Source organism: Gobio gobio, assembly GCF_949357685.1.
Source record: "Gobio gobio genome assembly, chromosome: 12".
Classification (NCBI taxonomy): Eukaryota; Metazoa; Chordata; class Actinopteri; order Cypriniformes; family Gobionidae; genus Gobio; species Gobio gobio.
This window is the reverse complement of record NC_137105.1, coordinates 33,608,902-33,753,080: the sequence shown is the minus strand read 5'-3', so window position 1 is coordinate 33,753,080 and position 144,179 is coordinate 33,608,902. Positions and strand designations below refer to the sequence as shown.

The 144,179-nt window shown below is 41.2% G+C and overlaps 2 protein-coding genes and 1 long non-coding RNA gene across 3 annotated transcripts; 1 reads left to right on the top strand and 2 right to left on the bottom strand.

Moving 5' to 3' along the window:
• Window positions 1–29,741: 29,741 nt before the first annotated feature.
• LOC307134854 lies at window positions 29,742–34,275 on the bottom strand. Its single transcript, XR_013817610.1, has 4 exons — window positions 32,480–34,275; window positions 32,306–32,365; window positions 30,799–30,921; window positions 29,742–30,705 (listed from the first exon to the last, which is right to left on the bottom strand). It is a non-coding gene; the product is annotated as an uncharacterized lncRNA (long non-coding RNA).
• A 17,134-nt stretch (window positions 34,276–51,409) lies between these two features.
• On the top strand, window positions 51,410–54,361 carry LOC307135096 (B2 bradykinin receptor). The gene is made up of 2 exons (XM_079831275.1): window positions 51,410–51,502; window positions 52,107–54,361. Exon 2 carries the CDS (start codon window positions 52,114–52,116, stop codon window positions 53,197–53,199), a length of 1,086 nt encoding a protein of 361 aa, XP_079687401.1. The 5' UTR covers window positions 51,410–51,502; window positions 52,107–52,113; the 3' UTR covers window positions 53,200–54,361.
• Window positions 54,362–95,473: 41,112 nt separating this feature from the next.
• Window positions 95,474–132,506, bottom strand: kcnk10a (potassium channel, subfamily K, member 10a). The gene is made up of 7 exons (XM_079830543.1): window positions 132,148–132,506; window positions 128,242–128,624; window positions 115,434–115,551; window positions 114,230–114,390; window positions 111,809–112,001; window positions 105,574–105,716; window positions 95,474–96,255 (listed from the first exon to the last, which is right to left on the bottom strand). The coding sequence occupies exons 1-7, from the start codon at window positions 132,200–132,202 to the stop codon at window positions 95,599–95,601; spliced, it is 1,710 nt and encodes a 569-aa protein (XP_079686669.1). The 5' UTR covers window positions 132,203–132,506; the 3' UTR covers window positions 95,474–95,598.
• Between the last annotated feature and the right edge of the window lie 11,673 nt (window positions 132,507–144,179).

Below are 144,179 nucleotides of genomic sequence, written 5' to 3'. Positions count from 1 at the left end.
CTGATGTTCCCGTAAATCTCTTCAACTGCTTCTGTTTGCCCTTAAACCAGACAGATGATGATCCCTGCAATGTTATGAGATTTGAAATAATATCTACCTCAGGGGTCAGGCTAAGGTAACCCAATATTGCAGCTTTCCATCTCACGCACACTGTACGTTTGCGCTGAAACAGAAGGTTTCATTGTTTCTGAAAACAGGAATTATTTTGTGTGGGATTGTGTTTTGAGCACATGTGGAAAACACTTATATGACGCTCTCTCGCAAATGTGTGCAGACTAGTTGCAAATCATTACCGCCGGAAACTCTGTTGCTATGGCAGCATCACCATGGCGACAGTAATTGAACAGTTTCCGAGCATCAAGCTGGCAGCGACCCTGCAGCTGAGGTTCGAGTGTTATGAACCACAAAGCAACAGATTCCAGAGAAAGAAAATTCACTGCGATGCCATTCATCTCCTCAGTATGTGTGCGACGGACTTAGATACATTCTCTCTGATTAATCCTGTGACTGCAGATCCTGCAGCGTGTTGGATCCATCAATCTCCCACATAGTGTGTATGTGGGATTGATGGCTCGTTGCCGGGTTGTAACGGAGAGAACTGGAGGAGCCTGGCTCCAATTATCCCACAGATCTCAAAACAGCTGCATGTTGATGAATGGGTCCCACCTGTCACCTTCTGTTTGACATCACCTGGCAGGTAAACTCATTTAGCAAGAGAGCAAACAGTTGATGTGATGGGCCTGTGGGTCTCTATTCGTTCATCATGATATGTCGGACTTGGCTGAGTAATCGTCTTTGTTTTCACTGTATCCGATTATGGGAATCAAGTAACATTTAGGGTATTGTTTCCTGGATGAGTCCTAAACCTGGAGAACATTACTGTCAGTGCTGATTCTAGGATGAAAATAGCCTTTTGTTATGGTTATGTTTAACAGAAGTCTGGAAAAAACAGTGTCTTCATTTAATTTATCACTGTGACTGTTAAGTGAAGTTATAAACTGTACTAACCACATACATAGTGGCTGTTTGACATCATCTGATGAAATTTTTTAACTTGGCAGTGTGTCTGCATTTTTTATAGCTGACTATCAATCGACAAAACGGGATTTTTATCATAAATAGCAAGCTGGTCAATGTGATGACACAAAATTAAGAAGTGATACATTTGACCAGTGACCTTTAAAAAAACACAAGGGAGTTTATGAACAGATGCAGATGGTACTATTTAGCAGCCATAAATTTTATAAAAAACAATACACTTTGAGCTCAAGCCCATTATTACACTGGAACTCACATTTCATCCACAGTAACAATCAATGATAACCCCAAGAATTATGCAGTCCTGTAGACACAATGCAAACTGGGTAATTCCCACCAACAATCTCTTCCAAAATATATATTTTGAAGAATGTCAAATCATCAATACAATACCACTATTTCATAACTGGTCCACTATGATCATCCAGCACGATCTCACTGCAATTTGTACGTGTTTTGGTTTTACAAGTTGCCCAATTCGTATGAATTCAGACAAATGACCTCCCCCTAACCCCGCCCCTAAACCTACGCATCACTGGGGTTTAGACAAATCGTACAAATTCATATGAGTGAGGTCGTACAAATTAACCATCTCGCACAAATACGAATTGGTCATGAGATAGTGTTGGATCATCATACAATAAAAATGTGGAAAATAAGGGCCTCTCTTTTTTAAGATTTTATATATATATATATATATATATATATATATATATATATATATATATATATATATATATATATATATATATATATATATATATATATATATATATATATATATATATATAATCGCCACCTTGGAATTATAAGGTTCTATCTGCATTCTGACTGGTTTGGAGATATTGAGCTTTAAAGTTTTTTGCATTCCATTTGACTGTGTAGATAGAACCTTTTTATTTTCTAAATAAAAAGTTCCAAAAAACTTAAAAAACAACATCACAAATTATATTATTATCCTCAGAGACAGATTCAAAAACCTCAGATCTATAATCGGACGCAACCCTCCATCCTTTTTGGGAACTATAAAGTACCGGCTGTAGAACCCGGACTCCCTTTCCAGCGGAGGAACACGCTCTATGGCTTCCTTCGCTAACAAGGTTTTTACTTCTAGTTCCATTACCCGAACCCGCTCGGGTACCACTGTAGTCCAGTACAATCCCCTGAATCTTGAAGGAGGATGAACGAACTGCAGTCTGTAACTCTTTTCTACAGTACGCAGGACCCATGTAGAAATATTCGGAAGGCATTTCCATGCGCCGAGATAATCTACTAAGGGAACCAGCCTCTCGAGGCTGGCGCCGGGTGTTACACAGTTTCCGTTCCCAACCCCTTGAAGCGGCTGACCGGCAGGAAGTAGTTGGGAACGGTTCTCTGTGTGCGGACGCGTGAGCTGACCAGCCGCAGGTCTTTCCTGAGGCGGCTGGTGCAGCATGCGTTCGCGGGAAATCGATGTGGCCCGAAGCGTCATAGACGGCGGGATTACCACATCGATTTCCCCAGAGCGCCACGGAGGAAACAACCTCAGTTGTTCCTCCGTGGGAGGGACCGCTCTTAGAAGCCCTGCCGCAGCTAGGACTTCTTCCCAGCAGCCTTCCGCGCCTGAAGGACGTTCCGTAGATCGCCCTTAGGAGCGGAAGACTGCTGCTGAGAGCGTCGCCTCTGTTGCCAGGCTCCCGGGGGAGGGGCTCTAGATGCGACGCTCTCTTTTTGCACCTTTCGGTGCGAGGAGCTGGATGCCCACTACGGTCTCTTCGCCTCCTGGTGTCTGGAAACGACGGCGTTAACCGCGTCTCCAAACAGACCAGAAGGTGAAATCGGGGAGTCCAGGAGGAAGGATCTATCATTCTCCTTTATCCCCGACAGATTCAGCCAGAGATGTCTCTCCACAGTCACCATTGAAGCCATGGAGCGGTCGATAGCGCGGGCCGTCTCCTTGGTGACGCGGAGAGACAAATCTGCAGCCTTCCTTAACTCCAGTATATCCTCCGGAGAGGGACCCTCGCCCTCATCAAGCTCTTTAAGGAGATCGGCCTGGTAGGCCTGCAGAATAGAGAGAGTGTGCAGGGAACTACCAGCCTGACCAGCCGCCATATAAGCTTTGCCCACCAACGATGAGGTGTCCCGACAGGGTTTGGTGGGCAAAACCAGAGCCTTAAGGGACGATGCAGAGTCGGGTGAAAGGTAGCTCGCGAGAGCTTCCTCCACCCGAGGCATCGCCCCATAGCCCGCCTCGCGTGCCCCCAGAACATTGGAATAATCCAATACTGGAGGATTTTACACACGCGAGGAATAGGGCTTTTTCAAAGATCTGCACACCTCGGTGTGTAGATCCGGGAAAAAAGGCAGGCCCCGGCGAGGTGTTTGGACCCGGTGCGAGAGGAAACGGTCATCCAGCCTACTGGGTGGCTGGATTTCCAGAGCCTCTTGTGGCCAATTTATGTTTAATTTCGCCACCGCCCGGGTCAACACCTCGACCAGCTCCTCTTGGGCGGGTGGATGAAGCGATGAAACAATTCCTGTTTCATCCCCCGCCTCGGTGCCCATTTCCTCCGGCTCCTCGGAACCGGAGAGAACGAGCACCGGACCTCCCACCCCGGGGGAAGAAGCCGCAGAGCGGGCTTCCACACGGGGAGGAAGATCCTCGGAACTGTCAGAGGAGGATCGGGAAAGTGCCGCAGCAGTCCCGAAACCCTCTGACAAGTCCCGCTGTGAACCCCATGATCTGCGACGCCGAGCCGCCTCAGCGTCAGCGTCAGCGCCTCATGGGTCCAGAACCATGGGGCTCACGAGGCTGGCCGGCCTCATTAAACACGGCCAGCCGAGAGCGGAGCACCCTGAGCGTCAGCTTTTCGCAATGCTCACAAGCGGCTCCCTCAAGAGCCGCTAGAGCATGCTGAACGCCCAGGCAGTGCACACACAGCAGGTGTGTATCCGAGCCCGACATGTAGCGAGGGCAAGGATGCACACACTGCTTGAACTCTCTCATTTTTTCACACTCTTTCACTGACGTACAACAATAAATAGACAGACAGTTTTGACACAGAGCGCTATGCTGAAGAGCATTAACTGCCGACATTACGTTCCAGCTCCCCTTTTATACTTCCGGGTATGCCGTCACGGTTACATCATCACGCACGCCAATCGGATTGGCCTAGTTGGCATTCTGGTTTCAGATTCGCTGATGCTAAGGGAGCATCCCCAAAGTGTCGTCTCGATGCAGTGCGAGTTCCCTTGAAAGGGAACAGCTCTGAGTCTTCTCCTATAATGTCTGATGAGTTTGGAGAACACCTGACAAGAGATCAGAGACCATTCCTTCATACAGAATCTCTCCAGATCCTTCAGATTCCCAGCTCCATGTTGGTGCTTCTTCTCTTCAGTTCGCCCCACTCATTTTCTATAGGGTTCAGGTCAGAGGACTTGGACGACCATGGCAGAAGCTTAATTTTGTGTTCAGTGACATATTTTGTGTAGATGTTGATGTTTGTTTTGGATCATTATGTAAGATCCAACACGGCCCATTATAAGAGTTCTAGCAGAAGCGGTCAGGTTTTGATTTTTTATCTGTTGGTATTTGCTAGAATCCATGATACCATATATCTGAACAAGATGTCCAGGACCTCCAGCAAAAAAATAGGCACACAACATTAAAGATCTAGCAGTATATTTAACCGTGGGCATGGGGTACTTTTTATCCCTGTTTGCACCAAACACATCTTTTTTTAGTTTATTCTGACCACAGAACACGGTCCCTATTGAATTTCCAGTCGTCTCTGACAACTGAATATGCTGGAGTTTGTTTTTGGATGAGCAAGGAAGATTTTTCTTGAAACCCTCCCAAACAACTTGTGGTAATGTATAGGGGTTTGTTAGATTTTTTTCAAAGGCTTTCTGACCCCAAGACTCAACTATTCTCTGCAATTCTCCAGCTCTCCTTGGAGAGTCTTTGTCCACTCAAACTCTCCTCCTCACCGTGCATTAGGACAATATAGACACATGTCCTCTTCCAGGCAGATTTGTAACATCTTTAGTTGATTGGAACCTCTTAATTATTGCACTGATGATGGAAATGGGAATCTTCAATTTTCCTACAGCCACTTTCTATTTTATGAAGCTCAACAATCTTTTGCTGCACATCAGAACTATATTCTTTGGTTTTACTTATATTCTTTTGGGAATTTTTGCCTTTGTAAAAAAAGAAGTTTTGCTGGACAATTTCATGCTCATAGTCACCCTGGTGTGCTATATTAATGGGAATATACTTGAGAGATATTTTACTCTTAATACATTTTAAGGGTGGCAATAATGGTCAACGTGTTTTGGAGAAAAGCATTTATTTCATCATGTGATTTACCCCCTACTTTCAATTATTTTACTTCAATTAAATGTTAGATTATTGCACGTTTAAATAAAAGATCAAAAGAATAAACATTGCATATTTATTTTTTACAGCCATCTTTGATAATATTTACCATGGGTGCAAATAATTCTGACCAGAATACTACCAGACTGTATTTTATATTATTTTTTAATATATAATGCAAATACTGTTATTTATATGCAACATACATTGTTAATTCTTCAACATTTTGTTTAATCAGTTCATTTTCCTCACATATGGTGAGGAATATGGTGAATTTTTATTAACATCCTGACATTATTACTCATCATAATATTATAAATATCATATCAAATTCATCAAAACATACCACTGGGGGGGAAATTCACAGTACAGAATGTTTATTTTTTATTTTTAAATAATGTATATTATTCATTATTTTATTTTGCCTTTTTGCACTTTTAGACCTTGCACTAACACTTTTTAATTAAATAATTTAAAAATAAATTAATAAATAACTATAAATGTCATTGAGGTGGTACCAGACTAAGGGGACAAGGGTTTTACAGGCAGAAAAAAAGCTAAACAAATGATTTCATTGTATAGCTTTTAGGTATAACATAACATATGTTATAGAATGGTGGAATATTGAGTTTTATATGACTATTATTTTTGTCTCTTAATTTCTCAAGGATGAGTATGTCATGGTACGTAGACAGGAAAAGGCTGAAATACATTACTCTTCATTATTATTGGAACTTTACCCGAGGACTGCGTTTATGGAAATATGTATGCAACTGTTCTAATATTAAATTCAAAAGCACTTTAATGGTCTGTGTTTGCAGAATAACTTTTTTATTGCACACTGTTTCCTATCAACACACCCTGTAAGAAAATTCTGGCAGGCATGTGGACTTTGCATAAACAAAATTTTTTTGAGTCCATCGGCACCTTCTGAGACAAAACACTGCTGTCAGATATCGCATCTGGAACACTCTACTTCCTTTAGGTGCTGTATACCCTTGGATGCATCAACATAAGCCTCGTCACTGTGATGTTGACTGAAAGCAACATCCGTGAGTCCACAGCTGCAAAAAGGCATGAAACAAGAGGCACCGCTCATGCAATGGGTCTCCTGTGTGGCTGTTACCATAGAGACACTCAGATGGCAATTCATCCGCATCTAATTTCCTTCAACTTCAAGATGGTCGAGATGCTCCCTCAAGAAAACTGGTGGGAGAAGAAACTGTGGAGTCTCAAAGGTCAAAACACCCACTTCTTGGAGCTCTAATGGACCTGGGGTCAGGATGAGTCTGTTCTCATGTCTTGACAGTGAGAACAGCAAGCACTTTACAGAGGCTGGATAAATTAAATGAAATGCCTTCACACCCCTGTAAATGAAACTAGTTTTAAAAATAAGCTTTGAGAAATGGGATATTAAGATATATCAGGCTTTGATTTGGGGTCTCAGAGACTTCAGGTTCATGGTAACCTTGACATGCTTCAAATTCTTTTACATTCTAACAAAATGTTACATTGTAACATGCATTAATTGTCACTTGGTAAAATTCTCTGACTGATAATAAGTGACACAAGTGGCTACATAGGGGACACAAGGGGGCTTCATGCCAGGGATCAGACTAGGGGCTGCTGATGACGTCATTAATGAACAAATAATCCTGAACCTCGAGCTGACACTTGAATGCTGGTTGACTTGTCCACAGCTGTGGCATATGACACAGCGCTGCCCACAAGGCTATTGCTCCTACATAACAGCTTATTTTTATCAGTTTATTTGGGCTTATTTGGGTTGTTATATTTCTCACAGATTTCTGCTTGTTCTAAATCAGAAACATAAAGTAGAGCAGTAAAGATTCCATTTATGTAATGCATTAGAGAGCGATTGTGAGAGAGAGTGAGAAATAATTCTACCTGGAAGCATCTCTCTACTAATAGTGAAGCTGTGGGTTTTAGTAACTAACAAATATATGCTAGAACTTTTCAGTTTCCAAGCTATTTTATTGATAAATGACAGAACAGTGTTGACAATACATTTCTGTGCTCCTGAATGTTTTTGTATGCGTGCGATCTGAACGTGATGTGCGAGCTACTGTCTATGTGTGGTGTTACAATGCAGCAGTGCATTCGTTTAGTACAGCACTTAACTGACGTGAACAATAAGCTGTTTAAAATGTGCATTCACCTGATTACTTTTGAGCATCCAGATGGTATAATCATATATTGTGGAGTGCTCTTAGAGAATCCATTTATTTGTCATTTTAACTGTTGGAAACGGAGCGTAAAAGTGGACTTCAAAGATTTCTTATCCTGTTGCACCCTCTATAGGCCATGATCAGTGACTTGTCAACATCAAGCTTAAAGGAACACACCGACTTTTTGGGACTTTTGCTTATTCACCATATCCCCCAGAGGTAGATAAATCCATACATAAAATTCTCAACTCCGTGTGTGCCGAAACTCTGTCTGACGCACCCACCTCTAGCCTAGCTTAGCACAAAGACTGAAGGTAAACAGCTCCATCTAGCCTACTGCTCAATAAGTGACAAAATGAAGGCAACATTTTCCTATTTACATGTTGTGATGTGTATAGTTACATCGTGTACTAAGACTGATAGAAAATGAAAAGATGCGATTTTCTAGACCAATATGGCTAGGAACTATACTCTCATTCCTACGTAATCAAGGAACTTTGTGCCGTACCATGGGTGCAGCAGGCGCAATGATATTACGCAGCGCCTATACATTACTGACAAAAATGCTTATTTTAAAGAAAAACGTCAGACGGATTTAGAGGCTTTTGCATCTGAAGTCTTCATATATTGTGTCTGACTTTTTGACCTTGTAACAGTGAGGTATCTGTCAGGAGTTAGTAAGCAATAAAGCACACAAAACAGGAGTAGTGAACTTCATCCATCTTGATAGGAAGCATTCAATGTTTTTCCATCACTAAGAACGTATGTACCCGTCCCAGCCCTTTAGGAACATGCAAAGGGTTCCGTACCCTCACTTTATCCCTCTCCTGGAAACAAGGAGTACAATCACTCCACTTATCATCAGTGTACCTTTTCATTTTGTGTTGCGGCCACATAACCCTTCAGCAAACAGTCATGTCAGTTGGCAGGTGCACAGGAGCAGATAGCAAAATAGACAGCCTTGGGTACATTTGCCTACATTTGCTACCAGGAGCTGAAAGGGTGAAGTACCAGTTGCTGTATGTGGAGTGGTACAGTACACCAGCAATAAGTCAGTTACCACAGGTTTCCATGGCTGATATTGCTGGATGGCCATTAGAGGAGGACAAGAAGCACATGCAGCATCAACAGCAGCAGCAGCAGCAGACATAGAATTAAAGGTGGCAGATAGAAAAGCAACAAACTCTTCATCAACATCATCAACAGGATCTGGAGCAACAGCATAATCTGCAGGAGAAGCAGTAAGGACAAATATGACAAATAATCAGCAGGGGTATTTTAAATCGCCTGTATACATGATTCATCAGGAAGAAGTAGTGGGAAGAAGACCCTCCACTGTAACAACAATGACCTAAGAACAGTAGGCTGGTTTGGCGAAAGCAAAACTTGTCTTAATTGAGCAGCAAGCCAGCTGCTTTTAGTCATTGTAAGACCACTTGAAGTGCTTTGTCATGCATAGACATCGCCTCCGTGGAAGATAACATCATCCAGGTAATTTTTAACCCTTGACAAGCCAATCAAGATGATGGTCATCTTCTTCTTATGGATTCAGGCGCTGATGCCAATCCATGAGGAACATGATAAAAACAGAAGAGTTCGTCATGAGTAATAAAGGCCATGAGGTCATGACGGTCCTCATGCAGCAACACTTGGTAGTAAGGATTTCACTACACAGTTATCATGTCCAAAAGAATTCACAGCACAATATATATAGAAATCTTGAAAAAAAAAATCAACAAAAAGAAAGAAATTATATTATTTTATAGTATTATATACAGTGATAAAGGCTATGTTGATTGCCATTGCATTATAAATATACATTATCCTTATGAAAATATCCAAGATGGCTTGAAGAACACATAAACAAATAAGAGGTGGGTGAACAGGTTGGTGGTATTGCTCACTTTATGCGCTCACTGTTGATTGGCAATTCCTGCAAAATGATCCAAAAAACTTCCACACTGACGATTCCACTTGAGTGCCGGTAGAGTGTCTCATCTGTCATCTTTTTACACAGCAGTTGCAGCTGCCCGGTGTGTCTTCTTGTGTTTTATGACAGGCGGCAACCAATGTTAGGGTACAACACTGACACTGGGATGTCAACCAGAAACTAGCGCTGGATTATTTATGTGCCATATTATCATAACTTGCACTGTTCATTTGAAATATTACAGATATAGCCAAAACCGGTATATTGTGACACCCATAATTAACAAGATAATGATATTTAATTTTGAAAATATATTTCATTTTATTGTCATATATCGCAAGACCCCTACTTGGTAGTAAGCATTAGTCAGGTCGATCGTAGAGAAAACAGTAGAACCCTTAAGAGCAAAGAGTAGTTCATCCATGTGTGGCAATGGAAAAGAGTCAACGATCATTGCTTTCTTTCGCTCTCTGAGGTCAATGCACATCTTACCTTTGCCTGATTTTTTCTGCGTAACACCCATGCAGAGGTGTCAATGGTTTCTATCACCCCAACTGGTTGCAAGCGATTTAATTCCTCTGACACAGCACTATGAACAGAGAGTGGAAAACTGTAAAGTTTTTTCGAGCACAGTTGTGACTGTTTCTTCCAGCTGTATGCAGTGTATACAGTTCCCTTTCGAAAGGGAACTCTCACTGCGTCAGCTGACGCTACGGGGGGAACGCCTCAGCGTGACTGGTGTCTGAAGCTACTATCGAATCACGTCAATCCTATTGACCGGCGACAGCCCATGACGTCATCAGTATGCGACCCGGAAGTATATAAGGGCGCCTTGTCAACACATACACATCTTTTTCGTCTTCAGAGAATGTCTGTTGAAGCGTAATACTGCGGATACTGGTAAGAGATATCTTTGTTGATTATGAAATGCACAGAGAAGAGGCAAAGCTTCAGGAAGTGTGCCGACCCGTGTCAGAGGTTTCTGACACCGGAAGACACACACACTCTGTGCGTTTTTTGCCTGGGAGAAGAGCACGCACAAGCAGTTCTTGAACTATCTCGTCTCAGGGCGTACATCGACACTAAGAGCTCCAACTCTGCCATCCAGACCACTGAAGGCGACTTCATGGTTGAATGGCAGAGCGTACGCGGCAGCAGGTCAGGCTGGTGCGACCCTGCACACGATGGCTGTGTTGCAGGCGTACCAGGCGGACCTGCTGAGAGACCTCGACCAGGGGGCAGGGCTGTCCCCTGAGGCGGTGGCTGAGCTGCGCCGCACTACAGACTTGGCTCTCCGTGCCACTAAACAGACTGTTGCCGCGATCGGGCGATTGATGGCGGCGATGGTGGCCACGGAGAGGCATCTGTGGCTGAGCTTGGCTGACATCGGGGAGAAGGAGAAGAGCTTTCTCCTCGATTCACCAGTTTCGCCCACTGAACTTTTCGGCACCTCTGTGGAGGCGGTGGTCGGAAAGTTCAGGGAGGTGAAGGCGCGTTCAGCTGCGTTTAAAACCTGCATACCGCTGAGGTCTGCGTCCACACCCAGGCAGGCGGGACCTGGTCCATCACGGCTTGAGGGCCATAGACTGGATCAGAGGGTGAGTGTCTCCTCTCGTGCCCCTCCTCCGGTGAGGAGTAGGACACAGAGGAGACGTCAGTCCCGCAGGAAAAGGGATTTAAGGGAGGTGATCCAGGACAAACGCGCTCGGCGTTGGTAATGGATCACCTCCTTTGAGGGGATTTCAATCCTACCCTCTCCCTTTTCCTTTTTAATGCATTTTTAACATCTTTTTATGTCTTTTAAATCCCAGGCGCTGCTTACATCAGGCCTGAGGCGGGCCTATGATGAGTAGAACTGTGTTCTGACGGCCCGCTTTAGCTTGGTTAGTGAGAACGCCGCTTTCAGGCATGCAAGGGCGGTAGAGCATCGCGGTGATGGCTGCTTGGTGAGTCTTCGCTCTACGTGCCGCAGGTGAGAGTGGTCATTTCTGTGTGAAACACTAAAAAATTTATTTCTTACAGACTTCCATTCCCTGTATGGAGTATGGGGTTTTTGAGACGGAGTTAACTGGAGTTTCCCCCTAGGTGGCTTATGACAGCACCAGGAGCTGGGCTGTGGAAGTGAGTGTGTGTTGGCTTTCCCTTGGCGGGAAAGTTATCGCGGGGCAGGCCACCGCTCATGGTATCACATGTATGTAATTAAGGCCTCCTCTCAGGGTGAGATTGGTGTTGAGGCCGTCGCTCATTTCTGCTGAAATGTTAGCGGAATACTAAGCGGTAGCATGTCCTTCTGGGAGAATGGAGTGTTTGCTACCACTTAGGGTTTTTACTATGTTTCTTCGGTTCCCCTAAGCCACCGTAGGTTAGAGTAGTTTGTCTCTTCTAGAGTGTGTTTGCTAGAGACTGACGCTGGAGCTTCAGTTGGACAGGTTGGCCTAGGCTGTGTGGATGTTGGAGGTGCGTTGCTGAGGCACTGTCACCTCTGGCTGTTCACTACGTGAATCTGAGCCGTGTTACCATCCCTGTGTATGTCAGCCTCCTCTCACTTGAGAGTCGCTCGGTCAGAGCAGCCAGTTTTTACTAAATGTCTGGGTTCACAGCAGCTGCGACCAGGTAGCTGCCTAGGAGGCCTCCTGTGGGCGGCCCCAGTTTGTGTGAATTGGTGTGTTATGCTTCCCAGATACGTTGACTATTGTGAAGACTCGTTACCAGCTTGTAGGCTTTGCAAAGCCTCCCTGAGGGCGAGTCCCCATAGCAGTCCAATGGGTAGTTATTAGTCAGCCAGTAGTCTAACTGTCAAGGGTTTCATAGCAGTCAGTTGTAACTTGCTACCGGGTAGTAGGCCTCACCAGGCCTCCTTGGAGGCGAGTTCCAGAGTTGGATACTCGGCTAGCTGGCTTGCTATCGAGTGGTAGGCCTCATCAGGCCTCCTTGAGGGCGAGTGCCGATGTGTGACATCGGTACGGCTAGCCTGACTGGCTATCAGGTGGTAGGCCTCATCAGGCCTCCGTGAGGACGAGCCCCCTAGGCTTTTTTGGGTTATTCTGACAATTTGTATAAATTGCTGTCAGTTGGTAGGCCTCTCTGGAGGAGTGCTCTGAGTCTCAGTCACTTGACGGTTAGCATGGTAATGCTAGCAGGTGGTAGGCCTCACCAGGCCTCCCTAGTAGGCTTGCTATCAGATAGAAGGCCTCGCTAGGCTTCTTTTGAGGGTGAGCTCCCGAGGTAGGAGTGCTCGGGTAGCTAGCAGGACTTGCTCGATGTATGGAGCGATATATAACATCGAGGTGATTAGCCTGGTCGCTTACCAGGGTTTAAAAGGCCCAGCAAGCCTCCCTGAGAGTCGGCATTCAGGTTGGAGGCCTCACCAGGCCTCCCTGAAGGCAGATACCGATGTTCGGCATCTGGTTAAACAGCCTGGCAGGCTGTGAGGTGGTAGGCCTCGTTAGGCCTCCCTGAAGGCCTGCTGTCAGTTGGAAGGCCTTAACCAGGCCTCCCTGAAGGCGAGCACCGACGTACGGCGTCCGGGTATGTGGCCTAGCAGGTTATCAGGTTGAAGGCCTTACTAGGCCTCCCTGAGGGTGAGCTCCCAGGTCGCGGTCACTTGAACAGTTAGCATGAGTTGCTATCCGACAGTAGGCCCGCACCGGGCCTCCCTAGAGGTGACCTCAGCTATTAGCATGCTTCACTGGCAGGTAGTAGGCGTCACCAGGCCTCCCTGAAGGTGAGCTTGAACGCTCTAGAAGCCGGCATAAATTGCTATCAGGTGGTAGGCCTCTCCAGGCCTCCCTGAGGAACCCGCTATCAGGTAGTAGGCCCCACGGGGCCTCCTTGAAGGTGAAGTTCCCAAGTTTAGGCACTTCTCTGTTACCAATTCTCTGTGAGTAGAACCTATGGTAGCTTAGCCTACAGCTGGGGGTTACCAGGCAGGTTCAGCTGCTCCCCTCACGGAGGGTCGTCTATGAGCACACAGCCGCCTGAGCCTGGTCAGACGGTCGCAGGCCTCTCGTCAGGCCTCCCTGTTAGATCAGTCCGTAGGCCTTTCCGGCCTCCCTACTGCCTTGAAACACAAGCACTTGGTAGATCCTTGATTTGAGCAGGCAGACTCCCCTCGCTAGCAAGGGTTGTAAAGCGCTACGCTGAGTTTTGCTCTCTGGGATAACCCGTCTCTGAGTTCTGGGCTAAGTAGGACTGCCAGGTTTTCAGTCCCTTAGTCTGGATGCCTTTCTGAGGCACCATCCGGAGGCTCTGTTTTCTGAACAGACAGGGTTGGCCAAACCGAAGTGGCCATGACACTTAGGGCACCAGGTCAGGCCTCCCTGGTGGCACTCGGGATAACTTGTTTCCCGAGTAGTGACTGGCTGGGGCTCCTTCGGGTCCCCTAGCCACATTCCCTTAAAGGGACCCCTTCTGTTGAAGTAGTTGGTCCCGGGCCTTTGAGCAGTCTGGATTAGACCTCATGCAGTTGCATTAAGGACCCGTTTTAGGCATATAGCTTGGGCTATGACCGTAGGGGATGCTGTCACTGACAGCCCAGTGTGACCTGAGGGGGAGTTGCTCAGGTTTTTCAGTTGAATTTACTTGTGCCGACAGTTGTCACTGCCAGTGGGCAGACACTCCCCTCAGCATGGCGGCGTGGGTATATCGTTCCCTGTAGCGTCAGCTGACGCAGCGAGAGTTCCCTTTTGAAAGGGAACATCTCAGGTTACATATGTAACCTCTGTTCCCTGAGAACAGGGAACGAAACGCTGCGTCTCGTTGCCATGCTTCGGGGCCTATCTGCCATACAGTCCCTTCAGACGAGAAGATGTGAAGATGTCGCTGGTCAATAGGATTGACATAATTCGATAGTAGCTTCAGACACCAGTCACGCTGAGGCGTTCCCCCCCGTAGCATCAGCTGACACAGCGTTTCGTTCCCTGTTCTCAGGGAACAGAGGTTACATACGTAACCTGAGATGTTTTTAGCACATCCAAATTCTCAAAAAATATATGGAAGGTCTCTGTGGTAGATCCAGCCTAACTAGGCTGAAGGCAAAACCGAGCAGGGATGGCAGAGCGGGCTCACTGACAAAGACAAAGACACAGGCTCACTGACAGGGAGGCCATACCATGGAAGACTACATGTGGGATCAACCGCAGGGGAATCACAACACATGGACACCTAGTCCAGCACAGGGACTGACCTTCAGGGCATACACACAAGTGCTAGACCTAGCGTCCAACTAGTCCACTGTGTCTGCCTGCCAAAGGTGGTGGAGAAACTCCATGCAGGGTTCGCCAGGTGGCCTACTCACCTGTGGAGCAGATAAAAGCTTGTATCCCATCCTAGGAGGGGAGTGGCACTGCAAGTGAACGCATTCCCCCCAAATTACTAACTACTCATAGCCAGTACAAGGGAGGACACAGGCTCAACACAGAGATTATAAAACCTTGAAAACCTGTTAGGTGTCACCCAGCTCTACAAATGCCTGTCAGCAAGGTGCTGTGTGCCAACGCCCAGGAGGAGGTAACATTCCGAGTGGAGAAAGCTCTCACCCCAAGAGGGCACGGCTGGTCTTGAGCCTGATACTCCAAGACTATGGCCTCCACTATCTAGTGGGCCAACCTCTGCTTGGAGACAGCCTTCCCCTTCTGCTGGCCTCTGTAACAGACAAAGAGCTGTTCTGAGGTCCTTAAGCTCTGTGTCCGGTCCAAGTACATGCGCAAAGCGTGAACGTGACAAAGCAAAGCAAGGGCTGGGTATGCCTCCTCTGGGGGCAGCACTTGCAGGTTCAACACCTGACCCCGGAAAGGGGTGGTTGGAACCTTGGGCACGTATCCAGGACGAGGTCTCAGAATTACGACAGAGTTGGCCAGCCATAATTCCAGGCAAGATTAATCTACCTGAAATGCCTGCAGGTCCCCTACCCTCTTGACAGAAGTGAGTGCAGTCAGGAGTGCTATCTTGAGAGACAGGACCTTAAGCTGTTATCTTGGATTCAGAATTAGGTTTAACCAAACAAATGAATTCTGTTGTTAAGAATAGTTTTTATCAACTGTGGATTATTTCCAAATTTAAATCAGTTTTGTTAATCATTACATTGTATCTGGGTCTTCCCCAGTCATCACTTCAGATGGTGCAAAAGGCAGCTGCAAGACTGCTGACTGGGACAAAGAAATATGATCATGTCACCGATGATTTTGGCCTTGCTTCATTGGCACTCTTGTTGTTTGTTTTTAAAGCTCTTAATGATCAAGCTCCTCGTTATATTAAAGATCTCAGTCATCTTCCAGATTGTTAAGATCTTCAGACAGGGCTCTTTTATCCATCCCTCACTCTCGTCTAAAAACTAAGGGAGATAGAGCTTTTTCTGTTGTCGCACCTGTCTGTGGAACCAATTGCCCCTGGACATCTGCCTTGCACCTTCCATTACTATTTTTAAGTCAAAATTTAAAACGTATCTATATTCCCTGATATTTTAATATTATTATACTTCTGTTCGACTAATTGTAATTAAATTAGTAAATAATTGTCTGGTTTCACTTTGTCTCTATTCTATTTTATTCTTGTTTTTATCTTTTTATTTTATTTCTCTTTACTCTGTCCAGCTTGAAGGGCACTATCTGCAAGGCCGACAAGACCAAGGAGGACCCAAGAAGGAAACAAGGTGAGGGTGGGGAGGATTCAGCCTCCTTGTGCCCCTCAGTAACCTTACAATCAGGTTGTGCTTTCCCACAGACTTATCATCAACTGCATCGTGATGTGCGGCGATAGTGGCAACGTACACTTTTAGGGTGTGGAGGGAGACAGCCTTCGCTCCAACCCTTCTTGCTTGAAGGAATGTACCAGGGAGAGGCTGTCGCGAGGAGCGTCAGTTCAGTGAACCAGGTCTGGTTGGGCCAGTATGGCGCAACTAGCAAGATCTGCTTCTCGTCCTCCTTGAACTTGCACAGTGTCTGTGCGAGTAGGTTCACTGGGGGAAACAAGGCCAGCTGTGTGCCAGTGCATCCGTGACCTCGGTCAGGGAGTAAAACAATTGGCAGAGGGAAGTGTGCGGCAAACAGGTCTACCTTTGTGGCTCCGAAGCGTCTCCAAATCAGTTGGATAGTCTGGGGGTTGAGTCTCCATTCTCCTGGGAGCGTGGGCTGTCATGAGAGAACACTCACAGGAACGCAAGTAACAGCCAAGCTCAGTATTTTGACTGAATAATACGGTTTCTTTCTCGCAAAACTTTATAGTATGCCTCCTTAACACTTTCCATATATGGCGCGTGCCTTACTGTATCATTGTGTGATACTTCTGTACCATTTTTGTAATGTTTTAGCCTGGTCGCCATTCACTGCCATTATATGGAGGAGCGCGTGCAGGACTATTTTTTTTTTTATTTCTGCTTTTGAGGTCCGAAAAAGATAGAAGGACATAAGGCACTGGAACAACAGCAGGGTAAGTAAAAGATGGCTTTATTTTTATTTCAGGGTGAACTATCCATTTAATATCTGCATGATCTACATATTACTAAATACAGAAAACACATTTTGTGCATACTTTTACTTACTTGAATGTTGATTTATTCAGTCCAGTAAAACGAGATGATGTGCTTCAAGTCAAGTTCGCAGGTTGTGTGAGTTCATGACCAGGTAAAAAGGCCTATTCACAAAATATTCCATCCAATAGTATTGCAAGGATGAACAATAGGACCCATTACTTGTGTAAATGTGAAAAAATAGAAGAGAAGAGAGAAAAAATATACTGCTTATGGTTAATTTTAGTAGAGCTAAACTTGATGTTGTAATATTACAACAGTGGGCCTTATAGGGTTAAATATATACTGGGGGTAGAAGCCTATTCTGCACTCAAGCGCACACATAAAACCTGCCGCAAAGCATCGGCAAAAGTAATGATTAGAAATGTGTCCGAAAAAATAACAAGGAGACATTTTAATGTTTTAATGTTTTCTGAGTCTGTGTCAGCTGCAAATATAAAGTTGATGATGCTGACTCGCCATCTCCATAGCACAGTGGATGCGCCTTTAGAGAGAAATGCACCTTTCATGTGGATTACATAATCAGAGAGTATTTGTTTTCTATTTGAATTGGTTTGTTTAAAAGTAGACATTTCTCCTGTGTGTGAGGCAAGTAGCCTATATGCTGAGTTTTGATTCAGTTTTGAGATGCGCTCTAGTTCACTGAGACAGAGATGAAAGAAAGTGCGCCCTGTTTGTTTTCTTTATTTTACAAAACTTTTGTTGTTATTGTGAGTTTACACAAATAAAAGTTACACAAATAATAGAGTTTACAGTTACAAATGATGCATTACTCAACCATAAAAGATGAAGTATTTTAAGTTGTTTCTGCTGTTATCAGGGGAAAAATGCTGTGAAGTGATCATTATGGTGCCTCCATGTCAAGCAATAAGCATGCTATACTTTAGCTTCCACACTCCTTCAAACACTTGGATATGTGCCTAATAATAGCACACATTTATCTAGGTTAACATTAGAGTGAGCGGCCATGACAGACGGATGCTCTTCATGATTGCTGCTGATTGTTTAAATAAGCAGCCCTTGCTTGCCTTGCCTGCCCTACGCCTATGCTTATACGTACGTCGTACCTGTTTTAAATGGATAGTTCAGCCAAAAATGAAAATTAGCCCATGATTTACTCACCCTCAAGTCATCCTAGGTCATTCTTCTTTCAGACGAATAAAATCTGAGTTATATTAAAAAAGTCCTGGCTAATCCAAGCTTTATGATAGCAGTTATTGTTGCTCTGTTTTTGAAGTCCATAAAAATTCCATCTGTCCGTCAAATAACGTGCTCCACACGGCTCTGGGGGGTTAATAAAGGCCTTCTGAAGTGAATCGATGTGTTTGTGTAAGAAAAATATCCATATTTAAAACTTTATAAAGTAAAGTTTTGGCCGACACTAATGACACTAATGATGTGGCAACATACTTTCCATACATTCAACACCCCCAAATTAGAACACTTGCACCCTGAAAATCACAAAAACAGTAAAATAACTATTAGTGTACTGTAAATATTTAGAAATGACAAAATGTGTGAAGAACAGTGCTGTGCAAGTTACTTCCAAACTGTAATACATTATAGATAACTTGTTACTGTCATTTAAAAGTAATTCTTTACCATACAATATTACTGTCTCATAATTGTTATAATGCATTACATTACTCCTGTATTACTTTTGAGTTACTTTCACCAAAATGGATGTTACTCAACATGTACCGTAATTGATTAGTAATGCCTTACACTACTGCATTACAGCAAAACGTAATATGCTACTATAATTAGTAGTATACTAATATAAAAAAAGCTAATATATTATTTTTGTAATGCGTTACTCCCAACACTGGTGAAGAATATACAGAGAATATACAGAGACAAAATATAGTCTATTTTTAAAACTTCGCAAGTTTAACCCTTTGACTGTCACCCCCCTTTTTGAGAATACACATGAAAATGCACTATCCAAACTTAAAGGGCTGTAATTCAAGAATGCTTTGGAATATAGACCAAAGTTTGGTCTCGTTTTAAAGACGACATTCTGCAGATTATTGCTGAAGTGAAAGCAATTCAAAATATGAAAGAATGAAATAGTTATGGAAGTTTAAATTTACTGTAAATGAAAAATACTGTACTAAATATTTTTTATTTCATATAAAATATATATTTTACAAAAAAGAATTTACTCTAAAATTACTATAAAATCAAAGCCATATGTCTAAGGCTCCAAATGAGAAATTATTGCATGAAATGACTGTGGTAGGATTAAAATACTTCATCAATCATCATTTTGCTTCTTCATCTCAGGGTTGGGGTTCTATTCTTATATTTTCCAGCTTTAGATAACCTTGAAGATGCTGAAAAAGTTGCCATGGAATCAAAATTGACAATTTTTATATATTTTTATGGAATATTGCAGTATTTATTATAAATGATATATCTCACATCATGTGCTCTTGTAATCTGTAATCAAAATAACTTCCCCTTGCACCATCTCTTCTTTTCTCTGATAACATGTTTACTAGCGTAGAGTTGGAAATTGTGTAGTGTTGGTGTGCATCCAGGAACAGGGTTGGAAACACTGACCCTGGCTGCGTCCGAAAACTTAAAAATGCTGGCATGGGAGGATGCACTCCAAGGCAGGAATGCATCTAGGCACGTTTGAATCCAATGTTAGCTTCATTTCCTGTCTCCTGAGATACCTTCATCTAATCAATGACTACGTTTGAAATCTTAAAAATTCTGCCATTGGATGATGCATTTCAAGGCAGGAAGGCAGGAAGGCATCAAGGCACGTTTGAATCCAATGTTAGCTTCACTTCCTGTCTTCAGAGATACCTTCATCTAATCGATGCCTACATTCGAAATCTTAAAAATGCTGCCATTGGAGGATGCATTCCAAGGCAGGAAGGCATCAAGGCACGTTTGAATCCAATGTCAGCTTAACTTCCTGTCTCCTGAGATACTTTCAACTAATCGATTTTTGAAGGCAGCATATATATCCTTGGCTGCCTTTGATATCTTGTACTTTCTATTCTGTGACAGTTGAGCTGAAAAATAAAGATAGCATCTGAAAGTTGCAATATCCACTTAGTTGTCAACAAAGCTCACTTAATTTTGTTGTACAGGTAGATCATTAAATGATTATGTGGACGCAAGTCCGATAATTCTGTAAATGGACCTGCTGCAATCTTATCTCTATATATTTTAGGCAACAATAAAATGAAATATGTTATAAAACACCACTCTGCCTGTTTAATAGCTACACAAATGTAGTTCAGGCAGCTAGTATTTATAACAAAACAAAATATAACACAACCCTGCCTTTACAGGAAACCCTTTGAAGTTAAACCACTGCTAAAAGTGATAAACATGTAAGTATATGTTGTCTGAGCTATAATAACCCCCAAACAACCAATTTTCTTTTAAAGTGTGTAACTCAGGCCCTGTGTGCTCTAGCACCCTGCAGACAGTTTTTGCTGTTTCCACTAAATTCCAGAAAATAATGGAAAAAAGATTTTTGTCTGAACATGTTGAATGGAATCTGAATGGAGGAATGTGACCTTTTTTATGTTATTTCCGCCTGAGCCCCGACTGACAGCTGTACTCATCCATTGGGAGAGCTGGAGCAATAATGATTCTGTGATTAAATTACACTGAGATGAGAACATGTGCACATTTATTCAAATAAACTAAATAAATAAACTTAACAAACTCACCAATATCAGTTACAGGGAACAATGAAACATGAGGTCTATTTATACTCAAATACTGATGATTAACAAGAAACACCTGAGCATGAACCAGACAATGAACCACTGGCAAAACAGAACAGAGAAACACATGGCCCAACAACCAATGAGAACATGAAACACAAAACAAGGAGGCACAGGACAGGGGCACGTTCAAGCTCAAACCGGTGCGCAACGTTTTGCTACCGTTTCCGTGTTGAACGACAACGGTGTGCAGCGAGGTTTAAGATACGTTTTCTCTTGTTTGGTGGGTGTGTCAAAAATGTCATCCCAATCAGCAGCAACATGTATATAAACCGTGCGGTATTAAAGAGACAGCTCGCACAATGGGTCCAAGTAAAGTTGTTTACAAATGTGTCCACTGCAGCTCGGTATATGCAACAATTGAAGATATTAGAAGACAAGTTTGTTTTTTCATCCTGAAATGCGAGGCAAATGTTGGATCACAAAAATTAGGAACAGTTTCCACAAATCTTATTAGTGGAGATGGTGGAGTGTCGGGTTCTTCCAAAAACTTTTCAGGAGGCAGTCATCAAGTCAACAAAATCTTGATTTATTCAAGAGGGGGAAAACAAATAACTTATACAAGGGTCACATCAAAATAAATAAATAACTGAATGCAAGGGAAAACCAACGTGAGTTCTGGGTCTCTGATGTTCTATGACCGGGACCCCTCCCCAGAACTGACTCGCCATCACAACCAAACTCATTTTTAAGAAATTAGACCAAACCATTGCATTACCCAGGGGTCTCACAAATGTCTCATCTCATGGTTCACATTTTAAAGAAAAAAATATTCACAAAAATAAACTCCAGAAACATATGAAAAACGCACATGCACCATAAAGTAATAATAAAAATAAATATACACAAAATATTATACACACAAGTATATCCATTCAAATGAACAAGATCACCCCCCCCCCCAACAAATGATCCAAACACATGTTAAACCAAACCCTACATTTCCCATAATTCCCCAAAATAATAATAAAAGATCTCCGGAAATAATACATCCGTTTAGTCCGATCTTCGCTCCATGCTGCAGTCATGGGCCCTCAGCGGAACCACGGGTAAGAAAACAACTCAAACAATAAAATGAATATATTAAACTCATAAATGTGTCTAGTGGAATTTATTCATTCTCTAGCGTGCACTCTAGTAATGAATTGGCGCTATCTCCTTTTTGGATGTTAAATGCGCACACCCCTAGTACAACCGTTTGGTTAGAGTTTTAACACAACAATACATAAGAATAAATAAAACAAAAACAATCTTACAAAACCAACACAACAATAATGTACTACCAAATAAACAAAAATAAATACAACATATGAAAATAAAGAGGGGAAAAAGGTCAATCACTAACAATTCCCAATAAATATATAACCTACATATATATATGTGTGGCCTTAGCCTTCACATGGAGATTAGTGGAGATGGTGGAGACCACTTATCCATTAGTGGATAAGTGGAGATGGTGGTCCAGTGGGTTAAACCACTTAACTGATATGCAGAAGGTTACTGGTTCGCTCCCAGCGGTCACCACCAGTGTGTCCTTGAGCAAGGCACTTTACTCCACGTTGGTCCCTGTAATAAGTGCACTGTAAGTCGCTTTGGATAAAAGCGTCTGCCAAATATGTAAATGTAAATCCCCTCACTCGATTGGGATATTCTCTTTTATTCTGGATTGCAAGGGCAGTGACTGTAACATTGAGCATGTTTTACAGTATTAAACACATATTTATACAGATTTCATCAGGCTCCAAAAATTATTCAAAAAGAACACAAAAAATGGCCTTCTCAGCAGCCATAGATGCAACTCTTATGCCATCAGAACAGGGTGTTCAACTCACCACTGTTTCACATGAGGATCAAGGGCAATACATGACAGGAAACAGGAGCCAAACTACACAATAAAAGACATGAAAGCATGAAAATAAAACAAACCAATTGTGACAGATTCAAAGTTAATTCTCTGAAAAAAAGAGTCATGTGAGTCTCAATAGTGATGGAAAAAACTAAGCTTTTCAAATTGCAAATGTTTTATTTAAAGTAAAATCTATCAAATGCAATGAACTAATCATCTAATAAGATTACATATCAGATGTCTGTGTTCTTTCATCAGTTTTCAGAGCTGATTTTGTTTGTTCCATGGATTTCTCAACTAAACAGGCCAGATTAACTAATATATTATTCCTTTTAAGTGTACTAATGTCTAATTAAAACATCTACAAATGTATAAAATGTAGCTATTGTATTAAAATAAGATTTTATTTTTATTTTTAGTTGTTTTAGCTTATTGTAATGTTTATTTGGTCTTGTATTTGTATAAATTATCTAAGTCATCTTGAGCCCCCTAGTGGGCCCCCTCCCCGGTAACCACTGATCTAGACTTTTGGACCAGTGGCATTAGAGCTGGGCAACTTCGCTGCTTATTCTGGCCAACGGCAACTTGCCTGCCATTTAGGAACAGGTTTTTATGAAACAAATTATGCCACTATAGAAGACTGGCATGGATAAAATGTATTCAAATAATGTCCTGGTTGTATACTGACAGCACTGAAAAATAGCAGAACGAGGAGACTTGAAATAACAGGCACAAGTCAAAAAAAAAAAAAATGTGTTCTTACTCCAGAAGTTGAGGAGGATAACAGGTCACACATGTAACACATTTAAATGTATTTTTCATAGTCATTTTCATGTCATTTCTTCAGTACTGACACAAACCTTAAAGGGGACCTATGCCCCTTTTTACAAGTTGTAATAAACATCTCTGGTGTCCCCAGAAGTTTTATCTCAAAAATATCCTACTGATAATTTAATATTGCTTGTCAAATTTGCCCCTATTCGGGTGTGAGCAAAACACAACGTTTATGTGTGTCCCTTTAAATGCAAATGAGCTGCTGCTCCTGGCCCCCTATCCAGAAGAGGGTGGAGCCTTTTCAGCTCGTGCTTGAAATACTCCGGCAACAACAAAACTGGAGAATGTCACGTAACCAAAATGTTACATTTCTGAATGGTTAGTGGACAAATTTATGTAGTTGTTGTGGAGTTAAGTTGATTCAACTCATCGACTATGTTAATCAAAAAATCTTTCAGAAACAGCTTTTGTGCAAATCCAGCACTGAACTGACCCTCATTTGTGAAGCAGTCCGGCATAAGAGAGAAACAGAAATGGCGGACTGCTGCTGCTCAGTCAAGGCAGTAGGGGAGTGCGGGGCACAACCTAACGCGGGATTAGTTGTATCATGCACGTTTTAACATTTTCCACACATGCCAGAATGACGAAACTTAGTGTATTTACTAGTTGCCATATCAACATTATTTAGAGAAAAAATAGCGCCAAATTAAAAAATCTTTGGAAGATATTACTGAACATTTATTTAACCATAGCAAAAGTAAATTTCTTACTTAAGTTTTTTTTTCATCTGTTTTTTTTGTGTTAATTTAAAATAAGACAAATCTGATATTATTATAATCTTATATCTGTTATTTACCAGTTGATATAGTGCTTTAATGTTGATCTAACCAGTAGAAGACAAGAGCTGTGATTTAAATCCCAGTTGTGCAGGTGGGGTGTGTTTGTAACACTGCATTACAATGTGCCCCTATTAGAAATATGCCATTATATTCTATACTTTTATGAATTCTTTTGAGAAACCATGAGAAAGGGGTCAATAAAGACTGAGAGTTAATGTTCAGAAATTATTCATTATTATTGTTTTGAACTATGCTGAATGGCTGTATTTAGCGATGTGTTTGTTGTCAAACTCAAAAATTTGTATATTTTTAATGATTAAAAATGCCATTATTTTATTTAAAAAAGTTAATAATTGTATTTTGTTGACACAATATTTTAGTTTGTCTTGGATATTTTTTGATTATATATGTAATATCATTACAATGTGCCCCAAACATGTTACAATGTACCCCACCTATTGGGCATGTTGTCACATTTCACTTCCATTCTTTCTGGGTAAATCAAGAACAAAGTATACACTGTATTACACTATATGCACAAACTGAGAAAGTCAAAAAGCGTTAGGTTGTTCCCCGCTCTCCCCTATCTTTGCTAATAGGGCAGATCGTTACCAGTCATGGACAGGAACCCCTACTCTTACGAAAGAGATCTGGAAATCTGAAACCGCTCATTTGGAGAGACCGTGGACCCACATCTGTGTTCAAATTTTTAAAAATAGGTCCCTTTAAAGTCTAAAAGTATAAAAAAAATTAAATGGTTTTGTTTGAACATAAATGTGTGCAGCCTAGGCAGTGTGACTACAAAACCACAATTGTAAAAATCCCCCCACTCCTTTTTTTTAATCCCCATCATTAATCATAATCAATGTGACATCACATTGCACAGTCCCCGCCCACGAATGCTAACATTCTGTGCCTATTAGCACAGGTACAGTATATTATGCTGATTTCATTATAATACACTGAAAGAGAACTTAGTTTAATACTCACAGGACACACCTTCTGACAGCCAGATATCAGTGCACGTGCTTCGGATGTGTGTGCAGAGAAAACCACATATCAGAAGTTTAGACTGCTATGGCTTTAAAATTCAAGCAGATGATAAACTTTCAAAATGATGAAGAACTGCAATGTCACATAAGCCTGACTGTGATAGAGATGATAATTAGAGCTGGATTGATAACCGGGCACACCGGGCATTTTCCAACCAACGCACTTTGGGGCCAAGTTCTCTTTTTTTCTTTTTTTTTTGGCCACAGACTGGCCCATCATGCCAATAGACAGCGGCCCATTGGTTTGTTGTCTGAATTGACAGACCGAAGCGAGAGAGACCTCCCACTCCCTCCCCATATAGGCACTGTTTTTTTTTTTCATATGAAACTGCAAAATTGGAAAACGCCAATACACACTACAAGCTTGTCAATCCAGCACCTCCACCTTTATAGTAATTTACCTTGTAGATACTAACAATGAAGAAATATGGTGTTTTGGCAAAAATGTGTTTATTAAAAATGCTATTATTGCTTACATTAAATATTAAATATTTCATAGAGGCTGTTTTCGTATGTTCTTCATGTTTACAATATTTTTTATTACAAATGATATAGTTTATTATTATTATTTATTTAGGCCTACCCATTGTTATGATAAGCATGGTTTTACCTGTGTCTGCCTGTCACATTTAGCCGATGTGATGAGCAACACAGGATACGACCAAAATTTAGTTTACTGGTGACTCACATGAAGAACATCTTGAGTTTTGACTATAACCCTTGTTCCCCGAGAAGGGAACGAGACACTGCGTCATCGTGACGACACTTTGGGGAACGCCCCTAGCATAAAGCGTCTGAAGAATGAATAGAATCAGCCCATTGATTGGTGTTGCGTAAAGACGTAGTATGTGGCGGCATACCCGAAAGATACAAAGGTATGTCTGAACACAACAGAGATAGCTTTCTGCGATGAAGCGAGTGCTCTGTCTGATAGGTGTGGACACGAGACGCAGTGTCTCGTTCCTTTCTCGGGGAACAAGGGTTATAGTCATAACCTGAGACGTTCCCCTTTGAGGGAACTCGAACTGCGTCATCGTGACGACACTTTGGGGAACAAGTACCCACTATTCCGCACCAATCATACCCTACCTAGTGTAAAGCCGGAAACCAGGCACATCTAGGGGGCGAGCACTCTAGTGCCAGGCGTCACAGGGAGATGCAGAATGTAGTACTTAATGAAGGTGTGCGGAGTGGCCCACTCAGCCGCCTCGCAGATCTCTTGCATAGAGGCTCCAGAAAGGAGGGCCAACGAGGAGGCCATGTTCCTGGTGGAATGAGCCCTCACGGATATCGGTAAAGGCAGATTGCGCACCTGATAAGCCGTGGCTATAGCCTGGACAATCCAGTTACTGATTGTCTGTTTTGAAGCAGGCAGCCCCTTCTTGGGTGAACCAAAACACACCAACAATTGGTCTGATCTTCTCCACTGTGCAGACTTCTCCAAATAAATCCTCAATGCCCGCACAGGGCAGAGGAGGTGAAGTCTACCCTCTTCCGCCATCACGTGAGGTGGAGGATGGAAGGCCTGAAGAACCACTGACCGTGCCACGTTAGATGGCACCTTGGGCACATAGCCAGGACTGGAATGCTATATGGCCTTACTCCGCCCGGGGCAAACTCCAAGCAGGTTGGCGTGATAGCCAAGGCCTGGAGGTCCCCCACTCTCCTCAGAGAAGTGATGGCAAGGAGAAAGGCCACCATGAAGGTCAGGATTCTCGCCTCAGCCGACTCCAGCGGCTCAAAGGGGGACTCGGCCAACCCTTCGAGCACCACCGCCAAGTCCCAGGTTGGGACTCTGGAACGAGCTGCAGGCCTCATCCTCCGAGCCCCACGGAGGAATCGTACAACCAGATGGTGCCTTCCCAACGGCCCATCACCTATAGGTGTGTGGAAAGCCCTAATGGCAGCCACATACACCTTAAGTGTGGATGGGGAAAGACCGGTGGAGAAACGGTCTTGGAGGAACTCCAGCACTGAAGCCACAGGGCAGTTGACTGGGTCCACCTCCCGTTCTCTACACCAAGTGGAAAAAACATTCCACTTCAGTCTGTACAACCTCCTGGTGGAAGGAGCCCTGGAGCTGAGTAAGGTCTCCACGACACCCGCCGACAGGCCCTCTCCTAGGTACCGGGCCCCCTTAGGGGCCAGACCAAGAGATTCAACACCTTTGGCCGGGGGTAAAATATTGTGCTCCCGGCCTGAGATAGCAGGTCCCTCCTCAGAGACCGTCCAGCAGGTCGATGATGTCGGAGAACCATACTCAAGCGGGCCAACGGGGTGCTACTAAGAGAAGGCTGACGCCCTCCCGGTGGACACGCTCCAGAACTCCCGAGAGCAGAGTGATCGGGGGAAAGGCGTACAGACGCAGCCTCGGCCACGTCTGAGCCATGGCCCCAGCGGGGCCGGATGACTGAGGGAAAACCACAGTGGACAGTGGACGTCTCTCGAGACACGAAGAGATCCACTTCCACCGGGCCAAACCTCTTGCACATGGCCTCCACCACCTCGGGGTGGAGTCGCCACTCCCCGGGCCTCAGCCCCTGCCTCGACAGGATATCTGCCCCCTGATTTTGGTCCTTGGGGATGTACATCGCCCTGAGGGACGAGAGTTTCCCCTGGGACCACAGGAGGACATGGTGAGCCAGTCTGTAAAGAGGGTGCGACCTCAGGCCCCCTCGATGATTCAGATACGACACAGCCGACATATTGTCGGAACGTATCAGGACATGGTGGCCGCGGAAGTCCGGGAGAAAGCTCCTCAGAGCCTTGTAGACCGCCAGCATTTCCAGGCAATTGATGTGCCAGGAAGAATGCCGGATCTCCCACAGACCTCTGGCAATGCAGCCTTCCATGACCGCGCCCCAACCAGAGAGGGAGGTGTCTGTTGAAACGGTCTTTTCCAGCAAAAGGATGCTCCCAACACTGGCCCCTGGGACAGGAACCAAGGCTTCCTCCATATGACGAGGGAACGAAGGCATCTGCGCGTTACCCTGATCATACGGAAAGGATTTCCCCTGGGGGAAAACCCCTTGGTTCCCAGCCACCACTGGAGGGGTCTCATGTGGAGCAGGCCGAATGGTATCACGTTGGACGCTGCTGCCATGAGACCCAGCAGTCTCTGGAACTGCTTCACAGTGAGGCTGCGGCCCAGCTTCACTCTCGAGACCATCGCCAGTATGGACTCGACGCGCACGGGAGACAACTGTACATGCATCAACGTCGAATCCCACACAACCCCCAGGAACGTGGTCCTCTGGAAGGGTGTCAACACGCTCTTCTTCATGTTGAGTCTCAGCCCCAAGCACCTTATGTGGGCCAGAACAAAATCTCGATGTCGAACAGCCATATCGCGTGACTGGGCCAGAATGAGCCAGTCATCGAAATAATTGAGTATACGGATGCCCTGGAGTCTCAAAGGAGCCAGTGCTGCATCCATACACTTTGTGAATGTACGAGGGGAAAGAACTAGGCCGAAGGGAAGAACCCGATATTGGTACGCTTCGCCCCCGAAAGCGAACCTCAGGAACTTCGGGTGAGATGGAAGGATGGAGATATGGAAGTATGCGTCCTTCAGATCTATCGTGACGAACCAGTCCTCGAACTGGATCTGACTCACGATGGCTGGAATTGTGAGCATCCTGAACCTGTATCTCCTCAGAGAACGGTTCAGATACCTGAGATCTATTATCCATCCTTCTTGGGAACTATGAAGAACCGGCTGTAGAATCCGGACTCCCTCTCTGGTCGGAGGAATACGTTCTATAGCCTCCTTGACCAGAAAGGAGCATACTTCCTGTTCCATCACCCGCACCTGCTCTGGGCCGACCACAGTCCGGACCACCCCGTTGAACTTCGGGGGAGGGAAACCGAACTGCAGCCTGTAACCCCATTCTACACACTGCATGAAAAAAGGTGTATCCGGACCAGGATACTCCTGTATACACTGCTGAAATTCGGAAGAATCCAGGAGTATACTGGCCGGATAGGTCAAATTCCATGGATCCGTATATGTCCGTATTCATCCGAAATGGTACCAAATCGGATGTATGTTGTGGCCGTATACTCCCATGCTACAGCCATTTGTTGCCATGGCAAATAATCCCATCAAGTTTTTCCCAGGAGACATTTTCACACCTCTAAACAGCTTTGCCTTCCACCCCCTATTGGTCCTTCATCTCAAACTGGATTGGTTGTTTTTTTTTAAACCACTCCCAAAACCCAGACTGCTATTGGAGGACAGGACGCATTGAAAACCCAGTCAAGTGACTTTATTGGTTACTTCTAAGGCTAAGGGTGGGCTAGGTTTTGTAGCATAGGGACTTGATTGGTTATAGGCCAGCTATGCAGATTTTGCTAATTAATATATAATATATATATATAAAAAATAATCCCCTCTCCCTCCCAAAAGAAAAATACACACAAAACAATTTGAGAAAGTCTGAAATATTTATTAAAAAGGTATATATAAAAAAAAAAAAACATTCTTAACAGCATTATAAACGAACATTAAAACAATGGTGAAACAAAAACAAGTGAACTAAATGTATTTAAAAGGGATGAAAATGTAAAGGAACAAATGTAAAAATATAAACAGTCCAAAGAACATAAATATACGTTAAATTGAATTGGTAAAGAAACAAAAAGGGAAAAAAAAATTAACAAAATGCATTTAAAAGACAGATGTAAAGGAATAAAATACACAGTGAACATAAAAAGGAAAAGAATAAATATACAAATTAAACAATATAAAATGAGAACAATAAATTTATAAGACAAAAAAAAGTGTATATAAAATACACATAAATATTCCAAGTAAACAATATAACCAAATAAAAAGAACAAAGAGCATTATAAACATACATTCAAATGAATGGGGGAAAAGATAAGTGAACAAAATGTTTCTAAAGGAAGGCGACGTAAGAGGAACAACAATACAAAACGTGGAGATCAAAAGCAACATGGACATCTAAAAAGGAACAAACATACAAAGTATACATTATAAAACAAGACAAAGAAATCTATAAATTAAAAAGTGTATATAAAATATATGTAAATGTTCTATATATGGGAACCAATAAAAGTATAAGTATATAAACATAGGAATAAAGAAAATATAAAATGGAACAATTGAATATTAAAATTATAATTATAAAATAATTGTGACCAACTCTAACACAATGTTGTTTGAGTTTTGAACATTTTTTCAAACTGGCATAATGGGCTGGTGATGTGATGCGTAGCGTGGGTCAGTCTAGTCTGGTTTGTAGTAGCTAGCCAAACCATCCACACTGGCCTTCCATCAACAACAGCATCATCATCTTCATCAGGTCTATAGTTGCAGTCTTCCACAGGTTCTGTGTTGGTTTGTGCAACCCTGGACCTGGTCTCCAGCAACTGCAAAACATGACAGTAAATTAACCACTAAAACTCAGAGAGGAGTATAGTAACATTCTGGAGGGAAAAAGCTTAACCGGTTTCTTAACTTACCCGTCTCTTTCTCTGACGGTTCTGTGTGATGTTCTTCATAGTGTTTCTTTTCTGGGCCTTTTCAGACTGAGCCAAAGAATACTTCCTCAGCAAAGTCTCACAAAATAAAATACATCTTGAGACCTGCCAAATAATACATTAATAATATATAGTTAATGCCAATAAAAGTAAGTAAAACAATTCAATTAAAATGTATTTGTATAGCGCTTTTCATAATACATATTCAGGGTTTTTCCTGGGTCAAAAATGGTCTTCGGTGGTGGCTGACAGACATGGTCACACACACACACACACACACACACACACACACACACACACACACACACACACACACACACACACACACACACACACACACACACACACACACACACACACACACACACACACACACACACACACACACACACACACACACACTAAAAAAAAAATACCCTACCCACTTGATCTGCAAGCACAAAACTGACAATAAATTTGAAATAAATTCAAAGAAAGTTTGTAACTTTTGCTTATCTTATTTTGATACCTTGATGTTTGTTTTTTTTCCTCATTTTTACACTATTTACTGATAATTGTTTGTTTTGGTAATCATATCAATATTTAAAAAATGAACAAATAGCCTAATTTTCTGCCATATACAATCAGCTAGCTAACAACAACTTTGTTCTGGGTTCACCTCACTCCAGTCTAAACTAAATGATTTTAGGCAATTTATTTTACTACACATTATAAACATAAATAAGCTGAAAGACTGTTGATAATTAAAACTAATTCTTACTATCCACTCTTGCTAAAGTGGGTAAGCACACTTGTGTTCTCATTTCAGGTGTTGTTCTGAGTAAATGATTAAACTAATTCGTGAGTTCAGTGTTGGACAGATCAGTTGTTCTAACCAGTTGTTAAAATGATTCAGTTCAAAGGAATCATTAGGTGGAAAATCGGACATTAGCAGACGCGTTGTGTGTGAATCCCGTCTTTAGAACATCGCGAAAGATTTGTCAACACACAGAAAACACTACATAACCGGATAGGATTTGTTTCCTGTTTATTTAAAGTATGCTTTATGCAGCTGGTCAGAGCATCAGTCAATGTTTTTTGAGCGCATTTCACACCCAGCGGTAATTAAAGGAAGACGTCTGATAGCGCCACGTGCAACATGGATTCGGTCTTCCGACCTTTTGATTTTGATTAACGTAATATGTGAAACATTAGAAAGCTAAGAATGCTTATTTTGAAGACAGAGAGAGTGCGAGCGAGGAATGAGCTCACTGGTCGTTCTCTCTGTCACTCAGTTAACGCAAGCGCAGCAGTCATCTACTACATCAATCATAAATCACAATAACTCAACAAATAAGGCTTTGGCGGGACAAAAATTTGTTTTGGCGGCCGGCAAAAAATTTTCAATGTAGGAAAAACCCTGATATTGTTTCAAAGCAACTTCACAGAAAATGCATGCGTCTACATTACAGAAAAAAACAGAGAACATTAAAATAATTTTTAAGATTACCTTTTACACATTCAGGGTCAACATCTGTAAAAGTTCTTCAGGATCATGGATCCAAAACTTCTGGATCATGAGGGGGGAAGAAACATGCACACACACAAATGAATATTAATTTGTTTGATAAAACATTAATATTAATTATCAACTTACGGACAAGGACTTGCAAAACATACTCACCAGGCCCATACAAAAACTTCACAGTAGATCCAAAATCCTGGTTTGCCTATAATTTTTCAGAGTCCAAGTATGGTGGTTTCCTGTCCTCTCTGTTGAACAAGTGTACATGACAGTGTTTTCGGATTACTCATTCCAAAACTCTGTTACATTTTATGACAAGCTTGATCTTAAAACTAGCTGACAGTAGGGATGGGCATTATGACCATATAATTATACATACATGAGAAATTTTATTTTACAATAACGATATCACAATATATTTATTTTGATAGATATTTTATTAAAATGCTACAGAATAATACTGCTTTAAAAGTCTTCACTGTATGATATTCAATTAATTAATATCACTTGATTCTTAAAGAAGCAGAAGGTCTTCTCTATTCTTTTGTTTTATTAAAATGATGACAAAGCTGCAGCCCCTTTAAGAACGGATGCACAGAATGACACGCATCCGGGTTTCCCCAAGTTAACTTGAACTGTTTGACTTTACTTAAGACATAACTGACTGTTTAAATCAAGTGGATACCTCACATGACAGGCTTACTGAGATAACTGTGTGCATTTTACAGAAAGATAATTGATTTCGGGATCGCATGCTGTCTGAGAGAGGCTTATTTAAACACATGCATGTCCCGTTCATTATTCTACATTCATGCATGTTTCCTTGTCAAAATGTCAAAAAGTTTTAGTACAGTCAGTGCTGCGTTATATACGCTATATTCCCATTCCGCAATATAAAAAGGTAATGTTAACGTTTACAGCAAAATCGCTAACAATAGTCAGTATCATCAGATCGCCATAACACCCAGCCCTATCTTAACAATATTACAACAAAACAAAACACAGAAACAGAATATGTAAGTTAATCACGATTAGCATATGACTTTAATGCACTAACGTTATATCTTGATGAGCAGTAGAAACAATATAAAGGGATTTACGTTACCTTCTGCCGTCTGCTGTCCGCCATTGGAAACTTAGTCTGTTCGTATTCATGTTTTTTCGTTCTCAGTCGACATCCCACCATCAAAATTCGTCCAAAATAAGATTTTAACAGGTTTAAATGGTCCATGCAATGCCATTAATAGACCGACGTGAAGATTAGAAGCCGCGATCGCGTCGCGTCCCCGCGAGCCACGATCAACTCCAACGGCAACGGCAACGGGTGTATAATTCAAACTGAAGGCGCGCACTGTCATTGGCCAGATTTCTGGATGACGTTCAGATTGACCAATCACGCTCAAAAGAACACGGAAAGACAGCAAATAGCCTTGCAAATATAGAAAAAACTTGTTTTAAACAACAGTTAGAAAATGTGTATATTTATTTTTATTTGCTGTTATATTTAATTAATTGGTCAAATGGTGTTTTGTGGTGTGGGCAGAAGTTTCAACCTGGAGAGCAGTGCAGATTTGTACTCTTTAAAAACAATTATTGTTTGATATTTAGTTTGCTATATATTTTGTTATATTTGTATCCAGAATTGAATGTAAAAATACACCTTCACTGTAAAACAGAAAATTAAATTAAAATATCTTAATTTAAATAAGGAAAAATCTGTAAACTAATAGTGTTTTCTCTAAAACGTTTAATGTAAATTTCTGTGAAGTTTTTTAACTTTATTTGACTTAAGATATTTGACTTTAATTTTACGGTTTTTGTTTTGCAGCTGTAGCTGCTGTTTTTTTAGGTTTTTATTTTTACAGTGTAAATATAAAACTAATAAGATTTACTTCAAAATGACAAAGAATAATGTTAAATTGTTAGTATGGACATAAACATAAATCTTTAATATAATGAGCTAAATATTGTATTACAGTTGTTAATTTACAGATATTGTTTGTAATTTTGCATGAATTTGTTATTTATGAAAACAGAAAAATAATACAGTTATGTTCCTGTATAAAAAAAAATGAGAATTACTGTAGTTTGTCATTAATGATATAATCCTTAAAATAACAGTCAAGTTGTTTATTTAGATATTGTTTGTAATTTTACATCGTTTTAAACATAATTCAAAATTACAAGAAAATACTGTAAATAAACTGAAGTTTTTTTCTGTAAAATTAGGATTATTTTTATTGGTTGCCTTATTTTTATTGGTAACCTTATTGGTTGCACCTACATCTATTGTGAGTGGTGGATTTCAAACCTCAAAACGCCCCTCTTTTGCAGCGTGTTAAAGTTAAGAATCTTGGAGTGACACTTTTTGTGAACAGTTGCAGAGCTGAAAGATCTGCTTGTGTTTCTGTGTTTCTTGAGCAAGTGAATCCCTGCTCTTTTTTATTCCATATTTTTATTTTGAGCATATCAGTTTTTGGTGTTTTTAAAACAAACTTTTTCATTTTCCACATTTCATCTCCTCTTTATTTAATTCTATTATTGCCTACAATTTGTAAAACTTTGCAAAAATTGTTTGGGGATAGTCTAAAATGTTTGGTTAATTATCCTTTGTTAATTCCATTACATTTCTTTGTTTATTTCATTACATATTCAGATTTTTTTGTGAACGTATATGTTCAGACAGGGTTTTTATTTTGTACTGTTTTTATAAAAAATATTTGATTAAGAGACTCTTTTCATGCAGTGGTTTTAAGGCCCTGACACACCATTCTGATGGTTTGGCCCAGACCCAGGCAACGTGAACCAACCCCACAGTCGGCTTTAGTCATTGCTAGTTCAGTTTAGTGTTTCAGGGCCTTAAGAATTCTTTTTTCTGTGCAAAAAGCTTGTTTGCTGTAGCCTACAGTAGACCAGAGATAATTTTCAATCCTGAATTCCTCCCCTGCCCCCCCTCCCTCTGAGAACAGCCAGCACAAGTGTCAGTCATTAACATATGAAAGGTCTTCTTCACACCTAACAGTCTTCAGTCCTAGCACACCCAGCAGTGTTTCAGCTGTATATGTCCGTGAAATTTCACGGATTCCTGTATACGTCCGCATACGTGAGGTTTCCGGGTTTTTCTGGAAATATACTGTTCCGTGTTACTCTGATCCGCTTTTTCCCACATACATCCGGTAAACATCAAATTACACAGGAGTATACCATGCCCGGATAGTGCCGGATTTCAGTGTTTTCATGCAGTGACAGTACGCAGGGCCCCCGCAGATATACCCGGAAGGCATGACCATGCACTGAGATAATCTACTAAGGGAACTAGCCTCTCGAGGCCAGTCTCGTGTGTTAACCGAGCCTCCTCCCCGACCCCCTCAAGCGGCTGACCGGCAGGGCAAAATCGAGGAAGAATTTCGGTGCGCAAGGAATCGATGCGGCTCCCCGAGAGCCCCAGGGGGAAAGCGACCTCGGTCGTTCCACCCTGTGGGGGACTGCTCTCAGCGATCCTGCCGTAGCTAGGATCGCTTGGAAGCCTTCTTGGCCTGAATGACGTCCCTCAGGTCGCCCTTAGGCTGAGAAGGCTTCTTGCGAGCCTAGCACAGTGTTGTTGAACGTTTCTGGAGAACTGCGCACCGCCACTGACCAATCCTCACCTCCTGAAACCTCTCGACGACGGTATCAACCACACCGCCAAAGAGGCCAGAAGGCGAGATCGGGGCATTAAGGAGAAAGTGTTTCTCCCTCTCCCTGATCCCCGACAGGTTGAGCCAAAGATGTCTCTCAACACATACCAGACCGGCCATGGATCGACCCACAGCGCGGGCCGTCTCCTTGGTAATGCAGAGAGACAGGTCGGTTGCCTTACACAACTCGTTGTGTAAGTCAGGGAAGAAGGGAAGGCCCCGCCGTGGAGGCTGAACCCGACGCCTGAAAAAGCGTTCATCCAGCTTAGATGGCGCCTGGATGTCCACTATTTCCTGTGGCCAATCTAAATTAAGCTCGGCCACGTCGTGGGTTATCACCTCCACAAGCTCCTCCATAGCGGGCGTGTGGAGTGGCGAAGGCCTCACAACCTGAAATGCTCACTCGCCATAAAAATGCTTGTGACAATCGATGGTAGACAAACAACACCAAATAAGACCCACAAACACAGAGCGCTAATGCTGAAAAGCAGAAAGCTATCTCTGTTGTGTTCAGACGTCCCTTTGTATCTTCCGGGTATGCCGTCACATATTACGTCATGACGCAACACCAATCAGGATTGGGCTGATTACATTCATTCTTCAGATGCTTTACGCTAGGGGCGTTCCCCAAAGTGTCACGATGACGCAGTTCGAGTTCCCTCGAAGGGGAACAGTATGACATCAAACAATAACTGACAGAGGACTGAACAGAAAAGGGAGTATAAATACTAAATAAAACTACAGTTAAACTCTGGATTCTATCCAAGAACCATGGTCAATTTCATTAGGGCAATTACAGGATAATTTAACAAAACAGCTTTAAAGCCTGGATCCAATGAATTGAGGACAAAGATTTTTTCTCAAAAAATGATTAATGAAAAAAAGTAAATTGGTAATTCAATGAGAGCCTCATAAAAGATAGATATCAGTGTCTTACATAAATTAGGTGTTAACTCTTGCATAACCTCAGATGCTTCTGACTTCATAGGAGGAGATGGCGGGCGAGTTGCGACATGCGGCGGGAGCGTAGACCACCCTGATGGTTGATGTACGCAACGGTTGCAGTGCTGTCGGTATGGACCAGAACGTGCTTGCCTTGTAACAGCCCTTTGAGGCGGCCCAGCGCAAGACGTACTGCAAGCAACTAAAGGCAGTTGATGTGCCACCAGACCAACTGAGCACGCCGTCATCTTAGTCGCCCGGAGGGCGAGGTCAGTGGCGGTGCGCAGTTCTCCAGAAACGTTCAACAACACTGTGCTAGGCTCCGAATTGAAAGACAAAGGTGTGTTACATGCACTTCCATATTTATTCCCGCGCTGCGGGACGGAGTGCGACATGCAAATCTCACACACCAACGTACATTGGCTCGTTTAGTACACACTCAAAGGTGATATGGCTCTCATGCGATATCCCAATTCGTCAGTTCACATTCTGACGTACGTCAAACGTGACCGACTGAAAGGGGACAAAAGTTTTATTCAAATTCTGAATATATTATAGGCCTATTCATTTTTTTTTTATATTACCTAGACAGTGCGCAAAAAGCACTCTCTTTATAATCACTAATAGCTATCACTCATTCAATGAACGCAATCTCACAAAGTTCCATTATATTAATCAGTGAAGCTGACTACACAATTAATTTCTTATTTATGTAATGTCTACACTTTGTCAGGATCCTGCCCTGACAGTCTTGTCTGTTTTGTCCTTGTTTAGTGTTTCTTTGTTTGTCTTGTGCTTGAGCACATGGCTGTGTCTTTGTTTGTGTGTTCCTCTCGTCCTGCCTCCTTGTTTCCCTTTACCACGCCCCCTTGTTTAGTCATTGTCTAGTCCTTGTTTCACTAATTGTGCTCACCTGATCCTCATGTGCTCTGGTCCCTTTATATTGTGCTACTTTCCCTCATGTCCTTGCTGGTTCGTTGCGTTTGTGTGCATTCGTTGTCTGGCTTATCTTGTCCTTGTGATTGCTGTTACTCTTGCCATAGTTATAGTTATTAGCTTTGTTTTCCCCTAGCCTTTCTTTTTGGTTTTCTCTAGCTTTGGTTTTGTTTTCTCTCTAGTTTAGTGATCTTATTTTTCTTTCTCTAGTTTCCTGCATAGTTGCTGTTTGGTTTTTTACTTTTCTTTGATTCTAGTTCCAGTCTTTCATTTCTAGTATTTATCTAGCTCCTCTTGTTTGTTATAGTTTATTATATCTCTTTTGTTTTCCTTTTTAGATTTCTGATACTTAGTTGCAGTTTCCCTATTCTTAGGTTTTATTTTTCGCTCTTGTTTATCTTTTGTTGTCTTGTCGTGTGTGTGTGTGTGTCTTGTGTTGGTTCCTGCCCTGTGTCCTGAGTCTCCCTTGGCCACTGTCGCTTTATCCTGGGCAGTCAAGACTGGAGCTGATTCTGGGAGAGGACATCAAGTCTCAGGTTCCTGGCGTTCCTGTCCGGGTTTTCCCACCATCGCCCTGCCTGGTGTTGCTTCCAAAGCCATCCGCAAGCTCATGGTCTCCCTGGACTGGTCTCAGTGGTCGTCCTCCCTGCCTGTCATCGTGGTGTCTGTCCCCTGCCCTGCTGTTTGAACTCACACCTTGTCACTTCCTTGTTGTGCCCTGTCTAGAGTCGTGTTAATAAAGTCTTCATTGTTCACCCTGCATCTGGGTCCTAAGTTTCAGAATCCCTGACAGAACGAACCAGCCAGTTTGGACCCAGCAGGATGAGCTTCCGTATTGTTCCTCCAGCAACTGCTCAGGAGAGGGTGGCGCTCCAGCGGGGAGTGGCATCTCTTCGCCAACAGGGCCGGGAGGTGCGGTCCTTTGCCCAGTTCTTCTGGACTATGGCTAAGGGCCTTGAGTACGATGATGCAGCCCTCAAGGATGCTTTTAACATCTGTCTGGATGACCCTCTACCACAGTGGGAAATGGAACAACTTCGGGTCCTGGACTTCTGGAACTTCTCCAATTACCTGCATCATCGCGGGGATTGGCAGATCCTGACACCATCAGAGCCTGTCTGTAGTGATGACCTCACTCTTCCTCCTTCATCGAGTCAAGCCATTGAACCTCTGTTTAATCCTACTGAGAAACGAAGGTTGAGAAGGAGAAGGGCGGCTCGGACAGCTGCATCAGTCTCTGTTTCCACCAAGACAGTTCCAGCCGTTCCTGCCAGTTCAGAGCCCGTAGAGTGTGCTGTGGTACATCCTGAGCCCATCAAGTTTGCTACGGTCATTCCGGAGTCAGCTCCTGCCAGTCCAGAGCCAGTCGAGTCAGCTCCTGCCAGTCCAGAGCCAGTCGAGTCAGCTCCTGCCAGTCCAGAGCCAGTCGAGTCAGCTCCTGCCAGTCCAGAGCCAGTCGAGCCCGCTCCTGCCAGTCCAGAGTCCGTCGAGTACAGATTGTCATGCCCTCAGAAGCGGAGGAAAAGGAAGGCTAATGTTGGCAAGTCAGATGCCCTTCTAGAGGCCCCTAACCTGTTGGTCCAGGAGGGCCTGAATCTGTCAGCTCCAGCCCCTGTGCCAAGTCCAGTGTCGGCTCCAGCTCCAGCCCCTGTGCCAAGTCCAGTGTCGGCTCCAGCTCCAGCCCCTGTGCCAAGTCCAGTGTCGGCTCCAGCTCCAGCCCCTGTGCCAAGTCCAGTGTCGGCTCCAGCTCCAGCCCCTGTGCCAAGTCCAGTGTCGGCTCCAGCTCCAGCCCCTGTGCCAAGTCCAGTGTCGGCTCCAGCTCCAGCCCCTGTGCCAAGTCCAGTGTCGGCTCCAGCTCCAGCCCCTGTGCCAAGTCCAGTGTCGGCTCCAGCTCCAGCCCCTGTGCCAAGTCCAGTGTCGGCTCCAGCTCCAGCCCCTGTGCCAAGTCCAGTGTCGGCTCCAGCTCCAGCCCCTGTGCCAAGTCCAGTGTCGGCTCCAGCTCCAGCCCCTGTGCCAAGTCCAGTGTCGGCTCCAGCCATTCCTGAGCCCAGTGAGCATGCCAAGCGCTCTACTGCAGTCATCCCAGAACCCGCCAAGCGCTCTACTGCAGTCATCCCAGAACCCGCCAAGCGCTCTACTGCAGTCATCCCAGAACCCGCCAAGCGCTCTACTGCAGTCATCCCAGAACCCGCCAAGCGCTCTACTGCAGTCATCCCAGAACCCGCCAAGCGCTCTACTGCAGTCATCCCAGAACCCGCCAAGCGCTCTACTGCAGTCATCCCAGAACCCGCCAAGCGCTCTACTGCAGTCATCCCAGAACCCGCCAAGCGCTCTACTGCAGTCATCCCAGAACCCGCCAAGCGCTCTACTGCAGTCATCCCAGAACCCGCCAAGCGCTCTACTGCAGTCATCCCAGAACCCGCCAAGCGCTCTACTGCAGTCATCCCAGAACCCACTGCAGTCATCCCAGAGCCGGTCGAGTGCGCTCCTGCAGTCATCCCAGTGCACAGTCCAGTGCGGGCTCCAGCCCACGAGCACGCCAGTGCTGCCCAGGAGGGCGCTCACGAGCCGGTCCCCGTGCACGCCAGTGCTGCCCAGGAGGGCGCTCACGAGCCGGTCCCCGTGCACGCCAGTGCTGCCCAGGAGGGCGCTCACGAGCCGGTCCCCGTGCACGCCAGTGCTGCCCAGGAGGGCGCTCGCGAGCCTGTCCCCGAGCACGCCAGTGCTGCCCAGGAGGGCGCACACGAGCCAGTCCCCGAGCACGCCAATGCTGCCCAGGAGGGCGCACATGAGCCAGTCCCCGAACTCGCCAGTGCAGCCCAGGAGGGCGCTCCCGAGTCAAGTCCCGTGTCTGTCCCTGAAGTCTTGAGGAATGTTAAGTTGTTTCCTGAGTCTGTTCCCCAAGGATCCACCTTCCGTGCCAATGCAGTCATGGTCCCTGAGTTCTTCCCTAAATCTGTCCCCAATCAAGAAATTTTCCCTAAGACTGTTTCTGACACCAAGGTCACTTTCAAACCCCACCCATTAGAGCAAACCCATGTTCCCAGGAGGACCCGTAGTTTTGTCCCTACCCCTCCCATCCCACCCTCCCTTTTACCTGGTCCTTATGGGTTCCCGAAGTCAGCACCTCCCTGGTCAGTCCCTAACTACTCTCCTGGATTATTTTCCTCCCCAGTTCTGCCCCCCGGGTTTCCTGTCTGCCCTGGTACTCCCAGTTTTGTTCCCCGCCCACCCTCCCAATTGTTACCACCTCTTTTTCCTTTGCCCAGTGTGGACGCCAGGAGGCGTCCGTTGGGGGGAGGGTACTGTCAGGATCCTGCCCTGACAGTCTTGTCTGTTTTGTCCTTGTTTAGTGTTTCTTTGTTTGTCTTGTGCTTGAGCACATGGCTGTGTCTTTGTTTGTGTGTTCCTCTCGTCCTGCCTCCTTGTTTCCCTTTACCACGCCCCCTTGTTTAGTCATTGTCTAGTCCTTGTTTCACTAATTGTGCTCACCTGATCCTCATGTGCTCTGGTCCCTTTATATTGTGCTACTTTCCCTCATGTCCTTGCTGGTTCGTTGCGTTTGTGTGCATTCGTTGTCTGGCTTATCTTGTCCTTGTGATTGCTGTTACTCTTGCCATAGTTATAGTTATTAGCTTTGTTTTCCCCTAGCCTTTCTTTTTGGTTTTCTCTAGCTTTGGTTTTGTTTTCTCTCTAGTTTAGTGATCTTATTTTTCTTTCTCTAGTTTCCTGCATAGTTGCTGTTTGGTTTTTTACTTTTCTTTGATTCTAGTTCCAGTCTTTCATTTCTAGTATTTATCTAGCTCCTCTTGTTTGTTATAGTTTATTATATCTCTTTTGTTTTCCTTTTTAGATTTCTGATACTTAGTTGCAGTTTCCCTATTCTTAGGTTTTATTTTTCGCTCTTGTTTATCTTTTGTTGTCTTGTCGTGTGTGTGTGTGTGTGTGTGTCTTGTGTTGGTTCCTGCCCTGTGTCCTGAGTCTCCCTTGGCCACTGTCGCTTTATCCTGGGCAGTCAAGACTGGAGCTGATTCTGGGAGAGGACATCAAGTCTCAGGTTCCTGGCGTTCCTGTCCGGGTTTTCCCACCATCGCCCTGCCTGGTGTTGCTTCCAAAGCCATCCGCAAGCTCATGGTCTCCCTGGACTGGTCTCAGTGGTCGTCCTCCCTGCCTGTCATCGTGGTGTCTGTCCCCTGCCCTGCTGTTTGAACTCACACCTTGTCACTTCCTTGTTGTGCCCTGTCTAGAGTCGTGTTAATAAAGTCTTCATTGTTCACCCTGCATCTGGGTCCTAAGTTTCAGAATCCCTGACACACTTAGAGAGGATTAGCGCACGTGCAGAACTCAGACCTGGACAAAAACTTGAGCGGTGTGTGGATTCTAACTTAAACACCTGTGATTGGTCATTGCATTTTAGAAATCAACAAACGTGTCTGTGATTGGCTACATTACTCACTGAAGCGAAAACACATTGGAAATTGAATTATTTGACATGCGCAAAGACAGATACGCACTGGATATTTTGCCAACTCTTTTTCGCTAATAATATGTGAAGAAAACGAAGAAAACAGATCTTAGACCTGCAGTTATAGGCAGCTTTTCCCTCTAAAAGAAATCAGTAGCAGAATGGCAGTGGTTTGAGTGAGAAAATTACACGCTATTATCAAGTCCGTCTCCCTCGGTCCGGAGGAGGGCACAGGGATGTCCATGGGGTCCGTGGAGGCATTCATGCTGAAAACCAGTGCTGTCTTTTTGCCACTCAGTGGGCATAACCACAGTCACTCCAGCTGATGGTGACGCCGCGTGGATACCCTCTATATGCGCCCTTGGTGCGCACTTTTGCTGATCTGCACTGAAGCGAGCTCTGCAGCAGACGTCTTACCGACAGTCAAAGCATTGAGGAAAACCACATGTGTATTAGGGTACCATTTGGGACAGGGCCTGTGTGTGTGCTTTAATGGAAGCAGTGCATTAATATATGTATGTTTTCAGACAGACCATGGTATAAATAAATACAAAGTATTGAGGATAATGTCACAGATTTCTATGTCTATTGCTATGTGTTTTCTCTTTGTTTAATAAATAAGTTTTTTTGATTCATCTTCGTGCATGTCTAACACATTACAGATAAAAGAGAACCTGCTGATTATTAACAATGATTTGAAAAGAATACCTTTATTTAAAATATGAAATCATGAAAAGTTAAACATATTATAATGTTAAAATGTTTTATTGTATAGTATTTTAGCAATTTAAGCAGTAAAACAATGAAATAACAAAAATGAACTGCAAAAATAGAAAACATACTAACCTACTGAGATTATCATTAATGAATTTAATTAAGCTGGAACACATACTAGTAACTTATAGAACACAACTGATCCTCAAATAATCTATCTTCAAATGTTCTTTCATGCAATGGTATTACCTTGTTTTCCAAGAAAGTATGATGACATTGGGACTCAAAAACATAATTAGATATGCCACACCAAGCATGGATCTCCTATGAAATTTCCTATGTTGTATGAAATGTCATCTTATGTGCTCCTGTGCCATGTTTTCCATGTTCTGGACAGTAAGATCTGATGATTAGGAGTCTGTTAACTCTACTGATTTGTCTCTTGAGGAATAACTCGGACGTCTTATGGACAGATTGTCCTGAACGGATATTGCTGGTCTGTGTGTAATATTATGGCACATCAATTTACAGTGCTCATATATGTCAGGCTGATCAGCTCTGTTTAGTTTGGTGCTTTGTTAAATAGCTAATAACTAACATAGAAGTCTTCTGTTTCTCTAATTCAAACAGAGTATGATGCCTAGAATATACATTTTTCTAAAAGGGCACACATCAATGCTATATTTTTTACATATTTTTCAAAAATATATTTTTATTATTTGATTTTTTGTATTATTTCAAAAATAAAAATAAAACTACACTGCAAGCAGAATTTTTAGGCACATTGATTTTTGGATCAAATTTTTATTCCAGGTACATTTCACCAATTCCAAACCACATTAATCCCAATAACTACTATTGATTTTGTATTTAATCATTTATAAGTTATATGTTATTGAAGGCTGGAAATGAAAAACACCTTATAACCGAATTATTGGGCACGTTTTCTTTTGCAGATAAAATGAGCCTAAAAAGATTTAACTTAGACTGAAAAGTCAAAAATTATTAAATGTCCATGAGAAGGATACAATACTAATGCAATACTAGAAATTGAAGTTAAGGCATGACCATTGGACAGTGAAATGCTCCATTGGTTCGGCAGGGTCAGACAAAAACAGGTGGCAAAGAAAAGACACCTGTTTACTGCAAAAGAATGAAGAATTAAGGTGAAGAATTAAGTGTGAAACCATCAGGAACCCTTTAGTCTCCAGTGCCACCATTTTCCAGAACAGCAACCTACCTGGAGTCTCCAGATGTGCAAGGTTTCAGGATTTCAGAGACTTAAGTTAGGCAAAGAATACTAAAAAATGATCCCCACTTAAAGGGTTAGTTCACCCAAAAATGAAAATTCTGTCATTAATTACTCACCCTCATGTCGTTCGACACCCGTAAGACCTCCGTTCATATTCGGAACCCAAATGAAGATATTTTTGTTGAAAGCTGATGGCTGAGAAAGGCTTCAGATAGGCCTCCATTGGCATTCAGTACATTCACACTTCCAAGATCCATAAAAGGCACTTAAAACGTCGTTACAAAGTCCATTTCACCACAGTGACTCTACAATAATTTTACGATGCGACGACAATAGTTTTTGTGCGCCAAAAAAAATCAAAATAACACCTTTATCCAACTTGTTCTTGTCTTCCGTGTGTGCCTCCGCGACACATGCGCGAGAATATGACGTAGCGCCGGGGTTCGGGAATCCATGAAATGCACACTCTAACCCCATTTTGAGAACTACGCCGAGACCTAAAGCACGATCAATGTAGAATTCAACAGCTTAGATACGCGCGTCTTCCTCTGCTTGTAAATAAAATCGCTTCTGGGTCATGTGTCCGAACGCCGGATCTGCGTCATATTCTCGCGCATGCGTCGTGGAGGCACACACGGAAGACAAGAACAAGTTGGATAAAGGTGTTATTTTGATTTTTTTTTTGTGCACAAAAACTATTGTCGTCGCATCGTACAATTATTGTAGAGCCACTGTGGTGAGATGGACTTTGTAACGATGTTTTAAGTGCCTTTTATGGGTCTTGGAAGTGTGAATGTACTGAATGCCAATGGAGGCCTATCTGAAGCCTTTCTCAGCCATCAGCTTTCAACAAAAATATCTTCATTTGTGTTCCGAATATGAACGGATGTCTTACGGGTGTCGAACAACATGAGGGTGAGTAATTAATGACAGAATTTTCATTAATTTTCATTTAATGACAGAATTTTCATTTGACATATAAGAGGTAACCATACCATAAGAATATACTGTAAGGCTATTTCAGAACTTAAAACTTCCTTGTTAGTCCAAAATCAGCTTTTATTGAAACCAGGCCCAGAGGACGGGTTGTTGTGGAAAAGAAGGTGAAAGACCTATCAACCTAGAAACCTAGAAAAATAACATTACCTTCCAAAGTATCCTACTGCTAAGAATGTTATTTTCAAAGAGGTGAATGTCTCAGTTGAGCATTATTTATTTGTATTCAGTACATTTCTCTGTGGATTCTTTGGTAAATTTTACTGTAAGATATAGACCCGACTCTAATGATATAAGTAACTATGTTAATTCTAATGCCTGATCTGTGACCAGTGATTTCTGATATGTAATGATTCATGTACAGTCAGATGTTTTTTGTCTACGTGTCAGTAAATCAAAACAGTGACTAAATGGTCAACTTTACATTGTTTCTTTTAGTAGGATGAAAATAATTATTTAAACTGTGATTAGATAATATACAAATGCTGCACATTTCATGCCACAATCAAAATATAAAGCTATACAGCTAAATATATTGCTATAATCAACACTTTTAACTCTTAGTTAACCTTGAGAGCTTTAATAGTAAAAACATGCTAAAAGTTTTCGAGAAAGTTCCACATGTAATACTTATTTAATATGCACAGATGTAAGCCAATCAGCAGTGGGCGTATACACTGAAGTCTCACAGCAGACGCCCCTTCAAACAGAGCGTTCAAATCAGAGAGCTAAAATCAGGGTAGGAAAAATGCCTTTTATTTGTAAATTATTAAACATTTTTATGTAAAAATCATACTAACATTATAACTGCACCTTGGGAAACATTATAAAACAATGCAGGTCATGACACCTTTAAGCTAAATTACAGTTTACACTTGCAAAGTTAACATGGCTGTATACGTTGTTTTTATTTTTGTTTGTTTTTTGTTTTTTTTCTTGTTACCACTGAAGTAAACTAACCCTGTAGAACCTGCTCTGGAGCAGGTTATGTTCAGAGAGTGAGTTGCTATATATATATATACAGGGAGTGCAGAATTATTAGGCACGTTGATTTTCTGATCATATTTTTTTTCCAGGCACATTTGACCAATTCCAAACCACAATAATCCTAATAACTACTATTGATTTAGTATTTAATAATGTATAAGTGATATATAATTGTTCATGAAGGCTGGAAATGAAAATCACCTTATATTCAGGTGTGCAGAATTATTAGGCATGTTTTCTTTTACAGATTCATTGAGCCAAAAGAGATTTAACTTAGACTGAAAAGTCAAAAAGTATTAAATGCCCATGAGAAGGATGCAATACTAATGCAATAGTAGACATTGCAGTTAAGGCATGACCATTGGACAGTGAAATGCTCGTTGGGTCAGCAGGATCTGACAAAAACAGGTGGTGAAGAAAAGACACCTGTTAACTGCAAAAGAATTAAGAATTAAGGTGAAGAATTAAGGGTGAAACCATCAGGAACCCTTTAGTCTCCAGCGCCACCATTTTCCAAAGCTGCAACCTACCTGGAGTCTCCAGAAGTGCAAGGTGTCAGGATCTCAGAAACTTCAGTTAGGTAAAGAATCCTAAAAAATGACCCCCACTAGATAAGAATCACAAGCTGAAGTGTTGTAAAATACATGAAGAAGGTTTTTTTATAGGCTTTATGGACAGATAGGTTGAGAGTGACTCTTGAAGGACCAGCACCACATCCTCTAGTACCACTGTTTGAAGAATTCATCTTCCAGAATCTGGCAGTACGTTTTGGGAGTTCATTTTAGTCCATCCTGAAGTCCGTTTTGCAGAGATGGACTAAAAATGAACTCCCAAAACGTACTGCCAGATTCTGGAAGATGAATTCTTCAAACAGTGGTACTAGAGGATGTGGTGCTGGTCCTTCAAGAGTCACTCTCAACCTATAACACCTATAAAGCCTATAAAAAAGCAGGCTTCATGTATTTTACAACACTTCAGCTTATGATTCTTATTTAGTGGGGGTCATTTTTTAGGATTCTTTACCTAACTGAAGTCTCTGAGATCCTGACACCTTGTACTTCTGGAGACTCGGTAGGTTGCAGCTCTGGAAAATGGTGGTGCTGGAGACTGAAGGGTTCCTGATGGTTTCACCCTTAATTCTTGACCTTAATTCTTAATTCTTTTGCAGTTAACAGGTGTCTTTTCTTCACCACATGTTTTTGTCAGATCCTGCTGACCCAACGAGCATTTCACTGTCCAATGGTCATGCCTTAACTGCAATGTCTAGTATTGCATTAGTATTGCATCCTTATCATGGGCATTTAATACTTTTGACTTTTCAGTCTGAGTTAAATCTCTTTTTTGGCTCAATTTATCTGTAAAAGAAAACATGCCTAATAATTCTGCACACCTGAATATAAGGTGATTTTCATTTCCAGCCTTCATGAACAATTATATATCACTTATACATTATTAAATACTAAATCAATAGTAGTTATTAGGATTACTGTGGTTTGGAATTGGTCAAATGTGCCTGGAAAAATAATAATTCTGCACTCCCTGTATATATATATATATATATATATATATATATATATATATATATATATATTTTTTTTTTTTTTTTTTTTTTTTTTTTTTTTTTTTTTCTTGATGGTCAATTGTATACTGTTAGAACTCGAACCTTGCTTTTATGTAAGCAAAGCAAGCAATTCTAATTAAGCAAAATAAATAAATACATAAATAAAAAATGAGGATCAAAATAAATATAGGATGTAGAATGTGGTCATGCAGAATAAGGCATTAATACAGTCATGTGAAAAGTTAGGACACCATATTGAATTCCATGGTTTTCTGTATAAGAACAAAATAAAAATAAAATAATCTAGTGCTTAAAGTTTTTAAAATTTGGAAAACAAAACCTCAGATGAACAACAACACATGACATATCACACCGTGTCATTATTTATTTAGCAAAAATGGACCCTAATTGTGAACGCAGGCCATTGACGTGAAAGTGAAGCATCTTAGATACACATCAGTTCTCTTGAAACAACGTTTGGGCCAGTCAAATATAGACTAGCAGTTATGTAATACTATTTCATGTTACCATAGTAATATTGATGTGCAAAATAGCCCTTCCGTGGGCCTCTTGCTATTCACGTTCACCATTTCCCACTGTCTGGTGCTGCTGCATTACAAGACATTTAGCAATCGGCCTTGAAACTATCCAGTAACTCTCAGGAGATTGTTTAAAGCAGTAGGAAAATTTAAACAGCTGGAGGATTTTTATCTTGTGCATTCTTTCATAAATTGTTTAGAAATATGAAATACAGTAATAGCTATGACCTAGATTGTTCATGACAAGAAATCAATTTTCCTTTTGGCTCTCTCATTTTCATTCTGTCTGTATTCTTCTGTACACTCAAACAGTGATTAGGCAGTATATAAGCAATTATGAATTTTTCTTCAAGAGTTTGACATTTCATGATCTAAACAGAGCTAAAACACCTGTTCTTCATAATTTACTCTTAATTCAACAGCACGGTTTAGATAATGAAATGTCATCTAGATTGTTAAAGAAAAATCAGCTTATTCACTGCTCGGGTGTACAGAAGAATACAGAAAGAAAAGCATCATTTCACAAGGACCTTCTACAGTTTGGAACTATAAACAGTGGTGGCTGCCTTGATGAGGGATTCAGATAACAGATACAGATGGCTTCCTGCCCACCCCCTCCTCTGAGCCTCCCACCAAAGTACCGCCACTAGCTTTAATTAAACAATCCATCTCAGGTGAGAGCTGGAAGTGCTGATCATGGCACGGACTGTCTGCGTGACCTGCTTTTATGAATAGTTGAAGTCATAGTCTAATGGTTAGAGAGTCAGACTGGTAACCCGGAGTTTGTGGGTTCCATTTTCAATACTCTTGAGCAAGCCTCCTAAACCCCAATCTCTCCCCAGGTGCCTTAAAGGATTAGTTCACTTTTAAATAAACTTTTGCTGAAAATTTACTCACCCCCATGTCATCCAAGATGTCCATGTCTTTCTGCAGTCAAAAAGAAATTAAGGTTTTGGATGAAAACATTCCAGGGGTTTCCTCCATATAATGGACTTCAATGGGCCCCAAACGGTTCAAGGTCCAAATGACAGTTTCGGTACAGCTTCAAAGGGCTTTAAACAATACCAGACGATGAATAAGGGTCTTATCTAGCGAAACGATCAGTTTCTGCGAGAAACCAAGCAGTATTTATGCTATTATTTTACCTCTTTTCAGACGAGCGTGATCATCTCTGAGCTCAGCCATAACTTCCGCCAAGTGAGGTCAAATACGATCGTGGTCATAGATGTGTACGTAGATGCCTCATGAGCGCCTGCACGGATCAGTAGAATGAGGCATCTACGATCGATATATCTATGACCAGGATCGTATTTGACCTCACTTGGCGGAAGCTATGGCTGAGCTCAGAGATGATCACGCTCGTCTGATAAGAGGTAAAATAATAAATACTGCTTGGTTTCTCGCAGAAACTGATCGTTTCGCTAGATAAGACCTTTATTCACCGTCTGGTATCGTTTGGTATTGTTTAAAGCCCTTTGAAGCTGTACTGAAACTGTCATTTGGACCTTGAACCGTTTGGAGTCCATTGAAGTCCATTATGAGGAGAAAAATCCTGGAATGTTTTCATCCAAAACCTTAATTTCTTTTCGACTGCAGAAAGAAAGACATGGACATCTTGGATGACATGGGGGTGAGTAAATTATCATCAAAAGTTTTTTTAAAAGTGAACTAATCCTTTAACCATACCTGGCCTTCACGTCATGTCACTTGTCATAGATAGTAAGTCTGTCATTTTGCTGAGCATTGATCACCCGAAATGTTTTTGTTGTTATTGATAATAATAATAATTTAAATATTTTCTCACTCAAGTACTAGCATACAATGGGGCTACAGTAAAGGCACACCTTAAGAAAAATATGTATGTTTGTATTGAACATTGATGGAGCAACAGATTTTGAGGAAAAATAAATCCTAAAACTGGTTTATTTTGTTTAAAATTCTTATGAATGTATGGGGTGGTGAGGGGGGTCTTTTACCCCACACATGAGGTAGTTCCTCTTAGTATAAAGTTACCCATATTTGAATGGCATGAACTAATGTTAATGTAACGTTATGCCTGATTTTAAGTTTAGTTTCTCATGGAATCTAAGGGTATGTTTACACAACAGTGATGTACTAAAAACCTTAAACTTTTTTGGCGAACAGGCATCAATGTTGTCAGAATTATCCCCTTTCACACTGATCTGTGAATGCGACTAAAATGCTGTATTATTCTGCCAGCCCAGTAGTCGGCAATGGCACTTTGTAAAGAAACATCACACGCTTATAGACTGAACTGGAATACACATGTGCATGATGTCACCGGTTTCACAGATTAACGTTTTGTTGTTTACATGGAGACGATAACGGTATAATTTTTTTTTTTAAACTTGCACTTTGAAACCTGATTTCAAAGATTTGTGTTTTCAGGCCGCCAAAACGCTGTTGTCGTGTAAATGAATGACCAAAATGCATGAAATATTTTCCGTTTTTAGTTTGTTGACCATGTAAACACAAAGGTGGTATTGAATTTCTGAGTGAACATTGAGGGGAATTTATTTTCAATACTCAAAATCTAATAGCTGTATCCATGGGTCAAGGAGAAGCACTTTATATTGTTTGGCCTGTTGGGTTTTGCAAGATTACTGTTGCCAACTCAAAATTTGTGTTTATTTGATTTATTCCATAAAATGTAGGGTTTTTTTCTTTCTTTCAAATTCTGTCTTTAAGGTCATGCATCTGAGAAGACATTTAAGAAAAGACTGCATATTGTGAAATCATTTTGGAATACCAATATAATATCTGGCTTATCTACAGTTGCTGTGTCATGAGCTGAAGATTTGTTATAAAGGCAGAGTCACGCTTGAGTCATAATGTGTATCTTCATATCAGCTTAATAACAGTGAAGCTGCAGTGCAAGTGTTTTACTCACAAGAAAGACAGCCAGAGCATGACAAATGGAAAGTGAGAACAGATCCAGGCATCCAGTGACGACAGTCTCATTATGCGTTTATAAGAGCGCCTGTCTGATCACACCACTGTCTTGTTGGAGGAGATTCAGCCAGACAACACATCGGAAGTGAACGGATAGTGACTCTGGATCTATAATCTGGAACTGTCACTTAACATGAAAGGTAGGTGAGATTCTTACAAGTCATCAGGACTTTAATAATAATAGTTATATTCAAACAGTACAAGTTACATTCATCACTAATCATAATAACAGGTTATGCTAGCATTGAAAAGAGACTTTAATGTTCTTAAATAATATAATTGAATTACCTGATATAGAGATGAATCAATATAAATCAAAATACAAACTTGAAAATAGCATTTTCTAATATTTTGAAAATATGTAAGAATGCTATGCAGCCTACTGAAAATATACTTGGAATTTCCAGGTTTTGCTTAGACAGATGGATAAGTTCCAGCAAATGACTCCCCTTCATTCCTTGAGTTGGATTAGTTGTTTTTAGTTGCCAAACAAGGAAACTTCAACTTTTACCAATTCAGGAATAAACAGCAGGATTGTGTGATTATCCTGAACATAAATTGATAATTATTATCATCCATTTTAAAAGAAAACACAATTTTAGTCATTCTACTTCAAACTTCATGTTTAATTTAATGTTACGTGCCATTTCTTTGTGATAACTTGTGAAATGTACTAGCAGTTTCTGAAAGAAAATAGTTTCAAAGTAAATCTTAAAAGTAAAAAAAATTATATCTTTTTCACAGTGTCCCAATGGAACTAAATTCATCGAACGTTCCCTGCAACGACACAGTTGCCTGGATATGGCTGTCGTCTTTCCAGCCTCCATTTCTGGCTCTTATCAGCATTCTGGGAGTAGTGGGCAACAGTCTGGTCCTCTGTGTGTTCTTCCTCCAGCGGAAGCCATGCAGCGTAGCTGATGTGTATCTGGGCAACCTGGCAGCTGCAGACCTCATTATGGTCCTCTGTTTGCCCTTCTGGACGGTCACCATAGTCCGAAACTATCAGTGGATCTTTGGTCAACTGCTCTGCAAGGTGGTCAACACCGCCATCTCGATGAACTACTACTGCAGCATATTCTTCCTAGTGCTGGTCAGTGTGGACCGCTACCTCGCCTTGGCCAAACCCATGAATCCTAGTAGGCTGAGATGCCCCAAATGGGCCAAGCGTATCTGCGCGGTGATTTGGACTGTTGGATTCACCCTCAGCCTCCCAGCCTTGCTCTTCCGAAGAGTCAATTTTGTTCCAATCGCAGGGGTGGAAGCCTGCTACCTAGTGTACCCTCATCCGGCCTGGGTGCTCCAATTGTACCTTACAACGAACTTGGTTGGATTCCTGGTTCCCCTGCCGATCATTTCACTTTGCACCTTTCACATGGTCAAGGCGCTTAAAAATCGGGGAATGGGGATTCAACCAAGGGTGCAGACAGAGAGGAAGGCCGCTCAGCTGGTTCTGATGGTCCTCACTGTGTTTCTCCTGTGCTGGACACCCTTTCAGCTGGTGCGGTTCCTAGACACTCTCGACTACTTTCAGCTCTTACCTGGGTGCCTCTGGGAGCACACATTACAAATAGGCAACCAGCTGGCAACTTATTTAGGGTATAGCAATAGCTCAATAAACCCTTTCTTGTATGTTGTCGTAGGGAGTCACTTCCGAAAGAGAGCTCGAGGAGTTTTTTGGAGTCTTTTGCATCCTAGACAGAAAAGCAACTCTGTGCTCACAAACATAACTGTTATTAGCAAGTGCGGTGACAGTCCCAAAGACAACAGAATAACAAAGCTGGCACTGAGAGCTGTATACCCACCCATCACGCCTCATATAGTGTGTAGGTCACTATGAAGATACAAGGAAGCTCAAATGGAGGCGTGTGCAAGCAACATCATGATCAAGGTTCGATTCCCAGGTGAAAAAATAAATACCTCTTATTTGTCTGATTGTTCAAACTCATTTTTTATATTATAAGTGAACTGAAAGAGCGTATTTTATTGGTAATATTTTTCAACATTTCATTTTCACTAAAGCAAACCTTATTTTATTTTTTGAAAGAAAACCATGGATTATATTCAAAACCAAAGCTGTTTTTGAATATATAATGTATATATGTAATGTATATTTATAATATCAATGTACTTAAATATTTAAAAACTGTAATAAAACATTACTTTGTACTGCTTAATACATTGCTGTGCTGTTGTGTTGATGTAGCTGGTTTAACAAGACATATTGAATAAAGCAAGATGTACTGTTGATATGTTAAATCAACAGTAAATATACAATTTATGGTTGACTCAAAAAACAAAAATTAGAACTTTTATGTTCAGTAATCCAGAAGTGTAAAGAATTATTGGACACAAAAAAGACTTCAGGCAAGTACACCTATATTTTTTCCTCCGTAAGCTTCCTTGCCTTATAGTGGCTTTAGTAAATTGATATATCCTTCATGATGGGGCTCGATCGATTTCTGGGTCATGGAGGACAGAGTAGTGAGGAACCAAGGAGCAATTAGAGTATTTTAAAGCACATCACTTTGAAAAAAAGTGCCTGCCGTATACCCTTTTCAGACATTTTTCTGATAGGAACATTAATTTCTTCTTCTGTATGCTATACTTTGTATGTTATGGTTATCTAAGAAATTAATTGTATTTTTCACTTAGTACAGATACAGTATAAACTTATGTGTCAGTGTTGGTTATGTATATTGGCAAACTTCTTGCACAAATAATTGTAGGCTACATGACAGGCCTTCTTTCTTAAAAAATAAATACAAAATAAAATAAAAATAGTTACATGTCTTTCTTTGTTCAGTTTTCCTGCCACCTTTTAGATGTCATGGGGTAATCAATTTGATCCTCACAGGAGTTAACCATTATTTCCCTCATTTACCATGTATTTAAGTTGCTGTTAGTTCATTCTTCAGTTGTCTGGTATTGCTTGTGTTTGCAAACGGTTATGTCATTGGATTGTCTTTGAGTCATTTAAAATAAACCTTGTTTGATTTGTGGAGGTTTTTCTTCGTTTTCATTGGAGCAACCTGTGACCTGTGTGTGTGTATAGATAGATAGATAGATAGATAGATAGATAGATAGATAGATAGATAGATAGATAGATAGATAGATAGATAGATAGATAGATAGATAGATAGATAGATAGATAGATAGATAGATAGATAGATAGATAGATAGATAGATAGATAGATAGATAGATAGATATGTATAATAATGTTCAAAAAACACTTACAAACTATTTCCCATTTTTGGTTCTGTGTTGGCTCACCATTTGATGAGTATAAAACCTGGATCCTGAAGTAAATCCAGTTGTGAATCACAGGTGGTCTTTACATAAGTGAGTCAATTGTTTTAGTGAATCACATGAACTGATGCACAAGGTTTTCTCACTCCTCATTTGTCTGACTCGGCTGACATGTAAATCTCTCATTGTCTACCCATATTAGGCAGTTTTCATGAATGTTACAGTTACTCTCTTGTGACAAAGAAGTAGACTTTAGCATACTTTTAAAAAGAGTACTCACGGAAATAATATGTTATGATTATACATAAATAAAAAGTCTTTATAATATACTTGTTATTTGCAATTAAAGGAAATGTATAGTTTAAATTTATATTGAATGTAATTAGTTCAACTTCATAAGTTTTTTGTTGTTGTTTATTTTTACACACTTGAGTAGGACTTGAGTACATCTGTGTAATGTCATAATTAATTACCTATACTGCCAAATGTACTGACAAGTATTTATGGTAAACTTAAATATACTTTAATGTCAATTATCTTGAAATTTGTATGTCATATATGTTTATATATATATTAGTAATTAGTACACTTTCTTTAGTAATGAAGTTGTAGTTTAGACATTTAAGATTGACTGCACTATTGAATAACACAATTAAAAATCATGAAGTATGTTAGTCAACTAAAAATAAGTGTACTTCTTTAAAGCACAAAAAAACAAAAAAAACAATGATTTAAAATGTACTTTAAAATAAAAGTTTTAATTTGACATTACAAAGTGCACTTAAAGTGTGTTAAGAGACGGAAGTGGAAGTGAACTCTCTTTAAGTGGCTACACTTAAGTGGCTTTTTATTTCACATAGGGCTATTATATTATGTGCAAGGACTTTTTTTTAATATACTTTTAACTTAAAATTTGATATACACTTCAAGTGCACATTCAATACAATTAGGCACAGATCTTTTTTCATAAGCACACCTCTAAAATCAGTTTTCTTTTGTGCTGCTGTCACAGCCACTGGGGAGTCTAGAGCCTTTTCAAGTTGAGTTTGTTCTGTGAGTTGTGTACATTGATTACAGTAGTCAATGTGATGAAAGCTATATAGCCTCCAGTACGGAAAGGTCACTGAGTAATTATAGAAGTCCTTTCTCCACTGAATTCTAAGCTGAAAGGGCAACATGGTCCCTCTATTTTAACCACTTCAGAGAGAGTGCATTGCTTTATTCCACAGTAACAACGGTGCCCACTACTTAACAAACTATTCAGGAAAATAATCACTGTTAATCTATTGACAAGCTAGTATACTCCTTTGTGTTAGCTGCTACTTTTAAAAGTTTCAGAGATGACACAAGACAAAAGTTTGAGTGAGAAATAAATGCTTGGCTATTAGCTTAATGCTAAACATCCATCTGTACAGTATCAACAGGCCAAAAGGTCAGCAAACACACCTCTTCCGTGTGATATGAATGCACATGACACACATGCAGATGACTATTCCCTCTAAACTGAGCTGCTACATATCAGACTTCCTCATTAACTGTTAGCATGTACATGTAGATCTGCTGCTTTTTCCCTGTCTGAAATCCCTTAGGACACTGAAGTTACTTGATCAGTTGGCCAGATAATGTCTTTTCAACTGTGTTACACTCTGTTTGGAGGGGTAAATGACATCTGGATGCTTCGGTAATCAAGTTGAAACCTTGCTCTGTTGTTTGTCATGTACCGTATGCTAATTGCATTGCATTATTGGGTTACATTTAAAAGACAAACTTCCTACAGATGCATACTCTAGAATACTGAGTATGATATCATATAATTCACATTTTCTGTTCAGAAATAAACTGGAAAAAGAGGTGTGTGCTGTTGACCACTAGAGGTCAGTGCAAGACAACACATGCTGGGTGACTTCTTTCTCCTGCAATACATTAACTTTGTATCCTTTAATGTTCATTCACGAGCAAGGACCACGCCACAACCATGAATGTTGGAGAGTTATTTATTGAAGAAGTTAGGGATGAATAGGGAGAGGATGAAGAAGAAGACGAGAAAGGGATGGTGGACAGGCTGATCTGGGCATTTGGTGTTGGCTGCCACAAGACTCAGAGTGGGGCATCATCTCAGGATCCCCTGATACAACCTGTAAGGGAAGAGAACAGAGAATGTTAAAGATGGTTAAATGGATGAGAGAGGGAGGGGAAGGAAGGGTTTAAGAGAACGAGACAAACAGTACTGTAAGGGGCGGCCCGACATAAGAAGGTTTTAAGAAGTCAGGTGATTGGTTGAGGCGTGGCCCGGTCCCGAACCTCAGTTAACTAGTTAACTCCATTACAGTTTTTCTCAGATTGGAATTGAAAATCTCAAAACTACCATGTTCAATCTTCACATCATTGTGTCACTTGTGCACATCAAAAAAGCAGTTTCTCATTTCTTTGAATAAGTTGCAAATGCTTTGGTACATCCATGCAAATGATTATGTACAATTCTCTGATGTTTCCTACATTATCAATTGCTTATGTCATGTTGATCAAAATGTATTATAATGGGTCTCTGTTGAATAGTCTCACCCCCGACAACATTTAGGCATTAGTTCATAGCATAAGTCTTTACATGCAAAATGGTTGAACAAGTTGTCATAATATGTCAAGCATATTTCTATACATTTCCATTAGACTTTTTTTCTAAAGATATCCGTTGTGATGTGGATGAGAATTTGTGGCCCAACAGACAGGAACGTCAGGAGGTGTAGGAAGACTGCACTGTAATTCCTACAGCACTGCATGTACAGTTTTCCCTAAGGAGATTGTCCTATGTTCACATTTCTTCTTTTTTTCCCTTATTTGTGCTATGCAGTGCTGTCTTTTCCTTTCTGTATCGCAATGACATGGTCTGTCAACAAATTACAGTACAAACAGTAAAAGCGTAAATGTGAATCTTGTCCAGTCTCTTGCAATCAAACTCCCACACACTAAGGTGTAACCTACAATCCATGTTGTTTTGCTATTTGGACGAATTGTCTTGAGAAATGCACTTACTGTTTTGCAAATGTCAAGAATGATTTGAGAAATGTATCAAAGCGAAAGAAAAACTGTACATTTACATTTAAATGCCAGTGTCTCTTAAAAAAAAGTTGTGTTAATGTTTATAATGGGGCCCATATGTCTAAAACCACTGACAGCTCCAAGTAACCAAATACATTAATTATATTCTTGTAAGGGAGGACAAAGCTCATGCAGAGTGCTTATAACTTGAATTAACAGCACTTTTATCATCCAGTCACTGGTGAAACTAAGTCATTCATTAATGTGTGTGTCCACTGTATTTGCTTGAGGATATACACTGCATAGAAATGCATAATGAACAATCAATCGTAACCCAATTTGGGAGTGAGTTCAGTAAAAGAACAGCAGTCGGCCCGGAGAAAACAGCAGGCCACATCTATCGTCATGGATCAGCCAAGTGGTGTGAGTTAATCTGTCCGACTCCAGTAGAGCCACTGACGTCATTCCATTTTCCTGGTTAATCTGTCCGACTCCAGTAGAGCCACTGACGTCATTCCATTTTCCTAGCATTCCTTCCTTTCTCCCTGTATCTTCGTAATCAAAAACAGCCTGAGATTACAGTCTGAGATATTGCCACCTATTGTGCTCAAAAGGACCTTTTGCGTTTCAATTTGCTATTGCATCACATTTAAATTGTGGTTATTATTCACTAGTTATAAGGTAGTAATTATACATGTTTTGGTGAATAATTTAAGCACTACTGCATTTATCAGTTAGTTATTGTGTCAAAAGAAAAACAATATCATCTGCCCTACAAATAATTAAATAATCACAATAATTGCATTTTATAATTAGGCCTATTGCAATTCTAACTTCTTGACATTAATATTTAACATTTACATTTATGCAAGTTTAATAGACAACTAGATTAGGAAGCAAAGACATTAACACAGACATCTTGTCTAAAGAATTTGCCTTGACGGTTTACTGGTTTATACTGAGTAATTACAATGTAATAACACAATTGTGATCACTGCATCGCAGATGGTGGCCCAGATATTAAATATGAAAGACATTTTTTCAACCCAGAAAATAAATGGTCTTTTCCTCAAAAGTATCACACTGCAGCTGTTTTTTTATATCATATATACATGAGATTGCACTTGGAAAGATGCAAACTTTAAAATACAACTTTAAAAATGTAAATATATAAATATATTTATGATATAAAGGTTTTCACATTTTTTGCGTTTCTAAAGCTGTAAATACATAATATTGCTTAAATTTTAGATGCTGCCAGTTCATCCATATTGTATGTTTTAGCATCTTCACAAACACTGAAAGTATGTAAAAAGCAAACATACTCGTCACTGTAACATTGTGATTTGGTGAAAAAAAATGCCAGACATTTATTGAATCAATGGTGATACAAACTGTATAATTTATCCCTCCATCTCTGAACATTTGTCCATTTTTGGTTTGTTTGTTTGTCCCTGAAATTATAAAAAAAAAATGAATCACAGATAAACAATGAAAAACAGTGTTCTTGATTTCTATTTCTTTTCACTTTCATTGTTTACTCTTCATTTGACTGATATGTTCCCTGAACTCTTACTTCCCCCAGGTACTGCATATCTATATTCATGCAAGGTTAATAATACTCATCCAATCAGCTCTCATTTCTGGCTTTTGTTTGTCTCACTGTCACTGTCACTGAGCGTGAGACACATTTAGGAACTAGTGGAGCCCCCAAGCGACAGTGGCAGCTGGGAACATAAGCCTCTGGATGGAGCAAGAATAAGCAGAAAGAGAGAACAACCCATAACCTCACAGCACTCACAGGGTAAATGGCTCTTAATCTTCCAGTAATAGGAATCATGCATCAAAAACAGGGTGACAACAACAGCGTTAATGAAACATCCTGTTTTCCAAAAGCCTAATCAACACCGTGGATGTTCCTCTGCAGAAGCAGCAGGGTATGTACAAGCTTGTTGATGTAACACATTGAATGTGTGTTTAAGATAACAGCAACACCTAAACTTGTACCTGAAGGGAGGGTTTAAATTAAACCTGAAATTAATATGTGAACACATTGTACGTTTACTCTTGCAAAAAAGTTTATGTCTAACAGTCCATCGCTGCATCTGAAATCGCATACTTTACATTTGGATTGAAACTTAAAAAAGCATGTTCTATATAGCATGAATGTGGGTAGTATGAAGGACATTTGTGGAGTGGGTGCTGGTGAACAACAACTCCCAGTTCACCATTGGCCTATCAGAGGACTACACCAGCCCCACTCTACATCCAGAGACCAGCCATCCACTGATGACCGGCACAATGAAGATACGAGAGCCCACCGCAAACCACGGACTTTGTTTTCTCCAGCCCTTTGTTTCCTCCTATGCTGCCTTAGCATTGTAGATCCACCTTGGGCTGATAGTTCGCCAGCTCAGCCCTGGATGGCCGACCCTAGAACCTTCATGCCTATCACTCCACCTCGGCCCGCCAACTTATCGGCTCTACCTGGGACCGTCATTCCTATGGCTGCACCGAGCTTCCTCATCCCTCTGGCTTCGCCTTGTTCAGTCGTTGCTCTGCCGTCAACATGGACTTATAGGCCTTTGTCTGTGACTCGTCCCTCCACTCCATTGACTCTGTTAGGCTCTGTCTTCCCTCTGGCTCCACCTCAGTCCTCAGTCCCAACAGCTCTGCCTTTGTCACCGTCACCCTGGCTTCGCCTCGGCTGCTCGTCCCTGTGGCTCTGCCTTGTTCTCCAGGACCTTCGGTTTCACCTGGTCCCTTCAGCTCTTCAGCTTTGTCTGGGTCTCCACTGCCTTCAGCTCCGCCTCAGTCAGTCATCCCCCTGTTTCCAGCTGCTAAGTCAGCACAATTGCTCCTCCCTCTCTCCACTTTCCTCCCTCGGTTCCTGCTGGGGATTTCACCCTGGCTCCTCCTGCTGTAATCTCCGCTCCTGCACAGACCCTGAGCTGAGCAGCCTTCCATTACCGCTCCCCAGCCCATGACAGAAGCATCTGTGTTGAGTGTGACATGATGAGAATGAGCTCCTAACACAGGACCCTGGGATAAGTCAAGTCAAGTCAAGTCAAGTCAACTCAACTTTATTTATATAGCGCTTTTCACAAAGTAGATTGTTTCAAAGCAGCTTTACAGTGTTAAACAGGAAAATAATGCAGCATAATTTTATTCAGCCGCATAGCCACTCCGGAAAAAACGCTGATGTCATCAGCCCATCTCAACCATCACACAGCAACAGTGTGGGCTTTAGATCAATAATTCGATCAGTAATTTAGTTTAAATGGTTAATTTAGTTTATTATTTAGATTTATTTCGATGTTTATTTGAAAAATTTAGTGTCCCCATATAGTGATAAGAACAAAAGTTTCCTTCATATAACCAAGGCATGGAGACACCTGCGCATAACTTTGATCATACTGCGCATGACCTTGACCCTTGGGGAAAACCCCTTGGTCTTGAGCCACCACTGCAGGGGTCTCATGTACAGCAGGACAAAAGGTGGTCTGCCGAACCGCCATGTGCTCCCAAAGTTCTAGGATAAACCAGTTGTCTATACATGTATAGTTAACCCTTTAAGACCTAAGGGTATTTTTACAATAAATTTTCCGCCTGGTTTTATTCACTAAAAAAGCTTGTAAAACATCAACCCTGTTGTGCACAGACAATTGACACACCTCTTTTTTTTCAAGACAAGTTGCACTATCAGTATATGTGTGTTGCATTGATGTCACCTGAATGTAAAATAAGTTATGGGACCATAAAGACAAATGAAAAAATAAAACGGAAATTGAATCACTCAAATATTTATTGAAAACACACACAAATAAATTAAAGCTAACCATATTTCCTCTGGAAAACAGTTTGTTCAAGTCTTTGGAGTCCTGGAACTCAGGAATAAACATGAGAACTTATTCAGAACCAAAACTATTTACATTTTTCCAAAAAAAGTCCAGGCGTTTTTGGCCTCTTTGGATTTTGGATATTTACTGGTGCCAAGCCTCAAAACAGTTCCTATCAGGAACTTCTCCTCAAACTTTCTCCTCAAACTTTTTCCTCAAACTTTCTCCACAAAACAACTCAAAACTGCAGCGCGTCTCTCTCTCTCTCTCTCCTCAACACTAGCCGTGCGTCTCTCTCTCTCTCTCTCTCCTCAACACTAGCCGTGCGTCTCTCTCTCTCTCTCCTCAACACTAGCCGTGCGTCTCTCTCTCTCCACAATAACAGAGCTGTGGTTCATGCGTAATGACGCACACCAACGTGGATGACAGATCAGCCTGTCATTGGTCAAACCCTCATCCAAAATGGTAGCTAGCATCGCGCTAGCGGAAAAAATGACGGAAAATGTATAAATTATGGACATCAAGTGGATAAATCTTGGATGTAAGCGTTTTGATTTATTGCTGAACAACTCCAAAAAGATGCACATGTTCCAGGCTGGATAGAAAACCTTCTGTAAAGGCTACAAAGACACCCCCGTGATGGCTAGCTCGTTAGCTTTCTGCTGGAAAAAACGGTAAGAAAATCGATAAAAGTTTCATGAAATAATATAGATATTTATCGGAGGTGCCGTGTGACGTCGTGGGCGATGCCGTCGGGCTCTGAGGGTTAAGAATGCAAATGCCTTGCAGTCTGAGCAGCTCCAGAGCTGCATCCACACATTTTGTGAATGTGTGGGGTGATAAAGCTAGACCGAAGGGACGAACCTGATACTTGCATGCTTCGCCCTCAAAATTTGACCGTCAGAGCGGATCTACATGGTCCTTCGTCTTATCACCAAGGCTATACAGATCTATCCGTCAGAGCAGATCTAAACGGATCGTCCTCACGCTGGAGGGATTCCGATTTATCGCTCTCCCATCTCTCAACCTCTTTCACCCAGACAGCCTTAACAAAATAAAAAATAATAAAAAAATAAAAAGTATAATTAAAACTAAAAATAAAAGCAGGGTTAAATTGAAACATATAAATTAAAGTGCAAGCAGTTCGGACAAAGCACAGAGCTCATTCAGTAAATGCATAGCTAAACAGATGTGTTTTGAGTCTGGATTTGAAAGTGGCTACTGTTGGAGCACATCTCATCTGTTCAGGAAGCTGGTTTCAGCTACGGCTGGCATAATAGCTAAAAGCAGACTCTCCTTGCTTTGAGTGAACCCTTGGTATTTCTAACTTACTTGATCCTGATGATCTGAGTGATCTGATGGGTTTGTATTCAGTGAGCATATCTGCAATGTATTGAGGTCCTAGGCCATTAAATGATTTATATACCAGTAATAATACTTTAAAATCTATTCTAAATGTAACTGGAAGCCAGTGTAAAGACCTGAGGACTGGTGTGATATCTTCATATTTTCTGGATCTGCTCAGAATCCTGGCAGCAGCGTTCTGTATACGCTGCAGCTGTCTAATGGTCTTTTTGGGAAGGCCGGTGAGAAGACCATTACAAGAGTCCACCCTACTGGTGATGAAAGCATGAACAAGTTTCTCTAAGTCTTGTCTGGAAACAAAGCATCTAATTCTTGATATATTTTTGTGATGATAGTAAGCTGGTTTAGTTATTGCTTTGAAATGACTACTGAAACTCAGGTGTGATTCCAAAAATCACACCCAGATTCCTGACTTGATCTTTAGTTGTTTGACCCCTAGCTTCAAGGTATGCGTTCACCTTGAGAATTTCATCTTTGTTTCCAAATGCAATGAGTTCGGTTTTGTCTTTGTTTAACTGAAGAAAGTTTTGGCACATCCAGTTGTTAGCTTCATCAATGCATTTGCACAGGGAGTCAATGGAGCTGTAGTCATTAGGTGATAGTGCTAAGTAGATCTGGGTGTCGTCAGCATAGCTGTGGTAAGGGATTTGGTTCTCTCTCATTATTTGACATAAAACAGACATAATAAGACAGACAGTTTGGACACAGAGCGCTTGCTGAAGAGCAGAAGCTAACTCCGGTCATTCTGGATGTGCTTTTATGCTTTCCTGGTCATGACGTCACCCGCCCGTTACATTCAATCTTGCCATTAGGTTAGTTGACACACGTGCTTCAGTTGCAATTATGAATTATGAATTATGAATTAATTCCCTCGAAAGGAAACTTAAAGCCATGTTTTTTTGTCTCGTTTTTATTCTATTCCATTGTATTTATTTGTGCTATCATTTACAATTAGTTTATTCCTTTTAATTTTATTACTGACTGTTTATTTCATTTTTTTTTTGTAAATGTAGTTGTGTAAGTGTATAAGTTATAACAAACCAATTACCCAAATTATAATTTTCACAGATCCCAAGATATTTCCCAATTTGAAAAAGATTTTATGAAACACTTGATGACACAATAATATTGATGACAATTGGAGATATCAAATATACCTTTTACATGTTTATGGCATTATGCAAATTCATGGCCAATTTTTTTATTTTTTTTATTCATGCCCTGCCCACTAGCATGGTTTTCTGATTTTCCACATCTGGCCCTGTCACTTTCATAATATAATCTACATCACATTAAGTAAAGAACCTGTGGGCAGAGAAGTTCTCCATGTCTCTCCAGTAAAAACTTCTTCACCCAAACTATTTATACTCTAGAACCAGCTGTACTCTCTGCTGGCACTTTATCCCTGCTTCCCTCTGTCCTCCGTCCTACATCCCATTGCGTCCGGGCGCTTGGCTCATTGGCAAAGTCCTCACCCTCCGTCTGTTCATCCTGCTGATGACAGCACTCTCCCCTTTGAAGATTTGTTCCTTTTTCTCTTGTTTTATTTTTTAATTGTTTTACTAGACTGTCTCTTTAAATCAAGCTCACTCTCCCTTGTTATTTAGATATTTTTAAATGTACTTTAATTTGTCTGATTAAAGCCAAGAAAAAATAAAAACATGAATTAAAACATCCACAAGTTCACAGAATTGCTTTTCAATCATGACAACTCGCGGAGTGAAATAGATTCGACCAGCATTTTATTAGCATAGAGCATGGAATGTACATAGGCTTGATTTTGGCGGACGAGATCTGCTACGCTGCTGCTGCTGAGCAAATACATAATGTTCAGCTTAGTCAAGATAACAACAAAGAAGGCTGCTACAGAATGATGTAACCCCCGAGCAGATCTCTACAAGTGGCGCTGGGGAGGAGGTGGGATTATCGGAGTTCTCATAATTGCGCAGCATGCGGATAGCTGCTAGGATACGGTATAAGTAAAGCCACGTAGATGAGGAAGTACCTCCAATTGGCTGGTGTCGTAGAACTGAAAGAACCAATTGGCGATTAATAGAGTTTCATGACTGAACTATGTATCAATCTCCTTTACAATGCAACTGAAAAGTTTCATATATATTGTAAATAGGATAATATTGACATTGGTGAGGATGCTTGGTTGCTCTTGACTTCATTAATTGGTGCAAATCATGTACTTTTACCACCATGTGTGTATGATTCTGATACATTTCTAAAATGTAAAATGCTTTTAGAAACAAGTCTCCGAAATGCCTTTACAGGGACTTTAATGTTATTACGTTCAAAATGAATGGTATCACTTCACAATAAGGTTTCATTTGTTAACATATTAACTAACTAATGATGAGCAATACATTTGTTACAGTATTTACTAATCTTCTTTAAAGAGGGGGGTCTAATGCTATTTCATGCATTCTGACTTATTTACATTGTTAAAAAGTTGGAGTCTCATGCTAAACTTGGCCAAATTTTTCAAAAAATTAGTTGGACATATTTCTGTGCCAAAAATACTCCTTACAGTTTCTCACAAGTTTCAGGAAGTTTTTTTTCGAGTATGACAATCATAAAGGGCGGAATTCCTTGTATGTCCATTTCTCCCGGAAGAACATATGCACACGTCAACCAGAGTAAGAGCAAGATTGTGTCTGATCAGGTTGGCCATTCGGGTAAAGCAAAAGTCAAGAAAGATTTTTCAACAATGTCACCAAAGAAGTGTTTTTGGTTGTGAGGGAAAGATCACCTTGTTCAGCTTCCCAAATAACCCAGTTATTTCTGGATCAAATATGTATGGCTGGATCTGAATAACCATAGTTAATTTTAGAAAAAAGTTTTTGTTCTCTTTTCATTTTTTAGGATGTCACTCACAGCTTGCAGACGCCCACTGCACGCCTACACGAGTTTGGCTGTTTTCGGAACAAATCTGTACAGTGAATCTATCTTTCATAAATATGATAAAACTAAAGATTTTTTGGAGATATGAATGATGAGATGAAACTATAATAATTGGTTGAACAATTTCCCTTTCAAGGGACCTCGTGCTAAACTATGGGAACACCTCTGTGTGAAACTAGACCAATCCTAATTGGTGCTAGGGCATGTTGTAGCATGTGACGGTGCACACGAAAGCTTACAAAGGCACACTGGTAGTGCTTCTCAATTCTTATTTGCAGTGGTGGAGGAAGTGTTGAATCTCAGTACTTAAGTAAAAGTACAAATAACCAGAGACATATTTACTTTAGTTAAAGTAGAAGTACCACAATGACAACCCTACTTAAGTAAAAAGTAAAAAGTCCCTGATTTTAAATGTACTTTAAAGCTGCTGTCCGTAACTTTTTTTTATTTTTTTTGAGTTCAAGATTTACAAAAATTATGCAATGAGAATGTACAACATGAATCCATTTTCCAAACCGTGTTTTTGTCTTACCCTGAATCATTATGGTACACTTATAATAAGTGTTTATATTGGGACTATTTCAGGCCAGACTGGTAGGAACCGCTGCGGAGGAGCACTGTCCCTGCGTGACTCGCCATAGACATAAACAGAGAGAAGTAGCTCCGGCTGCAATGTTCTTCAGCAAGAGGCATGCAGTTCTGTTTATTAACCACTAGAGTGCAAAAAGTTACGGACTGCAGCTTTAAGTATTAAAAGTAAAAGTACTTGCATAACAATTTATTCTCTTAATGTCTATATTCTAATAATTAAAAAATAAAATAAAATCAAAAACAGTATGGGCTGAGGCATTTAAATTAAGTTTTGGGTTAATGTAATTATGCTTACCACCTCTGGCCCAGTTTACATTCTGACTTACAATTCTGGTTATCTATCAGAGTGATCTGCAGAGTTAAATATCATTATTCTGAAGCAATATTCTCACCAGTGTTCAATCAGCTTTGACATATTTAAATCTGCATATTTATGATATTTTTACCTTTTATAAAGGGCATTCCCCTAATCTTATTAAATATAGACTATGCTTCAGCTTTCCTTTTATATTTTTAAATTTGATCAATAAATTAAATTAGAATAAGACACTATAGGGCTGTTACCAATCAAATTAAATAATTTACACTGAAAAATTACAACTGCATTAAATAATATTATGAGATTGTTTTAAATATTTTTTGAATACAAATAAGAAATGTTGGAAAGAATGTTTAAATATGAAACTAACCTGCCAGTAGGCAGGTCTTAATGAGTGAATCATTGAGTCGATTCGTTTGTGACGTAGTGAGTCTAGATATGCCCGTTATCCCAAATCACTCTTCACAAAACAGTACAAATACAAAAATAAACTCACTTTTACAAATGCTAACGCATTCTTGTTTTTCTTTTATTATTATTTTAACTCAAAGGGGACTTGTTTCCTTTTTTTCTGTCCCTTGTTTTTTTCAAAGTATCTCAAAGAACAAAACAAAATCATCTCATGAAATAAACCATCCCATAAGCATCAGTGGATCACGATTATCTTTCACAATACACAATGATTTATGGAAAAAGGTGATGTGTGCTCGTGTAAGTGTGTGTGTTATAGTTCAGGTGAAATGTCCGCTAAACCCATGTTCTCAGAGTCACTGGGGATTTAGAAGGCCTCTTGAGTAGCAAGGTTAACAGGTCAAGGCCTACCTGAAGTCCAACGTGAACCAGAGGATTTCAGTCCATCCAGGACAAAACTCACCCACCGCCACGGTATTCCAACCTTGCGCAGTTCAAACACAGCTGTAAACGAAGGACGTAGCAAACATCCGAACACTCGTCCACTGTGCAACCGGGATCAATTCACGTGTATGACGTGGTAGTCTGCAATCTCATCTCCAGTTTCGTCCTTCCTTCACCACGCTTGGTCTGTTGGTCTGTTGAGTCTTTCGTCGGCCCAAACACCACTAAGGAGCAGCGTGCTGTAAAAGTCAAAGCACACTCCCGCCATGCAGCAAACGAAGCACATCTAGTGATGTTACGTCTGACACCGACGCTCCGAAGCTTGCTTCAAACTCGAACGGTCCTTGCAATAAACCACTGCTTCGGAGCTTGTATCATTACGTCACTGGTCACGTGAAAATGACGTCTGAAGCAAACACACTGGTTCACTCCTGTAGTGAACCACCTGACTGCTTTGACAGCCCAATCCAGTGTTGACAGGTTTGAAACCTGGCGGCTGAATTTTTTATGAAAGTGAAGCCAAACCATGGCAACACCGTGGGTTAGTAATCGATGTTTGGATTGGCGTTATTGTTGAGGAGAGTGGATTGAGTTTATTTATTTTTTTATTAATTAGAGAACATATGAACATTGTTACATAAAAACATGCATCAAAGACAGAAACTTCAAAAACCCTCTGCTACATTATATAAGTACAACCAGTTACACAAGCACATCCTTTTCAACATACAAAAATATCAGTCCCACCAGTTAACAAGTTATAGAGTTCTGCTTCCCACAGCTAAACAAGATAAAGCTTTCACACATGATACTGCCCTGCTAAAAAAAACTATAGAAACCATTAGAATTTCTGTGATGGTTTCCAACTTTTTTTAAGCTGGTCTGATCTTCTGTCCTAGTTTAAAGAAATAATTACACACACACACACACACACACATCATGCTTAATATTTTATTATCAAGGTGAACACATGAAATTCATCAGTATCTGTAAAATTCACCTAAATGAGTTTCACAGCACTAACACTGTTTCAGCTTTGATCGCCTCGGTAAACATGTAATAAACGGGGCGTTAACATATAAGCCTACTTGCATTTTATGGTTGTCAGCTTTGTTGCATTACATTTACTTCACCAGGAGATGGTGCTGCAATTTCTGTCTGAATGAAGCTTCGAGTAATGAACCATTTTCGACACAATTGTATCAGAAAGCAATAATGCTTCGAAACGCTTCATTTGGCCATCACTAAGCACATCTTGCACAGTCTTCAAGCTTGACTATTTTGGTCACTCTTTAACCTCTAAAGACTTCAACCTTCAACCAGGCAGTTCAACCTTTCTGTTCTGTTGCTCTCGTTGGTCACAACCAAATAAAAGAAAACTCTCTCTCTCCTTGATGCCATGCACACACACACACACCTGTTTAAATGGACTGCCATTTTCTTCTGATTACTGACTCCTCCTACTTGTTGCATTGCATTATGGGCATTGTAGTTCGTTTTCGTTACACGTTCAAACGGTTGATTCATTCAAGGCCCTGTCCCAAATGGCACACTTCATGTGCACTTTCAGTCTTGTGGACTTACAATGGCTGCTGCATGCGCGTGTCCATTAAGTCCACGAGACCCATTTGTCATTTTTGGTCTCAGAAGGGTGCTCGCAAGCGCCCCCCTTGAGGTCGATATGAAATCAGTTTCACATTTTCAGTCGTGATGGTATTCAAGAAAACGTCTCGGGTTATGACTATAACCCTTGTTCCCCGAGAAGGGGAACGAGACACTGCGTCATCGTGACGACACTTTGGGGAACGCCCCTTCGCGTAAAGCGTCTGAAGAAACTGTAGAATCAGCCCAATCCGATTGGTGTTGCGTGATGACGTCGTATGTGACGGCATACCCGGAAGATACAAAGAGACGTCTGAACGAAACAGAGATAGCGTTCTTTGCGATGAAGCGAGCGCTCTGATGATTGGGTGGACACGAGACGCAGTGTCTCGTTCCCCTTCTCGGGGAACAAGGGTTATAGTCATAACCCGAGACGTTCCCCTTCGAGGGAACTCGAACTGCGTCATCGTGACGACACTTTGGGGAACGAGTACCAACTATCCCGCACCAATCATACCCACCCCAGTGTGAAGCTGGAACCAGGCACAACTAGGGGACGAGCACTCTCGCGCCAGGCGTCTCAGGGAGATGCAGACTATAAAAACGAATGAAGGTGTGAGGAGTGGCCCACCCAGCTGCCTCGCAGATGTCTAGCATAGAGGCCCCAGAAAGGAGGGCTACCGAGGAGGCCATGCTCCTGGTAGAATGGGCCCTCACGGCTAAGGGTGAAGGCAGGTTGCGCACCCGATAAGCCATGGCTATAGCCTGGACAATCCAGTTACTAATCGTCTGCTTTGACGCAGGCAGCCCTTTCTTGGGTGAACCAAAACACACCAACAGCTGGTCTGACTTTCTCCACTGAGCAGACTTCTCCAGATAAATCCTCAATGCCCGCACAGGGCAGAGGAGGTGAAGTCTGCTCTCTTCCGCCGTCACGTGAGGTGGAGGATGGAATGCCTGGAGAACCACTGACCTTGCCCTGCTAGATGGCACCTTGGGCACGTAGCCCTGGCTGGGATGCAAGATGGCTTTAACCATGCCAGGGGCAAACTCCAGGCAAGTCGGCGTGACCGCCAAGGCCTGGAGGTCCCCCACTCTCCTCAGAGAAGTGATGGCAAGGAGAAAAGCCACCTTGAAGGTCAGTATTCTCGCCTCAGCCGACTCCAGCGGCTCAAAGGGGGCCTCAGCCAAACCCTCGAGCACCACTGCCAGGTCCCAGGTTGGGACCCTGGAATGAGCCGCAGGCCTCATCCTCCGAGCCCCACGGAGGAAACGTACAACCAGATGGTGCCTTCCCAACGTCGCATCACCTAAAGGTGCGTGGAAAGCCCCAATGGCAGCCACATACACCTTAAGTGTGGACGGGGAAAGACCGGCGGAGAAGCGGTCTTGAAGGAACTCCAGCACTGAAGCCACTGGGCAGTTAACTGGGTTCACCTCCCGCTCTCTACACCAAGTGGAAAATACATTCCACTTTAGGCTGTACAACCTCCTGGTGGATGGAGCTCTGGAACTGAGTAGGGTCTCCACAACACCTGCCGACAGGCCCTCTGCTAGGAACTGAGCCCCCTCAGGGGACAGACCCAGAGATCCCATACCTCTGGCCGGGGGTAGAAAATCGTACCCCTGGCCTGAGACAGCAGGGACCTGCCATGGGGGACCGTCCAGCAGGTCGATGATGTCGGAGAACCATACTCGAGTGGGCCACCGAGGTGCTACTAAGAGAAGGCTGACGCCCTCCCGGCGGACACGTTCCAGAACTCCCGGGAGCAGAGCAATCGGGGGAAAAGCGTACAGACGCAGCCTCGGCCACGTCTGTGCCATGGCATCCAGCCCCAGAGGGGCCGGATGAGTGAGGGAGAACCACAGCGGGCAGTGGGACGTCTCTCGAGACGCAAATAGATCCACTTCCACCGGGCCCAGCCGCTCGCACATAGCCTCCACCACCTCGGGGTGGAGCCGCCATTCCCCGGGCCTCAGCCCCTGCCTCGACAGGATGTCTGCTCCCTGATTTTGGTCCCCGGGAATGTACATCGCCTTGAGGGATGACAACTTCCCCTGGGACCACAGAAGGACCTGATGCGCCAGTCTGCAAAGAGGGCGCGACCTCAGGCCCCCCTGGTGGTTCAGATACGATACCGCCGACATGTTGTCGGATCGTATCAGGACATGGTGGCCGCGGAGGTCCGGGAGAAAGCTCCTCAGAGCCTTGAAGACCGCCAGCATTTCCAGGCAATTGATATGCCAGGAAGAATGCCGGGTCCCCCACAGACCCCTGGAAAAGCGGCCTTCCATGACCGCGCCCCAACCAGTGAGGGAAGCGTCTGTTGAAACGGACTTCCGGCAACACGACGCTCCCAACACTGGCCCCTGGGACAGGAACCAAGGTTTCTTCTACATGACGAGGGAACGAAGGCATCTGCGCGTTACCCTGATCATGCGGAAAGGATTCCCCCTGGGGGAAAACCCCTTGGTTCTCAGCCACCACTGGAGGGGTCTCATGTAGAGCAGACCGAACGGAATCACGTTGGCTGCTGCTGCCATGAGACCCAGCAGTCTCTGAAACTGCTTCACAGTGAGGCTGCGGCCCAGTTTCACTCTCGAGACCATCGCCAGTATGGACTCCACGCGTGCGGGGGACAGTTGTGCCCGCATCAGCGTCGAATTCCATACAACCCCCAGGAACGTGGTCCTCTGGGAGGGCGTCAACACGCTCTTCTTCGTGTTGAGTCTGAGACCCAAGCACCTTATGTGGGCTAGAACGACATCTCGATGTCGAACCGCCATATCGTACGACTGAGCCAAAATCAGCCAGTCGTCGATATAATTGAGTATACGGATGCCCTGGAGTCTCAACGGAGCCAGTGCTGCATCCATACACTTCGTGAAGGTGCGAGGGGAGAGAGCTAGGCCGAACGGAAGAACCCGATACTGGTACGCTTTGCCCCCGAAAGCGAACCGCAGGAACTTCCTGTGAGCTGGAAGGATGGAGATATGGAAGTATGCGTCCTTCAGATCTATCGTGACGAACCAGTCCTCGAACTGGATCTGAGTCACGATGGCTGGAATTGTGAGCATCCTGAACCTGTATCTCCTCAGAGACCGGTTCAGGTGCCTGAGATCTAGAATTGGACGCAACCCCCCATCCTTCTTGGGAACTATGAAGTACCGGCTGTAGAACCCGGACTCCCTGTCTGGTGGAGGAATATACTCTATAGCCTCCTTGACCAGCAGAGAGCGTACTTCTTGCTCCATCACCCGCACCTGCTCGGGACCGACCACAGTTCGAACCACCCCGTTGAATTTCGGGGGAGGGAAACCGAACTGCAGTCTGTAACCCCGTTCCACAGTACGCAGGGCCCATGCAGATATACTCGGAAGGCATGACCATGCGCCGAGATAATCTACTAAGGGAACTAGCCTCTCGAGGCCAGCCTCGGGTGTTATTCGAGCCCCTACCCCAACGCCCTGAAGCGGCTGACCGGCAGGGTGTCGTCTGGGAAGAGGTCCGTGAGGCGCACGCGGCTGCTGAACTGTCGCAAGTCCTAATGGAGGCGACTGGTTCAGTGCGCGCGCGCAGGGAACCGATGCGGCCCGAAACGTCTTGGACGGCGGGAGCGCAGCAACGATTCCCCGAGAGTCCCAGAGTGGAAACGACCTCGATCGCTCCACCCTGTGGGGGACGACTCTCAGCGGTCCTGCCGAAGCTAGGACCGCTTGGGAGCCTTCTTAGCCTGGATAACGTCCCTCAGGTCGCTCTTAGGCTGAGAAGGCTTCCTGCGAGAGCGCCGTCTCTTTTGCCAAGCTCCCTCGGGAGGGGCGCGGGAGGCGACACGGTGCGGCGCGGTGCGATGCGCTGGATGAGGGTCCGGGCTGCCCACCCGGGCCTGCTGTAACTGCAGAGCCCGAGCGGCGAGGGAAGAACTTCTGGAAGGCGGCTGACTGCTTCCTCGCCTCCTGAAACCTCTCGACGACAGTATCCACTGCCCCGCCGAAGAGACCAGAAGGCGAGATCGGAGCATCAAGGAGAAAATGTTTCTCTCTCTCCTTGATTCCCGACAGCGTCAGCCAGAGATGCCTCTCAACGCATATCATTCCAGCCATAGAGCGGCCCACAGCGCGAGCCGTCTCTTTGGTAATGCGGAGAGACAAATCCGTTGCCTTCCTGAGCTCAGTGAAGTCATCCGGAGATGGTCCCTCGCCCTCATCCAGTTCTTTGAGGAGGTCGGCTTGGTATGCCTGCAGGACCGCCATGGTGTGCAGACAACCAGCAGCTCGACCTGCCGCACTAAAAGCCCTGCCGACTAACTTGGACGTGTCGCGGCAAGGTTTAGTGGGCAGCGACGGAGCCTTCAATGATGCAGCGGCCCCGGGTGAGAGGTGGCCCGCAAGCGCCTCTTCCACCTGTGGCAACGCTGCATACCCCAACTCAGCCGTCCCCAGCACATTAGCAAAATCAAGTACTGGGGGATTAGCTACACGGGCTGAGAAGGGTTTTTCCCACGATCTACACAACTCGTTATGCAGATCGGGGAAAAAAGGAAGACCCCGCCGTGGAGGTTGAACCCGACGCCTGAAAAAGCGTTCATCCAGCTTAGATGGTGGCTGGATGTCCACTATTTCTTGTGGCCAATCCAAACTCAGTTTGGCCACAGCGCGGACTAAAACCTCCACTAGCTCCTCAATAGCGGGTGTGTGGGGTGGCGAAAGCCCCACATCATCCACCTCGATCCTCAAATTGTCTGATTCCTCAGAATCAGACAGCCTGAGAATCGGATCCTCCGCCCCGCGGGAAGAAGCCGCATCGCGGGCTTCCACACGGGGCGGGAGGATATCAGAATCGTCAGAGGAGGATAGGGAGGATGCCTCAGCAGTCCCATATCCTCTTGACAGATCCCGCTGTGAGCCCCACGATCTACGGCGCCGCGCTGCCTCAACAGACGCAGGCCCAGAACCGCGGGGCTCACGAGGCTGACCGGTCTCCTCAAAGACGGCCAGCCGCGAGCGCAGCACCCTCAGCGGCAGCAGTTCACAATCACCGCAAGCCGCCCCCTCAAGAGCGGCTTGGGCGTGCTGCACGCCGAGACACTGCACACAAAGCTGATGTGTGTCGGTGCCCGTAATATAGCGCGGACACGGGTGCACACACAGCCTGAAACGCTCGCTCGCCATAGTAAATATATTTCACTTACTTTCACTGCAACAACACCTTCAGACTGAACAAACAGAGCGCTCACGCTGAAGAGCAAAAAAGCTATCTCTGTTTCGTTCAGACGTCTCTTTGTATCTTCCGGGTATGCCGTCACATACGACGTTATCACGCAACACCAATCGGATTGGGCTGATTCTACAGTTTCTTCAGACGCTTTACGCGAAGGGGCGTTCCCCAAAGTGTCGTCACGATGACGCAGTTCGAGTTCCCTCGAAGGGGAACAGCACTCTTGGTCATGTGATGTTTTTTAACTATATTATAGGCTATGTTATAAATATAAAAACTTCACATTTTGAATTGTTGAGTTTCTCTGTGTGAGTGGCTCTCATTTGTTGCGATTTCTCCTCATGAGGCTGCGCGAGCCTCAACAGCACAACCTTGTTACCGTCAGTTCATTACATTATATATTATTATCCACTATCGATCACTGCTTACACTAAATTAATGCAGAATCATTATTGCATTTTGGTGATTCCCTAGTTATTTTTGTTATTGACAATTTTATAAGCTTGTCTGGTCGGGCAAGTAAAATTCTCTTTCACTTGCCCCTTCAAAAAATCCACTCGTCTCTGACAAGCGTTAATGTCGAGCCCTGATCAGAAAATGTAACGAAAATGTAACGTAAAGTTGTAGAAATCTGGTGGGGTAGAAAGTATAATATTTGCTGCAAAATGTAACAAAGTAAAAGTCAAAAGAATGTACTATTGATTCTACTTAAGTAAAGTATAGATACGTGGAAAATGTACTTAAGTAAAGTAACAAAGTATTTGTACTTTGTTACATTCCACCACTGCTTATTTGTGCATCATCGTTTCCTTTACTCGCATATTAGCTCCACCCCTTCAGGATGCGAGGGAAAGATGCAAGAAAAAGACATGAGGACGGAGGAATTGAATCGCCGTCAATTAATGTTGACTCTACATTGCCGGATTTAGCTTGACGTTGGGATTCTTCAACATTAGTGATAATTATTATACATATTGTAATAGTTTCAACCTCCACAAAATACCACATTGTGAAGGGCACCACGGAAAGATGTGAAACCAACTGTCTTACTTATTGTTGTCTGTCCGGAATTATCTAGATATGGATATTGTGGCAATTGAAGGCAATATAAGCATTGTGTGCCTCCCTGCCCACGTTACATCGCAGGTTTGTGTTGTGGCTTGATTTTGTTGTTGTAAACTTCTGTTTGCTTTTTAAATTTCGTTGTGTTGTGCACTACTGGGCCACCGTCCTGAAAGGCTTTTTTGATCAATTATATTACAAATTTGTATTGTATTTTCAGTTTAGTACAGAACTTTTAAACATGGTAAAACAATATCTTGATGGCTTTTGACTTAAACAGTTGACTTAAACAGCTGCCTTTTGAAACCTAAATAATACAGTACAGTGGGAAAAAAGAAACACATCCCTGGAATTAAATATGAGCTAGCTGCATATTCTTTTGGAACAAAATAAGGAGTCAAAGGCTGCAGGACCGACCAGGGCCTTTTTACTTGACTGCTGAGGAGACAAAATATGGCCACTTGTACTTGTCTTTCCGAGGGATACAGAGTTACTTTTTGGACACTTTTGAAAGCATTGACATATCTTCCACATGTGCCTTCCACCAAGCCAGATGGTCAGCATCAGCACTGATTGCAGGAAGGGACAAGTACAGTTTCACCTCTGAGTCAAGTTTTTCTTGGATTGTTGGCATTGCATGTCCTGAAGCTAGTCGCAATATGGACTAGTGTCTGTAAACCGCAAAAAGACGAATATTAAAATATGAATCATGCATGCTATGTGTGTCTCTGTGTTAATGAATGCCGCAGATGTGCGGTTTTGTTTACTACACAAATTTACATTAACGTGCTATTTTTACATGAACATGTACACAATGACTAGTTTGGCTTTCCCCAAACTATATATATACTAAGATTAGCGCTGCACGATTAATTGAAATCGAACTGCAATAGCGATTTTGCTTAAATGCCGATTATGAAAGTGTAAAGGCAGTGATTTTAATTAAATAAGTATATGCCCAGCGTGTTAGTGAAGAGCAGCTCTGTGATCAGTAGTAAACGCTGCTCCATCTGAAAACACTGCGAGTTTGAGTCGCTTACAACGTGCTTTTGAAAAAACAAAAAAAGACAATGTTTAATATGTTTTAACTTGCTTCATATCTTTAGTCCAGTGTTTGACATTTCCTTTCTGTGAGCTGATGTGGCTTCTTATCACACAATGAGGCAGAATAAACCATGTTTTGGCCATGTTTGTAGTTTTTCATGTTGCTTGTTTCCTCGTTACTTTTGTCAAACGTGTTTGCCCCTTGCCTTTTTGTTTAATTTGCTCTCTGTCAGTTGTTGAATGTGATGGTCCCTGTTTTCTGTTAGCTTTTGTTCTCTATGTTTCCTTCCGTTTATATACTTGTAGTGATGGCAAAATGAGGCTTCCTCCTGAACCACTGAGACCTTGCAGCCTATTGCTTCACCAAAAGGTTCATTGCCCGAAGTTTCATTAATCATTGCTCACTTGTGACACCTAGCTACTGTGCAAAGAAATAGCAGATATATCCATTAATCCTGAGCCAATGACATGAGCAAACATTTGTCCATTGTCTGGGTAGAAAATAAAATATGCATCTTTCTCTGTCTGACTTTACTTGCACAAAGACAACTGTCAGACACATTGTTAATTAAGTATTTATTTATACTGTGATCAACCTATCCAGCAGATGCCAAAGGACACCTAATAATACAGGAAAACTAGTAGGCCTAATACTGTAGTATACTGTAGTATAATGTAATAATATATAGCCCTAACACATATGAACCACAATAACGACAATGACACAACTCTCTGACTCTCTGACACTCACACTTCTACTACTCCTGACATTTCTCTGAAACGCCTCAGCAACCACAAGGTGGCGTGAGTTTCGAACCCAAAGTGACACTCAGACCAAACTGATGATGTATTTCACACAAACCGAGGCCTCGTTTGTCATTGGTCACATGATTTCTCCATTAACAACACAAGCCTCGAATCAGGGCTTCATCTGGCATTTATGCCCATTTATTTATTCTTCGGCTCCAACGCCTCGGTTCAAATGTCACATCACTACTTGTTTCTTTATTAAAACCCCATGTACTTAGATCCATGCCTCAGCCTGCTTTCTCTGGATGTGACAGCTGGAAGCGTCAGGAGTGAATGGTGAAAGTGACCATGGAGGAGTGGATGGTGATAGAATCCATGGATAAGAAGACGGCCGAAGAGAACCCAGAGCACAGCCGGAGGTTGCAGGTACAAGGGTGACCACTGTGGAACTGATGGAGGTTGGAAGGTAACGTAACAGTGTGTTTCATACAAACACATGAACAATACCAGAAAAGGAGGGACTTAAATACAGGTGAACTGGAAAAAAAGGTGACTAAACTCAAAAGAAAAACAGGTGAGGGCTCAGGTAAACTGGAACAAAGGAAAACAGGAAACTAGGGGTGGCGAGCTTTCCAGCCTGTTGAAAAGTGGTTCATTTCTCAAGGCTTAGAATGCATGCAGGGACACCTGCTGGTCAATGGAAATATGGTGCAGGAAATGTGCTGAAATTGTTAGGAGTGTGACCGCCAAAATGTGTTTCATGATTCATGATACATTAACATACACATAAACACATGGAAGTAATGTATGGATAGATGGATGGATGGATGAATGGATGATTGGTTGGTTGATTGATTCTGTGAAGTATTTATGCTCAGTGTTGTTTCATAATGTTTCATAATTTTGTAACTGGGCAGTGTTGAACATATGGAAATGGAGTTCTTTAGATTGGATAAAAGAATGTGAAACTGGTGGACTGGACAGAGAGAACTGGAAGTGCTTGTGTAACATGAGAGGGAATAAATTGTTCCGCCAAAAGTGAACCCCTTCTCGAAGCACTGCACTCAAACGAGGCTTCAAACGCCACTGATGACGTCATTTCACTAAAAGAATACAATCCCTGATAGGCCTCCGGTGGGAAGTACTTGACGTTCTAGACACAAGCTTCGAAGCCTCTGTATCGTAACATCACTACAGGTAAATTATATAAACAAATAGAAAGTCAATAAAAATTAAACTAAAACATATGAAAACATAAAGTGAAATTACCATGAAAACTATTTATTTAAAAAACAGTGGATGTATGTAAACAAAGCAAGCAGAAATTAAAAACTGATTTAAACCATGATCTTTGAAAATAAAAGCTCCATTAAACCACGTAGTGATCTTATGCAAGTTTATTTATAACAGAACAACTAATTTGTCTCTAATTGGTGTAATTTCATGGCAGTGTAAACATGTTAAAATCTAATCATAGCTCATTTTGATATATTAACACATTAGTATTCAAGGTGCAGCAGCATAACTTAAGATACATAAACATAAGCATTGTGTGTGAAGAGAATTTCAGGTGGTGTTTATTGGAACTGTGTTCTCTCTCTCTCTCTCTTTCTCTCAGTTGGCTGAAATCTACATAAGGGGATTTTAAAAGAGAAAACAGTTACTATGGCAACCCAACTGCATCACATCACACCTCTTCATTCTTCAGCAATTGATGTGCTCTGTGTTTGTTTTGGTGTGTCGCACTTGGTTTACACAGGAGTTAAAGGGATGGTTCACCCCAAAATGAATTGAGGGCGAAATTTTCTCACCCTTGTGTCTTTTAAAAACCTGTATGAGTTACACATAGCTAATTGTCAGAGTTGCTCCATCATATAATGAAAGTCAATTGTGAACATAACTGCCAGCTAAGATTTTTAAAAAATACAGACATACATCTCTTTCTTGTTAAAAAGTAGTGTGCTTAATACAGTTATAGTCACAAATGTAATTATTTATCCTAAAAATAATAGTTCATAATCATACACAATTCTTCTTAAATACCAAAATACAAAATACCACTTCTAACATTCTTACATCCAAATATATTTATATTTATACGTTTTGTCAAAAAACTTGCATAAACGTTATTCTCTCAAAATTACAAGCATGTACAAAATATTGCCCACATATTATGGTAGCCCAGTTTGTGATGAATACAGTGTAATGACACGTTTGCCATTAATATGTTTATAAGCAACTGAAAAAAGCATAAATGTCATAGCATGTCAAAACTTCTAAAGATCCCCAAAACTGTGCAGACCTAAGAGTTAAGATTGTGGTCCTTAACTGTAGATTATAGTACAATTATAGCTTATTTATTCAGTACTGTAGAAAAGGTTAGTGAGATAATAAATATTTAATTATTGTGTGTCCACCAAAGCATTTTTATCCAGCTAAAAAATGCCTGGTGCTCTTCTGAAAACGGCCAGCTGGTGCCGCTTGAAAGTGCATTGCAAGCACATCGTTTTTCCATCATCATTTTGCTATGATAAAGAATACCCATGGCAGTATTGTGTTACTAGAATTTAATTTTTAAGAATATTACTGAATATAAAAGTGCGGAACCAACAATATTAACTTCTCCATTGTTGTACAGTCGTTGTACAAGTACACTTGTGATTGGATGGCTGGGTAAAAAGTGACAGTTACTCAAAGTTCAAGCAAATCAACTCGTGAAATATTATTATGGTACATAGTGCATCAAAATGCAATGTCATCATTTTGCCTAAATTAGAACACAGGACGTACAAATGTTTTATGCACCATTTACATGTAGTAGGGAGCAGGTGTAAATTTCTTTCGTACCAACTAACATTTTGAAAATACGAACATTTTGTGAATTCGAACATTTACGTCAGAATTGCTGTGCGAACGATTTACACAAAAATTTATTCTGCTCGTGTTTGATGAATGAGGCCCAATGTGTCAGAATGCGAGAATCCTTGTAAACACAGTCGTTTATGTCTAAGTGAATGTAAACAAGTGAGAAAGAAAACGCATGTGAATCAGTTTATTAGATCTGTCCATCCGGTCTTAAAGTGAATGCAGCCTAATATATCTGCTGCCGTCTGTGCCATAAACCCTTTCACACATAAGTTTAAAATATTCTAGCTGACCTCCAGCATGAGTTATTTTAAGGTGACCGTTATTTTAGAACAATCACCTTATAATTTCTATGGCGTGGTCATGCTAGTCACACACCGCAGTCACAATAGCATGACATTCCGTATGTATCGCTTTTCTTTTTTTCCTTTACCTTACAATATTACTGTCTCATAATTGTAATGCGTTACATTACTCCTGTATTACTTTCACCAAAATAACTACAGAAGTAGAACTTAGCATTCTGAAATGACAACTACAGAGCATTTTTCATCCAGTAGAAGGCGATATGATGTAGCATAATGACTGTGGGCTACTAACAATATAGCATATAATTGGCAAAGTGAAGGCTCAAGACAATGCTAGAAAGGATGAATCATAAACTATCCAAGTCTGCTAAAAGTATGGTAGAGGTAAAGTGATTATCTGGCAATATCTGGGAATAGCTTGGGTCTATTCATATTAGACACAACAGAACTGTATGACTCTAATGCCATGCCAAGATGCACATTTGTTCTTTTCTAATTGTTGTCATTATTTTATTCTCTTTGAATTCAAGAGGTTCACAACACAAAACCATCATGCACAAAGTGCAAGAGATGTTTTTTAAATTGCTAGTTTTTTTTTTGCGACCTCGATAGTTCTTTCGGTTTTAGACAAAGGTTGCATTTGACTGCATTTGCATTTGACTATTATGTTCTTCTTGTCCTTAACTCTGACAAACTCAAAGAAATGCGAATACGTCCATCTCGCGAATGTACAGTCGTCTTTTGCCATCTTCATCCATTAAGTAGTGATGTGTCGTTCATGAACGATTTGTTCATTTTGAACGAATCTTTAATATGACTCGAGAACAACTGGTTGTCTCAGAGAGCGATTCGTTAATTTTGTGTTGACTGCACATGCGCAACCTCCCATATGTTCTGTACAGGAAAGAGAAATTATTAGTTCATCTCTCGAGTCTCGGTTCGAGTCATTCGTTCATCAAGTCCCAGCCCCATTAGGCAAGGCTATGCAGTCACCGGAAACAGAAAAGATTAGTTCATCTCTCGAGTCTTTTCTGTTTCCGGACTCATGTATTAATTTACATATGAGGCTGTCACGGTGACGAAAGAACGATTTGGATCGGGAATTGAGGTGAACTAACAGACTGCATACAGCCTGAAGCAAGCTATAGCAATTAATTAATAATTTCTTTCTCAAAGTTTGGCCATGGCTGCATTAGCTTATAGTTTATTTTTTATTCCAAAAGTACTAAATGTGTTGAAAAATGTAACATGTAACATTTTAATTAGATTCTGCTGAAATGAACGAAAGATTTTTGCTGAACGAGATTCAAAGATCCGAGTCAGTAAAATGATCCGAACTTCCCAGTAGTACCATTAAACCTTGTTCGTCTCCTGGCAAATACGGGCTACATGGAATTATCAGATGTCATAATGCATTAATCGCTGCGTTCTCTGGTTCAGCACCGCTCCCACAGCCATCAAGGTAAAACCGTCACAATTCTAACAGTGAGTTACCATGGAAATCCGCAAACTACTAGTGCAGAGGTCGGGAACATTTGGCTCGCCAGGTCTCTCACACTTTATCAACATATCAGGCATTTACTAACATGATCGATAAAAAGATTAGACACACACATCAACAGAGATCTGTTTTCTGCAGAAAAAAACAGCCAATTACCTGGCTAAAACCAGGTAATACCAGGTTTACCAAATAAACGTGTTTGAAATCACTGAATAGTTGTGATATATAACAAGCGCTGAGCGCGTTCATCTCTTGCTCAGCTCTAGGCTGTCACGGAGTCAGCCAGCATGCCATCAGCACCAGGTGCTTCGGCTCCACCCACAATCACCGAAGTTTTAACCTGTACACCCTCATTAAGAACCCTTCATAAGCACACTGCTCACACTCCATTGTCCGGTCTCCATTGTCTGTCTCTGCAAGAGAGTGTACCTACCCGACTACCTACCTGTGACCTACCATCAGACTACCTACCATCAGCTCATCATCTGTGTTCTCCATCAACCACCCTGAAAAGGGAAAAGACTACTCATTAGTCTTTTCTACCAAGCAGATAGAGCAACCATTGACTACCATAGTAGGGGAAAAAATACTATGGTAGTCAGTGGTTGCTCTATCTGCTTTGTTACAAACATTCTTCAAAATATCTTATTTTGTGTTCAACAGAGCAAAGAAACTCATTCAGGTTTGGAACAACTTGAGGGTGAGTAAATGATGACAGAATTTAAATTTTTGGGTGAACTATCCATTTAAGTGTGACCGCCATTTGAACTGCCTCTGCCCATCACTTATCTATATGATCCTAACCATTGTGTGAATAAACATCCTGTTTAGTTGATCTATGTGTCTCACCTCCTGTTTTATGACACAGCCAAAGTGCAAAAACACATTTTGAATTCAGCAGTTAATAGTTGTGTATATTTGATTTATTTACACAATTTAAGTAGTAGCCTATTTATAGGCCTATCTAGTGCTTGAAGCTTTTCAGGTTGGTCTATTTCAAAGGGTGCACACGGAAAATGTGCTGGGACCCCCCATTTGCGTACCGACATGGTTGACCGCTGTTAATGCACAATCACCGTTTTAGATCGACTAACTGTAATACTGTATGAGATTTCCTTTTGAACTGGACGCATAATAAATCTGACAGGTTGACATTCACGCATTTCACTCGGCAGTGCTAAAACCGGCAGTGCATATACTTACTTTCTGGCAACCCGCCAAAATAAAAGCTTGCTGATCTTAGGTTTTAAAATGTTAAAAATTTAATGAAAAAAAAATGAAAATGTAAATATTAGCATTGTATTTAAGTGTACAATAAATTAATTATATTTTTATTTAATACTCATTTTTATTTTGAAAATATAATAGCATTATCACACATTATTATTTTGTTTATTACAATTTCATGCTCCCAACTTTGTGGGAACAGTTTGGGGATGGCCCCTTCCTGTTCCAACATGACTGCGCACCAGTGGACAAAGCAAAGTCGATAAAAACATGGATGAGTGAGTTTGGTGTGGAGGAACTTTACTGGCCTGCACAGAGTTCTGACCTCAACCCGATAGAACACCTTTGGGATGAATTAGAGCGGAGACTGCGAGCCTGGCCTTCTCGTCCAACATCGGTGCCTGACCTCACAAATGCGCTTCTAGAAGAATGGTCAAAAATTCCCATAAACACACTCCTAAACCTTGTGGAAAGCCTTCCCAGAAGAGTTGAAGCTGTTATAGGTGCAAAGGGTCGGCCAACTCCATATTAAACCCTGCAGATTAAAAATGGAATATCATTAAAGACGTCGCAAAACTTTTGGCAATATAGTGTTTTTATATTGTTATCGTGAAATAAAATTACTCATAATGAGAATTTGGTCATATCGCCCACCCCTAGCTTGAAATGATTGCTTTCAGATCTGCTGCAGTCATAAACTGTGACTATGAACAACATCCCCAGGACTGATACAAATGATGAAGGAAAATTAGAACAGTGCATGAAAGCAACAAGAACAACCAAACCGACATGAACCTCAGCTAACCACCAGCGTCATTCAAGCAGAACTTCTCTTACCTCCCTCTCTGACCCCAATTCGCCCAAAAAGCATCTGCACTGTCAGTTCAATTTTTCGTTTGTTGGAAGAATGGATGTTTTAGACAGGCAAATGCACTGTAAAAATCACTACAGAATGTACAGGATGTCTACAGAACATGGGAAAAGCTTCTCTGAGTTGAATCATAATCATTCTTGACTCAGTTTAAAATGTTAAACTTAAAATTATGAAACAGCAGATTTTGCCATGTAACAATGACCTAATGTAGATTATAGCAAAATGTTATTTAAACTTTAAACTTTATATGTCTTTAAACAGCCAAATATTATGTTCTTCGTTTCATATTTCTTCTCGGAAATAGAGCAGGTTTTTTGAGGTACAACATTGAAATACACCATCAAGGACAAGGACCTTTGGTACATAAAACACAACAGGGGTAACAATCAACTATCTAGTCATTTTAGAGGAACAAATGCATCCTAATGTCATAATACGTTATTAAACATGACAGCAAAATCAACAACAACAGTGTAACTAAAGGTAAAATACAGTCAAATGCCCTGGTATTAAATACTCACACCTCAGTGCATGTTGGGAAAAGCACAAATGAGAATTAACCATAAACCCCTTTTCTGTGTAGACCTTTTTGAACTAAAAAATGCATTAATTTAACTCGCCTACTATGCTTTGTTAAATTGAAAAATATATTAAAGTAAACCCATAAAGCTGCAATAATAAATAAATAATTATTTTTTATTTTATTATATCGTGATCTAAGATTCATTCAAATGTAGTTTTAGTTTACAATCATCAGTCTCGTGAATTTTTCGACTTCTTACAGTCTGGAGAGGGAAGATCCTGCTGTGACCCAGCTGATACGAGCCAGATTCAGCGTGTGACACCAGAGCTTTTGCCCTTGCCAAGAGCTCATCTGTTCTTCAGGCCAGTATCCGTACCGTACTGTGACAGGTGTGATTCCAGCTCTAATGTGAGAGCTCACCTTTACATGCCACTGAGACAAGTGTCTTGCACCTGTCTGTGAGAGAAGCTTTTCTAAAAGAAATTTCTAAAAGACAAAACAAACAATGTCTGCAAACTTTTAAGTGCACACAATTAGCCAGGAAAAAAAAGTAAACATAAAGCATTTTTAAAGTGGAAATGAAGCAAGTTAACATTATTTAGTAAATGTAATTCCTCTCTAATGAAAAATTATATAACAAATACTATAAATTGAATCATTCCAACAAAAAAAAGGTTTTTTTGTTCTCCAAATGTTATCCCTTATCCCGTCAATTGCCTTGCATATAACACTGGAGTTCTCTATTGGACATCTACTCTATTAACGATTACAGAAACTGGGCAGAAAAATCAAAGACCAAAACAAAATCAGTAGCCTAATAATCTTCATTAATCCAATGGAGCCAACCAACCCCATGACATCGCAGGTTGTAGTTCTCCAAGATGGCGGCGCCCTTGCTAGAAAACCTATAACAAATTATATTTTTTAAAAGGTTACATTTATTGTGTTTGTTATATAATTTGTTGAAATCTATTTACTATATAATGTTAACTTGATTAACTGCTTCATTTACACTTTAACAGCTCATTAAATTCATATAGCACCTTTAAAATGTCATTGGTCATGGGGTGGAACCCCCAACATTCTGCATTATGATTGGCCATCATGAGGCAGGACATTCAATGAGCGACATAATAACCAAATTCAAATCGTGGGAAGCAGACAAGGATTAAAGTGATCAGTAATGGGTGGAGAAATTTTATTGTAATGGTTAATTTATTTATAAATAAAATCTAGATGGGAATTTATGGAGTATAGAAGCTCAACAAGTATAACATAGGCCCATCACCAATGACTGAAACCCACTGAACAAAATATTTGTGAGACCACCATAGGACACGCCAAACACATCATTGCCATATATAAGATGTCCATGAAGTCCATAACATTTGAGAAAAATAATTATATTATGGTGTTTTGTAGTGCGTTTTATACCTCTAGTATAATGAGAGGAGTAGGATATAGTGACAACACTGACAACAGCCCACAGCGAAGTCGAGGGAGTATAATCCACTGGCGCAAACGGAGAGCCAATGGGGCTGAGCGACATCGCTGGCACTGGAGACCCAGGCGATGCAGCAGCGACAAGCATCTGAGGCAGAGCCAGAGTAGAGGCTGAGGGCCAGCCTGTGTGACAGAGAACAGAGGCAAAGCCAAAGGGAAGGAAGAGCCCGCTGAAGCCGTATGGGTGGGGGAACGGAGCGCAGCCAAAGGGAAAGGAAGAGCCCGCTGCAGCCATAGGGGTGGAGGAACGGAGAGCAGCGGACGGCCCGCAAGTCCATGGCGGAAGTGGAGTGACGACTGACAAAGGGGGAGCTGGTATGAGGGAACCTGGTGTAGCCACAAGGCCGAGGGTGTCTGGTGGAGTCAAAGGTGGGAGGAGCCAAGGTGAAGCAGACAGGTCGAAGGGCCGAGATGGAGCGAAGTGATCAGAGGCTGGAGGCGGAGCCGCAGGATCCTCTCGCTCAGAGGCTACTGGTGGTTGCTCGGCCTGAGGCTCGATGTCACAGCAGGGCATTCCCAGGCGAAGGGCTTCAAACCTCCAGCAGAGGCGGGGCTGGAGGACTGGCTGAGCTCTGTGGTGACGGTGGCAGATGGATACTTGACGAGATCTATGGTGTTAATTCCAATTCCCAACAGGTCAACGAAATAGTCTCAGTGCTGTCTAGAAACAGTGATGAACATTCAGAGCAAACTGATAAATCATAGTCCAAACAGTTCATAGTGCTGTCTAGAAACAACGATGAGGAACACAGATCACTGTGGGGCTCCTCTTCCGGGGTCAGTGCTGTCCTCTTCTCCTCAGGCTCTGACTGACGCATTGCTGCGAGCGGTAGTTCTCCATCTGCGGGGGGCTCACACGATTTCTCAGTGGTCAAAGTTGGTGAAATGGGCTCTGGGTCCGGCAGTGTTCTGGACCTGGGGTAGACACTCTCTAGACACCGGATGATGGCGTCCCTCCAGTTTAGTCCAGAGGTGTCTGGGAGGTCTTCACGGAGGTGATAGTTAACCCCGATCCAGAAAAAATACTTCAGGGTCTCGTCACCAAAGGGGCTGGTAAAAACGAAATACGTGTAACACTTAATAAATTCATTTTATGCATGATCACAATTCTGATTCTGCAATCAGTATATGCATGCAGCAACTCCAGAGCACTTCAATTGCTTTCAATGCTCTTAAAGGGATAGTTCAACTAAAATTAACATTGTCATCATTTATTCATCATCATATTTCTTTCCAAACAAGTATGATTTTCTTCTGTAGAAAGCAAAATAAAATATTATGAATTAAAAAAAAAAAAAAAATTAAATACATTTTTCCAAATATTTTATTTTTTTTGTTCCACAGAAGAAAGAAAATCATACAGGTGAGGGTGAGTAAATGACAACAATTAAATTTTTTGGTGAACTATCCTTTAGTGCTGGATAATAGTAAAGTTTTAAATATTGAATAAGCAAGGAAATGATTAAAATTCAGCTGATATCTGGCTACATTGATAAATATGATTCTAACAGGATGACAATATTAGAGGGAAGTCGGATTATGCTTCATGTCACCCTTGAATGAGCCTTTGCCCCACATGGGCCAAAAAAATCAGGACACGCCACTAGTCATAAAACACTCATCTCGCTGATTTAAACCCAGCCTGATCTGCCGGCGATTTGATTTCGCCCTGCAGCTAAGGCTGTAAACCTGTACATTCATTTATCCTACCATTTATTCTGTCCAATCACAGACTGGCTTATCCACCTGGCGCGCTATTGGCGGGTTTAACATAATGATGGAGCGATGGATTAATGCCCGTTGATCACGACTCTTGTGGTCTGATTGGTTGAAGGACTATCCAATTGCATACAGAGTCATTTGAATTAAGCTCGTTGATCACGCCTCTTGTGGTCTAATTGGTTGAAGGACTATCTAATTGCGTACAGAGTCATTTGAATTATGCTCGTTGATCACTTCTCTTGTGCAGTAGAAAATACCTAGCAGACTCCCCAGACCAATGTTCAATCTTAAATTGAGCTTGGTCTGGTGATAGCCAGACAAAGGATTTACTGCAGTACAGGATAATTGAATAATAACATTAAAACGTTTTTGAACACTTTTTAATTAGATAGTGGTGTAGAGATGTTCTTGAGATGCTCTTTACACAGTGTGTGAAGCTGTTGCTTGTGAGAAAAGAGAAAGGATGTTGAGAGGTGTGAAGATGTAGAAATCTGTGCTGTACAAAATGCAATCTTAAGAGGAATATCCCAGGTTTATAAAACTGGCCCCACTTTATATTTGGTGGCCTTAAGTACTATGTACTTACATCAAAAAATAAGTACAATGTACTTACTGTGTTCAAATTGTATTGCAAAACACCATTGCTGATATTGAGGTGGAATACAGGTAGGGGTAGGCTCAGGTGTGGTGGTATGGGTAAGTTTAAGAGTATAGGGTTAGGTGTAAGGGAAGTGTCAACTGTGTAGTTACAAATGTAACTACAGAAATTAATTACAGATGTAATTACATGCAGGTATTTTTTAAAACGTAAGTACAATGTAAAAATATGTATGTACACAATAAGTGCATTGTATCAAATTATTAATTAAAATGTTAGTACATAGTAGTTAAGGCCACCTAATATAAAGTGGGTCCATAAAACTGATGTAATGCACTTCAGTTAAGTGGTCCAAGTGTACTGGAAGATTTAAGTGTGTGCGTGTAAAGATAATGATCATATTTTTATTTAAGCACATCATTAATTTAAAATGGTCTAAATCATCCATTCGAGGACCAACAACTTGCATAGATTTACAGTTTTGGTTTACATGGTCATAATGTAAATTGAGAAATTGGGTATCATTTTATACAGAAAAGTATAGTGTTCGTGATCATACTAGACAAACACTATAATTTTTAAGTAAAAAAGGTTATACATATGATGAAGTATTTATATTTAATACATTTTCTGGTGATGTACACTTTCCCTATAGACTCTTCTTGTAAATTTAATTCTTGTAACCACCATATACATTTTACATAACCATATACATAACTGAAAGAGGGATATAACGTTTGAACCTCAGCCCTGGTAAGATGCACATTAATGGAGCCAAACACACACACACACACACACACACACACACACACACACACACAGGGCCGGCGTTTGCTATAGGCGAACTAGGCGGTTGCCTAGGGCGACAAATGTGTTGGGGGCGCAGCCAGGCGCCCTCTTGTGGCGCCCTTAAACTTACTTCCCATTAAGCATAGAATTAAAACAAGCGAAATAAAACATACTGTTTATTAAACATGATCATCCTTGGGCGCCCCCTCAGCCGCACGTTTAATTACTTAACCTGATTATTAGATTGAATTGATAGTGAGTATTGTCGAGTTCAGGCGGTTGGTCTGGCATGTGCTCATCACTGGCGCGTTCTTCAAAAAATGAAGCGGTCTAAACCCTCGAGTGCACAGGGACGGAAAAAGAGAAAGGCAGACGATCAAAAGAAAGCCCAGTATAGAGGTAAGTCTTCTCATCTCAGCCATAAAGGTGTAAAACGAAATAAATTTACTTCGTATTATCGATATTATCAACTAATATTGGACGGCATTGGACGTTTTATTGCTGTCACTAAGCTATCACTAGCTAGCTAGTTATCTACATATAACTACGCATTTCACTGACAATAAGGAAATCCAGACGAGCCAAATTTTAATGCTGCGTCAATTTTGAAGGTGAATAGAAATGCCATAAACAACTGTTCATCTTTTATTATTTAAGATATAGGGATAGAGCTACAAGAACTTATATATTTTAATTTTGTAGTGGTAAGTGTATCCATAATAGCACTTTTGTTTGTAGAGGGTATAGTTAATCCAGTTTATGGGTCATAATTTGCTTAAGTGTCTTTACAGAGTTTTTGCACAGTTTATGGAGTTAATATTTGGTAAATATCCTTGAACATTCTTTCTAGCATTTGTGTATGAACAATTTATTGCAGTTGATCCTTCAAGTCTTAATTTTCTTGATTAAGTGTTGGAGTGACAATAAAAGCCTTTTTGTTTGTTCATCCATAGTTTGAGTCATAATTTGTTAAATATCCTCCAACGTTCTTTGTAACATTTTTGTATGTGCAATTTATTAGAGTGTATCATTTAAGTCATAATTAGCTTTTTAAGTCTTGGAGTAACTATAGGAGCATTTTTGTTTGTATAGTTTTTATAAATACTTAACCCATTTGTGCCCAATTTTTTTCTGAATGGCATGTCCTGCATTTATTTTCCTCAGGTTTTTGTATTTTTTCTTGAAAATCGTATTTGAATCTGTGGCAACTATAGTTGCCACACTATAGTTGCCGGTGGGCAAATATGTTGTAGCCTATGCACCCCTTCAATGTCAAATATGTATAAGAGGAGAACATTTAGCATCTAAATCAAAATAACTGCTTTCAACAGATCAATCTGTATTCATAGTCAAACATAATACATTTGATTAAGTATACTAAAAAGCTATAGATCTGTTGTAAGATTTATGTTTGGATGATTCTAGAGACCTTCATGATTATGTTGATATATGTCAACAAAAAATACTTATTAGTAACATGAAAATATCCTTTCTTTTGGAGGGTTTGCCTTCGTTGTGCTCCCTGGAAGTAGGGGTAGGAAGTTGGCAGTCTCATGTGACAGGAAGGAAATTAATACTTTTTTTTTTCTTGAAATCCTTTATTTGGTTGTCTGCTTGTGTGTCATTAAGATATAAAACATGGATAATATCTAGAAAAATACTTTCAGAAGGAAAATGACAACTATACACTGGCAACCATAGTTGCCGGTGGGCTTAACAATTAAGGAGGGGGGGGGGGCAAAACTCAATCTCGCCTAGGGCAACCAAAGAGCTAGAGCCGGCCCTGCACACACACACACACACACACACACACACACACACACACACACACACACACACACACACACACACACACACACACACACACACAAAGATTCAAGATGTCCCAAAGGAGATTACTTCTACATTTACCTCCATTTACAGCTGCTTCACTATTATTGACTCAGATGTCAAGGTCGGTAATGTTGAGAAGAGTTGCTTCCCATAGCTCAATAATGTAAGTGGTGGTCTGCAATCAAATTGAAATTTATCTTACAGTAACGGCACTAAAGGGCTGTGCGAACAATTTAGCAAATCAAATATTTAAGTTTTTTCATTTACCTGTTATTGAGCATTTAGAGCAATGTCTGGTGTTTTTTGGCTCATTTTCATGCAAGGCCTATATGAGGCATCTCTTCCCTATCTAGGTTGCACAATATTTGCTAATGTAATGCAGAATGATCTTACGCCTGGAAACACATTTGAAGGTGAATGTTACCTCAAGATTTTTTAAATAGCATGAGTGTTCCTACATTTGTTGATGTTATTTTTGTGGGAATTCTTATGTTTCAAGTTGACCTTTGAGTGAGGAAACTATATCCTAACAGGATATGTCAGTACCGAACCGTGACTCTTGGACCTCGGCCCTCTCACCCCCTTTTTCTCAGGGGAAAAAAGGTAAACTAAGCCTAAAATCAGCCTTAAAGTCAGCTTACAGTGTTCTCTTTTATAACACTGCATATTATCTTTGACAAGAAATGCCACAAGCAAATATCAGAAAAAAAACAGTAATAAAAATGCAAATCATCATTACAAATAATTGCATTACATAATCGGTGTGTTATTTCAACAAATATTTCAACTGGCCACAAAACCATCAAATAAAACAAAATTTAATGTAAGCCGATGTATCATGACAGTGCTCACACCAAAGCACACATTAGTGACAGATACTTTCCGCATTAAAAAACTTCCCGTTGATAATAATTCATATCATTAGACTGGCACAGCAGCCGATTGAATATATGTAACAGACAGTATTAAACTTATGATTTGGGGAAAATTTTACTATTATGCAGAATTACAGCAGATGTGCACGGTCACTCAGATAGTACTTTTACAGACTGACCAGTAATTCTTGAAAACGGCGAAAAAAATAAATTAGCAATGATGTCGTCCTCATTGTTGCTTGCGGTTTCCATAGCAAATAGCGGTAGCTATTTTATTCATGTTCTTTGTCCCCGATCGTGTTCCTCACAGCGGGCGGAACGCGTCATAATCATAGCAATAACATCTCGGTTCGGAACGCGTCATAATCATAGCAATAAAATCTCGGTTACGTATGGTAACCCCTGTTCCCTGAAGGAGGGAACGGAGACGTACGTCGAACGTCACAGACGAATTGGGATCACTTCAGAGAGCCACTATCAGCTTGGAAATATAGAGAACAGGCCAAAGGGCCATTGGCGTGCAAGATTTGCATCTCGCGCTCCGCCCCGCACTGCGGTTATAAACCGGAAGCGAGAGCAGCGCACTCTTGTTTTTCACTGAGGAGCCGAACTAGTGACTCGGCCATGCAGTGATGGTACAGCAACTGTGGCGACGGGACGTACGTCTCCGTTCCCTCCTTCAGGGAACGAGGGTTACCATATGTAACCGAGACGTTCCCTTTCAGTCGGTCACGTTCGACGTACGTTGGACGTCACCGACGAATTGGGATCCCTTTGGAAAACGCCACAGTTACTACCACTTCCAACGCCCAGCAAAGAGCCCCTCAGACCCCGTCGGTTCCGGGCTGGAAAACTCATGCAGGGAGAGTCACACTGCTGTTCCGCAAGACCCACTCAGCAGACTATTGTATAACGCTGGGAAAGCGTGCCCGGGAGGGCCACTGCGGAAGCCACATCATGGAGATGGGGGATGGGGTCTCCCTCATGTCGGCCAGGTTGAGCCAGAGATTCTGTTCCTGGACCACGAGTGTGGACATCGCCTGACCAAGGGAACGGGCGGTGACTTTCGTCGCCCGGAGGAGCTCTGGGTCAGGCCTACCCTCATGCATGTCCATGAGTGCTTGGGCTTGGTGCACCTGAAGCAATGACATGGCATGCAAGGCAGACGCCGCCTGTCTACAATACCTGTAAGCCTTCGCGGTCAGACCGGAAGAGAACTTACAGGCCTTGGATGGGAGAAGCGGGTCACCATGTCAGTTGGAAGCTGTCGCCTGACACAGCCCGCTTAACTGCTGGGATCCCCACGTATCCCTTGGCCTGCCCGCCGTCGAGGGTAGTGAGGTAATGTAATTGGTAAATTTTTCTGTCACTTGAAATTCGCCTGTCATTGACCTATGGCTTGTTTCTCTGTAATTCCACAGCTGGACCACCAATCACAGAGCTGAAAGCTTTAGGAGGAAAAATTCCAATATGAAGTAAACAGACGTCTAACACAACACAACACAAACTGAATAGGAAGATTTGAAGTGTTTATTTCCTCAAAAAGATTTAGATGTTTATTGTCAAATTATAAAATAATAAAATAACATTAGAACAGATTACTTTTTATTTAAAAAGTTTTTACTTTTTAAACTATTATTTAAAAGTTTGTAAATATTATTTTTTACAATAGTTTAGGCCCTCTCTGAGGGCCTAGAGGGCCCTGACTGTTCCCCCCTGGGATATTTATGAAAAGGGTCAAAACAAAGGGGAAAGAGAAAACAGTAAACAATTTTTGTTCATCTGTGTTTATTTCCAAAAGGCACTCACTACATTGAATGTAATGGTTGCACGCAAGATACTGCAGATACTGCGAACAGCAATTTACTAGCATGTGCAGCCCGAAGTAGAGCTCAAACATGGACATTTCAAAGTCTCAAGAAGCATGTTTGTGGTACAATCAATACCATAGCATGATAACATATTAGCACAATAGCATGCTTTAGGGATCCATGTCTCTAAGTTGTATTGAATGCTTTAAAATATTTAAAATTTTCATAGCTTTTTTCTGATCACAAATGTTCAGTCCTTCGCTGCATTCGCTCTAGACTATTGCAAACATGAAAAGAGTAATCAACATTAGCTTAACAACAAGCATTTTGCTGCAGCTGTAGATGTTTGTATGTGTGCGTTTACGTGTTGGTGGGAATGAGGTACTGATACGTGTCTCTGCCGCAGGGAGTTTTCATTAATACAGTCAGCAAGACAACTATCACATCAGACGAAGCGGTATTTGGTTTAAATGCAAACACGCACACAAATATGTCGGACGCTCCCAGGCGATTAGCACAAAATTATTTAGTGGTGCGTCAAAAGTCTAGTCCAGAAATATTCTGGAAAAGAAGAGACGATAATTGTAAACCAAAGACAGAAACTTGTAAAAAGTGCAAAATCTGAAAAGACATGAGTTAGTATTTTCAACAAAGGATTTCTGGCAAAAATGAATACATAAAATAAATAGTACTAACAATAAAATTGTCCTGTCAATCCTATATGGAACTGCATCCCACACTTTTATAAAGCTAAAACAGAAGCATCCACGTAATGTCTAGTAGAATTCAATTCAAACAAGTTATTTAAAATGCTACCCTGGTCATTAGCAAGTCCAATAACGTAACATGTTTTGGAATCGACACCATCAGACAACTAATAAAGTGTCAAGACAACGGCTTGAAGGTATAGTTCACCCAAAAATAGAACATTTTATCAACATCCAATGTTGTTTTGGATCCCATTGACTTTCTTGTGTTGACAAATATCTTCATCTTTCATAAAATCAAGGCCGTAACCATGTCTTGAACATTGGGGAAATGGGAAAATGGGGGGGGGGGGGGGCAATTTGGTAATTTCCAATTATTGGGGGGGACTTGTCCTCCTCAATGCCTATGGTGGTTACGGCCTGGGTGAAATATTATTTTAAATCAAATCTATTGAATGAATGAACAGTTCAGTAGTTTGCGATTTAACTCTTCTAGACACTCTGTGTTTTACATAATGTTTTCATATCTAACTTATGGCTTCTCTTACGTCCCGTTGTCCTAATCTTTCAAAATATTAAAACAGTACTGTGTAGCTACAGCCTTAGATATTTCATGAGAGCGCAGGAAATTGTATGTCAGACATACCGTACAATTGAACAACTACAGTAGGACTACAAGCCCTGAGATTTCATAGGTTAACTTCATAAATCTGGATCACATATTGATGCACTTGATTTACAGGACAGTATAGCTCCGTGCACATACAACATGTCAACAATTTAACATGAGTTTTAATCTTCGAAGAGATTGATATTATTTGATCTTGGGGGATTCAAGTCTCAATATTAGTTTCTCCATTTAGAATGGGTGGGAAACCTTCACAAACATTGTTTGTGAAGCAGTTTTTTTGAAGCATGCTTCTTGATAAATGACCTTGAAGTACAGTCAGGCAGAAAGAACATTAAAAGTGCAGCACTTTTAGATATACTTAAAAAAACTGCCATTGTAGCCTGCTACAGATTTTGAATTTTTTTGTCCAGGACTTTTGGAGAGATTCTTTCCAACTTATACAAGCATTACTCAGCAGTCTGAAGAAGAGAAGTGTCTTCCAGTGCTACAGTCGCCATATTTCCATTATCAAGTTATCAGGACACAGTGAACAGTTAAATGAACAGCAGAAATTGAGATTCTGACATCTCAGCTCAGGGTAAGGGCTAAACAAGGCACTTTTGGCATGTGTTATTTTTGTATGCGGTTCCTTCTAGGGCTCCATCTGCAAATGGAACTCTTTGTCTTCAAGTGTTGTCTCGTTTTCTTCCTCTTTGGTCTGTGGCGGTAGAGGCATGAATCCGTTTTGTTTATTGGGGCTCTCCACAAAGAGAGGTAAGTTGGTCAGACTGGTGTTGACCTCTTTCTCAAGCTCCTCGTCCTCTGCCTCTTTCTTCTCCTCATCCATCGTGGGAGTATTACAACTGAAGGAATCTAAGGCTTTCCGACCGTCGTCTGGGATGTTCTTCCTCAACTCTTTGTTCTTGCTCCTCTTGGCTAGTTTTGTGACTGAACCAAGGCGGTTGAAAAGGTTATCTTCAGAGTATGCCTGGCTTGGGTCGCTCCGTCTATGCTCGTTCTGCTCAATTCGTAGACGTAGGTTGTTGAGTTTTGTGTCGATGCTCTCCTGGGAGGATGTCTTGTAATTGGTGGCATCCAGGCTATTGAAGGCAGCTCGACGTTCAGGGGACAGCATGTCCAGGGAATGTGCCCGCTGATCGAAACCCAGCTGCCTACGCTCCATGCTGCGAATGGTGGCGGCCCTCTGCAGTTTGTCGTGGACTTCCACACTGAGTCGACGTCTGGTCTCACGGAGCTCTGCTCGAACGTTGGCCTTCCACTCAGCGGCATGAGCTTTAATTTCACCCACCTTGAACAAGATAACAATGGTAAATAAACCTGTGAGCCTGTAGTTGTTCATGCAAATACTTGTTTGAACTTTATGGGTCAATGACATATACTAATGACATATACTAGTGGCATATAACACATGCCAAATTATTGATTCTTGAATAACATGAATTTGTTATTCATGTTGGTTTCAAATAGTTTTGAAAAAATTCAGAGAATTCAAGAAACAAACACTTGGGGTGTAACCATTAAGCTAAAAAGTAATATTGTCCGTACACCTTGAACACGTGTACACATCTTAATTATTTTCAAAAATGTATTTAAAAAAAATATATTAAGGGACAAATATCATTATTTATTAATTTATAAATATAGTTTTTGATGGGTTGCCTTTTGCCAGACTGCCTAGTGATTTAAAACACGCAATTATTGATTAGGGATGGGAATTTTTGTCAATTTCTCATTTCGATCATCGACAGGTCTCAAAAACGAGTACTCGAGTACTCGGGGGCGGGGCATTTTCAGGGGACGGGGCATGTCCGTCATTGAGATAATGAAAACTGTTATGAAAATGGTTGTTGACAAATACAAACGTGACATGAAAACAGGTATATGAAAACATGAACATATAAAACAAAAAATAACTGGGATTATGATGCATAAATGTCTTTGAAAAAGAAACATCTTTATAAAATGACCGTCTCAAATAACCAAGTCAATAATATCGAGCATTGCCTTTGAGCTGAAACTGTGAAATAACACCACCCTGCAGAGCTTGCTAGCTGGTTAATAAACTCAACCAAACGCACCCTATATCAATATTAATATGAAGATTAATAGGAACCTATTACAACTTAAATCAACACAAAAGGACGTGAATGCGCACGTGAACTTCAGCGTGCTAGATTTTACAGGCTATGGTTTGAAACGGAACATTTTAAATGCGCTCTTCCTTTAACAACGCTGATACACGGACAACGTAAGCACACAGAAACAACATTTTATTAAAATAGTGTTCTCATTATAATGCTATGACAGATTGACTCTGCACATCATGCACTTAATTTTATTATTCATGATCGAAGCGTTTACAGACATCACTGCGCGTTTTTGAACTCATAACGAAAAACAACTTTAAATAAACTAGGTCTACTGTTAAAAAATATGAGAACAGTATAGCACTGCTGCATTACTAATATCAATGATTCTGAGAAATAAATAGCCTATCTAAACTATAATGTCGAGCATTAATGCATTTGAGCTGAAACTCAAGAGAACGAACAACCGCCGGTATAACAGCAGCGCTTTTCTAGCTTATTAAGCTCAACCAAACGCTTCTTATATTAGATTAATCAGATATAGACAACATAAAAGTAATCTTACAACGTGCATCTGCAGAAAAGGACGCGAATGCGCACATGAACTTCACACGCTAGTCTGAGTGTTCTCGCTAGTTTCTCTGTGGATTTCCTTTAACAGCTGATACATGGGGAACTAAGCACAGAGAATTTACAGCATTCTATTTCCACCGTGTTCTCATTATAATGCTATGTAGGCTATGACAGATTGGCGCATCTTGCACTAACCATTTAATGATCACAGTGATTCCAGACATCACAGCAGTGCACGCCTCAGTTTCACTTTATTTCGCCGTGGTCAGGAGGCATGCTGTATAACGCTAACCAATCAGACCTCCAGTACCACGCAAAATGACGCAATAACCATTAAAAAAGAGACAAATATATTTTTTTAAAGTCTGGGCGATCATCGTGCTCATGATCGATGATCGCTGTCACATTCGAGTACTCGATTACTCGACCACTGTTGCCCATCCCTATTATTGATATATATTAAGATAATTATTGACCTTGACCTCTGCAGGTCCTCTCCAGGGCTTGACATTAACACCCGTCAAATGCGAGTGGAATTCAGCAATGGCATGTAACAAACGGTACGTTCCATTAGACAGTAAGTGGACTGAGAAGTAGACTTCACAGGGTATTCCGCCATCTTAAGTGAGATTCCAATCCGAAGGGAGCGAATATGTTCACTTCGAAGGGCACTGCGAATGGCATTGGGCATAAGGGAACACGATACATCACTTCACAGGAAGTGGAGAGCAAAAATCACCTAACTGTCATTGCGCGCCGCATCACCAGTCTGAACTAACAATGGAGCAGAGCCATTAGAATAGTTTTTTAAACGGTTCTGCCATGGAGGAGTTTACGAATGCATTCGACTATTCATAAATATTGTTATTATTATACAAACTAGAGTATTTATGAATGGTTATGGCGTTGAATGTTACATTTGCATATTCTATTGTATGAATATGTAAACAAAGTAAAAGTTTTGAGAAGCAGCTGAAGCGCTGTCCATTTTTTATTTTACTTTATTTACCTCAGGAATGTTTACTTTGCAACTTCGCGTGGGAAAGAAAGCGCACAAGATGAGAACACTATAATTAGTAAGACCACTAAGAATGCATTTATAGTTAACCAAATCAAAATTTATTTTCATATTGAATGATTGTTACAGTACAGCTTTAAATCTGTTAATACTCAATTAAATATTACAAGTAGTCTATGTAATAAACTAATACAACAAATAGACTACGGTATTTTGATTATATTTATTAAATACTGTGTGTTTTGTACATATATATAGGCCTATTATATGATTTTAAATTTGAAAGTAAAGTAAATTACAACACTTATTTATCTTATATCAAAATCTGCATGACCCCGTCATTGTCTTTCTTTGATGACGTTGCAAGGTGTTCCAAATGAGGGTTATTGTCAGTGAAGTGCGGGGTAAAGGGGCATATTATATGCACGCCAAAAATTGCGTATTATATGTCCGTGGAAAAAGTGCGTATTATATGCACATCAAACACATCAAAAAATTTAATTTTCCAACAACAAAATTGTGGCCAGTGAAAATGCTGAGTGGCTAGTAACTTTGGAAAACGTCTCGGTTACGGATGTAACCCTCGTTCCCTGAGGAGGGAACGGAGACGTAACGTTAGTGACTAACGAATGGGGGGTTTCGCTTAGAAGCCTATCAACTTCGAGTTTAGAGAAAACGCCCAATGGCGTGCCAATGCCATGGGCATGCGGAATTTGCATACATAACTCCGCCTCACTGCGTGAGTATATAAGGAAGTACGAGGCAATATCGCATTATGTTACCTGCTTGAGGAGCCAAGACTGAACTCCTGCGTTCCAGGTAGCACAGCTGATGTGGCAAGGGGACGTTACGTCTCCGTTCCCTCCTCAGGGAACGAGGGTTACATCCGTAACCGAGACGTTCCCTTTCGTTCAGTCACTACGACGTAACGTTAGTGACTAACGAATGGGGGTCCCAATATAATCCCGCCACTCAGCCGTCTTCCAGTGCCCTGCGTAAGTGTGAGTACCCTGTCGTAAGACTAGTACGGACGAAGGACTCCCAGTTATCACAGGATTACCAAGGTACACTGGGAAGCATATCCCAGTGAGGGAATGCCAAAAATGCCTACCCGTGGGGAGGACTTAAGAGACACATATGACCCGCTGAGGGCTGCATATGGAAGATCTCTAGGGTACCAGCCGAAGGTGGATTTTTAACCCTAGGGGTGGCGGGGACACGCCAAGGGAAGAAACCCGCTCACTGCGGAGACTTACGGTGAAATACACATGTGGGGGTAGCCGGAGGGAACCATGCACATGGGGCACCTGGCCGGACATGAGGGTCTGGGCTCGAAAGGGCAGACTGAACTGATGTCGGCGTCGACAGTGCTGGAGGAGCTCAGGGCTCTCGGGGAGCTCACCTGAGGAAATATCGCACGTATCCAGTCCGTAGAGTGGAGTGGCGAGCAAGCGAAGACACCTGAGACTGGCCCATCACCGGCCCCTCGGGGGGGCGAGTACATAGTCGGACACTGGCTCCACTCGGAGATTATAGAATCTGGCGAATGTGTTGGGTGTCGCCCAGCCTGCAGCTCTGCAGATGTCTGCTAGCGAGACGCCATGCGCTAGAGCCCAAGAGGAGGCCACACTCCGGGTGGAGTGTGCCTTCACACCAAGGGGACATGGTCGGCCTTGCTGCTGGTAAGCCAAAGCAATGGTGTCCACTATCCAGTGAGACAGCCTTTGCTTTGAGAGCGCACTTCCCTTCCGCTCTCCACCATAACAGACAAAGAGCTGGTCTGAGGTCCTGAAACACTGCGTCATGTCTACGTAGGCGCGGAGGGCGCGTACTGGACAGAGCAATGCCAAGGCTGGGTCTGCCTCCTCCAAAGGCAGCGCTTGCAGGTTCACCACCTGGTCCTTAAACGGAGTGGTGGGAACCTTGGGCACATATCCAGGCCGGGGTCTCAGGATCACGTGAGAGTTAGCCGGCCCGAATTCCAGGCACGCTTCGTCAACCGAAAATGCCTGCAGGTCCCCGACCCTCTTAACTGAGGCCAATGCGGTCAGCAGAGCCGTCTTCATAGACAGGAACTTAATATCAACCGACCGCAAAGGCTCAAAGGGAGGTCTCTGCAGAGCAGTTAACACTACTGCGAGGTCCCAAGAGGGTACGAGAGGAGAGCGAGGAGGATTCAGTCTCCTGGCTCCCCTCAGGAACCTGATGACCAGGTCGTGCTGACTTACCTTTTTGTTCTCCAAGAGATCGTGGTGGGCAGATATTGCAGCCACATATACTTTGAGGGTGGAGGGAGACAGCCTTCGCTCCAGCCCCTCTTGGAGAAACTCAAGCACGGACCCGATCGGGCATTTCCAGGGGTCTTCTTGGCGGGAAGAGCACCAGGTGACGAAGAGGTTCCACTTCAACGCATAGGCATGCCGAGTGGACTCTGCCCTAGCGGAAGTGATGGTGGCGACCACCGTAGGTGGTAGGCCACTCAAACCTGCCGCGTCCCGTCTAGGAGCCACACGTGGAGGCTCCAGAGATCGGGACGTGGGTGCCAAAGGGTGCCCCGTCTCTGAGTAAGGAGGTCCGGTCTCAGAGGAATAGGCCAGGGAGGGGCTGTCGCAAGGAGTACGAGTTCGGGGAACAAGGTCCGGCCGTGCCAGTACGGGGCGACCAAAAGGACCTGCTCCTTGTCCTCCCTGATCTTGCACAGGAGCTGTGCGAGTAGGCTCACTGGGGGGAACGCATATTTGCGCAGGCCCCGCGGCCAGCTGTGCGCCAGTGCATCCGTGCCGAGCGTGCCCTCGGTCAGGGAATAATACAGGCTGCAGTGGGAAGAGTCGTGGGAGGCAAACAGATCTACCTGTGCGTCGCCGAACTGTTCCCAAATCAGCTGAACCGTCCGGGGATGGAGTCTCCATTCTCCCGGGAGAGGCTGAAACCGCGAGAGCTCGTCGGCTGCGTGGTTCAGGACTCCCGGAATATGGACAGCACGAAGGGACCTCAGGCGCTTCTGACTCCATAGAATGAGATGGCGGGCGAGTTGAGACATACGGCGGGAGCGTAGACCGCCCTGGTGGTTGATGTACGCTACTACGGCCGTGTTGTCTGTCCGGACAAGTACATGTTGGTCCTTCAGCAGCGCTCGGAAGCGGTGCAGGGCGAAACGTACTGCCAGCAACTCGAGGCAATTGACATACAGGAGGCGCTGGGGTCCTGTCCAGGAGCCCGCGGCTGCTTGTCCATTGCACATGGCACCCCAGCCCGTGGCAGAGGCATCCGTCGATACGACAACATGCCTGGACACTCGTTCTAAGGGCACACCGGCCCGGAGAAAACTGAGGTTCGACCACGGGGTGAGCGTCTGTAGGCAGGCCCGAGTCACTTGGACCCGGAGCGTGCCAGACTGCCATGCCCATCTCGGGACTCGATCGCGAAGCCAGTGCTGAAGCGGTCTCATATGAAGCAATACGAGCGGCGTTACCGCGGCTGCAGATGCCATATGCCCCAGGAGCCTCTGAAATAGTTTCAGTGGAACCGCACTCTTGCTCTCGATTTGACGGAGGCAAGTCAGCATAGACTGCGCGCGCTCGCTCGAAAGCTGCGCGTACATGGCGACCGAGTCGATCTCCATACCGAGAAAAGAGATCCTCTGCACGGGGCAAAGTTTGCTCTTTTCCCAGTTGACCCGAAGGCCCAGACGGGCTAAGTGGTGGTGAACCAGATCTCTGTGTCCGCAAACCTGCTCTCGAGAGTGGCCTAGTATGAGCCAGTCGTCGAGGTAGTTCAGGATGCGAACCCCGTGCTGCCGAAGGGGCGCAAGGGCTGCCTCTGCGATCTTCGTGAAGACGCGAGGGGACAGAGATAGCCCGAATGGGAGAACCGCGTACTGGTATGCCCGCCCCTCGAAAGCAAACCGTATGAACGGTCTGTGTCGAGGAAGGATGGAGACATGGAAGTAGGCGTCCTTCAGGTCGATCGCTGCAAACCAATCGAGAGGACGAACGCATTCGAAAAGGCGTTTCGCAGTCAACATCTTGAACGGAAGCCGGTGAAGGGATCGGTTTAAGATGCGAAGGTCCAGGATTGGCCGTAACCCACCGGTTTTCTTGGGTACAATGAAGTAGGGGCTGTAGAACCCCGACCTCATTTCGGCTGGAGAGACAGGCTCGATCGCACCCTTCGCCAGTAGAGTGGCAATCTCCGCACGCATGACGGGGGCATGGGCCCCGGTCACGGTATAGCGGACTCCCCTGTAACGGGGAGGAGCCTGCGCGAACTGAATCGCGTAGCCGAGCCTGACGGTCCGGGCAACCCAGCGGGACAGCCCCGGAAGCTGAAGCCAGGCTTCCAGAGACTGCATCAACGGGGTCATACGGACGGCAGACGTACCCTGGGTGGGGCAGCGAGGCAGCGTTACCGGCACGGACAGGGGAGGCTGTTGGGCGTCCCGGGGTCGGGGCACGGTTAACGGCTGCGCCCTGACAGAGGAGACCAGGGAAGGACTCACGTTCCACTGGGGTCTGCTCTGCCAGGGGGCTGGCGACAGAGAGGGACGAGAGTGGCGAGACCCGAGGGTTGCGCGCACTGCCGTCACCGATCTCTGGGGGCTCAGGGATGGGGTTGTCAGTTCTTTCTTTAACCACATTAGGGTGCTGCTGACCCGGGGGCCAGCAGCTGAACAAAAGATTCTCCCCCGGCCCTCCACCGGGGGAAGGAGCGGCCCTGCCGCTGTCTCCTGGAAAGAACTGCCCATCCCTGAGCTGTCCGCATCAGGAGCGCCGCTTAGCCTGGCGTTTTTTCGCGGGCTGCGGGGCTGGAGCGGACTGGGACGCCTTCCTGCGGCTGCCTCTGCGCGGCCCGGGTGGAGGCTGCTGCTTGGGTGGCGCAGAGGTAGAGGGAGCCGCAGGAGGGCGCCCTCGGCGGCGAGCGGGCTGAGGCACCTGCACGGGCGGTTGGGTGGAGGCAGCAGCTGACCGCCGGGGCAGGATTTGTTTTATTGCCTCAGTCTGCTTCTGAGCGGCCGAGAACTGTCGGGCGAAGCTCTCGACCGCTCCGCCGAATAGCCCATCCTGTGATATGGGGGCGTTGAGGAAACGGGTTCGCTCAGCGTCACGCATATCAGACAGGTTGAGCCATAGGTGTCTCTCCTGGACCACGTTTGTGGACATCACCTGACCCAGGGAGCGTGCGGTCAGCTTCGTCGCCCGGAGAGCGAGGTCGGTGGCGGCACGCAACTCATTGCTGAGTCCTGGATCAGCCCCTCCCTCGTGCATATCACACAGCAACTTGGCTTGGTAAGCCTGAAGAGTTGCCATGGTATGCAGAGAAGCGGCGACCTGCCCCGCAGCTCTATAGGACTTCGCCACCAGGGATGACGAAAACCTACAGGCTTTGGAGGGGTGCTTTGGGTCACCACGCCAGGACGAAGCGCTCTGTGGACACAGTTGCATCGCAACAAAACGTTCGACTGGGGGGACCCCAGTGTACCCATGAGCCGCGGCTCCATCGAGGGAGGTGAAGGCGGAAGAGTTCGCCAAACGTTCACGGGAAGACAACGGGGACTTCCAGGAACGCGCGACCTCTTCATGCACCTCGGGGAAGAAAGGTATTGGAGGAGCGGCCGGACGGGTGTCCGGACGCGCCGCCCCCAAAAACCAATCATCCAACCGCGAACGCTCGGGCTGAGGCGGAGGGTTCCACTCCAGTCCAAGCGCTGCGGCGGCCCGAGACAGCATGGCTGTCAACTCTGGGTCCGACTCGGGCAATGCTGGCGCACCCGAAGGTGGCAGCACAGCCGAATCATCATCCTCAGATGACTCCAGCCCACCTTGTGATGCGGCGATAGACATCACTTCCTCTTCCGCCGCGCCAAACGCCACAGTCGGGACAGCAGGAGCCGGCCCCGATGTAGACGCCTGAGCGCGGACCGGGTCAGGTGCATGAGAGGGGGGTGTGGGCCGAGGAACTAGCGTCGGAGCTTTGTTCCACACCGTCACCCTCAGATCACCCTGGTCACCAGCCAAAGTGCCGCCTCCAGAGGAGACCGCAGATTGGGGGGTGGCGGAGGGGACTCTCGTTCCGGCATCAGCACAGAATTCACGGAGTCTAGATCGAAGCACCGAGATGGCCAGGTTCCCGCAGAGGGAACATGAGTCATCCACAAGCGCTGCCTGAGCGTGCTGAAAGCCCAAACACGTCACGCAGCGCTCGTGCCCGTCAAAAGAAAAAAGCGATCTACCGCACCCAGAAGTGCACGGACGAAACATCCTGAAAAGGACGTGTCACGTGCAAGCTCTTTTGTGAGAGGAAACTTTGCAGTCGATGCCGAAGCGCCCAGGGAAACACACACCAGCTGTCAGGCGGACCACTGCACAGATCAGCAGGCAGGAAGTATGCGATCACTGGAACGCGCCGTCACACCAACACCGACTGGAAAGCTGCTCGTCTCGAAGAAGCTGACAGAGTCTCAGAAGGCTGTAGGAGTTACGTATGCAAATTCCGCATGCCCATGGCATTGGCACGCCATTGGGCGTTTTCTCTAAACTCGAAGTTGATAGGCTTCTAAGCGAAACCCCCCATTCGTTAGTCACTAACGTTACGTCGTAGTGACTGAACGAAAGGGAACTACTAGTCACAGTGGCTGGTGAGCAAAAAAGTTAATGTCAAGCCCTGGTACGCTCTATGCTATAATCTATGATATAATTTGTTTTTGTTTTTTGTTTTTTCTGCCATGTTTTTATATGTTGTTTGCTCCACAAGACTTTGGTTTTCTCTAAAAATCAAGAGGTTCTTTTTTAAATTAAAAAGTTGTGAAATAGTTATGATGTTGTTATTATTATTACAAAAAAAATCATATTATGGATTCTTTTTTATTCATTATGAAGTGTCATCATATATGGAATACTCAATGTACATGCAATGCAAGTGTAAGTCTCACCTCCATTTTTGTCTTTTTAGAAAGCACCCTCAGCCAGTCTCCAATCATGCTTAGAACTGCAGCAAAGTAAGCCAGTCCAACTAGGATCCAAAACCACACCAGCGGTCTGTACCATTTACGGTACTCTATTCTTCTATTGCCACCTGGAAGAGATGCATAAATGACACTTTCATTTCAGAGGTGCGAGCATTTGATTGTCTTTTAAACCTACAAAAATGCTTTTTTGAGACATACATCAAAACCTCCTGCCAAATGCATGTAAGCTATTTTCTTGACTCAGTTTTTTTCTTGACAATTCATGGTGTCTGGGAGTACAGATACTTCAAAAAGATAATAAAATGCTTGTATATGGTCTGTGTTTTATTCAGGTAGTAAATGATACAAAGTCTATAATGGAATCAACTGCGTAAGTAGTTGAAGAAGCATGCTGAAGTAGTTCTTTTCTCCATCCATTTTGCCTACCAAAGCAAACCAAAAGCCATTGAAACTGTCCCTTGACAGTGATCTAAATGATAATAAATGTGATTTAAATGTGCATTTAAAATGAGATCAAAATCATATTTAAGTATTTATTTAACTTCTGGCTCATTCTTATTACAAAAGGTCAATTTATCAGTTTCAGTTTATAAAAAAAAAAATACTATAATCATTTGTTTTTATTTTTCAATCAGAATTTTTATTTTAACTAACCAAATCAAGGTCACTTTTTATCATGCCTTCCTCATTTGCTAATTCCCAAAAGGCCAGTATAGATTTTGTTTATGTACAGTACACATTTTATGATTTTGAGCTGTGCCAGATTAAATATGACCAAACGAGGCGTTTTCTGTGGTCGTGGCTCGTAAACGGTGGTTCAAAGATGGCCGTTGTCACAGTCTTGAAACCAAAGATAGCCTGGGAACATTTTCTGACAGTGTCAGAAATCAGCATGATCATCTCACAGTGTGTTTGCTACGATCTACATCTACTGACTAGCCAATACAAATTCAACATGAAATGGCATATTGATCAACGCAACATTGACACTAAAACTTAAAACTACTTCAAGCTCCATTTGCAAAATTGGGGTGCCAAGTTGGCCTCTTTTCCCTAGCCATGACCATATGACCATATTCTCCCCTTTCGCTTACTCCTCTTTCAACTACTTTTTTTCAGGCACATAAATACCACAATTGTCAAAGTGCGATTTAACTTGCTCTATTTGTTTACCACTAGCGCATGCTAAAGACTTTTTAATCTTGAATGCTCTTGAATGATGATTTATTCTTGTAATGATCTTACATGATTGCCGAAATCACAGTCTGTATCAGCCCTTACGAAAAAGGAATATACTTCAAGTTAAGTTTATTAAGTATACTTGAGTAATGTTCAAGTATATTTTTAAGTATGCTTTATGTAGTAAGTATACTAATATCAATGTACTAGTAGTAAACTAGAAAGTGTAAAAAGTGTATTATTTCAATACTGCTTGGGACTAAATTGGCCCACTTTTTAGTGTACTATAAGTGTAACAGTAGTAAACTTTAAGGGCACAACTACAACTATGTTTCTCATTTGTACTGCATCTGTACTACAAGTGAACTTATTATTATACTAGTAGTTTACTATTTTAATACTTGTAAATGTTTTAGTTTATGAAAGGACACTCTTTAAGTGAACATCATATTATACTTATATGCCGATCAGGCATGACATTATAACCATTATGAGGTTAAGTGAATAACACTGATTATCTCTTCATCACGGCACCTGTTAGGGGTGGGATATATTAGGCAGCAAGTGAACATTTTGCCCTTAAAATTGATGTGTTAGAAGCAGGAAACATGGGCATATGTTGCAAGCGTAAGGATTTGGGGAGTTTGGCAAGGGCCAAATTGTGATGGCTAGACAACTGGGTCAGAGCATCTCTAAAACTGCAGATCTTGTGGGGTGTTCCCGATCCAAGGAAGGAACAAGGTGGTGAACTGGCGTCAGAGTCATGGGCGGCAAAGGCTCATTGATGCACATGGGGGCCCATGTGGTGTGGTCCGATCAAACAGAGGAGCTACTGTAACTCAAATTGCTCAAGAAGTTAATGCTGGTTCTGATAGAAAGGTGTCAGAATACACAGTTCATCTTACTTTGTTGCGTATGGGACTGCATACCCGCAGACCAGTCAGGGAGCCCATGCTGACTCCTGTCCACTGAAAGGGCCAACAGTGGGCACATGAGCATCAAAACTGGACCATGGAGAAATGGAAGAAGGTGGCCTGGTCTGATGAATCACGCTTTCTTTTACATCAAGTGGATGGACGGGTGCATGTGCGTCGCTTACCTGGGGAACACATGGCACCAGGATGCACTATGGGAAGAAAGCAAGCCGGTGGAGGCAGTGTGAAGCTTTAGGCAATGTTCTGTTGGGAAACCTTGGGTCCTGCCATCCATGTGGATGTTACTTTGATACGTACCATCTACTTAAGCATTGTTGCAGACCATGTATACCCTTTCATGGAAACGGTAGTCCCTGGTGGCTGTGGTCTCTTTCAGCAGGATAATGCGCCCTGCCATAAAGCAAAAATGGTTCAGGAATGGTTTGAGGAGCACAACAATGAGTTTGAGGTGTTGACTTGGCCTCCAAATTCCACAGATCTCAATCCAATCGAGCATCTGTGGGATGGGCTGAACAAACAAGTCCGATCCATGGAGGTCCCACGTTGCAACTTATAGGACTTAAAGGATCTGCTGCTAACATCTTGGTGCCAGATACAACAGCACACCTTCAGGGGTCTAGTGGAGTTCATGCCTCAACAGGTCAGGGCAGTTTTGGTGCCAAAAGGGGGACCAACACAATACTAGGATGTTACTGTATGCCTGATCGGTGTAATTTACTATTCTTTTTTTTTTTTTTTTTTTTAAGTAAAAATAAACTTAGAAATATATCTTTAACTGTACATTTTATTTAAAACATTTTATTCTACACTGTAAAAAAAAATCAGGTCTCCAATTGAAAATTTTCTAGTGACCGATCACATCAAAATTTTTCAGTTGGCCGAATTGAATATCTTGAATTTGAACTGAATTAAATTGGATAAATTCACAGAAATTCAATTTGGCCAACTGAAAAATTTAGATGTGATCGGTCACTAGATTCTTTTTATCAACACTTGAATGAGGGTAAGTTTAATTAAAAAAAAAGAAAAATCCCATTTTTATCAAAGACTGCGTCTGGATCGGATTCAGAAAGATGATCAAAACAGAGATGGAGTAGATTGAGGCCCTGTCCCAAATGGCACCCTACACCCTCACGGTCTTCCTCTGAGTCCGCACTTTCACGACGTAATGCCGCTTTGACTGCCGGGAAGAAGTCCGCTGCGTAACCCACACCAGTGCGTGCAGAGCCGGCTCTCCCTATAAGCGAACTAAGCGGCTGCTTAGAGCCCCGCCGCCACTAGGGGGCCCCCTAACTACAGATTGCACTCGCCAGCGTCGCCGCAGTTTATCACGCAAGACGCTCAATTCGCGTCATTCGCACCGCGCGAAAAGCGCCTTCCGCGCCGCGGGACCTCCAGACGCGCGTCAACGCGCCTTTCCATTGACTTAACATCGAAATCAAATCACTTGCGCCAGACACTCTATTTGCTTTTGGTGTGAACGCAGCATAACGTTAGCTGTCCGTCGATTATGCTGAATCAACATTGCTTGCGCTATGGTCCAGCCGTCGGCCCCAGTTCTGGGCTACAGACCGCGTAGAGACAGACCCACCTCCTAGGAATGTATTTTCTTTTTAACAGTTAACGTTACATGACCTACACTAGTTCTGGGAAAGAAAAAAACGAAAAATCTTTGTCTCAATAGACGCTTATTACAATAAAAAATAGTTTAATTATTGAACATTCGAGAGAAAGAAAGTAAAAAGGAAGAGAAAGCAATCATTTGACAGTCAAAATCAAAATGAAGTTTAAAATAAAGCGGTTAAATACAAACTTTTTCTTATGGTCTTAACTGAATAGGCAATTAAAGATTATTAATAAATATTAATCTATATACTATTATGAAATATTTTATATATTGTTAAGCTAAATCGCCCAGACCAATTAAACCTAAAGAAAACACAGTGTCCTCTCTGAAACATTATTGAATGATGATCGATACAAGACACCTAAAAGCAAAATGGATTTGTGGTAAATTTTAGTAAAGAACACTGTAAAAAAAAAAGCAGGCCCCCAATTGAAAATTTTCTAGTGAGTGATCACATCAAAAATTTTCAGTTGGCCAAATTGAATTAATGTGAAATGATGCAATTTAATTCAATTAAAATTCAAGAAATTAAATTTGGCCAACTGAAAATTTTAGATGTGATCGCTCACTACAAAATTTTCAATTGGGCACCTGATTTTTTTTTACAGTGAATGTATTACTGTATGTAATCATAAAAGGTAAAAAATATCTCACTCCATGCTGTGAAGGTTTAAAATATGAACAGTATGTAAGAGTTAATCAACCAATAATTAAATAATATAATTTAACATTGGATTTCTTTTAATATAGGCTACCCTTAACATAATTGTAAAAACAAAATGTCACTTTCTCAGGAGGAGCCATTCTTAAATATTTTGGTGGTCGTGGAGAAACATTTCAGGAGGCTGACACCAGAGATGACACAAGTAAATATTTCCCACTGCCTTTCTTTTGAATAGTTTTGTGCGCAACTTCAACATAGCTAATTTTCCTCTTGCCAATAAAATTTTTTGTTTTATAATCATAATTCACTATGTTGTCTAATTGTACTTTAATATTAATTTAAAATTAATGTGTTTTATCTACTCTGCATACTGTATTTATTATTAATTATATTGTAATCTCAACAGCTGGAGGAGGTGACTCTACTGCTGCTTCAGTAGAGCATAGCGAGCCGCATACCACTATGGCTAATGTTGTAAGTTAGCTATACATTGTTAATGCTAAATTATTAATATTTATTTGTTTACAACAAATTGACCTTATGTATGAAAGAAATTTGCAAATCTGTAATCTTTACTTTTACTGTTTCAGTGAGTGTACTTTAATAAGCAGTAAAATAATTGTAGGCAATCATGTTAAAAGATATACAGATTAAATGTGTAAGTGTTAGATTGTATACAGTTGCTGGTTTGCGGTGCAATAGGCCCTACTCCATTATTCACTGCAAGGCAGGGCCCCAAAATTATGCTGCTTAGGGCCCCCAGATTTACAGAGACGGCCCTGAGTGCGTGCTCAGCAGAAGTGCGCATCGAGGGCGCATATCGACCTCAAAGGGGGCGCTCGCGAGCACCCTTCTGAGATCTAAAATGACAAATGGGACACCCTGCGGTCTCACAGACTTAACAGACACGAGCATGCAGAGGCCATTGTAAGTCCACAAGGCCGAAAGTGCAGATGAAGTGTGCCATTTGGGACAGGGCCTTTGTCTATCAACACCCCCAAAGCTACACAGTCGTTTCCTCTTCCTGCGCCTATCAACTGTTTCTGCTTCTCCCTCACCTGTGTTTTGATCTGGAGATTCTGTACACTTTCATTAGATGTGTAATAGCACCCCCTACCATATAACAGTGAAAACATAGATAGTCGGAAAAGTCAGTCAGTGGTGGGGAAGAGTAAAGTAGATTTTAAGTAAATTCCTATGTACACTACAAGTTGACTAGCCTACACAAAAATTCAGGTCCTCAGAATACTATGTCAGGTCCTCCGGTCCTATGTTTTCGTAAGGGAGGCATTACACTAATTTACACATCTTAGACCCAGACTTTCAAACTTATGCCAATCAAAACAAAAAAAAAGTTGTCATGAACCATTTTGAATATGTATTGTGTGATTTATATTAAAGTCCATCAGTTGTTGCGTCATTTCCACCAATTACCCCTTATACATTTTGTTTAAAAGTTGGTTTAATTGGTTACCAAAGAGAATATGTGAAGGGCCTGAGATTAAATCTGAGACTGAATGTGAAGAAATACTGAGAAATCAAGGTATATTTACTTTGCTTATATATCACTTGTGAATAAAATGTTATTATGCATCATTTCCAATCAAAGACACTTCAAATTTTAGGACACTAAAAATGCTAGCTAAGAAATTAGCCTTAGCAAAACAAAGGAATCTGCCATTTTATTCTTTAAAAAAAAAAATCTACATATCTACTGTTAGACATTATTGTGGACAAATTAAATTAATTAGAGTGAGAAGCGACACATTCGTTTAAACTAAATTTAGCTTGTACCTGCAACATAATCTCCGATCCCAACAGTCGTCAGGGTGATGACCACGAAATAGATCGCCTCCAGCCCGGTCCATCCTTCAATGTGCTTGAAGATGATGGCTGGTATGGTGACGAAGAGGATGCAGCCAGCCAGGATGAAGAGCAACGTAGAGGCCACTCGGATCTTGGTCTGGCTTATTTGATTGTGTTTGCGCTGGGAGGGGTGAAATAGACAAAAACCAATATCAACATAAAAGATGAAGCAACATAGTACAAGAGCCCTTCTTAGTCAGGCCAACAGCACGACTTCATTGCCAGCAGCGACCACATGTGGCATGAGAAGACATTTCGTGACTTTGTGACGGGGGCATGTGTTCATTAGCTCTCCGAAGGGCCTAATGATGATTTGAAGGAGACTGATTAGCCGTAATGAGGTGTGATCTCAACCCGTACTGCAGATGCCACTGCCACAGCATGCTGGAGCCTGCTGGCATCAGGAGCCACAGTTCTCTGTTTATTTACAAGGCCTGTGCCTCTGCTGTGCAGAGTCTGACTAACCTACCACAAACAAGTGCTGCCATATTCCTGACTAATGCCTCCCAGGAACTGATGAAAAGGAGTGACCTTGCATACTCTTAAAATGATAAACATACCACTTGCTATTATTGTCAGGGAAAACATTTATATTAGAACATTTAACATACAAATACATTGTAAGTTTAATTTTCTTGGAATCACCGCAGTAGTGTTTTAGGCATATTTATACAAAGAACTGTTCAATAGTTTGGTGTTGCTTTTTTGAAAGAAGTCTTATACTTACCAAGGCTGCATAATAAAAATACAGTAAATATAATTACAATTCAAAATAACTCTTTTCTATTTTAATATATTTTAGCATATCATTTATTTGTGATGAAAAGCTGAATTTTCAGCCTCGTTACTCCAGTCTTCAGTGTCACACGATCCTTCAGAAATCATTCTAATATGCTGATATGATGCGCAATAAACATTTCTTATTTTCAATGTTGAAAGCAGTTGTGCTACATAATATATATGTATACAGTTGCAATCAAAGTTATTCAACTCCCTTGACCTGCAAGTCATTTTGCTGCCAAGAACAACATTTTATGAAAACAATTCAACAAAAGGCATCAGCAAACTATAGAAAGTTTATTAATACACATTTGAGTGATTCTGAGAAAGTAAAGTTGATGAGAAATGAAAAAAAAAATATATATATAAATTTGGTACTAAACATTCATGTTCAAAATTATTCAACCCCCAAAAGTTACATTTTGTGCAGAATATTTTATTCTTTATAACCTCCAATAAACACTGCCTGTAAATGTTTAGAAGCTTCTCTCACGTCTCTACTGCAATCTTGGCCCATTCCTCACTTGAAAAAGCTTCAGGATCACTGATAATCTTTGGGTTTCACGTTACCACTGCTATCTTCAAATTCCACCAAATATTTTCAATGAGATTTAAATCTGAAGTCTGTACAGGCCACTCAAGAACATTCTACGACTAATCCCTGAACCAAGCTTAAGTAGGTGTATTTGGATGTATATTTTGGGGTGGCTGTCCTTCAGGAAAGTCCATTCAAAAGCTTCAACCGAAGGCATCACCATTTTTGATACTTCAAAGAATTCATGATGTCCTTCATACAGTCAAGATTTTCACTTCCTGCAACAGCAAAACACTCCCATAACAAGACTGGACCGTGGATCGTGTTTGACCATGGAGATGGTGTTCTTCTGCTCATAAGCTTTGCCTTTTTTGCACCAGACATTCCGCTGATCCATGGGTCCAAAAAGTTCCAGTGTGGTCACATCACTCTTTCTATGGATTCTTCCTGAATTCCACAGGTCTATCTAAATGAATTTTAGCACATTGAAGTCGTATTTTATGTTCTTCTTGGTCAAGAGTGGCATATCGGCCATGCTTGTCTAGTGTTCTTCTTATACTCTGCATTTAAATATTTTTTTCTTTGGTGGTAAATTTGGCAGTAAATTCTGCCAGCTGAGTCTCTGGGAATGCATTACGTCAACCTTTTTCACAAATTCACATCTGTTGTAGTTTACATAGAGATGATGGTATCGTTTTTCAAAACTTGCACTTAGGTCTACCGGTTTTCGTTTGTGTTTTACAGGCCCCCAAAATGCCGTTGTCATGTAATTGAACAGCCAAAATGCATTAAACGTTTTCTGTTTTTAGTTGAAAACTGTGTTGTGTAAACAGCCTACTGCTCAAAACCTGGAGAGTGAATTCCCGGTAACTAGTGGCGGCTCGTCCCGACTGCAAATCAGAACAAAAATGGACAAAAATTGTGTACCGTATTCTAGCATTTAGACATGTGGCTTACCGCAGAGCCCAACAGACTAAAGTTTGCGTCTTTCCATTACAGCCTTGTTTTCAATAGGAAATAAATAGTTCACTTACCCTGAACATTTTCTCCACTTTAGCGATGCTCTTCACAAAAATAGTCCCTAGTTGATCACCAACACCAGCCAGCAGAAAGCCAAAGAGTGGGATGCCAAATATTGCATAAAGAATGCAGAAAATCTTCCCACCCTCTGTGCTTGGAGCGATGTTGCCATAACCTTAAAAAGACAAGAGAGTAATGGTGTAAATTAAGACGCAGCTGAAGAGGACAGTAGCATTAGTATGTCAAGTATATTCAATGTGACATATGAAGGATGTAGTGCAATAAAACATATTGTCATGGTAGGGGGTTCACAGAGAGGGAACTTTATTGACTAATTAGATGGATATTTAGTTCAAGGCCTCTGTGAACTACACAAAATCAAATTAAAATTATAAGAAGAGTCATAAACGTCTTCTTAATATGGCAGATACTAACCAACACTCCAAATCAGTTAATTCCAGTCTGTTATTTTAATACTTTTTAGGTTTACCGTGCATGTGCATTATAGGAAATTACCTCTTATGTTCCCCATGGATCAAAATGTGTCTACTGAGAGCATGTTTGAAGGTTTAGCAACTGAAGTGCAAAAACTAATCTTGTTTATGCCTTTGTCCATTGCCCACTGGATGGCTGAGCCAATGAAAAATGACATTGAGAGTCCTGTCAGCATTTAAATACTCACCTGCATTGCACAACAGCTTCTTTAAGTAATCAATCACTGGCCCTGGCAGGTAACACGGAGAGCAGCTTATGGACTCCAAGTGTATTACATAATGGAATTCCAATGGAATGCTCTGTAAGAGTGCAAGTGGTGAAATACTGCCTCCCTTTGCATTACTGGCTATGTATTTTTAAAAATGCACATGCTTTGTGGTTTGTTTCATATATGTATTATTTACAGATTTCCCCCCAATTTATTTAATTTAATTGAGACTGTTTAGCTAAAATCAATGAAGTAGTTTCATTTGGATTGACAGCTGAAGCAGGCATAGTTTCACACATGGCATATAAATGGGGTTGGCGAAAAAAGAAAGAAAAAAGATTGATTAGTGGTTATAGGGTCTGGCATATTGACTGAAAGTGAGACTATAAATGTACAACACAAGCAAATGGCTTGTATTTGGCTCGAGCTATGCATATTAATGTGGTTTGTAGAAGTCTTGGTCCTTATGGCAGTTTGAAATGTATGTATAATGTCCAGGGATGTTTAGGTGTTACCTATTGTTGTTATCACAGTTCCAGCGAAGAAGAAGGAACTCCCTAAGTCCCAGTGACTGGAGTTGTATGACGTGTCTCCGATAGGACTGACTCCGGCGTGCACTGCATCTACAGAGTGCTTGGAAGAGATAAGACTTGGGTTTAGGTCATTGCATGAGCAGCACGTCTTGCAAATGATTACCAGTCCATTCCAGTGACAGATCATTTAATGTAGTAATGAAAATCAAAATTGGTATCAAGCCAAAATAAACAAATCAATTCAACATTTAAATGGATTGAAACTGTAAAATCCATACTGATATTGAATGCATTTTTTAAGGAATTATGATGTATTTACTTGCAAAGGGCAAAACAATTTAAGGCTTTTAACCTAGTCTTTTGTGCAATTTATGAACCAATATCTCAAAAATAATAACCCATACATTTACAGCGACAGCTCTCTCAAAGTTGTCAAAAAGCCTTAAAGTAAAGTAATTTAAAGTTATATATCTAATAATGATTCAATTCACATTTATTTGTATAGCACTTTTCACAATACATATCTTTTCAAAACAGCTTTACAGAAAATGCATGTCTACGTACAAATTTAGAGTCTGTTATGAGAGGTGACTGTGTCCAAGTTATGTATTTCAGAAATGTATATACAAATCACGCAGTTAGCTAACAATGGGCTTATTGAAGAAATGAATACTTCATAAAATTATTAGAATATATAGAACATTTTGCATAGGTGCATGTTGATTCAGTGTCTGCTTTATTTGATGATGATAAGGGCTCATTGGAAGTGGCAACATTTCTGCACACATTGCTTCTTTTTGCACATTTTGCGATACTTTCAAAGTGAAATGTCCACACTGTAAAACCCTGACGCTCAAAATAATTAATTGGTTTGAGTAGAGCCAACTCAAATTAAACAAATTAGCTTTTATGAGTATTTAGACCTTTCTTTTTCTTTTGAGTTCACAACACTGACACATTTTAAGTAATCTAAATTGTTTCATTGTTTTGAGTTTCATGAACTTGGTTCTTTTAATTTAAATTTAAATAAAACCTAAATTTAAATGAAACTGGGCTGGGAATTTATATTTCCCAGCATGCTTTGCTATGATACTTAAAAGGGAGAGTAAACGCTAAAATTAAGTGATATAATGTAATATAATAATTTTGTAAAAGATTAATGTTAAGGTGGAGATTTATTAGTGTTTAATGTTAGTTCAGAAGAGTTTCTGATATGTTGGGGCTTTTTGGGAGGAGGGGGGTCACCATCATGGTGATGAGTGGAACATGAGCTTAGTTTGAGAACAGATATACAGTATTGTTAAATGTTATACAAATCTGGCAACATTTTATTACATGTATCACGCATGTTGTATGCATCGTGGCAGTTTGGTAATGACATTTGCGGTGATAAAACATGTGATGTTAACACAACTATGCCATTTTAGCTTGCTTCTACAAGTCTTTGAGATCTTTTATTGTGACTTGTGATTCACAAGATACGTACCTGAGTGCTCCAACTCCAACAAGTGTATCAGGTGGGCTACTGAAAAAATGTACTACAGTACATCCAAAAAGGAGCTGTTTGTGTTATGCAAATGTAAAAATGTATCGGTTTACAAATCATGCACCATAAAAGTGCTGTGAGGTCATAACATAGTATTGTGCAAGGAATTGCATGGAATTCAAGGGTTAGTTCACAAAAAAATTAAAATTCTGTCATATTTACTCACTCTCATGATGATCCAAACTCGTAAGACCTTCGTTCATCTTCGGAATACAGATATTTTTGAAGATATCCGAGAGCTCTGTGACCCCTCCATAGAGAGCAATGTAATTAACACTTTCAAGGCCCAGATATCGCTAAAATAGTCCATGTGACTCCAGTGGTTAAACCTTAATTTTATGAAGCATCAAGAATACATTCTGTGTGCAAAAACAAACAAAAATAATGACTTTATTCAACAATTTCTTCATGTCTGTGCCAGTCTCATATGCTGGTGACGTAGTAAATACAGTCCAGCGCTTCTGAGTTACGTCAGAGCTATGCCAGAACGCCAGATTGCCATTGGCCGAAGGTGTTCACATGAGCACCACAACGCATGTGTGTGATGCTGACACAGGAGCTGACCAACGTAAACTGCGTAGGAGACTGACATAGACGAGAATAAATCGTCGTTATTTTTGTTTGTTTTTTTGCGCACAAAAGTATTCTCGACGCTTCACAAAATTAAGGTTTAACCACTGGAGTCACATGGACTATTTTAACAATGTCTTACCTACCTTTCTGGGCTTTGAAAGTGTTAATTAAATAGCTGTATATGGAGGGGTCAGAGAGCTCTCGGATTTCATCAAAAATATCTTAATTTGTGTTCCAAAGATGAACAAAGGTCTTACGGGTTTGGAACGACAGGAGTAATTAATGACAGAATTTTCATTTTTGGGTGATAATCTGACCCTGTAATTTGTGTGAAAGGGAATAAAATTGTTTGTGTTTTACTACCAATAGTGTTCATTTCAGCTGGAAACTGCAGTGAGTTGTATTTATAGGTTGTTTGTTTGAGTTTTGCAAAATAATTTAGGTAGAGGTAGCTTGTGTTTTTCCAATAAGCCTATATGTATCAAACAGAACTTATTTTAAAACATCCACCCATATATTTCGGTGCATGCGGTGTCTCATACATTCTAGTGATGTCTGGAAAAATTCCACATTAAAAAAAACAATAAATAAATCCTCTTTTGTAACACAATCCGTAGTTTTCAACATAGTTTGTCATGGTCAAGACATCCCACTGATGAGATGATTCAAATGAGCTGTCTAGCATTAATGAGCCTTTGATGATCAGATGTATCATTAACAGAGCAGAGGGGCGGATCAGAAACAGGTCACTCAGCCCAACAGGAAACCTGGAGAGCAGATGGAAGTATACTGAGATCAACAGGAAGCGGCTCAGGTGTGAGAAACGAGCGTGTGGGCAGCTGAAGGGCAGGTACACAAGGGCAGATTCAGAATCTCTCAGTCTAGACTGGATGCGTAAGACAAATACGAAGTTGTACAAGCAGAACTTCATGCAAGAGAAAAGGAATCCAGAATAAAATAAGTTACGCAATTTATGATCAAAATTAAATCTTTGCATTTTTGGGTGAAATTAAACTTGTACATTAACTGCATCTTACCAATTAATCAGCTTGAGATTTTTTCTCAGTCCAAGAATGGAAACTGCTGTCCTCAATTTTTTTCTTATAAAGGGATGTTCTCGACTGTTTACCACCAAAAAAGGGTTTTACCTCAACAGAGACTGCTAGAAAGCACAAATTTGCATTCCATCTGTCTGTGCAACACCAACGCTTCTTCAATTTCATCACTGAACTGATCTGAATATTATTTTACTCCATCTGCTTGCGTGCCAGGGTGACTTTTATTAGTAGGGGAGACAGGGGATGGTTGTAACATTTTTGACATTTCTGTCTGTATCTTGGGGTTATTTTAAGCCAGCACACACAAAATGTGATTAAAACTGGTTACAAGTGTCAGCTATTAAATGGCATAGCTGTTATCTTTGCAGCACAAACAGAAAATGTGTTGTTTCGATTCAAACAGGAGGAGTGAAATGTTACAAGTCACCCCATAGGTTAGTGGTAACAGACCTTGGGGTGAGATGTAACATTATTATATCCACCGGCGTGATATGCAACATTATGACCAAAAAAACCCAGTATGAAAGGTTTTTTTTTCAACACAGACTTTTTAACATAATTGGTGTGTGTGTATGTGTGTAACAAAAATAAATAAAATGAGCAAATGCTCATTTTACGTCCCTCAATTTGTCTTTCTCTTCCAAGACCTAGGCCAGGGGTATCCAGTCCTGCTCCTGGAGGGCCACCATCCTGCAGAATTCAGCTACAACCCCAACTACACACCTGAACCAGCTAATCAAGGTCTACTAGGCATACTAGAAGCTTCCAGGCAGATGTGTTGAGGAATACTGAAATTCAAAAGGAAAAAGGAAAAAGGAAAAAACAACAAAAAACAACAAAAAACCTTATAAATACAACTAAAAAGGTACTTGGGGTACGCTGTAACATGCTTTATTTAGGTTACAACTAACCCAGAGTCGTGTAGCCATGAACTAGCTCAGCTAACAGCCAAAACATTACCACTAACAACTTGCATGAAAAAGTTGTGCATTATTGCATGGTGTGCATTATTTTTCGAATAATTCAACGGCCCGGAGTCAATTATTCTGCTTATACTATGGTTAACACACCTCAAAACATTGTTCAGATTATTTATTTCAAGACATTAGTCAGGTTTTGTCTTTTAAATGCTCTTGTGTGCAGGACTATTTTCTTAGGCATCTAAACCCAAGCCTCCGTTGCTAATTCCAAAACGTAATTTTAGAACTAGTAATGGAGGCTTGAGCCATATAGGAGACTAAAGGCCATGAGTTATTAGAGAGAGAGAGAGAGAGAGAGAGAGAGAGAGAGAGAGAGAGAGAGAGAGAGAGAGAGAGAGATAGAATGTGAATTACCTCAGGCTCAGTCTGTGCTTCTCTTTCAACAGTGTTCGGCAGCACCATCTACTAATACAGAACTGTAAAAACACCGCCTTTATTACTTCGCTACTAGTGATAAATGTCATGTAGCTTTTAAGTTGCTGAACTATTTTACTGATAAAATCGTCAGAGCAGCGCTTTGTCAACACGTTTCTGTGCGAGTGTGTGTCCATAGTGTATGCGTGCTTGAGTGAGTGAGCAGAGAGAGCGGGAGAGAGTATGTGCCTTTTGTACATAATTAAACGTAACGTAACGTAACGTAACGTAACGTAACGTAAACGTGGAAATAATTTGACGATTTATCCTATTGTTTACTATTTCTTTGCTTGGTCAGTGTCACAGTGGGTTTTGGTTATTTTTATGTTGTCAGCTGTAAAGACATTTGAAATAACTGAAAACATTTGGCGAAATGATGTGAAATTGTAAAGCGTCCAAGACCTGTCTAAAACTACTTTTGCCCTGAAAATAATTGCACACCTTAGAATGTTCGTCAACCAATCATATTCAAGCATTCAAACAGCCCCGTAGTATAAACATAATTAAACTTTGATGAGTTTAACTACAAAGCAGGAATTTCCATTACAAAAATAAAGGTAAATGTGTTACAACCATCCCGGTCTCCCCGATGTGTCTGTGTCCCCTACAGGGAGATGATATACCACTTTTAAGGTGGTGAGAAAATGATTTCAAGAAACATAAATGCATCTTTACAGCAGACAGCAGGTGCCCAGATGACAGCGTCTGGAAGCTTTCAATCTCACCATGAGTCATTGTGGCAGGAGTAAACCTGACCTAAGTGTCATGAGCAATCTATTTTTTTCCTTGCTATAAGATTCTGCCTTAAACCCAGCCAAATGAATCAGGCAACCACGTCTCTACTAACCACTGTGGGCTGATTCCAAATTAAATTTATACCAAAAGCATGGTTTTTGAAAAGTCAGATATTGTTTGCTGAATGCAGACTTGTCATGCACTGTAGCACCATTTCCACAACAACAAAATCACTCACTCCCAAGCCTCATTGTAACCGGTTATTGTCACACAATGGCACAAGACCCTCTTCCTTTCAGTTCATGGTCTAAGTTACCGTGGTGTTTTGCAATTTATATATATATATATATATATATATATATATATATATATATATATATATATATATATATATATATATATATATATATATATATATATATATATATATATTCAGTTTTATCTCTTATATCCTTTGGTGATTACATTAGCAAATCAGCTGAAACATACCATTTAACCCCCTGACTGCCACTTCTTCTTTTGAGAATAGCCTTGAAAATATGTGTTTTGTAAAGATTAGAAAAGTTTTTGATTATAAAGTAGCAACTGTAATTTTGAAATATTAATCCTGACACCACCCACTAGGGGAGGAGCCTGCTAAAGTACTGTTTCCATGGAAACTCAACATCCAATTTCAAAATGGTTTTCACATGATGAATTTTGAGTTTGTAAGCTTTTGAATGATACCTAATGATAATTACTAAAATATGTGATAGGAAAAAAGGCAATAAAAAAAGAGTGCTAGGCATCCCGTTTGCGGAGCGGTGACAGTTACTGTGTCCATTGTCAATAGAGTTTGTAAAATGTAGTAATTTTTTTTTTTGTAACTACATTTTACATTTGGACACCCTATCACGAGATGCAAGGATAATATTTATCCAAAAGATATTTTACCCCAGAAGAAAAAAATCTGACTCTCACAGCTGTAAACAAAATATAAAGTCTCAATCTCAAGTATTTATATATTATGGTAGTGTCATTAAAAATATATATATTTTATTTATTATATACGGTCAAAATAACACAAAAAATACTGCGCTATTGACTTTAGACCAGGTTTTTGTTGGTCAATGGCGCAGTTGTTTTCAGTTGCCTCAAAATAGCAACGCGCCAACAATGCGACTGAACACACCTCGTTTTCAGACCAGCACGCCCATGGGCGAACAGATGGGCGCGAGTGCACTTGCTATTTAAACAACATGGAGCTGGAAATGAAAATGATAGATGTGTCGGGCTGAAACTAGCAAAAAAAAAACCTGCCTGGCGTCAATATTTTTTTGGGGGGGTTGGCCAGTATCAGAGGTGTGGTAAGTAGAATAAACTACTACAACATAATGGCACATTTTATGGAATATTTTCTTTAATTTCCTTGTAAGTAGAGTTATGTAACTGGAGGTGAAGAATCTGAGCAAATGTCAAAGCAATTCCTAGAGCTGTAGACCAGACAGAGCATGCACAGTATACTAATGCTTGAACATTTCCTGGCCATTTTAGCTGAAAACACCTTGTGTGTTTTCATGCTCTGTCCGGTGTCAGCTCGAAGTGTTTTGGCATTTCTTCAAATTCTTCACCTCCAGTTACATCACTGCCAGACTGCAGTACATATGCATGGCTCACAGCCTGATCAGAGCGAAAGCAACAGCTTACATTCAGCTATTCCACACGCCACTAGCCTGAATCATCGACGATTTGCAGCATTTATAATCAGCAAAACCACACAAGTTACGTCTCTTGCTGCAGATCTGTTTTCCATTTTCTTTGTCTTCCAGCTCAAACAACATTCCTCAGCAGAAGCTGACAGGAAGCTGCTGTCGTATCCGCCTCTCTCAATCTCTTCTGGAGTCAGTGAGGCTAAGCTATTTTGAAATGGTGCTTTGTTACAAAGCTTTCAAATGCTGCTGGTTCTAGATTAAATTAGGGTTTCAGGTTATTGATTCAATTATGGTTTTTAACCTCCCTGCCTCAGTCATTCCAGGGAGCATTGCGATGGGCGGGCTTCACGTTTTCTCCTGCCCATACTCCTGATGGAGCTCCATTAGCGCAAAAAAAAAAAATCAAGATTCCCCAACAGATGCTTTTAAGACTTGATTGTTCTTTATCTGCGGAGCTGGATGATTATCGTCACTCATCTATCAAAGAAATCTTTAATTTGGCTTCACCACTCAAGGACATCTTGAGAGAAACATTCCTAGTATTTTAGTACCAAAATCACAGTAACAAACCCCAGAACTACACAACATTGACTACTCAACACAGTCAGAATTCCTGATCAATTTAGAATGTGTACTTAAACAAATGGTCTTCCAGTCAGTGGTTGGTATTGTGACCCATGGAGTGAATAATGAAAGTGGCAGAATAGTTGACAATGACAGAGCATTGCAGCTGCTTGAGTCACATGGACATTGTTCTGGAAGCTGATCTTAGGACTTCATCAGATAATGTGTTTGAGATTTTTGTGTTTGAGGTTGTACAATCCAACTTGATGAGCCAGTTTTTTAATATTTTTACCAGGTAGACTACAGGAAAATATTATATCTTAAAGGGTTAGTTCACCCAAAAATGAAAATAATGTCAATTATTACTCACCCTCATGCCGTTCCACACCCGTAAAACCTTTGGAACACAAATTAAGATATTCTTGTTGAAATCCGAAGGCTCAGTGAGGCCTGCATAGGCATCAATGAAATTTACTTAATGTACTAAAAACATATTTAAATCAGTCCATGTGAGTACAGTGGTTCAATATTTATATTATAAAGCTTTGGAGCATATCGAATCAGCGAGTCGATTCAGTGGTTCTGAGCGCCAAAGTCACGTGATTTCAGCAGTTTGGCGGTTTAACACGCGATCCAAATCATGATTCGACTCGCTGATTCGATATGCTCCGAAGCATCATGAAGCAGTGTTTTGAAATCGGTTATCACTATATAAGTTGTTTTTTTGGCGCACAAAAAATATTCTCGTCGCTTTATAATATTAATATTGAACCACTGTACTCACATGAACTGATTTAAATTTGTTTTTAGTACATTAATGGATCTTGAGAGTGTACATTTCATTGATGCCTATGCAGGCCTCACTGAGCCTTCGGATTTCAACAAAAATATCTTAATTTGTGTTCCGAAGCTGAACGGAGGTCTTACGGGTGTGGAACGGCATAAGGGTGAGTAATAAATGAAATTATTTTCATTTTTGGGTGAACTAACCCTTTAAGTCAGTTTTTCAACCTATAGTAAGGTGACCAGATTTCTGAAATGGAACCCGTGGTCAAAATATCATTGAACTTCTTATTGTCTATGAATTAAAAAAGGGGTCAAAACATTTTTGCATGTTTTTGTTTTAATAAATATGTTGTGATGTTTGTGAGTTAAGCTGACCGTAACTGTTTTAATACAATTCACCAAAAATCACACTATAAAAAATATTGTACAACGTAACCATTGCAAACAGCAAAACAGTATTTAACTAAATTGACACAGCCATATTACACAAATAAAACTAAATCAATATAATTGAAACTGTAACATACTGTGTATTTAACACTTTCTACCTGTTTAACACTTTCTATCTAATTGCTCTTAATTTTTCTGTGAATATACTGTATATCTTATCTATCCCCAATTAGGCTAATTATTTAAAGTTTTAGGCTCATTTTGAGCACAAAGTACTGTATGTACTTTCTGCAAATGTAATTGTTGCATGTGTTATTGTTTAGTTGATTGTTGTTATTTTTTTAATTCAGTGCCTTGAAATCACTGCGTTTTAACGGCAGAACTTTCGTGAACGTTTAAAAAAAAATGCACAGACAAATCCAAATTACACCCTGCGGCTTCAATGTGACGACACATTGATGTCTTAAGACACGAAATGATTGGTTTGTGCGAGAAACTGAACAGTATTTATATAATGTTTTACCTCAAATACACCACTGTCCAACAGCCTTGAGTGTGCGATCACTTCCGGTGAGTGAGATCTGTACACGATCTGACGTAGTTTCGTGATCAGATCGTGTACAGACCTCACTCAACGGAAGTGATCGTGCATGTGGTGTACCGATCGTTTCGTGTCTTAAGACATCAATGTGTTGTCACGAGCCACAGGGTTTAATTTCTTTTTTTTTACTCTCATAGATTTTGTTACCATTCACATGCATTATACGACTGAGAGACTGCAATGGTTGGAGTTAAAAATCTTCATTTGTGTTCTACTGAAGAAACAAAGTCACCTATATCTTGGATGCCCTGGGGGTAAGCAGATAATCATCAAATTTTCATTTTCGGGTGAACTATCCCTTTAAACTCATAAAAGACAATAGAATTACATGAATACTGGATTCTAAACAACAAAGAAATGCCACAAATTATCATTAAGACCTTGAAGCAGAAATGAGGGAGAAACACCCACAAACACCTCATATGTGGCCAAGTATAAGGTTCTTTCCTTGCCATTAAATCTTGGATAACACGCCTACGTCTCCTTAGATTAAAAATAATCTGGCTGGGATATACATAAACCTACCAACATACGTGGTATAATTTTTGGAATGACAAGCTTTTTGGAAAAAATTTATTTTAGTTGGATAACATTCTGTCATTTCGCAACAGTTTTTTATTGACATTTAGAAAATATCACAAAAGTTTTGTGCAAATCTGTAATGGAAACGCGGCATATACAATGCTGTCTATAGGGGCTTTCGCACATTAGGGTGCCACCAGGTGGCTCCCCGAGAACTAAAGGTTCCCTTAGGGCCTTTTTTTAGCGTTTGCCATGTGGCTGATGTCCAATGTCACTGGCTGAGCAGAAATACATATTTCGCTTGGTCCCCTCAAAGTTTTCTCTTTAGCGTAAAGGTTGAGAGGTCCATTTATCACCGTTTTTTCCATGTTTTTAGAGTTAGTTCGTGGAGAAAATATATAGGCTATGATCTGTTTGTGTACAGTACACGCCTTTTTAAAAATGGTGGGTGCTGGTATTTTGCATGTGTTAATTCAGCCAATCATCGTACACTTACGTCACTGGTAGTTCCTATTGTGCTGGGTTAGACCCTACTCTGAAGTAGGAGCTAATTTAATTCCCCCAAAAAGAGTTACTAGAACTAAAATTATTCCTAGTTCCTGCAGTGCGAACACGCCAACATCCAGGTACTTCCACCAATAGTTCTAGGAACAATGAAAAGGTTCCTCTGGTGCAAAAGCCCCTTATGTAGGCAGCTCACTTGATATTGGAACAGAACCAGAGTCAATATCTGGCAGGTCTCTGCACTTGGGCGCCACTTTCTCTGTTTTATGAGGAGCTGTGAGCACTGGTCCCTAAAAACCCCAGGACAAGCAAAAGTGTGATGCATTGCAAGACAAATAAACTGCTTCTGTCAAGCATGAGAAGAACCTGAACCTTGTAAACCAGGTTATTAACAGATTTCATGGATAAGAATGTCCCCACCTTTACAATAATAACATCTGAAATAGGCATGTGTCTAGAGGGAGTATAGGAAATGTATACAACCAAATTAGAAATGTGCAGTCAAGCATGACTTCTGTGCTAAATTGCAATGTCTTCCAACCTGATCTCATGATAAATGTAAATATTTTATGAGTTTGCAATTACTTATGGATGCATACTAAAACTTAACAGTATTATTTTAAAGAAAAAATAAACATGAAGGTCCACCCCTAATCTTATCCCTAAACCTTTGTTGGGACGTGAGCATATCGTACCAACGTGCAAATGAGATAGTATGAATTCGCCAAACCTTAAAATATTTAAGAACTGCTATGAGAGTGTGTCTTCAAAAGTTTTGAAATCGCCACAAACTACATTATAACCAATCACGTCAACGTGTGGGCGGGCTTCAGTATATCATCATTACTTTGCTGCAAAGCAGGGGAGTCACAAGATAAGCCAGGTTATCCCGGTATTTCTGTTGATATGAAAAATCAGGTACATTTAGCAATATAGCGGGTGAATTACAGTATTGTTTATATTGTATATATTACGATGTTATGATGAACTATATGCCTTTCTCCACTGACTTTCTAAGTTGTTGAAAGTGTTTAATACTGATTTTTAGACGGCTGACTGAGATGGTGCAGGGGAACATGGTTTGTGTAACATTAGCAACACATTATTAGCGTAGTCAAGCCAAAGGCTAATCATATTAATTACTGGCATCTGTCCCACATTGTAGAGAGCGATACATAAAACGCATTACCATTCTGATACATCGACTTGTAGACGACCATGTATGAGTGAGTGGAGGTGGGGCTAATTTGCATATTAATGGATCCGTGTGTTCTAAATGAAGCAAGGGTGTAGAGTTACATTCAAGCTATTTTAAGGGTTGAATAAATTGGATTATTGGATTATTGTCATTATCTGCTGAGTCGTGCGCTTCACTGCAGCAACGCATGACAATTTCACCCAAAATGAAAATTCTGTCATTTATTCTCCCTCATGTCATTCTAAAACTGTATGGCTTTGTTTCTTCTGTGGGACATAGAAGTTAGTCATAGAAATATCTCTCTTTTTTGTCCATATAATAGAAGTTAATGGGCTTCAATGTTGTTTGGTTTACAACATTCTTCAAAATGTTTTATTTGTGTGTGTGTGTTCCACAGAAGAAAGAAATGCATACAGACTGGGCTGCTGAAAAGGGATAACAATTGGGCCTGGACCCATGGCTTGAGGAGACCAGGTGGGGTGATCATGATTTCACTGGACTGCAGAACTGGAAAGTGATTTCAACCGAGGGGACCCCTAGAGCGTGATTGTGTAGAGTCTGTGGCAAGCGTTTTGCACCAGGCCCAACATGAGGGTGAGTAAATGATGACAGAATTGTTTTGGGTGAACTGGATTTGTGCTAATCAGCAAAGCCTTGAACCCTTGATGTGAGAGGGGCAAAAGTCAGTCATAAATCTACAGTGCATTAGCTTTGCAGGAATGAAGAAAAAAATGTCACAACATTAGACATCACATCATAGACCTGACGAAAAATATATTACTCAGGTTTCAGAGATTGAAATGTTGCAGGCTTTGCAATGTTTCCCCTCATAAATCTCTGCTCTTTTATTGCTGAGCACATTTCTGAAAAGTCGTGTTAAAGTAGGCTCGGCAAGTGAGAACTATTAAAGGCCAGATTGGACTTTGCTCATTGCTTCAACACTGCAAAGCGGATTGATTACTGCCATCATGGGCACTATTCATCAAACACTTCAACTCTACACCAAACGGCTTGCTGTCATACATCTACTATGACAGTCTGCTCTGATATCTTTACATTTATTTTCATCGGTTGCTCCATTTAGCACCGTCCAACCGCTGCGCCCTGGTCTATTGCATGAGTGAAGCTCACATGTCAGACAGATCGATGAAGCTATATTGTTACACTAGATCTGAGATCCCACTAGGGACACTGCCCGAGCTCTACTACAGACAAGCAACAGCTTTACCTTGATGAGCTCTTCTAGCTCATCTGGGGTCACGCAGGGGTGTTTCTGCAGGAAGGCTGCTTTCTTCAAGGTGATGGTGTCTTTTTGGTTGCTCTCGAAGGGTTGCTCCATGGCTCTGAACACCAGACCACCAGCGACCAGGTACGCTACCACCACCACAAACACGGCTAGGACCGTCTTCCACTTCATGACTGTGAGGAGAGCTGAGCCGTCCGCCACCGCTTCTATACTGGCCACCATACTAACAGGCCGGGAGACTGAAAGGCGAGGTAATGAGCAGCCCATGGGGTTCTGCATGGTGGCCACACTGGCCTGCACCAAACTGGACTGCAACATCCCGGACTGGACCTTCTTTGGCGGCACCAGGTTGGTCTGCACTGGAACTGTTTGATAGAAAGACAATATACTGTTATGTAATTTACAACACTGGTTCTCAACTGGTTTTGCTTCAGGACTTTTATGGTCACTGTGATTTTGCCAAGCAAGACATATTTTGTTGATGCTGGAACAACATTTCTGTCTGAAAATGTAGTCCAAATCATATCCATACCCCTAAACCATAATACCTTTAATTTATCCCTAAAATCAGAGGGAAATGATGATGAATAACATGGATGTAACACTGGTTGTAAGCCTAAACTTGACATAAACTCTCCCTCAAATCTGATTGGTTGATTGGCATATTGTTGACCCAAAGATGTTGACCCAGGAGCATGCTGTACTTGGTGAAATCGCATTCACCCAGATGTTACATTGAACATCAAGTAAACACTAAACAAAAATGTTTGTAAATTCTTATATTAAGTGAAAAATGATGTATAGGTCATACATTTTTTACCTTGCGTAGTTTCGCTCATAGTTTTCAAAGAGGAGAGCATGACATGCAGCCTCTTCATGATGGAATCTAACTGACAGATGAATCGGCGAGAATATCGTAAAGTTTGGACCATGACATCAAAAAGAAAAGATATGCATTTTCTCAATTTTTAAAGCTGATAAACCTATGATTTTTGCTATCCTAAAAGCACTGTTATATATGATTTGCTTTTTATTTTTCCCTGCCATCCACCACCCTATCAGAACAGACCTGCGATCTGTTTCTGTGTTGCAGTCCACTGATTTACATTGTCATATATCCATTGGAAAAACTAGCCTATCCAAGAACCAAAAATTTAAATATAATTTTCTTTTTGAGTTTTGTAGGGTTTGCTTTTTTCCTGTGTTCATTATACGTTATTTTTTGACAAGACGATTTTAAGTAAATGTGACCCTGGACCACAAAACGCATGGTCATAAGTCGCATGGGTATATTTGTGGCAATAGCCAACAATTCATTGTATGGATCAAAATGATAGATTTTTCTTTTATGCCAAAATCATTAGGATATTAAGTAAAGATCATAAGATATTTAGTAAATGTCCTACCCTACACTCTAAAAAATGCTGGGTTACAAACTACCCAAGTTGGGTTGAAAATGGACAAACCCAGCAATTGGGTTGCGTTAACCCAGCGGTTGGATTAAATGTTTGCCTAACCTGCTGGCTAGTTTAATTTAACTCAACTATTGTTTAAAAATGACTGTATTGCTTGCTAAAAATGAACACAAAGTATGATGGAAATTAGCATTTATTATTAAATAAACATTATTAATGAGTTTAATGAATAATAATTAAACAATAAACTTTAAACATTAAATTTCTTATTAATTAAATGTTCCCCTTTTGTTATCATGGTTGCCTGTAGTAATTATTTATGTGTCTGATGTTTAATTTCCAACCTATTTTGGGTTCATTTTAAGCCACCCATATAGTAATTTTAAACAATAGTTGGGTTAAATAAAGCTGCCCAACACGTAGGGCAAACATTTAACCCAACTGCTGGGTTAAAACAACCCAATCGCTGGGTTCATCCACTTTCACCCCAGCATTTTTTAGAATATATACACTCTAAAAAAAAAGTCTCGTAATCATAAGGGAACCTTTTTTAGTGCTATATAGCACCAATTTTGGTGCTTCAGTGGTTCTTCAGAGGTGCTATATAGCACCTTAGTCAAAGAACCGGTGAAGAACCTCTGAAGAACCGGTGAAGAACCTCTGAAGAACCGCTGAAGAACCACTGAAGCACCAAAAATGGTGCTATATAGCACTAAAAAAGGTTCCCCTATGATTACGAGCCAAGAACTATTTTTGGTGCCATATAGAACCTTTTTTTTTTAGAGTGTATATATATATATATATTAGTAGTAGTAGTAGCCTAATATACATTGCTAAGGACTTAATTTGGACAATTGTAAAGACTGCGATTTTTGCACCCTCTGATTCCCAATTCCCAGCTTTCAGATGATGTATAAATCTCAATTTCTAAAAATGTACCCGGTTTCGTGGTCCAGGGTCACAAATGTAAACATAATGGATGAGAAAGGGTGGTACTCCACATGTAACAGAGCCAAATGAAGCCTCTGATTAGTGCTGCATACCCCCCCCCCCCCCCCCACACACACACACACACACTCACATGCCTGCACACACACACTTCTGTTGGCTTTCTAAAACCAATTACAGTAGAACGTAGCAGTGCCAGGCTGGAGCAACGAAGCTATAATGTTTCTGTCCGACTACATTCATAAACACATTAAACAGGTAAAAACACAAGAACAATGCTAAACAATATGTATATTCTAAAAACAACATTTTGTGGAGGTGGCACTGTAAATAAATTGAATTGACCATTTTTAATCAATAAACCAAAGAATGCATTAATAACATGAAGCACATATGAAGAATAAGCCTCAAATCATTCCCCCTCAACTTTCTTGTAGTCAGGCAATGCCTTCCCTGCAATATGATGTAGTATTGCACAGCTGTTTGTGTGGACACTATCCCTGCAGCATGAGCGCTATAATTTACTGTGACAATTCGATCGGTTGTTTACAAGCTATTTTGACCCTTCCTTCAGATTTTTTCAGATTTACCTTTATCAGATTTTTCAGATATTATTATGTGAAAAAGAACACTTTTAATAAGTCTTATTATTCGAACTTAGATCGACAATAATATGATTTATTTGTATATGACAATACATGACTTCAGGTGTAGTATATGAAGTCTCATTATATGAAGGATCTCAAAGATATGTGGAAAACAATTTGAATAAAATGTAACAACAATAGGCTAATCAAACGTATAAATCTAATACAAATGTTTCCAGAAAGGTCCTAAAGTATGTTTATCACTCTGTATGACATTATCTGCAACATGGTTAAGTATATAAATGCCAGTATCGTGATTATGTGTGATTTTTTTCGGTATAGTAAGATTAGGTAATGCGCGCGTGTCTCCCGCGTTTCATTATGCATAGCTCGTATCTCTGCATAGTACTCGTAGACACGTAATGATGAGCCTCTGTTTAAGATTTCAGGTACATTTAGCTTTTTATTTCTTATATAGACGTCTATGACTTGTGCCTCTCCCACCCTGCAAAAACTATTCGTAGCAAATATCAACCATACAGTTCTCTAGTCATGTCGTGATTTACCTTTTGGGGAAGACCTCTCAAGCATTAAGCGATGTTGTGATTGAAACGCGTGGATGTGAATCTTAATGAAGGTGTCCACTGATAAACTGAGGCGGGCAGAATGAGATCCATTATTAGAGACGTTAAACCTTTGGTAATGCATCACTAACTGGTCAGGCAACTATACCTCACCCTCCATCATCATTTTGCGCATCTTTGTTAAAGTGCTTTTGATTGAATCAGTTGGCTTCTTAAACACTCTACGTGACAGCTGGGCTGCCAGAGTGCGTGCATGCTTCATTATGCTCATTATAACTTCAGTCTTATATGCGGTATGAACAATACCGCATGTATGCCAATGGAAATGCATTTTGGAAATGAAAATGTACCTACCTGGTGGAGGGTTCCAGTTCCCTGGTTTCCTTGGGTTTTCCGTTGGAAATTTCATTTTGGATTGCAGTTTAATTCATGAAATGGTCTCTTTTGTTGGAGAAAGGCGGTAATTAAGGAGAGACGGCGTAACTGTTGAATCATGCAGCGAATTTCCTTGAAGACATTGTTTTTAAACGAGACAGCGAGGTAAAGGGGCGCAAGCATGAGATCATCTTCATCTTCAGGCGTGTAGAGGGATGCGCTGCTTGACTGGGATGAATCTGCCTCTGTCTCTTCATGGCACTTAAGAGTTCCAGATCACTCCGCCTTTTGCCAATTGCACCATTTTCTGCGCGTCAGAGGCCCTTATTTTTGCGTGTGAGGTGAACGGTGAAGGTGCGGCAGAAGTCCACGCGCAGTTGGGGGCATCCTGTGAACGCTTCCCGAATGGGCTACATCTAGAAGGCTTTTCTCAATAGCCGCAGTATGTGGCAAGCCGGTTTAGCATTCATTCCACAAGACTGTCCTGTTTGTTTTTTAAGTTATTAGTGCTTATTTTTATTTTTATTTTTTTAAGTAATCCCACTTCGACCATTTCACCCAAAAATATTTTTAATGGATTCTAGTACTCTCCACTCAGAGTTTTGGATCAAAGTATCTGCAAAATGTGAAATAAAATACAGTCAAATTCCAGTCTTGGCAGAATATATCTGCTACGCTGCTGCTGCTGCTGATTCTGTTTATTATTGCTGCTGCTGTAGTGCAAGTATGGGATTTACTGCCAATACATACACAACACACTGCTGTGAGCAATGCTGCTCCTGTACAATAGCATACATGAAGTACCCATAGCACAGGGATGTACAAACTTTTTTAAAAGGGGGCCAGATTTGATGTTGTGGACACACCTGGGGGCCGGTTCCTTTTCCTTTTATTATATAAATGTTTTGTTTCTTGGAAACATGACAGATTTGACAAAAGCTTGAGCTGACAGAGTAGTTTGAGATAGGACACAGGTGTAAATTTAATACACAAACAATATCTTTAAAACTTTTAACAACCTTGTTTTTAATTTAAATATTATTACTGAGTTAGAACTATTCTTAAAGCAGCACTAGGTACGTTTTGCTCTCGGGGTCCCCCTACAGTTGGGAAACAGTATTGTACTCTACTACTGTCGTAAACTCTGTCATTCTACATCAGGGGATGCATCGCACATGCATTTATTAACATGACAACCATGATAGCCCTGAACACTGCAGGAGGAGTTCACATGCAGGTGTTCTGCTTGCGTCGCGTGTGAAATGTCTTCATCCCAGGTAACAGTGGCATATGTTTCAGCATGTCATATCATATGAATATAATTTCATGGGTTTTATTTTTTTATTCAAACGCCAAATGATTGTAAATGCTCACATTTACAAGCCAGCGTCATTATAGTAGCCTAGTCTATTGGTTCCCGTTTTACAGAATCTATATCGTCGCTGTCCGATGAAAACCACGTATGTCCATTTTGCCGATTTTGAGATTTTTCGACGGATTGAATGTCCAGGTTCATTTCCGTATACAGTATGCGTCACATATCTAAATGGCCAATGAAAAGTTGTGAAATCATGTCATCTGATTTTCACGTATATCCATTTGGTGTCAAAGCTGTCAATCACGCCGCGTATCTCCCGCCCTGTGGAAGCATCTCGCCGGTCTCGTGAAGTTGTTTCATCGAAGCTCAGCACTGGATAGCCGAAAGTACGACATTGAAGCTCTCCACAGTTTAGTTCTAATCTAGTTCTTCACAGATTAGTTTGCTTGCTAGTATGTAAATAAACTCGGTCTCATTGATAAGATTCAGCCTTTTTGTTCTTAGTCAAACTGATCAAATTATAGCCTGTAATGCTACTGTCATGATTGTCACTAAAACATGCCTCACTCATACTGCTATCACCGCTTGCCAGAGGCTGAGAATGTCCAGCACGTATTCCTCTGTCAATATGAAACGCGACTTGGCCATTCTAATTAATGATCGGAAGAACGCGTATCTACCACCGTTACTGTAAAATATGCACGTATGTCCATTTAAACTCAATTTTGATCAAATGTGGATTATATCATTACACTGGCAAGAATATGGTTACATGTAAAGATGTCATACCAAGTATGACAACGCTACATTCAACTGCTTTTGAAATACTGTGTTTTTTTCACTTCCTGAAAAGTAAGCGTTTTGGACATACGTGAGTTTCATCGAGCAGCGACGATATGATACTTCAATTCAATGTTTGAGTGGTAGGTAATAACCATATATCGTCAATATTATAATATCAAGCTACCATAGATGAATCTGCAAATTTGAAAAATAATAATAATAAATCAATACAATACATTTAGATCACCACAGGTAAAACCACACTTGTTCCAGCTTGTTATTGCCTTCCGCGTGTGCCTCCATGACGTATGCGCGAGAATATGACGTAGCGCCGGGGTTCGGGAATCCATGAAATGCACACTTAAGCCCCATTTTGAGTACTACGCCGAGACCTAAAGCACGATCAATGTAGAATCCAACAGCTTAGACACGCGCGTCTTCCTCTGATTGTAAACAAATCGCTTCTGGGTCATCTGTCCGCGTCATATTCTCGCGCATGCGTCGTGGAGGCACACACGGAAGGCAGTAACAAGTTGGATAAAGGTGTTATTTAGATTTTTTTTTGCGCACAAAAACTATTGTCGTCGCATCGTAAGATTATTGTAGAGTCACTGTGGTGAGATTGAGTTTGTAACGACGTTTTAAGTGCCTTTTATCGGTCTTGGGAGTATAAGTGTACTGAATGCCAATGGAGGCCTATCTGAAGCCTTTCTCAGCCATCAGCTTTCAACAAAAATATCTTCATTTGTGTTCCGAATATGAACGGAGGTCTTACGGGTCTCGAACGACATGAGGGGGAGTAATTAATGACAGAATTTTCATTTTTGGGTGAACTAACCCTTTAATACTTCTTTTTTTTTTTTACGCCGTATTTTTCTTATATTTTACCTTTATTCCACACCGCTGTCTCCACTGTCCTTTGAACGGCTCGTTTGCTTCCTGCTTCTGTGAAGCCCATCCCTCCGAAAAACGCAATGGTCTTAGATTGGTTAGATGGCCAAATGTAGTTTGTAGTACTGCAACAGCTCTCTCTCTTTCGTAATGACTGCGACGTGGCCTCGCCCACTTTGTTGCGTGTTCGCGGGGGCAGTGTTTATGTTAATAGCAAGGGTTTATGATGTCACCAACCCGGGAAGAAGCTTGTTGTAGTCCAACCAGGCCGTTTTTGAAGGCAATAAACTGCCATAACTTTAAAAGACAATATCTCCGTTTGCATTGAACTTTCAGCGCTGTAACTTTGCAGATACTGTTTATGCTCAAGCAGCAACATTACAGACTAACTAAAGTTTAAAAAGTGAAATCGCATGCAACCACCCCTTTAAGTCAGCGCTGTTTCAACTGGCTTTAAACTAAATTAAATCTCAGTTTTGTTACCGGAGAGGAGACCTCTATAGAGCTCCGGACGTCACGTGGCCCATTCTGTTTACAATGGCATATTGGCAGGCAGGAACAGCCGAAAGCGATTATGAAATGAATGACGCCAGCATGAGTTTCAAGGCAACAGAGTTCACTGCGCACTTTAATTCAAAAGACATAGACCTGTACATAGCAAAACTTAATAGATTAAACATAACAGATCCCTATAATGCCCCCGGGGTGCTTTTCATGTGTATCGATTAAGGAATGGATATCTTTCCTGTCAGGACACCTGTTGCACCGGCTGTGCACAAGTTACAACTAGCCTAGTTTTGACGTAAATGGACCATCACAATAGAGAGTTAGCAGATATTAAGCAGACAGTCCAATATACAACCAATACGTTCTTTATAATCACATTACAAACATTCTTTTAGGAGTTTTCTAACTGGACTTTCCGAATTACCCTTTGCATTTGTCCAGTATCTCATCCTCAACTGAAGTCTATGTAATTCTAGTGGCATTTCTCCCATTTCAACCTGTAAAGATATCGCTCGAGAGGATCTAATTGCTCCACAACAAATTAGCATTGCCTGCACTGTAAAAAATATTGTGCCCGTTTTACTCAATAAAATTGAGGCAACTATTTGCATCAGCTTTTTGACTATTTTAAACTCATTTTATTTGTGTTTATCCTATTAGACTTTGCATGTTTTCAACTTGGACTCTTAAGTATTAGCAACTCAATTTTATCAATTTAGAAAATTATAGTTTTAAGTATATCCAATATATTTTTTAAAGTCATATTTACAATATGTCTCCTTGTAAGCCACACATTAAGTTACTTTTTTCAAGCTACTTTTTTTCCCTATACATTTTATTTTCTTCATTTTTTTTTTAAATTACCATGAAACAGTAAACCAGCATCTCAATACAAAACATTTATTCACTTTAAAACGTCAATGCAACAGTGCAAAACACAGTATGGCTTATTTTTTCACCTTTACATAAAGTTGACTTCAAGTAAAAAAAAAACATTATGTACTACAAGAGGTAGCAACAGTATTTAATTTTCGTATAACAGTTTTTTCAATTACCATTGGTCTGTTTAACCCACTGATTAACAGTAATTCAGTCATCTAATTAAAACAATGTTTCGAACAATGTTAAAAATAAAATTCAAATCATAATTATTACATCAGCTGATAAAAAAATAATCACTGAGAAAAGAGAACACTAATTTAAAGGGTTAGTTCACTCCAAAATGTAAATTCTGTCATTTAATTATTCACCCTCATGTCATTCCAAACCTTCGTTCATCTTCAGACACAAATGAAGATATTTTTGATGAAATCCCAGAGCTCTGTGATCCCTCCATAGACAACAATGTGATGAACACTTTCAAGGCCCTAAAGTATAGGAAAGACATAATTAAAATAGTCCATGTGACTCCAGTGCTTCAAACTTGATGTTATGAAGCCACGAGAATACTTTTTGTACGCAAAAACAAACAAAAATAACGACTTTATGCAGCAATTTAGCTTTAGCCTGTTAGCGTTAGCCAAGCCAAGCCGTGTAATTCAAGGCAAATGTAAGTATTTATCAATACAAACATTTAGCTTTATCCTTGCTATATTTAAAGCATCAAACCATTGAACAGTTCGTATTTAATGTCATTCTTACCTCCTTTAGTGTCGTTGGGTTGCCAGCAGTGCAAATTCAGTCCTGTCTCCCATCAAAATGGCGTCTGTCATGAACATTTGTGTTTTTGCAACAGCCAAATCCACTTGTTTAGACTTTTAAAAAATGTTTACTTAAAAAGTATCTCGAAAAGGCACACATCTAAAAAGCCTAGAAAACATTACTCAAGATAATACACCCACCATTTAACTGTAAAAAACATGTGTTTACAACAACATTATATTTAATAAGTTATTCAAAATATTAAGTAAAGTACCAAACATAGATTTATTTGTTGAAAATATAGAATTTATTTTTGTTACAATTACAACCCCACAGAGTCATTTTTCCCAGTGTGTGTTTGTATAGCCTCAGCCTTTTTAACTCTTTCCTCACCAAACACAATTTATGTTATTTGTGAGCGCTAAACAAGGAATTTTCCGGGTTTCCATGTTTTCACTGTTATACGCTAGGGAGCACTATTACGCATCTTCTGAATGATTACAAAATCTCCTGATCAAAACACAGGCGACGAAGACGCAAAAAAAAAAAATAAGCAACCGTATGTAGCAGATGCATATGTAAAATAACGTGGTCATCAACATTAATCATCAAAACTGCCTAATGTTACTGACCCAGAAAGAGCTATAGGACTGTGCAAGCATTAGGGTTGTTGATGGACTCTATCTAGTCCATCTGTGTTTGATCATCGTTTGATCAATTTAGTCTTTGACAAACTCGTGATTTTCTCAGCTTTTTGTTCAAAATGTTGCTTTTTTATGAAACTTACCCATATTTAAGTGTTGATAAAAAATGAATGCATGCAGCTATAGAATAAAACATGGGGGTTTTTTTTGTTTAAAAGCAGAGGCCATGCTCAAATATTCATACAACAAAATATTCCGTGGGCCATGACATTTTTGTGAAAATGATCAAAAATCCTGGCCATGGCTGGCAACTCTTTTTTTTTTTACGCTGGCAGGGACCCCTTTTTTAAATTGCTCAATCAATTTCTTATTATGTATTCTGAAGTTTAATTTTGAATCCATCCACATACCCAGAAATACCCTCTTTCCACAACATACAGTATAATATGGCTTTTCTACATCAAAAAACACTCCCACTAATACCTCTTTATTAATTTGGACCTTTCATACTTCAGCTTCCAAACATAAAACAGAATCCATAGTTTTTCTCTCTTTTCGAAATCCACTCTTATAGGTTCTTACTCTCTATTACATATGTCAATCTTTCCATAACCATCCATTCCATAAGTTTGCATAGATTGGACGTCTGTGAAATTGGTATATAATTGAAGAGTTCAGACGCAAAAGCCTCTAAATGCCACCTCGGTCAAAAATTAGATAATGATACTGAGTGAATGTTTTCCACATAGTATACATTCATAAAATACTTTCACTTCAAACCCTAAATCCTAGCCTCAGCCCATTCAGAAGTACCGGTACTTGGGTAGAAACCTATACATAGAAGCCTGGCAAAAATGCTTATTTTAAAGAAAAACTTAAAGACTTAAAGGTTTTGGCATCTGAAGTCTTCAATTGATGGGCTAAGAATGATCCTTTCCTGGCTTAGCGATTGACACTATGACGCCATGCTTCCAGGCAGCTGGCAAATTCCCTGTAGTCTTAGAGAGACCAGAGTCTTAATTTCATATTTAATGATACATCTGATAAATGTGTAATCATCTCATTACATATATCATCTTTGTCTGAGACATCTGTTTGACCCCCCCATGTGTTCTCTTTATCTCATACGAAGTATATTCTAAATCTATTGTTCCTCCTGATGTCTTTTTTCAATAACTGTGCTTTGTGTAAAACTGGAATATTACTATTTCTCTGAATTACTCCCATCTTCCTATTACTGTAAAAAAAGAAAAGTTGACATGACTTAAAATTGTAAGGCAACTTGCTGCACAGCTTTTTTGAGTTTACTCAAATTTTAAACAAAGTAGTTCACTTAACTCAATTAATTGAGTAAGGTCACATGTCTCCCAATTTAAGATGTTTTGTTCAGCTGATTAAGTTTTTTATTTTATTTTATTTTTTATGTTACCATCAAGGTGATGAGTGTTTTCTTTAGTTGGGCAGTTTGACAACTTTTTAATGTTTGGCAAGAAAAGATAATCAAATGCTGTCAGCTGCTCGATGATAAGAATATAATCATTGTGTAGTGGCTTAATTCACAGATTTTATTAGTTTAATATGAGCAATATACTATTAGCTTTTTTATTGTGATTCTAGAAAAGATCAAATATGGTTTTAATCAAAATAGTTGACTAAGGTTTAAAACAGATTGTACATTAAGCACTTTGACCTCCTATGAGATTTTCTCACACAGACATCAATAATCAGCCTATAAATCTCAACAATGGTTACATGCTTCATACCGCAATGCATTCTGGGAGCCATGGATGAGTTTTGCATGATGCACCCAGAATGCATTGTTAACTTGTTGCAACTTGTATGCTTGTTAACTTGCATTTACAAATCGAATTTACAATTAATACTAGGTTGGTCCAACAATTGTTGAACCAACTTATTTTGACCAGTTAAGCCAACTTTTTTGCATTTAATTGTCCAGTTAACTAAAACATTATCATTAGTCAAAATGTTTGTGAGTTAGATTTTTTACAGTGTATTCATACCCCACACTTCATACGTTTTGTTATTCCCATTACTATTACCAAATCATCTCCGATAAGTTATTTGTGTAAATCTTTTTTTTTTTATCTCCTCATCATTGCCTTAGCTCTCTTGTAGTTAATATAATCATTGAATAATAAAGTTTTTTTCTTGCTCTCTTAAGTGCTTTATTTCTTTCTTTTTTTAAATTACCTCACTACAGTACATCCTTTGTTGCACCATGGAACTGTTTTTCTTCTGTTTGTATTTTTCTATTTACCAATTACTTCCTTTGCAGTCCTCCCAGGGACTTCACTTATTTCATTACTTTTCCTCTTTGTCTTCAGTAATATCATTAATTTCAGAATTTGACATAATTCATTAAAAAGCTCCCTGTGGGTCCACCTCTGCATGTGCTATACCCACAGCAATTTTACATCATGGGTAAATGATCACTTCGTATGTACTTTGTTTCATTCCTTTCCATTCACATTTTCCAGCTAAATGATACTAGACACTAGCAAAATATCTAATGCTGCTTGACGTCTACAAGTTACCTCAAATATTGTATTACTTCCATTATTGAAGCACACTATCCCTCCCCAAATCATTTCTTTCTTCCACATTCAACCCATTATAATCAGTTTTTATGCTCCCCTACTATGTTGAAATCACCACATCATATCAGTTTATGACTTTTATTCCCTCCAATATTTTACAATACATTCTTGCATTACTTATCACATGGATACTTTGATTCCCTTCCCATATTTCCACCACCACTACCTCCTCCCATACTTCTTGTTCCACACTCACTTCTTATTTTTTTATACCCAACACTTTGTTTGATAACAGTGTTACATTCCACGCCTGTCCCGGACTCCATTTCCCAGTATCCTCACTGTCTCACACCTGAACTCACTTCCTCCTCGTCTCTCCCGCTCTCCCCGGATTCCCTGCACCTGGTCTTTGTCATTAGCACTCCCTTTATATTGAACTCACTTCCAGCACTCCTTGGGCCCTATTTTAACGATCTGAAACGCAAGTGTCAAAGCGCGAAGCGCAAGTAACTTTGTGGGCGGGTCTCGGCGCTGTTGCTATTTTCCCGGCGGGATAAATGGCTCTTGCGCCCGGCGCAAATCTAAAATGGGTTGGTCTGAAGTAGCTTCATTATTCATAGGTGTGGTTTGGGCGTAACGTGAATAAACCAATCAGAGCGTCATCCAACATTCCCTGTAAAAGCAGGTGCGCAAGTTCCATTATGGATTGCTATTATTATGGCGTATTTACCAGGCGCACGCCAGGAGCGGTTCACAGCCGAGGAGACTGATGTGCTTGTAAGAGCAGTGAAAGACAGAGAAGTTGTGTTGTATGGGGATGGGAGAAACCCACCCAAAATAGCGTCGGTTAAACAGGCGTGGGAGGAAATAGCCACAATTGTTTCATCAGCTGGCATCCCCAGGACGTCGCACCAGTGCCGCAAGCGCTACAATGACATCAGAAGACGGGGAAAGTCCAAGCTTGCCAGCATCAATCGGGCACGCCGTGTAACGGGAGGTGGATCTGCCTCTACTCAGGACCTGACGCCAGCAGAGGACATCGCTGCGTCCACCCTCACCGATTTTTTTTCCTGGTTCTTGACGGACAAACCAATTTGTTAGATGTCCTTATATACATATATGTCTTGCCAGAAGTTGCCACTATTGGGCAAACAGTTCTCCTTAATTATTAGACTACAATTAGCCTGAATAATTTGTAAGCTAGATTTATGCCTATTTTTTCACATCTTCGTGGCACACCACAATGATTTCCGTCATCTCATGCGTTAATATTTTTTAGTGTAACAATTAATGATTTGCAAAAATAACTGTTGCATCTGTGTAGATTACATGAGCAAAGTGTATGCGCGTTGTGCACGCTATACATTATGGTCAAGCATGCGCCCTTAAAATAGCATAATGAACAACGCGCAACGCGCCACTGACTTTAGACTAGGTTTTTTCTGGTCAGTGGCGCAATTGTTTAATGGAACAGCAAAATAGCACCAGGGATTGTTTGCGCCGGAACACGCCTCCTTTTTTGCGCTGAACCGCCCAGGTAGCGCAAGTTCATTCACTAGTTTAGCGACGTGCTTCTGTGGAGGGAAAAGCGCGCTTTGCGCGGGTGCAAAATAGGAATGACACATGCGTCGGTGTACAAAGTCAATTGCGCTGGGTGCAAGATAGGGCCCCTTGTCCGTTCTTATGTTGTTGTTATGTTTTAAGTGTGTATGGTGTTCGCGTCGTCTCTTGAGTTTTTAAACCCATCTTTTGTGGAAGCTCTGATTCTTCTCTTCCCTGCTGCACTACACACACCGTGGCAAATAGTAGCTAGCCTACCGCCATTCCTTTATTTTCTATGTCTTATCATAAATCCTTGTAATATAAAATTCAACTGTGGTTTGAGCCAGGTTTCTTAGACACATATTATATTAGGACTATTGTCTTGATTGGAGATATATTTCCTAAATTCTTGCCCATTAGCAATTCAACTTCTCGTATATTATAAGAACCATTATGAACCAACACATCCTGGATGCGTTTTTGTTGCTTGCCCCTTAAATTTTCATTCATCCAATCTACAGAAATACTCTCTATCTCTAAGTAAATTTCAGCTACTTTAATTATAATTTTGATTCTTTCTGTCCGGCTTTCGGTTTGAGCAGAACAATTCACTACTTTACTGCTTTAAATGTTACAAATATTACTTTGTCCGTGATCCTTGAGTTCTCTTTTATTTTCACAACATTTTAAATAACATTAAATATTAGATCAAATTAGTGCAAAATCAACTTTGCGTTGCTGTCCGTGATCGCATCAAGAATCCGCCAAATTTCCATATGCATCATTAAAAGTGTTAAGTGCTGAGCTAAATTTCTGTTTTATCTATTAGTTTAAAAGAGAATTAAAAGGGTACTTCAGCGCTGGAAAGATGAATGTGTATTTTAAATTGGGTCATTTATGTAGAAATGTGAAATTATTTTAGAAGTTGCTTTAGAACTTCTAGACTGAGAAAATGAAATTGAAACTGAAAATGTATTTTTGGCTCATATGGATTAAAGACAACAACTCCCAGAATGCTCTTGCTTCGCTGCCCTAAGAGGCCACTCCCAAGCCACGCCTACCGGTTACATCACTTGCCCACCGCTGCACCACCCCACCATTGCTTTGATTTTTTATAGTAATAAAATCATTTAGTTCAGTTAGAGAACAGACACTTGAAAACTGAATGTGTCTGCTCAATACAGCACGAGACGAATGAGTGTCGCCACACAGACCAGCAGCAGGAGTCAGACCTTATTCATCACGAGAGCAAACAGCACGTTCATTCGAATATACTACCGGGTTTCTACTGACACAAAGCTTAATACTAAATCGCTGAAATAACCCTTTAAGACAAATGTGCCTTATACCCCGGTGCGCCTTTACCATCCTTGTAGCCTACTCTACTAGTCTGAGTTTGATAACTGAACCGCAGATCCCCACATAATTCAGTAAGTATTGACTAATTTAAATACTAGTCACTATTGGATTAGTTATTTAATAAATATTTTTTAATAAATAATTACTAGCAAAATTGACAAGTTACAGTAGGGGAGACCGGGGTGGGTTGTAACATGGGGTCAGTTGTAACACTGTAAGTTTGACAGGTCAGAAAAGAGCTGTGGTAACGTCATTAATATCATACTGTCCCATCTTCTTTTTGCTCACAGGAGAAATTGCATGTGACTGTGAGCAAATTTGTAGATATTATGACCAAAACAGTGATTTTCAGTAAAAATTTTCATCAGGATTATGTTTTGGCTAGCAATCATTGAATTGTAGGTACAATTATTTAAGTTACATGACCTCTCTAGTTTAATTTGATGCTTTGTATTTATGCTAACTTCAAACCCACATGCTAAAACAGTTAGCTAAGTTATGGCTGTTAGGGGTGGGGATAGTTGTAATTAAAAATGTTACAACCAACCCCTATGATGATGACTCCAATGAGTCCAGTAATCAATCACAAATCCTTTGTTGTGGCAAAGTCATGTGAGTTTTTTTTTGCTATTTTAGGGATTTATGTGTTTCCATCATAATTTATGCGCATGTCGTTTTACCAAATAAAAATAATCTATTTAAATTAATCTATTAAAAAATGTTAGTTTTGTGTGCACATTATTAGAATTTATGCGCACCCAGCACCCA

Bases quoted from the DNA above. Each gene is read 5' to 3' on its own strand.
- LOC307135096 (XM_079831275.1), top strand. From the start codon at position 52,114: ATGGAACTAAATTCATCGAACGTTCCCTGCAACGACACAGTTGCCTGG.
- kcnk10a (XM_079830543.1), bottom strand. From the start codon at position 132,202: ATGAAATTTCCAACGGAAAACCCAAGGAAACCAGGGAACTGGAACCCT. The intron at 114,391-115,433 runs GTAACACCTAAA...TGTCTTTTTAAG, and splicing joins AACTGTGATAACAACAATAG to GTTATGGCAACATCGCTCCA. The intron at 96,256-105,573 runs GTGAGACTTACA...ATCTTGTTCAAG, and splicing joins CTAAAAAGACAAAAATGGAG to GTGGGTGAAATTAAAGCTCA.